We start from the raw sequence: 119,725 nt of genomic DNA, 5'->3' as shown, positions 1-119,725 counted from the left end.
CACAAGGTCAAAGGTCACAATAGATATGTGGTGTTGTCAAACAGTGCAGAATGTAAAGCCATGTGGACATGAAATGTACTTTTTTAAATCAAAATGTTTTTTGGACTGTAACTCACATAAGAGGAGGAGCACATCATGGCAGCAGCAGCATTCACCCAAAGTTCAGACAAAACATGTGACAACCAACAGAGGAGGGGAGAACAGGAACCTTTGTTACAGACAGTAGTTAGGTTTGCGTGTGCACAGGACATTACCTGGCTGCTCATCAGTTATATATATCAGCAATACAGACACACATGCACACACACACACACACACACACACACACACACAGGTGGCTGAGAGCTTTCTATGTCTGTGGTTGCAGTCCTCGTGCTGCCATCTGGCTAGAGAACCAGTGCCAGCCTCTGTGGTGTACACGCACACACACACACACACACGTACACACACACACACATACTGATGATACAATTTGTTAGGAAACATTTTTCCCCCAGTTTTACCTCTTTTTCTTCCTGAAAACATTTATACATCCATAACACACACTCAGTCTCTCTCCTGCTGTCATCAGCTTAACCTGTCAGCATGTTGTGTGTGTGTGTGTGTGTGTGTGTGTGTGTGTGTGTTTGTGTGCTAATGTGTTGCATAATACTATTGGATACAGCAGCATTAACTGTAATGTAATTGAATTGAGTGGGGTACAGTAGAAGTATGGCTCAGATGGTTGCATGCTGGGTAAAGTGTTACTGTTAGAGAAAATCAAAATCAATACTGAACAAATGAAATCATTCATTCCGCGGCCCGTGTGCGTGTGTGTGTGTCTTAGTAAAGACAGGACTTTCATAAGAGAAGATGAAAGAAGTGTAACAGCCACACACATTGCTCTTTTCTGTCTCCCATAGTGTGGGGGTGTGAGTGTGCATGCGTGTTTGTCTTCTTGTATATTTCAAGATTTAAAATTCAGTGCTTTATTGTCTTATGCCCGAGCTGCTGTTGGTCAAGTATAAAAGTCTGTCTGTCCGCCTGTCTGTCTGCCTCTCTTTCTACCCTCTAATGAATGTGTAAGTTGTATTAATCTCCCTGACAGAGTAACACACTTTCTAGGAAACATTTTCTAGATCCAAAGTCAATCAAACAAGTGTGTGTGTGATTATGCTTGTGTGTGTCTGCCTTCATGCTTTTTTTATTGTGTATCTATTTGTGTGTTTTTATCTTATTGATCCACCAGGAAAAAAATCTAATCAATATCTGTATCAATGTTTAAGAATTATATTTAGTCAACTTGTGGATCTGATTTATTTGGACTTCAAATATGGTAAATATCACATGAACACACTGAGGCCTCCAACATCATCACACATTGGGGTCATTGACTCCAGCTTTCCTCTCAGCAGCAGAAATGTTCAAACATAAAAATGTATGCTACATGCAAGAAACTGCATGTTCTTTTCCAAAGCTGCACGTGAGTAGCATAAAGTGGGCATGTCTGTAAAGGGTAGACTTGTGTACTCATAGAACTAATCTTCATTAAGATATCTTGGCCAGCTTTTACATCACCAAGATTTAACCCAACTTTGGAGTGTTATTTTCTCATGTTTCCAAACAAATTTGCATGACATGTTCGACATGGTTGATTCTTTACGTCACTCTACAACCTCTGAAAAAGCTGAACAAGCTTATTATCAGGGCCGGTCCTAGCTATGGGCAATGTGGGCGGCCGCCCAGGGCGCATTCTCCGTGGGGGGCGTGTGTGTGTTGTGTTGTGTGTGCTCACATACATGAGTATTTGTGTGTCTTTGCATGTTTGAGTTCCGGCAGTGAGCAGGGGGGACAGAACACACAAATAGAGGTCTGGAGTCAGCAGCTAGCTTAGCAGTGCGGTCAGCAGGTTTGCAGTGCGTAGTCAGACTCCAACCAGCTAAACTCCTTCACAGGCCGGGACCCACACAGTCTCAGAGTGTGCTGCAAGACAACACACTTTTCTCTGTTTGATCTGCCAGTAACATCGCCTGAGTGTACTCAGACACAAAGCAGCAAACAATGCTTTTCTGTTTTTATCTTTACTAAAGCTGAAATAAGAGCTTGGACTGTTTGGTTAATTAATAAACAATTAATTGTCTATCTGACTGATTGTTTACTCAATTGAAGCACTTGTTTCTTCTGACAGAACACAAGCTTGATTTATCAACAGGAGCTCTCTCTCTTTGATATAAGTATTTATAATAATGCAGAATTGATCTTGCAGAGTAAGCTTAATGACTTTTAGCTAATGGAGCATTGGCTGAGCAGACATAAGCTGATGAAGTGGACAAGAACCAAACCTCAGCCTGTTTTAATCAAAGTCTTTATTAGGGCCAGAGCACAGCGAGGCCCTATTGTATTTCGAACGCTGAACGACGTTTAAGAGTAAATCGCATTTTCCACAGCCCATATCCCCCCCAAAACTCACGAATTTTTGCCTACCCCCCCAATGTCAGGCGTAAAATTACGTATTTTGGAGGTCTCACACATGCACGCGCGCATACGCCTCCACAGCGCCACCTAGGTGCGCGTTTTTGCCGGTGCCCCTCGCCACGGTTTCGCCCACGTGCACGAAACTCGGTGGGAGTATGTAACTTGCCCAGACGCACAAAAAAGTCTCTTGGTGCCCCGGGCTACAGTGACGCGTACGGCGTCCAATTTTGCTCAGATTTGGCCTTTTCCCGTTTGGCCTCATTTCCAGGGGTCGCATTTGAACGAACTCCTCCTAGGGATTTCATCCGATGTGCTTGAAACTTGCCGTGTGTGTTCTCAAGGCGTCGACAATTAAAAGTTATCAAAATCACAACTTTTTATCAGAGGGCGTGGCCGTGACGGAGCGTCAAACTCCACGCTGCTGATTTTTCCACAAAAAAACAAGACTCCATTGACTTTTGGCCTGATTTGACAAGGGGTCATGTTTGAACGAACTCCTCCTAGGGATTTCATCCAATTCACTTGGTAGGTCTGTTCACATAGACTTCCTGAGTAACAGTTATCAAAATGATGAATTTTGGGGAAACGGTGTGGCCATTTCCACATGCGCACATTTCCACATGCGCACATTTCGACGTGCGCACATGTGCGAGGGCCCGACCATCGCTGCTTGCAGCTTTAATTTTCTCCTATGCTTGTTATTTTTTCCTCGTCTGTCCTCCTCCTCTCTCTTCTCTCAGATTCTTTGTTTGGAGCTGCGAATGTCAGAGAGGTACAATGTGTCTTTCTTTGACAGCATAACAGCGTAATCTCCTGTTTGTTTAGCTACTCGGGATAGAAGAGAGAGGGATGCAGAGATTTGACGTAGAAACAAATAAGCAACCATGTGTGTTTGTGTGTGAATATTGCATTGTGTAGTAACTAATTTAGGTGCTATGGCCATACATTTATATCTTGGATTTTTCTTTGGTTTTGGTCAGTACAGAGGTTCATGTAACTTTTTCTCGTGATTTCAATAAAATGCGTTTTGAATGATTTTGAAGGCTTTTTTGAGGATTTGTTACTTTGTTGGTCCACAACTTTGATGACTGAAATACTTTAACATCTCTTGGATAGATTGCCATGACAAACAGTTCATGTTTTTTAATTTGATTATTCATGATCCCCATATGGATCCTATGGACCTTAGTGATCCCCTGACATCATGAGTGCCAGTGCCACCATGAGGTTGAGTTTGATATTTGTAGTTTTGAGTGAAATGACTCAGGAATTTAGATAGATGTCCATTAAAGTTGATACAAATATTCATGGCCCCCTTTTGAGTGAATTCATTGAAATAACTTTGGGGATGATCATCAGGTCAGAAGTTTTATTTTTAATTCAATTCAATTTTATTTATAAAACTTTTCATGCAGAGCAGGTCTAGACCGTACTCTTTATAATATTATATACAGAGACCCAACAGTTCCACCAGGAGCAAGCACTTGGCGACGGTAGCGAGGAAAAACTTCCTTTTAACAGGCAGAAACTCGAGCAGACCCAAGCTCATCCACCACGACCGGTTGAGTTAAAGATGGAGGAGGATAGACAGATAAATAGAGAGAGATAGAGAGACACAGATGCACAGCAGCAGCAAAACATTAATAATAATATATGTAGTGGACGTCGTGCAGGACCACAGCAGCAGCCACGATCCATGAGAACCTGCTGGACGACAAAGCACAGAAACTCTGGGGAAGAAGTTTAGTTAGTAACATGCATTAATGAGACATGTATGTTTACAGATGGTGATGGTGATGGAGAGAGAGAGAGAAGGTTTGAGTAGAGTTTGAGTAAGTCTTAAGTCTACTCTTGTTGACCGTGTCTGCCTCCTGAACCCAGAATGGTAGTTTGTTCCACAGAAGAGGAGCCTGATAGCTGAAAGCTCTGGCTCCAAATCTACTTTTGGAAACTATAGGAACCACAAGGAACCCAGCATCCTGAGAGCGCAGTGTTCTAGAGGGGTAGTAAGGTACTATGAGCTCTTTTAGATATGATGGTGCCTGACCATGAAGAGCTTTGTAAGTAAGGAGAAGAATTTTAAATTCTATTCTAGATTTAACAGGTAGCCAATGCAAGGAAGCCAAAATGGGAGAGATGTGATCTCTGATCTTGGTTCCTGTCAGAACACGTACAGCAGCATTCTGAATTAACTGTAAAGTCCTAATAGACTTATTGGAGCAGCCTGATAACAAAGAGTTACAATAGTCCAGGCCCGGTCTTAGCTATGGGCAATGTGGGCGGCCGCCCAGGGCGCACTCTCCGTGGGGGGCGCCCGAAAAAGAAAAAAACCTCGCGAATTTTCGATACCGCTCATTAATTTAGCGGAGTGGGCGCCCCGGGAGCGGGGTGTCGAAAAGGCAGAGGGGGGCGGCGGACAGACTGATGGGGGCGCACGGCGCATCCAGGGGCGCACGGGCGGCCGTGAGGGCGCACGACAAATGTTCGCCCAGGGCGCAAATGTGGCCAGGACCGGCGCTGCAATAGTCCAGCCTTGAAGTAACAAATGCATGGACTAGTTTTTCTGCATCCGCTTGAAACACGATGCATCTGATTTTGGTGATGTTACGTAAGTGGAAGAATGCAGTCCTCGAGATTTGTTTTATGTGGATGTTAAAGGACAAATCCTGATCAAACACAACGTGATTCTTTCCATCTAAAGTAACTAAGTCTCTAGAAAGAGAGTTTCTGAGGTGTTTGGGTCCAATTACAAGAACTTCAGTTTTGTCGGAATTTAACATCAAAAAATTGTAGGTCATCCAACTTTTTATATCCTTAAGGCATGCTTGGAGTTTAGTTAACTGATTGGTTTCATCAGGCTTAATCGATAAATATAATTGGTTGTCATCGGCATAACAATGAAAATGAATGGAGTGATTCCTAATAATGTTCCCTAAAGGAAGCATATATAAACTGAATAGAAGTGGTCCTAGTACAGAACCTTGTGGGACTCCATCACAAACTTTGGTATGCATGGAGGATTCATCATTGACGTGAACAAACTGAGATCGATCTAAGAAATACGACTTAAACCAGCTTAGGGCGGTTCCTTTGATGCCAATTTGATGTTCCAGTCTCTGTAAAAGAATTTGATGGTCAATGGTGTCAAATGCGGCACTAAGATCTAACAGGACAAGTACAGAGATGAGTCCTTTGTCCGCTTTGTCCAATGCTGTTGTCTGTTAGCTGTAGTAGTGTTTGCCTACTGCTGCTACTAAACTAGCATGTTAGCATAATACTTATATAGCTAAATAGTTGCAAAACATCGCCATCATCCTTAGCTTTACTCTGTGTTTACTTCTCATTTCCAATCAATGTTACAGGAGCATGCTAACTCACTAAAGTAATGTTGTGACCACATTAAGCATCATACTTGCTATGTCATTGTTACCAGAGTGCTAATATGGCTGCAGTCTTGTTGATCAGGTATTCTGCAGACTGTTTTCATTCTGAGGATAAGCTTCACATTTAACTAAAGGCAAGGCAAGGCAAGGCAAGTTTATTTGTATAGCACAATCCGTACACAAGGCAATTCATAGTGCTTTACAGAGGCAAGGAAAAACATTTGACATTAAGACAAGCAATAGCAATAGAAATAAAAAATGAAAAAGAAGAAAATTTGATTAAAAATATCAGAATGTCATTTAAAATCATTAAAACAGCAAATTTGAAAACAATTTAAAACATTAAACGAATCACTGGATTATGATTACAAATTCTTTAAAAGTTCTTTAAAAGAGCTCAGCCATAAGCATGTGAAAATAGAAACGTTTTTAACCTGGATTTAAAAGTGCTAAGAGTTGGGGCTGATTTCAGTCCTGCTGGTAGTTTGTTCCAGTTGTGAGCAGCATAACTGCTAAATGCTGCTTTACCGTGTCTGGTTTGAACTCTGTGCTCCACTATCTGACCTGAGTCAGTAGATCTCAGAGCCCTACTGGGTCTATATTCTACTAACATTTCGTTTATGTATTGTGGGCCTAAACCATTCAGTGATTTGTAAACTAGTAGCAGAACTTTAAAATCTATTCTGTGGCTAACTGGGAGCCAGTGTAAAGACTTAAGAACTGGGGTGATGTGTTCTGATCTCTTTGTTCTGGTCAAAACTCGAGCTGCTGCGTTCTGAATGAGCTGCAGCTGTTTGATACTTTTTTGGGGGAGTCCAGTCAAAAGACCATTACAGTAGTCAAGTCTACTGGAGATGAAAGCATGGATCAGCTTCTCCTGATCTGTTTGGGACATAAAGCCCTTAACTCTGGATATGTTCTTAAGTTGGTAGAAGGCTGTTTTGGTGACTGATTTTATGTGACTGTTGAAGGTCAGATCTGAGTCTATCAACACGCCAAGGTTTCGGACTTGGTCTTTAGTTTCTAGAGACAGTAACTCAAGGTGTTTACTGACAGCAACCCTCTTCTCTTTATTGCCAAAAACAATGACCTCAGTTTTTTCTTGATTTAACTGAAGAAAATTTTGGTTCATCCAATTTTTGACTTGCTCTAGACAGTTACACAATGACTCTATAGGACTGCAGTCATCTGGGGACAGCGCAAGATATATCTGTGTGTCATCTGCATAACTATGATAGTTGACATTAGAATTCTGCAGAATTTGACCCAAAGGCAGCATATATAGGCTGAACAAAAGGGGTCCAAGAACTGACCCCTGAGGAACCCCACATGTCATAGCCACTCGATCTGATTGATTACTTCCAATGGTCACAAAATAACTCCGTTCCTCCAAGTAGGACCTGAACCATTCTAGGACTGTTCCACGGAGTCCTGCCCATGTTTCCAATCTGTTCAGCAGTATGCTGTGATCCACAGTGTCAAACGCAGCACTGAGATCCAGCAGGACCAGAACTGATACTTTGCCTGAGTCAGTGTTCAACCTTATGTCATTTAACACTCTAATAAGAGCTGTTTCTGTACTGTGGTGAGCTCGAAAACCTGATTGAAATTTGTCAAAAAGTCCACTGGAGTTCAAGTAATTACTGAGTTGATTAAAAACCACTTTCTCAACAATCTTGGCTATAAAAGGAAGATTTGAGACAGGTCTGTAGTTGGTTAACTTGAAAGTATCCAGCGTTCGCTTTTTTAAGAGTGGCTTGATGGCAGCTACTTTTAGGGGTTTAGGAAACGTGCCTGATTGAAGTGAGCAATTTATTATTTGCTGCAGATCTGTTTGGACAGATTTTACAATAGCTTTAAAAAAGTCAGATGGCATTGTGTCAAGACAGCATGTCGATGATTTAAGATGCTGAACTGTTTCTTCTATGTTTTTTTGATCAACTGTATTAAATTCTGACATCACAGTTGATTCATTCCTAGGCGGTTTTAGGGATTGCGTCACTTTATCATTTTGTAGATTTGTGTTGATATTTAACCTTAAAGATTTGATTTTTTCATCGAAAAAGTGAGCAAATTCATTGCATTTTTCTTTTGAAGAGAGTTCTGAAACTATCTCTTTTGGGGGGTTTGTAAGCTTATCAACTATAGCAAACAGAGTGCGAGTGTTGTTGATGTTTTTATTAATAATTTTAGAGAAGTGTTGCTGTCTAGCCTTGATTAACTCATGGTTGAAATTACTGAGACTTTGTTTGTAGAGGTCGTGGTGAATTTGGAGTTTAGTTTTTCTCCATTTACGCTCTGCTTTCCTGCATTCTGTTTTCAATGCCTTTACCATCATAGTGTTCCTCCATGGTGATCTCTGTCTACTCAAGGTCATCTTAGTTTTAATAGGTGCAACAGCATCCATGACATTTGAGATTTTCCAGTTGAAATTATCCAGGAGTTCATCAACTGTCTCTGCGCTCACAGTTGGTGACATTGCTATAGCCTCCATAAACTTAGCACTAGTATTCTCGTTTATGTACCTTTTCCTAACAGACACAGAGGTTATCTGAATGTTTGGAATTATCTGTAAGTCAAAGAACACACAGAAATGATCAGAAAGAGCCAAGTCCTTAACAACAACAGAAGAAATGTCAACACCTTTAGAGATAACCAGATCTAGAGTGTGTCCCCGAGTGTGTGTGGGCCCTTTGACGTGTTGGACAAGGCCAAAGGTGTCAAGTAGAGAACAGAAGTCTTTGGCATTAGTATCCATGTTGTTGTCTATGTGAATGTTAAAATCCCCAGTTACGATAAAAAAGTTGTAGTCAGTGGAGATAACTGACATCAGATCAGCAAACTCATCAATAAATTTTCCTGAGTACCTTGGTGGTCTATAAATGATTAGAAAAAGGACTTTTGGATCACCCTTCATTAAAAAACAGAGGTATTCAAAAGAACTAAAATCACCAAATGTAATGTCCTTGCACTGAAATACTGATTTGAAAATGGCAGCAACACCCCCGCCCTTCTTGCCATTTCGACTCTTACTCATAAAACTGTAATTTGTTGGCGCTGCCTCATTAAGAATGGTAGCACAACTACATTCAGTCAGCCATGTTTCACTAAGAAGTAAAAAGTCTAGATTATAGGTCATAATCATGTCATTTACTATCAGTGGTTTGTTGACTAGTGATCTGATATTGAGTAGGGCTATCCTTGTGGGGATAACAGGAGACACTGGTAAGTTTCGTGGTTGACATGCTATACTCAATAGATTGGCAGATTTAAATGAACCCTTTTTATTTCTCATCAGTTTAACCACTTTTCTGTTACCTGTCATCACAGGGATTGAGAAGGGTATCTGCACTCCACAGGGCCCTGACTTTTCCTGGTGAAGATTATTTATATCAGTATTGCAGCCTGGACCCGGCACATATCAGTCAGACTCACAGATATGATGATTCAAAGGAGGTGGGGGGGCTCGGAGACTTTTAGTCGAGGGTTATTTCCGAGGTGGAATAGGTGGGGCTGGACGGTGTGGTAGCTTAAGGGGAGAAAATAGGGGATTTTGGCGTGGTGTTAATTGGATTCCCATATTGACAAGACTCTTCATCCTGTCAGTGAAATCCAGAAGTGGGGAGTCGTCCAGACTGAATGGAGAGAGTTGGGGGCTGGGTGGGGTCTGGGGGGGTGGAGGTTGAGTGTCCCCTGTTGGGGCTGGGGGAGACTCCACTTGTTGGGGTGAGAATAATGATGTTGCCGGTTCTTTCTGGGTCTGCTGTCCTCCCTGTTCAGTCCTAATCTCAGCGCCCTCACCAGAGCGCCGCCTTATCTGTTGTTTTGGATTGTCTTGTCTTTGGTCCTTGGCAGTGGCTGCTGGTGTCTGACGCAGAAAATAAAAAATGTTGGAGCTTAGCAGCTGTACTCCTGATTTGTTAAGGCAAAATCCATCTGCCTTAGAGAGGTGCCTGCGTTCCCAAAAGATGTTGAAATTGTCAATAAAGTTTATTGATTGAGTAGCACATGTATCTTTGAGCCATCTGTTTAGCATCATCAGCCTGCTGAATCGCTCATCTCCTCGCCGAACTGTTGGTAGAGGTCCACTGAAAAACACCTCAGTATTTAGGCATTGGACTCTCTTCATCAGATCAACAAAGTCCTGTTTTAATACCTCCGATTGTTGCTTCACAACATCAAGGACTCCTGTGTGTATGATGAGTGATTTAACTGTTGGATGATCAGTAGCAATCTTCAGGATCTTCTTTGAAATATCAGACACCATATCTTTGGTAAAACAGAGTACTTTGGTGTAGAATGTTTAAAATTTCAAATGTGTAATCTTTGAGAAATACTCTTATAAAAGAAGAAAAATGCATTTCTGCAAACAATATTTTTCTGCTCTTATAAAATATGAACCATATTCATAAATTTGCCCTAATTTTAAAGCAAATGCTGATATTTTGGAATATTATCTCCATGTCGTGATGCGTATGCAAATCTGCAGTCATAACTCCTCAATCAGACAGATAAATGTTAATATATTTATAATATATATCCTATTCTCTACCAGTTCAAACCAAACCAATTTGTAGCCAAATCCATATTATGGCACTGATAGCAACCACTCCCTCAGATAGACTGTGGACTGGGTAGACGTTCCCTTCCCTCCTTTCCCTCTGTTCCCTCCTTCTCTCCTCCTCTTTGATCTGCTTGTCTGATCTGATCACACTCGTGCAAATGCAGAGGAGCTGCAGCGTGGAAATTAATCCCATGTTGATGATGAGAATAAGTGAGGCAAGACAGTGACAGGACGGCAGATGTGCGCTGGATGGACAGATCGATAGCCTCATTGATACCTCCCCTGGGTCCCCCGTCTCTTCGTCCACATCCTCATACCCTCACTTTTGCTGTCTGCTTCCCTTTCTCCTCACATATGATGCATTCTCTTTTCCTCTTCCTCTAATCTCTCCCCTGACTTCTGTCTTGCCTTTCTCCCTCTTTTCGCCATGTCTCGTCTTAGTCTTATGTCTAAAATAATCCTGTGCTCTATTTTTTTTACCAGAAAACTGAACCGTTTGCATCATCTGTGACCTTATAGCCAGTTGTGACTGGAAAAAAACAGACAAATACCTCATATACCCACACTAGATAAACTAGATTTAAGATAAAAAGCATTGTGTTCTTTACAGTATTAAAATCCCATTTTCAGTACCCTCTCCTTGGAGGTGATGTACAAGGTGCACACAGGATCTTTACCTTCTCAACACAAACAGACTCATATGTCTCTTCTTACATAGTAATGCTACCTGCAAAGCCTGACCCACTTTGGCTTGAAACAAGTTTGTGTTTCAGAAGTGATGCATGTACCTGGAGCAAGATCCAGTGCATTTTATCAGTATTAGTGTAAGCTCAGCTGTACAGACAGTCACGGATGGCCTGGCTCTTTCTTTAGAAGAGACTTCAAGGACAAACTGTGTACCGCTGTATCAGCTCAGCTGTGCAGCTTTGCTTTTGTGTGTGTCCTTCCATGAGTTTTTGCACAGTGGGTCAGTGTGCTGCTGCTTTTCGTGTATCTCTGTGCATGCTTGTATGTTTTTTTCATAGTATCTGGAAGCTAAATCAGAAAGATGAGGCAGTCATTGTGTATCGTGCCTGCAGGTGTTCTTGTTTCCTCCATCCATCTTCATTTATATCCCTTCTTTTAAAATATCTTTCTCCCTTCTTTTTCCATTCCCTCGACCCTTTCCTAGTGCCACTGGCAGTAAACAAAGAAATCATTATCATACAGAAACACACAACTGGTAGAAAGACTGTTGTCTTTCTGCCAGTTGTGTGTTTCTGTATGTGTGCGTCCAGACCTCAAGCACTTCCCTCTAATAGGCTACAAATTACCCGATTACCAATTATTAACAGATGTACAAGAAAAGTATTTAAATATTACCAGTGATTTTTAGAATCCCTCTATATTCTGCCCTTACCTTATGACACCCAAAGGTATTCTTGTATGTCCTTGTGAAACATAACAATTGCTCAAATTTCCAGGTACTGTCTATTGACAGTGAACTTGAGCAAGAAGGTCTTCATATTTTAGATTTGACTGATGTGTTTGCTTGATTGGACTTCTGAATACAGCCTTGCTGGCACCACAACACTCTTGTTTCTTTATTGTCTTTTTTTTACAGCAAACTTCAGGAGAAGAACATGTGGATGTAACAAGATCAACAATGGCTCAGTTGCAGCAATTATTGCAGTGCAAAACAGCAATTAAGAATTTTTAATGATATTTCCCTTCTAAAGCAGCTCTGCCCCCATTTCAGTAAATGCTATCCTAACATCATGTTAAATAATAAAAAAACAACAACATTATAATTGCATAGGCATCACCTTCCTGGAGCATGGTTTGGACTTGCCAAGTGATAACGAAACTGTGCTATGACAGCTCATATATGAGCAATTTTCTCTGTCTTAGTTCCTGTGGAACATCTTCTGATCATTATTCTGGTGAGAAGGACTGGTTCAGGTCTCTACACAGACTTGCCCCCAGGACTTCAGGGGTCATTGTAGACAGTAGGGCTGGGCGATATGGACCAAAAGTCATATCTCGATATTTTTTAGCTAAATGGTGATACTCGATATATATTGATATTTTTTTCCGTGGCCAGATAATTTCATACGTCTATTATTAATGGCCCGCCAGTAAATCACACTCCCACCACTCATACTACAAATCCCACAATGCACTGCAACAGCTGACACAGGTCAAGACCTGTCCACCACCCTAACCCCGCCGCTTCAGTTGTTTACATACTAATCAGTGGTCCAGTGTTGAGAACTCAGCGACTTTATCGCTATATTTAGTGACTTTTCAGACCCTCTAGCAACTTGTTTTTTCCCAAAAAGCGACCAGCGACAAATCTTTTGAGTGATATTATAACCATTTATGAGTGGATATGTAGGACTATGTTTATGTCAGGTGTCATGTAATGTGTATGTAGGTGTTATGAATGCTTATGTATATCCTCTTTAAATGAAGTGTTACTGAAAGTTGTTTTGTTGCTTTGTGGTTGTTTTCATGAGGTAGTGATTTGTTGGAAATCTGTGAAGAGGTACGTTTAGGGAAGAGTTAACTGGGGTCTCCAGTGCTGCTCAGAAGCTTATCTGAGCTGGAATTCTGGTCTCCCAAGGAGGTAAGTCCATCACCCACTCAGTAAGACCAGGATGTAGTTGCATGTCCCTGCGTATCTGCACATGTGCATATGACTGTATGGTACTCAAGGTCTGCATTTAAACCCAATAGTCTTTCTGTTTTTTCAAATCCGGTGGATATAACATTCTTAGATTCTCAAAACACAAAATGTAGAACTTTGGACTGAAAATGAACACATATATTACATTTTCCGTCAAGTATTACATAATCAGTTTTGAAAAATAAATAAATAAATAAGGTATTACATTATCGGTAAAAATGTTATTACAATATCAGTCAGGATATTTTATTACATTATTGGGTTTTATTACATTTTCGATCCAGTTAAGTGCAAATTTTATTACATCATCTCATCTCATCTCATCTTCTCCCGCTTATCCGTAGTCGGGTCGCGGGGGCAGCAGCTTCAGCAGGGAGGCCCAGACTTCCCTCTCCCCGGCCACTTCGTCCAGCTCTCCCAGGGGGACCCCAAGGCGTTCCCAGGCCAGCCGAGAGACATAGTCCCTCCAGTGTGTCCTGGGTCTTACCCGGGGCCGCCTCCCGGAGGGACGTGCCCGGAACATCTCACCAGGGAGACGTCTAGGAGGCATCCTCACAAGATGCCCGAGCCACCTTAACTGGTTCCTCTCAATGCAGAGGAGCAGCGGTTCTACTCTGAGCTCCTCGCGGATTGCCGAGCTTCTCACCCTATCTCTAAGGGAGAGCCCAGCCACCCTGCGAAGGAAGCTCATCTCGGCCGCTTGTATTCGCGATCTTATTCTTTTGGTCACTACCCAAAGCTCGTGACCATAGGTGAGGGTAGGAACGTAGATCGACTGGTAAATCGAGAGCTTCGCCTTTCGACTCAGCTCCTTCTTCGCCACGATGGACCAGTGCAGAGTCCGCATCACTGCAGAAGCTGCACTGATCCGCCGGTCGATCTTCCGTTCCATCCTTCCCTCACTTGTGAACAAGACCCCGGGATACTTGAATTCCTCCACTTGAGGCAGGATCTCATCCCCGACCCGGAGGCTGCACTCCACCCTTTTCCGGCTGAGCACCATGGTCTCGGATTTGGAGGTGCTGATTCTCATCCCAGCCGCTTCACACTCGGCTGCGAACTGCTCCAGAGAGAGCTGAAAGTCACGTTCCGATGAAGCCAACAGGACTAGATTGTCCGCAAAAAGCAGCGACCTAATCCTGAGGCCACCGAATCGCAGCCCCTCAACGCCCTGGCTGTGCCTAGAAATTCTGTCCATAAACGTTATGAACATAACCTGACAAAGGGCAGCCTTGGCGGAGTCCAACTACCACGGGAAACAGGTCCGACTTACTTCCGGCAATGTGGACCAAGCTCTGGCAACGAGAGTACAGGGACCGGATAGCCCGTATTAATGGGTCCGGAACCCCATACTCCTGGAGTACTCCCCACAGGACTCCCCGAGGGACACGGTCGAACGCCTTCTCCAGGTCCACAAAGCACATGTAGACTGGTTGGGCAAACTCCCATGCACCCTCCAGGACCGCGGTAGAAGGGTATAGAGCTGGTCCACAGTTCCACGACCAGGACGAAAACCACATTGCTCCTCCTGGATCCGAGGTTCGACAATCTTGCGGACCCTCCTCTCCAGCCTTGCCCCCCCTGGAGCCTTGCCACCGAGGAGCTTTTTGACTACCTCAGCGACCTCAGCCCCAGAGATGGGCGAGACCGCCACGGGGTCCCCAGCCTCTGCCTCCTCAAAAGAAGACGTGCTGGTGGGATTGAGGAGGTCTTCGAAGTATTCCCTCCACCGCCCCAAGACCTCCCCAGTGGAGGTCAGCAGCACCCCGTCCCCACTGAACACTGTGTTGACAGTGCACTGCTTCTTCCGCCTGAGCCGCCAGATGGTGGTCCAGAACCTCCTCGAAGCCGTTCGAAAGTCGCTCTCCATGGCCTCACCGAACTTCTCCCACGCCCGAGTTTTTGTCTCCGCAACCACCGAGGCCGCACTCCGCTTGGCACGTCGATACCCATCAGCTGCTTCAGGAGTCCCACAGGCCAAAAAGGTTCTGTAGGACTCCTTCAGCTTGACGGCATCTCTCACCGCTCTTTCACTCTATTTTATTTTGACATGCATTTTAACCCAGACACACACATGCAGTACAAGGTACAAGGCATAGACATGCAAATGTGGAGAGAGATGGTGGAGTGATGGGCAGCCCCCCTGAGAAGCGCCCAGGGAGCAGTTGTGGGGGATCAGTGCCTTGCTCAAGGGCACCTCGGCAGTGCCCAGGAGGTGAACTGGCACCTCTCCAGCTACTAGTACACCTTCCATATTTTTGGTCCATGTGGGACTTGAACTGCCACCCTCTGGTTCCCAAGCCAAGTCCCTATGGACTGAGCTTAAGAGAACATGCCCCCTAGCATGGTGTTTACTGATTGGGACAATGGTAGCATAAGTCCTGGCCCAAGATAGCAAGCACAGTCCAGTTATGCACTACATGTCATTAGAGCCAATAGTGTTCATGCTAATATTAGTATGCTAACATTAAATTTATGTTCATGCTTGTTTTATACTATTTTCTTAAGGAGTCATTATGTTTTACACCTTTCTATCATCGTACGCCTCTCTGAACAGAACCAACCAAAAAAAAAGAACTTAAAACTTAAGGAAACTTCCAATATGAAGTAAATAACTCAAATAAGTGTTAAAAATTGATAGATGACTATTCATAATCAAAAACTGATAAGCTAAATGATTAACTGATCTAGACTAAAAGGACATACATTATATAAGAAATCTTTGAATAAAAAAAATTTAGATCTTGAATAGTAATCAAACAGAACAAATGAATAAGTAAAAGAAAAAGCTTTTTTTTAATATCAAGAAATTCTTTTGTTTTAGTTTTTTTCGACATTGTTTTCTACATAAGCATCTCGGCATAAATGATCAACAACAACTGCATAAATAAATCCAAATATACCAGAGGTTCCTCCTGAAAGGCCAGGCCTCAACAGCTCCCTCCCTTTGCCATTTTCCTCTACATTTTAATAGCTTTCCATTTAGACAGTGATGAATGCGTGAATGCTACCAGCAAAATGAAAGAAGGACTGGCTATCCTCCTCAAGTGTTTGTCTCTGTATGAGTCTGGGAAACATGTATGTCGCAGCTGGCTGAAAACCACATGGCAGTGGAAAGAGAAACCTAATATACAGTATGTTGATGTGTGTACAGCACGTGTAGAGGGATACAGTAGTGTGTAAGCTGCAACTCCTCCACTGTTGACAGCTTTAGTCTGAGGCAGACTGATAAAGGTCAGGCTGACATTTTAAAGTAGTGCGACAGCAGCTTTGCTGTGACAATGCTGTGACCAGAAAATTGTCAGACCAGGGCAGGAAGGAGGACTCAGAGGATATAACGATTAAGCACACTTTATTGAAGTCGAGATCTTCTTAGAAGAGTGATGAAATGAAAAGGCTATGTAACTCTGTCTATTCTTAAGAGACCTGGCTAAAGTGACAGGGCATAAGCACTTCCCAAAAGAGGGAAAAACACAATAAGGGAGGGAACAAGATTATATACAAACAAGGAAAACAGAAGACTATTCTAGAAATGAAACTCTCACAAGGAGGAAAATAAAACACTATATAATAAAAATAAAACGCTCCCGAAGGAGGAAAACCAAATCTAAACAAATGGGATCAAAAGAAAAAGGCTCACCTAAACAGGGGCTCTACTAATATCTAACGCTCTCTAACAAAAATTCACTCCACAAGCGGGAGGACAAAAACTGTAACAGAAAACAAAAATAGAACACTACTACACTACTACTACAAACTTAGAAAAGATTAATCAACAAAAAAAAAAAAATCGCTCTTAAAAGAGGAAGAAGACAACAACTTACGTGACAAAACAATTTCTTTCTATCGGCAAAACAGACTGTGACAATGAGGGCTTCGGTGAACGGACAAGACGAAACACTTTGGCACAAGACAAAGGGAAGACGCCTACTAAATACACATGAGGGAAATGGGTAACAGGTGGAAACGATCAGGGATCAGGTGAGACAATCAGACCGGTGACACATGAGGAAGGGCAAGTGACCTGAAACGAGAGGAGAGTTAGATTTCAAAATAAAACAGGAAGTAACGAGACAAAAACCCCAGGACAGGACAAACCTCACCGCGGTGTGACAAAAATGATATTAAGAGACAAAGAGGACAGAAAAATGGAAATACAGTATAGTACGTACAGTATTTCTCATGTGTGAATGACGTTTGTTTGTTGTTTTCTTGTTTTTTTGTTTGAGAAAATAATTGAGTTAATAATGAATATGAATTATTTTAGGAAAGACATTTGTTAGAAACTAATTTCAACAGGTTTACTGTGAACAGACCTGATCTGTGTCATGCAGGTGAAAAACTGTAGTTTAAATATAGTCTAGAGTGTGTACACTGCAAAAACTGTTGCCTAGATCTAACTCAATAAAAATAAGGCAACATTTTCCAACCACTTTTTGTAAGTTTAGTCAACTAATTGGTATTTTAAGTAAAGAGAACTTAATAATATGTATTTCGATTTATGCCAAAAAATTAAGTTGCTTTTACAGAAAAAGCCAAGAAATTGAGTAAAATCAATGAAAAAAACATCAGCATGTTAAACACACAAGACTTAATTAAAATAAGTAATATTTAAATGAAAAAAATATTTTTTGTACTCTATTTTATTAATTTTGACCAATTCACCCTTTCTTTGTTTTGAAAATGGAAACTGCTTAAAATAATTAGTTAGCATAATAATAAAAAAACAAGACATATCAAATTCCAACCTTTATTAAATCATTACCATATCAATTAACAGTGGCAATGAGCTGGACAGTACAGTCAACATCCATATTTAGTGCACAGAATGCATGACCTCAACTTTTTAAAGTGCTAAACACCTTCACAGTAGTTTTCTTTTCTTTTTTTTTTACCGTATACATATTAAAACATTTTCACAAGCCATATCCAAACTGTGTCAATAAGCTGGACAGTCAAGAACATCAGTATTTAGTGCATAAATGAATGCATGACCTCAGCATCTCAAGTTTTACTTAGAACATTCACAGTACAGTGTCTTGCTAAAACAATTTAACATTAAGATTATCTGTACTTCTGTAACAATTCACAAGCAGAACATCTTGTCTTTCAGTGTGTATATTTGGAAACATTTTAACTTAAACAACTCACAGATCCCTCCTTCTGAGGAGTGTATAAAACATAAAAAAAGACCTGCAGATATATATATATTTTTTTTTTTTACTGTGTACATATTAATAAAACATTTGAACGCCTTCACAGCAGTATTTGTTGTTGTTTGTTTACCATGTACATAAAAAACAACAACTTATCCAAACAGTGGCAATGAGATGCACCATATAAACAGTCAAGAACATCTGTACTTAGTGCATACACAAATGCATGACTTCAGACTATTATGTGCTTTTTTTAGTTTTAGTGCTTTTTTTAGTTATGAGTACATTTTTTTTACTGTGTACATCACATAAACAACTCACAGATCTCACCTTTTGACCAGTTGCAGCTTCACAGTGGGGGCCATATCCAAACAGTGGTAAGGAGATGCACCATAAACAGTCAAGAACATCAGTATTTAGTGCATACGAGAATGCATGGCCTCAGATTATGTGCTGCAGAATAACATTCAGAGTTCTCTTTTTTTACTGTGTACATCACATAAACAACTCACAGATCTCACCTTTTGACCAGTTGCAGCTTCACAGTGGGGGCCATATCCAAACAGTGGTAAGGAGATGCACCATAAACAGTCAAGAACATCAGTATTTAGTGCATACGAGAATGCATGGCCTCAGATTATGTGCTGCAGAATAACATTCAGAGTTCTCTTTTTTTTACTGTGTACATCACATAAACAACTCACAGATCTCACCTTTTGACCAGTTGCAGCTTCACAGTGGGGGCCATATCCAAACAGTGGTAAGGAGATGCACCATAAACAGTCAAGAACATCAGTATTTAGTGCATACGAGAATGCATGGCCTCAGATTATGTGCTGCAGAATAACATTCAGAGTTCTCTTTTTTTACTGTGTACATCACATAAACAACTCACAGATCTCACCTTTTGACCAGTTGCAGCTTCACAGTGGTAAATTTAGTGTGTATAAAACATAGCTGTTCATAAGTGCAAGCTGACAGTCATGGCTCACTGCCTAAGCAAGAAGCTTGTTTTTCAGAGTTATGAATTTGGGGGTCGGTTTTGGGCGCAGTGTGTCGAGTCCCACAAAAAGTCTTTGAAACACCTCAAATGTTTTTGAAAGTTTGGATGGATACTCAAGATTAAGTGCATATGTCAACCCCAGGAGTAGGCAGCACGCTCTGGCCAGGTTTCCAACATGAGTAAGAACCGGTACTCCCTCGATGACGATTCCTACTGCATTTGGCTCATGACAGATGTAGATGCTCACGTTCCTCATTCTCAGGTCCTCGTGAACAATGCTCTCTGCCGTTCCCTTTGAGATACAAAAACAGGAATTAAAAAAAACAGAAAACATCTTATTTTCTATATAATATAAGTTGTGTGACTTATTCAGATAATTATTACTTTTGTGAACACCATTTTCAAAACTTTTTAATTCTAATTTGAGATCTTGTACATTAAACTTGATACAATAAAAGCATTTCCAGCCACATGTTTTTTATTGGCATTTTTACACTATCTTCAACAGTTTCTGATATTTGGCAGTTTTAAAATCATTTAGATTTTTGCTTCTTTATGCAGCTACACCTGCTCCAGTGGCTCATTGACTTCAACACAAAAGTAGGAGCTGACTTTTTAAGCTTGTACATCAGACTGATCCAAACCTGGTTTTAAACAATACTTACACTGTAGTCAGAGATTAGCTCCTCTCCACTCTCTCCCATGTACTCTATGAGGCATCTCAGGGTCACATCTCTCTTCATCAATGCAGAGGCACTTGGTTCCTAGAGTTAATAGAATAATAATAAATAAATGAATTTCTTTTGGCAATTTTACTCCAAATCAGTGCTACCATTATTCCTTTAGAGCAATGGTTCTCAAACTGTTTTACATCAAGGACCCCAAAACAAAACAACACATAAATTAGACCATGGACCCCCACTGGACAAAATTTTGAAGCAAACACCAGAAATAGACCCCACATTGAGAAACACTGCTTTAGAGCATGAGTCAGTTTGAAACTTTTAAACCACTTTTAACTCACCTGTATCAGTTGCATCAGCAGGTTCTTGATGCGCTGGCCAATCACTCCTCCTTTTGCACTGAAGACCTCCAGGAGCTTTGGAGTGTACTTGTCCAGCTGGGACATAAATGTGGATTCCAGTGGAACGGCAGTGCACCTTCTGAACTCTTCATTAATCTGTAAGACAGCAAATGTTGACTGTTACTGATATTAAAGGCTTTAGTATACATTTTCAGGCAAAAAGTCACAATGGAAACTTGGTCAGGAAAAATAGTATAATAATAAATAATTTACCTGGAAAGGGTCGAAGAGGGCAGGCCATCTTTCCTTAAATTCTGCCACCCCAGGAGACTTGGAAACCACTTCCTGTCTTCTCCAACTGTATGTTCTGGCCATCATATCATTGATCGTCCTGGCACAGTCCTTTCTCTGACAGGCTGCAATTAGGTCAAGTCTCAGATTCTCAAGCGTGTCATCTGTTTCACCATGTGGGTGTGAGGGCAGGTAATTCACCTCTGCCCTCTTTGGTTTCTTGACATTTTTAGCAGCTTTTCGCTCATCCTCTGACTTGTGACTCAGTGAGTTTACTAGGAGTTCAGGGCTTCCCAGTGCTTTCCGTTTTGTCCGATAGTTTCCACATTTGTACTTCAGGCTTTGCTGCCACGCATAAGTTCCATTAAAAGATCCGGGCTCCTTCAAGCAGGGATGCTTCTCTACTAGTGCCTGTGCCACCGCAGATCTCTGGGCATCATTTGGGTAAGCTGTGTAGGTAAACATAGCCTCAGCCAGGCGCTCTAGGATGTCTGATTTGACACATGGTGAGGTCATTGGGGTGCCATCTCTTAAATAAATCTCATTTCCTTGTCTCAACGCAAGTTCAGTGTTGTGTGAGAAAGTTGGAATGGGAAACACAGCAGGCCATGGGCTCTGCCTTTCAGAGGGGGAGGGACTCAGAATCACAGTATCTGCTGAGTCCCCAGAGACACTCACAGATTCACATAAAGAGCTGACATCAGAAGCATCAGGGGTGCTTTCCTGGGGAACAAGTGTCAGCGTTAAGTATAGGGGTACATACACAACTTTAAGTGTGTCTTTATCTTTCAGTTCATTTGTAGAGTTTAGGGTGAAGAAGTCATCAAATTCTTCATCTTTGTATTGAAGACTTGTATCTGTGGGGATGGAAAAACTTTCTTTGACAGCTGTTACCAACTCGTCCACAGTTGAAGGTATTCCAGTGCTGAGAGTTAGTTTCTTGACCTCATGATCAACGAGGACCCGGAATCTCACAGTTTGCTCCATTTCTAGGAGGAAAGAAGATAGAGAGGTATTACTCAACACTGGAGAGAGATGTGACGCTTTAATGTCACCATTTGCTTTCCTGCAACAATATAGGCTGACAGAGGACAAACATCACTTAAGCTTTGTTGCTCAACAAGAGTTATCTGGTTCGTCTTCTCCAGATAATATCCACGATAGTGTTCATCATACCAGGCGTTCTGTGTTCTCACAATAAAATGCACTCCTTCCCCAATAAGTGCAATCTGCACAATCTCTGCAAAATCAGGAAGACCTGCAGTAGAACCATAGGCCACAATCATGCCTTTTGAGTACCTCGTTCCCTGATAGGTGACTGTGTCAGCCAGCTGAACTTGAGACTGAGGAGATAGATGCCTAATTGACTCCTGAATATCTACATGCAATACATCCACTGGAACTGCTGTTACTCTTACAACACTGAGAGCAGGCAAAACTGTTGTGGAATGCAGGTGGTGGCTTATCATAAGCTGGTGCTTTGTAGCCAGGGACATGAGTATATTCTTGAAGTTGCCAGTATGCCTTACAATCCTTTTGAACTGACTATGTTTAGCTTCAAACCTCATCGTCCAAAAAGCTATCACAGGTCCAAATGCCTTTATCAATTCAGGATAATGTTCCAAGAAATGATGTTTGGGGATCAACTCTTCATTAGGGAACACTTCCTGGAATCTGTGTCGGTGTTCAGAAATCTTTGAGTCAAGATATGCAATGCTTTCCTCATTATGGACTGGAGCAACAACGAGCTCAATGATGTCTTTTAAAGACATGAGCAGAAGCCAGGATGGATCATTCAAAGGTATTCTGTGTCCAATAATGAATGGCAACAGCCGTATCAGGGCCCAATTTTCATGGGCGTTGCCTCCGATCCGTTTTCGTGAGGAGAAGGTTGCAGGCACTGGCTGAGGACAGTTAGTCTTGTCAGCCCACTTATATGGAAACTGTGAGATAGCAGTGTTAAGTTCACTATATGTGAAATATTTCTTAGAAATGAAAACACTGAAGCACAGACCAAGTTCCAAGGGAACAATCCCTTCAAAAATGTCATGTAATATGTCTGGTGGGTAGCCAGTGACGCAGTTGAAGTAGCTCAGATTCTCAGTCAATGGACAAGCCTTTTTTACACCAAAACAGTGCGTCAAAGCAGGGTTTTCTTTGACAGTCAATACATGAGCGGCATGTGCTTCTTGGGTGCGAGCAGGAAATTCACCAGACCTCACCTCCTTTATTCGAAATTCTGATCGTTGTCCAAGGCAAAATCTGCAAACAAATGGTCCAGAGAAATTTTCCACCAGTCCACAAATTGAGTGTGCCCCTAAATTGTCGGCAGCTACAGAAAACACACTTCCTTTGACATTTTTTCCAACAGAGGAAATGTAGATGCCATCAAGCTCCAAGACAGCAATTTCTTTTAACAGAGGGGCAAGTACTTCATCATAGCCAAATCTTTTGATGTCAACTGCTTTACATAAAAGAGCCAAGTATACAGAGCTGAGAGTGGATCGAGACGAATGTGGAAGGTTGCCAAACACCCAGTAGACTGCTGTAATCTTGTGCTTCTTTCTGGATGTTCCAAGTGGATTGCAAATTTCGAAATCATCAACGTACAGTACAAGCGTAATTCTTAGTTCTTCAGAATAAAAAGAATTTTCTTTGCAGATTGTACCATCTCGATATGATTCATATTTAGTAGATGACTTGTTCTGTTCCTCACTTAGAACTTTTTCTCTAAGATTTTCTTTACCCAAAATCTGAATCAAGGATTGAAGAATTGGGATATATTGGAAGCTTCTCTTCTCATTTGGTTCAAGGATGTATTCAACAGGCTCAACAACTTCAAATTTTTCTTTATAATACTGTCGCCTCTTGTACGATGAGGACAGAGGACCGACACTACTGAGTGCTGCGCTCAGTGGATTGGAGTTACACAATTCTTCCACCAAAGATGTAACTACACTGTCATCAATGGCTTGGTTGTTTTTCTCCAAATGTGACACAATAACACTTTTCACTGAAGAAATGGGGGCAGAACTTGCTATAAAGTGAAGATCATCAACCAATTCATCAATGCACCGAACTGAAACATTATGAACACTCTCTAATTTCAACAGAAGGGACGCTACACACTCTACAACGACATTGCTTCCATCTTCCTCTTCGTAGTGTGTATTAATGCTACCATCATAATTAGCACAACTGGGGTCATCACCCTCTTCAGAGGTTCCAAAATCAAGTACTTCCTCTGGTAACTCAGAGATAACCTCTGGTTTAAAATCTTGTGACGTATATGGAGTATGCTTCCTGTATTTGTGCGTTGCAAAAGTCCCATACACATTAGTTTGGTGATCGCAACCTTCAAAGACACATTTCACAGTCTCATTATTCTTGAGATGATGACCTATATGTTCAAAAAAGTCCTTTTCATTAGGAAATCCAGGCTTTTACACAGGGGGCAGGTGAATGAAGGACTTACTTGAGGTGTGTTGAGGAGTTTTACTCAGGGTGGTATCTAGAGAGATGACAGCGAAGGGAACTCCAGGATTTAAAGGAGCATGGGCATCTATATGGACGCAAGGCAAGGCATGGCTGTGCCCAAACGTCCCATGGTGCAGTCTGTAGTGCTTTAAAAGTCACTCTTTGTTGGTGTACTGCACAGTGGCTCACAATTTACAGGGCCATCCCCTGTCATTAGAAGCGAGAGAGGAGAGAGAGGAGAGAGGAGAGAGAAGAGATAAAACCAGTTATGGTTCATCTCTAACCACTTATAAGCTTGATAGAGCCCTTAATAGGCTATCTGTTTTTTACCCTTAATATGCTCATTTGTTAAGATTATCCTGCTGACAAGACATAAAAGAATTTTTTTTGACAGAGCGCTTAAAATATATGATGATTATGTACTTATGTACTTCTGTGTTAGCCTACTAAAATACCATACAGCAACCTCAGTGTTTACCATTAGACCAGCCACAGTCTCTTACAGAAAGAAAAAAGAAAAATAAACAAATAAACTCTGTCAGTCAGCGCCTCCACCTGCACCGCATATACACCACACTGCACACAGGTGTACACACGCGCATGGACGGGTAGTGGACAGTAAATGCGCTGATATCGCGCTAATTGTACAGTAGTGTTCTATTTTTAACGGAGCCGTGCTAAATCGTGTGAGCTCAACATAGCGGATCAAACCAGACAGGAAACCCGACACAGAATCAACGATAACACACTTCAGTATCATTTCGAAATAAAACACCAATACGGAGTTCCAGATAATCACAACTTAACATCAACATTACGCCAGGTCTCGTGTGTGGTGTGTGTGTGTGTTGTGTGTGTGGGTGTGTGTGTGTGTGTTGTGTGTGGCTGTGTACGTTTTTTGTACAAGTCACTTTATCTTTAAATGTTAAACTACCACGAAATAAAACGCTAATTATAAACTGCACAGGTATAAACGTGTTGTTTTAAGTTAATGAGCTGTTGGAGGTAACAGCACATGTGAAACTGCGGTCAGCGACGGGAAAAGTAACAAATAAATATGTTGGCCATGCTTTTGCAAATTGCAAATGTATACATTTCAATTCTGGCAAAATCTGACTTTTAAAAATAAATTGTTACTTACATGAGTTCCGTAAAGTGTTTTCTTCCGTGAAGAAAGAGGTCTTCAGGTCAGGAACATCCACAGTGAGGCCTTCCGTACTTAGCTGCGTGCAGGTGGCGGGTCGTGAAGTTTTACGTCTGATATAAACGTTTAAACTGTGTTTAGTCAAATCAATTATGTTTAAGTCCAATAAAATTAATTTTATCACTTAAAGTAAGTAAGTTACGAAATATTCACACTTTTTACTATAGATAACTCAAAAAACTAAAAAAGAAAAATAAATTGATTTATTGGGATAAATATATTTAAAAAATGAAGTAAAATGGACAATACCACTGAAAGACTTCTTACAGTGTAGGAGGTCCATCCTGCGTGTGTATTTCTTGAGTAATTCAGCAAAAACAGAGAAAAAGAAAGAAAAGGAGAAGGACACTAGACTGATTTCATGATCAGGTATCACCTTAAAACAACACTGTGTCCAAGTTAGTTTTTTTTTTGTGATTTAGCGCCCTCAGTTTCAGAGTGTAATCCCACTGTGGTAAATATGCTCAGCTGTACTCGAGTATTTGTTCTGATTACATTACTTATGATCAAAAACTAGCGAGTCAACAACTTTACTAACAGCCAATCATCAACCAGGTCACCAACAGCAGACCCAGCAGCAGCTAATATTACTGACTAGTCCAACAGCAGTCAGCCCAGCTCGGCGTCTGTCTTTCAGCCTTTTATTTCACCAAGCTCTCACCAACCACTAAAAGTCAGTCCCACATTTACTCTTATCCAGTGGCTTCTTGCTCGCTCACTCGCTCTTTTTCTTTTCTTTATTAGCTTCCTCCATCAACGTTCCCTTCCGTCCATTCTCCTCTGTCATTATGTCCATAGAGGCTGCTGAGCCCTGTTACATTGTCCACTTACCCAGCTCGGGTTCTAGCACGACACAGCTCTGCTCCCTGTCACCAGTCCCTCCGGCCTGAAAACCTTTTCCAGGTGGTCGAAAATGCCTGTGATACAGGGTGGTGCTCTGAGCTCACAGTCCACGCAGTCTGACTAACAAACTGAGCTAACATTAGCTAACAGCAGCTACAGCTGTCAGCAGTTTACTTCACTGTCCATTATAAACTCTGTAAATCACAGAGAGTTGAGGTGGAGCAGCCGGAGGACATCAGAGGGAAAACCAGAAAACATTTCCTCCATAAAATATGATCCAGTTTCACCAAAATCAGTGAAACAGTTGGTGCTGTGTGACTTAGTGACGTAAAGCGTTACATACTTCTCATGAGTGATCTTACACATGGTGACCAGTTAGAGGATATAATCCTATAGCAGACATTCTGGTGATAAAACATACAGTGGACAAAAATACCATGGTATTATCTACACAATATTACAAGATAATCCCTTTAAAGGTAATAGAAAGTGACCATGACATGATTCCATGGTCTCTGGACTTAATGAAAGACGTTCACAGCCTTTCTCTGTAGATGAAAATTCATTCATCATGTGTTTAGCTTCTGGCTTATATCAAGTAAATAAAGGGAAAAAAATACAGTTCAGTTAAATGTTGCTTTTATGCTTTATATGTCTTCAGCTTGGACAGCTATACACACACCTGTGTGTGTCTCTATGTGTGTATGTGTCTGGGCCACTTAACACATTAGCTTGGATCAGATCTGATCCATTCACCTCACTGGGTTTAGAGCCATTAGCTTAATTAGAGAGCAGACATTCAATTCACTGTCAGATATCTTGATCCGTTGGCTGCATTTCAGATGTCTAACTTACAGTACATCAGCAAGTTGCATCATCACACTGCAGTTCATATCTCCACTGGCTGGACCTGCACACTCCAGGTTATATCACAGTGGCTGATAATCTGATGACTTGTGTACAGCTGAATGGATAAAGCATGGCACTAACACTGACAGCTTCAGTGGTGACACTATAAGAGGATATGGCTTGGTTGTGGCCCCTGAATGGCACATCCTGTTTTAAAGTGTGTAGTCTGATGGGAAGTCAGCTCCCCATCTTCCTTGATAACTGGAGCAAATCATCGTTCAGCTCCTTTTTAAAGTGTCAAACCAACCAGCTCAGCAGAAGCCTCCTCACCCTCAGCACAGCTGGACCATAAGCAATCATTTGGCTGAAGGATTTTACATTTGTTAAATAAAAACCATACATCATGCTGTCAATATACAGTACAGCATATAGTGTGTGTGCATGCGTGCGTGTGTGTGTGTGCGTGTGTGTGTGTGTGTGTGTGTGTGTGTGTGTGTGTGTGTGTGTGTGTGTGTGTGTGTGTTTCTTTACCTGGATATTTATTTATCACACAACCCCTCCCTCTCAAATACATATAAAAGTTTATATTGTGTGTAAACTTGGTCACACAGGCTGTAATCTGTAATAATCTGTAACAACCATAGCATGCTGTCAAGATAACAGATTAGATGGTTTCTGATCTAATTGGAGTGATTAGAATAGATTAGTGTATTAACCTTTTAGAGGTCAGAAGAAACAGAGTGTAGTCTCAACAACCCCCACCTCCTAAAGCAGCACACGCACACACACACACACACACACACACACACACACACAAGCATGCACAGTCAGTGTGTTATTTTTGATAGTACTGTATATGTACTATACTCTATATTTGTAATGCTAATGTTTGTGTCAAAGCAGACTGACAACTAAAGTCTTAGCTGCAGCAGCAGTTTGTGAAATGTGATAGTGTGATAATATGTATTTATTTATATTTAAGTTACATGCATTAAATATTCATAAATAATAATATTCTATCAGTTTTTAATGCAAACTCACAAAGTGACTTCATACAGCAAAGTTGCATTTCATTGCTGATTTTCATGCTCTGTCTGTGCAGTGTGTGGCTGTAATCTGGTGCACTCTGGCTTTTTCCACCACTCTGGTGAGTACATCTGTACAGAGGACTACCAGCAACTCTACGGGACCCAGTGTGACAGCTGTGACCAGTACATCACTGGAGAGGTGGTATCTGCTCTGGGGAGGACATACCACCCACACTGCTTCGTCTGCAGCATCTGCAGGTAAGGGGAAGTGTTTGTGTGAACTCATACTGACACAGTGGTTCTTATGTCCATGTGAAGATACAGATAATATATTCAAAGATATGTAGTAAAAGTCTTAGAATACAATGTATTTTTAAAACTGTATGGGTGGTAGTAATTGTAGGAGTAGTACGATTAAAACATTTCAGATTTTTAGCACCATATTTTACAGCTCTGTGTTGTATCCTTGGGAATCCGCCTGGCACTGCTACATTTGTAACTTGTAACTACAAAAACAACAGCATCAAATTAGTTTCTCAGAGAGCACCACAGACTGTGGTTTAATGACTTTACAGTTATTGTTCACAACTTATTGCACACCACATGTGACCCTTAACAATTAAAATGCACTGATGTCTGAGTCCAGCGGGACGTTCAATTCCTCTGCCTGTGTTTTGTTCCTCTGACCAGTTCTTACCAAAACTACTGCAACTGATGCTTTCATTGATGTGTGAATCAAACTTAGCCATCAAACTTAACATAGCTGATTAAAAGTAGTAAATCAAGTGTGTCTTTTCCACTTTATGACTCAAAATAAAAAATAAACACACACACATACTATGATCACCCAGTTTTTAAACGCTAAGGGTGAATGAGTATCACATTTTGGATATGAAATTAAAAATCAATTGGTTTTGCTATTGTACTTGTTATAGAAATTCTGAGTTTTGGTGCCTATATGGGTCACAACCAAGTACCAACCTCTGTGTCCACTTAAGGCTGGTTACAGAATATTTCAAGCCTCCATGTTAGAATGCCCAATTAAACAGCAGAAATAAACATGTTTACAGCCTGGTACAAAAAACAGTTTTGGTCTCTGTAGCTAATTTCCCCGTTCATGACAACTGTACTGAGGGTGAATTTATATACAACTCACCTGTTCACATTATATTAATGCTTAAAGTTATGCAGAATTAACAGATGGGTGCTCTTAGAGATGGCTTGTTTGAACACCCAGACGTCATTCAGCCTGCCTCAGGTCCACTGATAATCCATGTCCTTGCAGATATTTAGGTTAGCTGGGAGGTGGCAGCACCACATATTTTGAGCTTCAAAACAACACTCCAGCATTAACCCTACCTGACGTCACACTTTCCATTCCATCTTCATACTGTCAGTGGTCACAACTGAAAAAAAACCTGGATTCTACAGTTCCCATCATGCAACTTGATAGTGTTTTGCATTAGGACACAGTCTCAACATACCTGTCTGATAAGGCCTCTGCAGGCTTTTTGTTAATTGACCTTGATTACATCACTTTATCTTATTTTTCAGGCCTGTATTAGTATTAGTCAGTGTGATAGATGGGTCATTAGGTTGGTTTGCTTATTGTGAGAGTTTCTGGACAGTTCCTCCATTTGTGTGTGTGTATGTACCCACTCCTGTGGATAAGAATACACTATACTGAAATTGCGAATGAAGCTAATTCATTTTGAAAATGGCTGTGTCAGGCAATAAAAATTTTTGGACTGACCAAACAACAACAACAACACAACCACCTCTGTGTGTGTGAAGAGTGTAGAACTCTAACCACAAGAAAGACATATTGTTAAGATGAATGTTTAGCAGACCAGTCTCAGAACATCCATCCATTTTCCATAACCACTTATCCATATCAGGGTCACGGGAGGCTGGAGCCAGTCCTAGCTGGCATTGGGTGAAAGGCGGGGTACACCCTGGACAAGTAAGTCTCAGACCAATGGAATTCAAACACTTCATTTGAAAACAGAAGTGGAATGCGTAAGAACAAGATCCAGGTGAGAGTCCAGAACAGAAATGAAGACAAGATGGAGCTGAGCATGGAAGACAGGATGATATCCTGGAGTAGAGGAAGATCAAAATTTAATTCAGAAAAGTTCAGAAAAATCTCTGAGTTGGCCAAAGCTGGGAGCTAGAGTCAGCCTTTAGTACTGCAGAGGCTGAATGGATGATGAGGAACACGTGGTGAGGTGATCAGGCAGGTTAGAGGATGACAGGAGGCCACGCCCAATGACATAACACCACAGAGAGAGACGGACAAAACCTAGATACAGAAGGAAAACTCTGGGAACAAGGAGGCAGACAGCCTCGTCACACATAGAGCTAGGCAGTATATTGATAATATTGTTTTATCATTGTAATTACACAGATTAAGTCTGTTTCAGGATATTTTCTGAAATAGTTATGTATGAGAATGTATAATAACATGGATAAACAGGATATTCACTGGAAATGTTGAATCCTTTTTGGACTAAAGGCTGAGCGTTGTGTTATTAGCCAATGTGTTACAGTTTTCTTTTTTTCTACCAGAGGAGTTTCTGTGATCAGGATACAAATTTTGTAAACAATGATAAGAATTTGAGTCAGCCACATTATCACTGATGCTCACCTCTGCCCTCAGTGTGAAGCTACAGCTGAAGCTTCAGGCCAAAAAGCATATACTGAACTGCATGTCTTCATTTGTACTTGCCATTTTGCATCAATATTTTAAATCAAATCAAATCAAATCAATTTTATTTGTATAGCCCAAAGTCACAAAGTACATTTGCCTCAGAGGGCTTTACAATCTGTACAGGGAGTGACACCCTCTGTCCTTAGACCCTCGGTTCCAGTGAGGAAAAACTTGCCCACAAAAACCTTTAACAGGGAAAAAAGGTGGAAGAAACCTCAGGAAGAGCCACAGAGGAGGGATCCCTCTCCCAGGACAGACAGACGTGCAATGGATGTCACGTGTACAGTCCTGTTTGCTAAAACATCTTCTTGGAAAATGAATGTGAATATGTAGGTGAACCCAAAAACTACTAGCAGTCCTGAAACATAATCCCATATGTTTTTGAATACTGGATCTGCATTGATTTACTGTGGGGAATTTTCAGTGTTGTGGGAGTAAGACTCTCTGCTTATTAACTTTGAAAGGAAACAAAATAAAATCTCCAACTGGTGTCAGACTACAGATATACACTTCAGACCAATGACCATTACTCTTTTTTATTAAATCGAAATAAATGCAGTTGAGTTGACATTTGTCAAAACAAATGTCAAACTGTCAAATAAAACATCTGTCACATCTATCTGCATGTATAGATACTGTAAAGGTAACACTAACACTATTTTTTTGATTTGGGTGAACTGAACTGAGCTCCTGTAATGCTATATCTGCATAGCTTTACTGAAAATTTCCCTGTGTGTGTTCTCAGAAGTCCGTTCCCAATTGGAGACAGGGTGACCTTCTGTGGGAAGAAATGTGTGTGTCAGCAGTGTTCACACACACTGAGCAGCGACAAGCCCGTCAAGGTCCACGGACCAAGCTGTAAGAAACGAACACACACACACACACACGCGCACACACACACACACACACACACACACACACACACACACACACACACACACACACACACACACACACACACACAAGCAACATACTTACTGCAAACTGTAATGCATGACAAGCTGTGCAGTTATCACAAAATAATGGATGAAGTGAGTGTGTTATTTTTGATAGCTTCTGTGGTGCTATGGCAACCAGCCAGCAATCAAAATGTAATTATAGCTTTTTCACAGGCAGTGCAGTATTCTCTTAAATGGAAGTGATTTGTTGTCAGCCTCGGAAAAAGCCTTTTAGCAGAGCACGGAAATTCATTGTTGACCTTGGGAACAATATGTATGACAAAATAAACTTTATCGACTCACTACATTCAGAGTCTTCATCAGCAAATTGAATTGTGATTTTCCTTTTCCAACAAACAGGAGGAGCAGCTGAAAAAAGCAGCTTTTCATAGTTCGGCCTGGTGTTATTGTATATTAAGTCCCATGACAACACCTTAACCAACCATGTCCTCTGAATACTTTCTGACTCCCTTACTCTTGTTGTGTCTCTTGGTGCTGACCCCATTAGTTTCTACTGAACTCATACATCTTAACAAACTAGTCACAATCTTCACACATCAGCTGGGCACTGCAGTTTTAGCAAGGATTACTCAAACACAAGAAACACACACACACACACAAAAAAAAAAAAAAAAAAAAAAAAAGAATTAAGCTGCTATACGAGAGCTGTACATTTACCTATAAATACTGCATCCTGCCCATTTGGGAAGAAGGATCATCTGTGACCATGATTTTAAGTAGCATACTGATAGTTAATATACTCACATTTCTGTGATTCACCCAGCAGTGGACTTCCACTTCCACTGTCCACCTGCTGAACACTGCATAACATAGCCTAATTCCCTGCAGCTACACACCGACACACACTATCTACTATCTACAGAGGGTGGCCTGCTGCTCCAGGTAGTCTTGTAGCCTGGTTCTGGCAGCTCCATCTGGCAAAAACAGTGTGACTGTCACAACAGAAAACAGGACGAGGAAGAGAGAAAAAGAGGGTAGAGAAGAAAAGTGATGAGAGGCTGGAAGAACATAGGGGCAAGGGCAGAGAGGAGGGATGATGAATGCTCTAAATGTTGGATCTGCTCTTATCTTCCTTGTGTGTTTTCTCACTTCTAGACTGTGCAGGCTGTGGCGAGGAGATCAAACAGGGTCAGTCTCTGCTGGCTCTGGAGAGACAGTGGCACGTCAGTTGTTTTAAATGCCGAACGTGTGGCCGTGCGCTCACTGGAGAGTACATCAGCAAGTAGGTGGCCTGATCCCCCCTTTTGTACAGTATCAAATTTTCTCTAGAGATCCAAATCTTCTGATGCTTGTGTGTAGGCTTTCATAACGCTGTGACCAATTTGCTTAAAATGGGTGTTAAAGTTTGAGAGAACACTTATTCTGGCAAGTCACAGAAAAGTAGGATTTTCTTACCAGTACCTCTGTTCAATTTTATTCAGTCAGTCCACATGACACCCCCTGTATTTGACACCATCAGTCACAATGAAAAATCTTTTGTCAGGTGTTAAAAAACAATGTGTTACAGGATAAATAATGGTGGAATGGTTGCTCAATGCCAAAGGGTAAATGCAAAGTGAGCTTGTTGTTAATGTGCTTTGCAGGGATGGGATACCTTACTGTGAGAGTGACTACCACACTCAGTTTGGGATCAGGTGTGACAGTTGTAACAGGTACATCAGCGGCAGAGTACTTGAGGTGAGTTCCTTTTTTTTCCATGTGGGAATATGTTGGCATGTCTAAGATAGATTTGAACACGACGGAGGATGTATGGAAGTGTGTGTGTGTTGGTCTGACAGTTGTCCCCCTCTAAATGACTGAAGTGAACCAACAAAACAACTCTCTGCCATCTCCCCTACCTTCTTTATTTTGTTTTTCTCAATTTCTTTTCATCACTCTGTTCTCATTTGTGTCATCTGCTTTTGCTTCTCTCTGCCTTGTTTATTTCCTCCTCCTGTCCTTTCCTTTCCTTTCCTTTCCTTTCCTTTCCTTTCCTTTCCTTTCCTTTCCTATCCTTTTCTTTTTTTCCTTTCCTTTCCTTTTTTTCCCTTTCCTTTACTTTCCTTTCCTTTCCTTTCCTTTTTTTCCCTTTCCTTTACTTTCCTTTCCTTTCCTTTCCTTTCCTTACTGTGTCTCCTCCAGGCTGGAGGGAAGCGCTACCACCCGAGCTGTGCCAAGTGTGCCCGCTGCCACATGATGTTCCTGGAAGGAGAGGAAATGTACCTTACAGGTGAAGGGATGGAGGAGAAAAATTGTACAATATATGTAGAAACTATAGAATTGATTGTGGCCATGCAAACATGTATACAGCTAACAGGCATAAAAATAGACTTGTAGTGTCTATTGAATTAGCTGAACCCTGCAAATATCCAGATGGCCCAAGTGTTTCTGCATCTGTGCAAGTGTGTGTGTGGCTCTGTGTGTGACAAAGATAGAGTTAAGTTAGAGAGCAGTAGGATATGATTATAAATGACTGCTTTTTCACAAAGCGCTGTTATATAGGTTATTGATCTCACATATGGGACACACAGTGGTAAAGACACACAAACACACATGCACACACCTTCCCCCAGCTAATGTTTCTTGATACACACACCACTCAACCTCTCAACCTGCTGTGTCCATTACTCTGTTCTGTCTCTGACAGTATTAATCTAAATGAAAGCAACTTCACCGGAGGTTCAAATCGAATCATCCAGTAAATTCTCTTTACAGATTAAATTACTGCAATTAGACCTAATGAGCTCAATCATGGATTCACTGACAAAGCTTCCTGATCATGTGAACAAACATATTTATACATTTTGAGTTTTAATTTACCAACCAAATGTCCTAAAAATGACTCTCATAAACAACTGTTTTGCTTTAGGAGTGATGTTCAGGTTGAAACTGTAATGCTGGCCATAATGTCTACATGGAACTACATGTAGAGGTATGACTAATGACGGCAACATTGAATGCTAGTGCAATAAAGTAGTGTGAAGGTCTCATGGTGTGTAGACTTGTATCTCCAACCCTGGAGTCGGGGACCATGAGCTTTACCTAACCTTTTATTAACCTTACCTCCACGACAGTGAAGTTTAAATGTGTTCTTCATATTGTAGGATTAGCATGTGGTCATTTTCCAGTTAAGTACATCAATATGTTATAGTATGCTGGTTAAAAATGAGCAGCATTTCTTTTTAAACATTCTGTTAATGCAAATGAGCTGCATATGAATGTTTCTTTAGGTACAATATGTATATTTACTATATTCAATCATAAATGAATATGCTGTCATATTTTTTTGGTTTTGTTTTGGGAACTCATATTTCATTTTCACCAAAATATTCCATTCAGCTGCTTTGATATCCATGTCAATATATACCTACAAATAAAATGATAAATAAATAAGTAAAAAACATGAAAAAAATAAACAAATTAAATAAAAAGTAATAATAAATAAGACAAAAGTACACCTTTCTTATTGCATTAACAGACTCATTACAGGGCTCCATCTCTTTATAAATGTGGGTCTTTGTAGCCTTATTGCATATGTAATTTGTTCCATCTCATACAGTTCCCATACTTTTTTAAGCCATATGTTGGTGGTTTATACTAAACGGGGAAATTCTTTTTTCACTAATTTTTTTAATTTACATGCATTTTTAACCCCAAACAAACATACAGTACAAGTACAAGGCTAGACATGCATGGGCTCATAGACATGCAAATGTGGGGAGAAAGATGGTGGCGTGATGGACAGCCAGCCAGACCGGCGCCCTGCGAGCAGTTGTGTGTTTTGATCTGGTCTAATATCGACACTGCCCATGCCGAAGCTCCGGGTTGCCAGGTATGATACATACTCCAGCCATGAAAGAAAACAAAGTGAATGAACAGAGTGAATGTTAGATTCTGCCCCATGAGCAGACACATGGTAAAACAAATATTGGAGATGATTTGAAAGATGAATGAGTACTTCCCTCTCTCACACAGGGATGTGGGGGGAGACGACTCTCCAGTGTTTCGAATTTGAGCTGGGATGTCCATTTTTAACTGCTAGATATCAGCATTTGGCCCAATCTTACATGTTGTACCTTTAAGATGAAGCTGAAACAGAACTGTACACTTTGGTTGCAGACAGTTTGTGTAACACAGATGATTGAGCCTGACTGAGTTGAATCCAGATTAAATGTAGAGCTACTGTACCGTAATGTAACTGTTTCACCTCCTTGACATTCTGCTGCTCACCTGCTCACAGTCACCAGTAAAACTAAGCATTTGCATATTGTACCTGGACTGTGTGTGTTTTTAATCTATGTCTACAAAGGCATGCAAGCAGCATTTTCAGTGTATTCCAGTACATTTATTTGAGTGCAGAGAGTGAAATTGATTGTAAGGATGTGTGTGTGTGTGTGTGTGTGTGTGTGTGTGTGTGTGTGTGTGTGTGTGTGTGTGTGTGTGTTGAGCTCCAAAGAGCTGCCCCAAGGTTACATTCACTCCTTTTGATGACTTCAGACATGTAGGAGGGCTGAGCAATCACCCTTGTGAGACATACATGCACAACCACACACACACACACCCACACACACACATCCTTACAATCAATCTCATGATGCATGTCTGGAATAAAAAGTGGTTGTGTGTGTGTGTGTGTGTGTGTGTGTGTGTGTGTGTGTGATGTTCAAGTAATGTAACACCTGCAGTGTGTTCTAAACAACTGTGCTCTATCTTTAGCAGCAGGTTGTAATAGGTTCACATGCTCAAGCAGTTAAATATCCTCCAGGTTGAGGACTTCACCTAAAACTTAAATGTTATCATTGATGAATGTCTTGATTAGTTTGATTCTAAAATGTGGGGGAAAAAACAACAACTTAGAATTGCAATTTTTTGATTGTGAAGAAATAGAAAAGGAGCTAATTTGAACAGCGTGCTCATGTGGGAGATTGTACCTGTACTTGCTCCTGTTTGTGTCTTTATATAGCGGATTATTCTGTGTGGAGTTTGCATGTTCTTCCCGTGTCTGCATGGGTTCATGCAGGTTAATTGGTGACTCCCAGCCTTGATAAGAATAAGCGGTTACAGAAAATGGATGGATGGATGGATGAATATCTGATTATGTGGCTAGTAGCTGGAAACCTCAGTGTTAACAGTGAAAGGTGATAACCAGCTTCATCATGGGGACACTGATGTTAGTTTTAGTGAAGCAAGTAACCCAGAGAGAGACCTTAGGACATCGTCTAAGGATGTGGAGGTTGGCCTCTAGCCAACTGCCCTGGACAAACTCTGAAATAACAGCATGTGATATGCTGCCAACAATATTGTTATGCGAGTGCTGTTTGAGTAATACTATGTCTTGGTGCTCACCCTGAACCTGCATCTCATAACTCTGTCTGTTGTCTGTGTTTAATGTCCTCCTGTTTCCTGTGTTCCCAACAAAGTTATTTTTACTTCCAACATAATTCATTGTTCAAATTTTCTTTTGATCAACACAACACATTCATCAGCTAATGGTTTCAGCTTTGTATCTATGAACAGTCAGAAAAAAACTATACCCTCAAATTCCACCGGGCACAGATGCGCCATATTCCGTGTGCTGCGGCTGCTGGAACTATATGCAGCCATTTAATCAAACCACACCAGGCCGCCACAGTACGGTACAGAAGCATTCCAGAAGCAGGCCACCGCCCGACTCTGCAGGGCGGCTGTTTTATTTTTGATTCAAGCTGGCCAAAAGCTAGACACAGAAATGGTATTGAGAATCTGGTTGATTTTCAAAATAAAACGCCCTGTGCAACTGACGGTTGTAAAAACAGACAAAAGACAAACAAATGAACTAAGTAGCATATTTACATGTTTAGAAGCATATTTAGAAGCACATAAACAAAGACTAAATGCTCTGCTTCTGAAACACTCCTGGTGGAGCGGCCACAGTGTGACAGAGTCATGTCCAGTGGGTTTTCAGGGTTAGGCTAATTTATTGCATTCAAAATAAATATTATCACCTCCAAGTAAAAACTGCTTGTACCTTCAGTGCATTCATTCATACAATGATTTACTCAACCTCATGTGTATGCTGTTCCTCATGGCAACATGATTTAGCAAAAAGCTAAATGCCCAAGGACATTTAAATATCTGCTACTTTATAGCTATGAAATTTCAAATAAGCATCAAATGTCAATGATATGTCAATAATATTTCACTGACTGCCTTCATACCTTCTTTTGAATATTAATGGTCAAGATAAGCAGGCCAATTTCATCCACTCATCCACTCATTTTTCATAAAGTTAGTAATAAAAGAGGAAAAATAAAAGTCTGTCCAAACATGGCTGAGGCTTCATTTCCAAACAAAAAGACAGAGAATTACTCTGCAGTTACGTTTAACTAATTATTTTGCAACAGATTTCAGGCAGCTAATTTCCTCTGAACTGATGTGCAGCTCGGTGTTTTTGATTGCATTCCTTTTCTCCTAACCATTTAGATTCTCCTCATCCAGGAGATAAAGGATCTCAAGTCCAAGGCCATACATCTGTTCAGCAGCAGAGTTGAGGAGTGTGGGTGGGATGGGGGTGCACTGAATCACCACGCATGGTTTCTGTCTGCAGTATTGATTTTGTGTGCGGGTGTGTGTGCGTGTGTGGGTAGTCTACTTCCCTGTGCCTCAGTGTGTCTGTACTTGTTTGTGTATGTGTGTGTGCAGGTCAGATTTATGTTGCTGATAGTGGTTGTATATTAGAGTCATGATCAACTATCTGAGTCTATTCGGTTGGCCTGCTTTGCCCTGAGACAAAATGATAAAGTCAGTGTTTGTGTGAGTGTATGTGTGTATATTACTGTCATTATCGGATCCACATACGTATCGTATCCTGACATTAGTCATTTATAGTCATGATTATTATTATTATCTAATTGTCTAATAGCAAAGTTTATTTGTTAGAAACAGAAAAATGGGCTCAAGTAAAGATTTGTTTTGCAAAGGGCCAAATGGGGTCAGAACATTTTGTGTTCCTGTGGGGTGTCTTCCGGTCTGCACTGGTCAGTACTTATCAATAGTTGTCCAAGGAAGGAAAAGAGGTAAATCGATGACACTGTTATGGGTTGCCAAGGCTCATTGATGTACACGAGGAGCAAAGGCTGGCCGGTGAAGTCTGATCCAACAGACGAGCTACTGTAGCTCAAACGCTGAAAAAGTTCATGCTGGTTCTGATAGAAAGGTGTCAGAACACACAGTCCAACAGAGTTTGTTGTGTATGGGGCTGTGTAGATACAGACCCATCACGGTGCCCATGCTGACCCCTGTCTTCAACAATGGGCATGTGACTATCAGGACTGGACCATGGAGCAGGTCTAGACTGTACTTTTCATAATATTATTTACAGAGACCAACAGTTCCACTATGATAAAGCACAGTGACGATGGCGAGGAAAAACTTTTGTCTTATGCCTTTTAACAGGCCGAAACCTCGAGCAGACCCATCCACCACAACCGGATGAGTTAAAGATAGTGAGCAGAGGAGAGAAACAGTATTCCCTGATGGCAGTGGCCTCTTTCAGCAGGTTAATAAAATGGTTCAGAAATGGTTTGAGGAAAACAACAACAGAGTTGTTGACTTGGCCTCTAAACTCCTCAGATCTCATTCCAATTGATCATCTGTGGGATGTGCTGGACAAACAAGTCTGATCCATGGAGGCCCCACCTCACCTCTTACAGGACTTATACATGTCAGATTAACACAGCACACCTTCACAGGTCTAGTGGAGTCCGTGCTTCAACAGGTCAGGGCTGTTTTGGTGCAAGATAGATAGATAGACAGATAGATAGATAGATAGATAGATAGATAGATAGATAGATAGATAGATAGATAGATAGATAGATAGATAGATAGATATACTTTATCCCAAGCTGGGAAATTATAGTGCAGCAGCAGCAGCATTACACAAAGTGACAAGTGACAACAAAGAATAAAAATATACTATAAAGCAAACTATACATAATAAAATATCAAAAAGCAATAGTAAATACGATAAAATAAAATAAATTGTACAGAGGTATATACAGCAAGTTGGCAGTGTTGATATGTACAAAGTAGGGAGAAATGTGAGGTGACTGTAGATTGTAGATTATGACCTAGCTGTTGTTATACAGTGTAATAGCGTGTGGCAGGAAAGATTTCCTGTATCTGTCCCTTCGACAGCGGAGCTGTAGCAGCCTGTGGGAGAAGCTGCTCCGCTGTCTGTCCACTGTGTGGTGGAGAGGATGCTGCTCATTGTCCATGATGGATAACAGTTTATTCAGCGTCCTCCTCTCCACCACAGTCTCGAGAGACTCCAGTCTCAGTCCAAGAACAGAGCCAGCCTTCTTGATGATCTTTTCAAGTCTGTTGGTGTCGCTGGCTCTGATGCTGCTGCCCCAACAAACAGCAGCAAAGAAGATTGCACTGGCAACAACAGACTGGTAGAAGATCTCCAACATCTTGCTGCCCACGTTGAAGGATCTCAGCTTCCTCAGGAAGTAGAGTCCGCTCATCCCCTTCTTGTACACAGCCTCGGTGTTAGATTTCCAGTCCAGTCTGTTGTCGATCACCACTCCGAGGTATTTGTAGTCCTCCACCTCCTCCACCACCTCCCCTCTGATCCTTAGTGGCTGTGAAGGCGTCTTCTTCCTCCTGAAGTCGAAAGTCTAAAGAGGGTCACACAATATTATACAGGTGGTCATAATGTTATGGCTATCGGGATACATTTTTTAATTTATATGTGCATATATATTATATATATATTATATATATATATATATATAGATATATATTTATATATATATTATATAATATATTTGTGCAACTTTTTATTGTCATCACCATCTGTTTATACAGAGGACAAATTATAGGGCTGTCAATCGATTAAAAAAAATTAACTAATTAATCGCAAAAATTTCTGTAATTAATCGCGATTTAATTAATTCAATAAATTAAATGCATTTTTCTGAGACTGAAGCTTATAATGAATATTTATTTATGTAAAATGATCAAATTAATGTAGAATAAACTCAGATAAAGTTTATGAAATTCATTCATGTTATTGGCTTAAGGTGCACATATGCACAGTGCAAACAGAAAAAGAATGAGGAAATATACTGAGGAGTGCCACACTCCTGTAGTGTAGACTGGGTGTTTTGCTTTGAGGTGATATGTTAAAGTCGTGTTACTTCTGTGGAATTTAAATTCGGCTTTGCAAACTGTGCAAATTGCCTTGTTTTTGTCCACACGAGGCAACTTTTTAAAATAAAATGTTCCCCCTAAAAGTCCGTCCCTTATCCATCTTTACACAACAGACTCTCCTTTAGTTAGGATAGATCATAGACATATATGCACAGACTCTCCTTTAGTTAGGATAGATCATAGACATATTACACTAGACTCTCCTTTGTTAGGATAGATCATAGACATATACACAGACTCTCCTTTAGTTAGGATAGATCATAGACATATATACATAGACTCTCCTTTAGTTAGGATAGATCATAGACATATATACATAGACTCTCCTTTAGTTATGATAGATCATAGACATATGCACAGACTCTCCTTTAGTTAGGATAGATCATAGACATATATGCACAGACTCTCCTTTAGTTAGGATAGATCATAGAAATACACATAAACGCTGCACTGAGCAGATTGGTCCGTTGCTGCGATACGTTACGTGTCCGCCATATTGGATGTGGCAGATCTGCCCGTAAACTAAAACAAGCAGGGCCGGTTTTAGCTATGGGCAATGTGGGCGACCGCCCAGGGCGCAGTCTCCGTGAGGGCTTTAAGTTAATGCCTCTTATACACCCATTCACACACACACTAATATATCTGGGAAACAAAGCTCTACTTTGCCACATCCAAAATGGCGGCCGCCACCGGAAGTAAACAAAACCGCGTTAATTGCGTTAATTTTTTTTTACGCGTTAATTCTTTAAAATTAATCGACAAAATTAACGCGTTAATTTTGACAGCACTACAAATTTAACATTTAACAATTAACACTTATATCTGTTAAGCTTATCGTGTGCTATACTATTTATTAAAGTCCATGTAAACGTAATTCTGAGATTTCTTTCAAAATACATTAAATTAATTAAAATTACTGAAATGTGGTTAGAGGTTCAAAAGTTTTTCACCAGTTTTCAGTCCAGGATTTTGTGGGCGGTCCATAAAGGGTGGCCCGATGACACACTGAGGCCGCTGAGAGATCGAGATGAATTCATCTGGATCAGTGTTTCAAAGTTACTCATGTCATTTTCTGAACTCATCTGACACGTTTCAATTGCTTCACGAGGGGGCGGGACATCAGCACATTCAGCGGACACGCCCCCACAGTCCCGGAGCTGAAAATTAATTTTTACCTGATCTTAACACCTGATTTCATAAACTTGTTGATATTTTTAATAATTCATATTTGGCTGGGTCGCTAATAACACTTTCTTCTTTGGTCTGACAAACTCAGAACAACCCCCCCCCCCCCCCCCCCCCCCCTCTCTCTCTGTCTGTCCCTCTCTCTCTGTCTTCTTCTTTGTTTATATGTGCAGTGAGACAAGAAGACTTACACCCTCTGTCTTAAGACCAATCAAACTGCCTCCACCGCCTTGTGTGTCTGTTTGTGTATTGTTGATTGATGTTGATGCACTGGAGAGAGGCTGATCTACTCTTCATAGGATGCGATAAAGCACACACACATAGGAAACAAAGCAAACTGAGCTAAATTGTGTGTGTTTGTGTACAGATTCAGAGGTTTGGCACCCCATGTGTAAAGAAGCAGCTCGGCTGGAGAGAAAGCTGAGGGTGAGCAATTCTCAAAATACTCACAACCCCCTACCCACTCCTCTATTTCTGTCCTCTCTTTGTCTCTCTGTGCCTGAAATTTCTCATTCGTGGTTTACAAGCCACATTGTTCAGAAATAAAGTATCCCTATTATTATAAGATCAAATTCTGTCTAATACTTTTGAATCTTTGAACACCTGTTTTGATCTATTTTACAGTACTACATGTAATTTATGGCAGGTAGTGGAAATCATTTTGAACAAAACTTGGAACTATCCAAAGAATTAGAGTAATGTAATGTAAATAACACAGGACATATTCTAGTTTAGTTTGTTGATTGTTTCTATTGTCCTCCTCATCTTCATCCAATCAGTTCTGACTGACTGGTGAGGAAACCAATGACAGTATAAATAATGGACAGAGTATGACTGACACCACTCACAGGTTTTAGAAGTGCTGTATGTGAAGCTGGCCACCGCCATGTTGGCATGTCATCAGAAGACCTGAGGCGGGCTGAATGATGCCTGGTCACTCAAACAGGCCATCTGTAACAGCAGCCACCTGTCAATCAAAGCATCCACACTGTTAATTATACATAACTTTAAGCCTTAATATAATTTGAACAGGGGAGTTCTATAAACATTTACCGTCATTACAGTTGTCATAAACAGGGAGAAGTTTCTGGAGGGACCCCAGGAATTTATTCATGGTAGGATTGATAGCAAGGCTGTTATGTCCACTCTGGTTTGGTAATGTTTGTTGGTATGATGACTCGAAGGGCTTTACAATCTGTACAGTAAGTGACACCCTCTGTCCTTAGACCCTCGGTTCGAGTGAGGAAAAACTTGCCCACAAAAACCTTTAACAGGGAAAAAAGGTGGAAGAAACCTCAGGAAGAGCCACAGAGGAGGGATCCCTCTCCCAGGACGGACAGACGTACAATAGATGTCACGTGTACAGGACAAATCAACACAAACATATTGTACAATTACAATGACTGACAAAATGACAATGAATTACAATGAATGATAAAATGACAATGAATTGCAATGAATGATAAAATGACAATGAATTACAATGACTGATAAAATGATTACAGTAGCAGTGGAACCTGTGATAGAGATAGAGAGACACAGATACACAGCAGCAGCAAATCATTAACTAACTATAAACTGTAATGGAGATATGGTAACAATAATGACAGTAGTAATATATGTAGTGGACGTCATGCAGGACCACAGCAGCAGCCACGATCCATAAGAACCTGCTGGACGACAGAGCACAGAAACTCTGGGGAAGAAGTTTAGTTAGTAACATGCATTAATGAGACATGTATGTTTACAGATGGTGGTGGTGATGGTGATGGAGGGAGAGAGAGAGAGAGAGAGAGAGAGAGAGAGAGAGAGAGAGAGAGAGAGAGAGTGGAGTTGGCAATTCGATCCCTGCTCTCACTGCTCAAGTAGTGGAAGGTGAACTGACAGCTGGTGGCCATGGCCGAGGTGCCCTTGAGCAAGGCACTGTACCCCCCAACATCTGCTCCCTGGGCGCTGCGAATCGCTGCCCACCACTCTAGTATATGGCATCTGTCACTGTGTGTGTGATCCTGTGCATGTGCATGTGTGTTCTGACAGGTGCCAGGTGGATGGGTTAATGGCGGAGGAATTATTGTGTTTTTCATAATTGTGTTTCACTTAACTTAACAACTTAACGTATGGAGTTATTTTTGTCTCAAAAATAACCGTAAACGCACAGAGAGTGATCGACAAATGTTCCTTGATTTGCACACGTGTTTTGCTATCCACAAATACAAATTTCTAATTCGTAACTTGAATTTTGGTTTTTACAAATATACGTGTATTTGTAAAATAATTTCACATTTGTAAAAACAAAAAAGCCATTTGTAAAACTAAAAATTCTGTTTGTGAAGCGTGATTCTGCATTTGTGGATCACCATTCACACACACACATCTCTTTCCTCAGTTACGTATTTCTGAGACATTCCTGCCGAGATCCGCACAGATCCACAAACAAATATTCGGGATTCACAAATGGCTGCCCTCCTCACCACTATGTGGCAGTGTTGTTCTATGTGTACACTGATCGTTATATTTATTCAGCTTTCTGGATGTAAAAACAACATTTCAAGATATATCTGGCATTGTTTGAGGAAATTTCTAGCGATAAATGTGCGTTTTACTTTCTAAATCTATGTTGAATGAAAGCAAATTGTGTTTTATTAGTCCTGTAGCGATAATTTATCGTCATGGTTACCATAACAACGGCGGCAGACTCCGTCCATGTTTAGACTCAGAACATGGATGTAATAGATCCATGCTCCGGAAAGCATTTAACTGCTACACTGTGGTAACCATGAAGATAAAGTATTGCTAGAGGACTAATAAAACACAATTTGCTTTCATTCAACATAGATTTAGAAAATAAAACGAACATTTCTCGCTAGAAATGTCCTCAAATAATGCCAGATATATCTTGAAATGTTGTTTTTACATCCAGGAAGCTGAATACATATAACGTTCAGTGTACACACAGAACAACACTGCCACCTAGTGGTGAGGAGGGCGGTCATTCGTGAATCCCGAATATTTGTTTGTAGATCTGTGCGGATCTCGGCAAGAACTGAGGAAAGAGATGTGTGTGTGTGAATGGTGATCCACAAATGCAGAATCACGCTTCACAAACAGAATTTTCAGTTTTACAAATGGCTTTTTTGTTTTTACAAATGGGAAATATATTTACAAATACACGTATATTTGTAAAAACCAAAATACAAGTTACAAATTAGAAATTTGTATTTGTGGATAGCAAAACACGTGTGCAAATCAAGGAACATTTGTAGATCACTCTCTGTGCGTTTACGGTTATTTTTGAGACAAAAATAACTCCATATTAACGTAACTTAACTTAACAATCTAACAAATGCACAGCTCAACACAAGAGGGCCAACTCAGCAGTTTTTCTGCACCTTAAAGACAATGAACATTCTTTTAGTGACACTGATGTTTGCATTTTTGACAGAGGAGTGAAAGAGGCTACCTATGTAAAAGCAGAGAAGCCATCCTTCAACAGAAGAGGCCTCAGACACCAATTATCCCTGACATACAATGCTCATGCCCTGACTCAGGTCCATGGATGATCCACATCTTTGCCAATATTTAGATTAGCCAGGAGGTGGAAGAGGCAGTACAAGCAACATGGTGCAGCCAGAGCCACATATGTTGAGCTTGATGGCGCTTCAGAAACCTAGAGGTGTGACAGTCAACAGAAACACCAAGAAAACAAGTGGAAGCAATGGCCTGGTTAACGATCCTACCAAGGCTAAATACCTGTGTTTTCCCACCAGTTAGTCAGAATTGAAGGAGCCTCTTGGATGAGAGTTAAAGTGTCTTCATTAGATCTACATCTAAGCCCAGTTACCCTAGATTGAACTTTTCCCAAAGAGAGATGACCTGGATGACTGTGAACCTTCACAGATTTTGCACAGATTTTGCACCTGTAACATTGTCTACAACATCTTTACTATTGTTCTTATTTATTTAAATGACATGTAGTGTAGATGGCTGTTGTAACTTTAGTTTGACTTCAGGCTCTTTGTCCTAACAGCTGAGACGCACCTCTGAGACAGCGTCCATTTCCTCTCCAGGCTCCTCTCCTCTCCTCGGTTCCCCTCACAGGCTCATCTGTGTGAGTACCGCCGTGCCAGACATTAAGCCAACAATGCTATGGCTACGCCCATAGCTGTCACTGTCACAGCTTTCAATCACAATATAACCGACAGTGACAGAAGCACAAAGACTTCTGTCTCTGAGCAGATGTTATTATCTATATGCCTGTCTGTCTTTGTGTGTAGCCTTAGTTGTGGGTGCACGGTCAGTTTCAAGGAATTTTCATTTTCTTATGGGAGTGGTCTTAAATGGTATTTAAATTCATTTTACTAACAAATCTTCAGATATTTTATTTTAATTTACTCAGATGTCACCTGTCTGCTTTTCTTATTTTTCTGTTTGTGTCCATTTCAAAAAAAGTTGGACAGTGTCAAGTAAAGTCTGTAAAAGTTGTGAAATACTGAAAGAAAGCAGCTGCTGGAACATCTCACAATGAATGAAGTTAAACTATCAACAGGTTAGTAACATGACTGGGTCTAAGAAAAACATGTTAAAATAAAGAATCTGTGGATTTCATCATCTACAGTTCATAATATCATAAAAAGATTCAGAGAATCAGAAGAAACCTCTGCACACAAGGGACAAGGCTGAAAGCCAATATTGGATGTCTGAGATCTTCAGGCCTTCAGACGGCACTGCGGCATAAACAGACATGATTCTGTCGTGGACGTAGATCACTGCATGGACTGGAAAACCATCATCTGTGAACACAGTTCATCTCTGCAGCTGAAATGCCACCATGCAAACAGGAAACCAAATAAAAAACAGATCCAGAAATGCTGCCGCTATCTGTAGGCAGAGCTCATTTAAGAGCCTCATACACGCATTCATGCATGGCTCTGTAGTAAAATTAATAAAATGCTCATATAATTTTCCAAAAACAATTAAATTTCAAGTTTCAACATTTGATAAGTTGTTTTTGTGTTATTTTCAATGAAATTTGAAAAAGTTTGAATGTTTTGACATCATTACATTTTGTTTCTATTTATATTTTACACAGCGTGCCAACTTCTTTAGAAATGGCAGTCTGTTTATGTTTATCATCAAGCCTGTGTATTTATATGCACGTGTCTTTCTTTCTAAATTCCTATTTATTTTCAGTGTCCTACTTATGACTTAGTTTCTTTTCTCTCTGTCTCTCTATCTACCCATCTCTCTCTCTCTTTGTCTGCTTGTCTCTCTTTTTCCATCTACCTGTCTCCCACAGTCTAAAGCTGATGGTGATCTTTTGGACTATAAGCAGCTGGTGGCTCTGCCCAGGGTCAAAGCCATATATGGCATCCAACAGCCCGACATCATCCCTTATGAGGCCAACCATGCACACACACACCTCGCAGATGACACTCTGGAGCGATACAGCTGTCAGGTACACACACACACATACATACAATCAATAATGAAAGTAAGATTAGGTGAGTTCATTTTGTCTTTTGTTTGTTAAAAAGTCAGATAACAGGAAATGATCAAACGTCTCATGTTAACCTTCTATGACAAAACATTCTCTGACATTCTTTTCTCATCTCATCCAGTCACTGGGCTCCTTATCGCCATATACTCATGTAAGTACTTCACCCAACATTTTTACTCAGGTATGTTTACTCTAAAGTAGCTGTACTCCACATGTCATGTGTTACCGTTTGTAAGAAGCAGGGACTTTAGAGTGGGAAACACTTCATGAAGGACTAGGGATTAATAACATTTGCCTCTATATAGAATCAATCAATCAACAGCACTGATACTGAGCTGAGTGGACTGGTTTGAGTAGGCAGGACAGATCCACATTAGATCCAGGTTCTGCATCACTGTCATTTTAATTTTCAGTCTTTCATGAGTTCAGTCACCAACTCTCCTTTTAGCAGCACAGCAGCCCATGGCCTGATGTTGCACAGTGCAGTGTACAAATTTAAAATGTTGAACAGAAAAAACTGGTGCTACATTGGTACTTGGTACCTGCAGATAAGAAAGATAAGAAATAAGACAACGGATTTGGTATCAAGCAACACAAAGTTGTATCGATGCATCACTGATCTCTGCAGGAAATGGAATAAGAAATGAATTGCTAATATAATCTAAAGGTAAGAACAAATCTAAAAACTGATGGTCCCTTAAAGAAATAAACTTCCCGTGAAAACCACAACATGTTATTTTTACACATTTACATTTTGTGCTGATACAGATTTGATATGGAATCAATATGTTTTTATGCTAAGCTAAACTAGCCAGGGTTCGTATCTAACATACAGACATGAGAGGTTTATCAATCTTCACTCTAACTCAGACAATAACAGACAATAAGCATGCAAGCTGTGCAGCCCATGTGTTGTATAGAATATTAAACTGCTCTGGATGTGATTAAAATTGTGCTTTTGAAGGAGCCTTGTGTGTCAGCCTCTCCCTCTCTCTCCAGGATCTGTTGGACGGTGTTGAGTTGAGAACGAGGCGTTACTCCAGCTCTGTTTTCACCGACTCTCCTGCACACAGTCGCCACGGAGGCTCCCCACTGCACTGTTATCTCCCCGGTAATGTGCCCACCAGCAGACACTTTTACCACATTCTCACACACATACTGTACACACTGTGAAATATGTGCTCTGTACCAGCTCTTTGACTGCGTGCACCATGATGTCATGTCTGGCTTGGAGCTCACTGTTGAGACAAACACTGAGATACATGCAATTGTTCAGGTCATCAGTCTGTGTGTCTCTCATTTTGGGGACATGAGCCTCATGCTTTGGTTTCTCTCACTGTGATTGGCTGCACTGACTGCAGGCAGTGAGAGTGGCAGGAGTTCACCCTATTACAATCAGCCAGAACCCAGGTGTGCCACACCCACCATCACCACCACCACCTTGCAAGCCCCCAGGCATTTCCATGTGCCAGGTAGGACGTCATCCTTAACGCTGACCCTAACCTGTTTACTAACCTGAATTTTAGTATGTCGATTAACCCACCCTCCAAATATCTCTGATACTTTACCTTGTAGGTTCTCATTTTAGAGTCTGGACTCTGTCTAACCAGTAATCATCAAATGATTTAGAGACCCTCACCCCAGATCCACACTAGCTGCTCTCCTAACAGACACACAACCACGTTCCCAGTGGATCAACAGAAAGTAAATCATTTTGATAATTAATTCATCACATTTGAGGAGCTGGAATAATTATAATATGAGACTGAAGCTGAGGCAACATATTTTGCTGTCCTTCATTGATTAATGTCATCCCTCATCATTTTCGTCTTTAAAACTATTCTAACATCCCAGAGGGGAGTCTGTCTAATTTATCTCACCTATCTAGAGCTCTTGTATAACATATGAGCACTTTAATCTAACAACTAATACCAGTTCATTTTACTGAAACATTCAATCAACCCTCTCTTTTGTCAAGCTAATGCCTCTCTCCTCCCTGAACGTCTCACTCTGCCTTTGTCCCCTTCCCTGTTAGAAAGCCTTTACTTTTCACTGCAAGCTGTGCATTTGGTTTCCCTCCATCATCCCCTCCTTCGGTCCATTTCTTACTGCTTGTTCCCTCTCTCCGTGGTTTTCTGACGCTGATAGTCCTTGCCAGCCCTGCAACAGCACTCCCTTCATGCTTTTCAATGCTGAGAAAATTGTATTTGGTGGATGCTTTTATCCAGAGTGCCTCACAGTATCACAAGTGCATACAAATTTAGCATGGATGTCCCACTGGGTGTCAAACCTCTAACTTTGGCAGGGTTAGTTGCATGCTCCGTGCAGTATTTGGAAGTTTTTTATTTATTATTTAACTATTTTTAAATTACTGTAATATGTTGCTGTGGTGCTTTTCTGGCACTCAGCACTAAATGATTGCATAGAAGCCTTCACGAAATGAAAACTACAAGGTGCCACAAGCTCCTGTCATTTCTAAGTTTCTCCCTCTTTGCTATCATCTCTTTCCTCTGCTTCTCCATCCAGCTCACTCCACTCTTCAACTGCTCTCCTCCCTTTTCTTTATTCCTGAGCCATCTGCTGCTCTTTCCCATAATAATCCTTTGGATCTGTATTAATCAGCCTCCGCACATCCGTCTGGATGCGCGGCAATGTCTCCGCCATAGCAGTTTATTACCCGCGCTGTCAGCTTTGCGATTAAGGAGACTGTAAATTCATACAACTCATTTGATGGGACTGGATGAGAAAATCCAGATTGGCCTTATCTCCACTCCTGTTCTCTTCTCCTCCGCCCCTATTCCCTTTGCTTTCTGCACTTATTCTTTTTGTTTCTGTTCTCAGCTACTGAGGAAACAAACATCTACAAGAAAGCTCCCATCTATAAGAGACAAGGTTGGTCAATTCTCACAGCATTGTGTCTTTGTTGCTGTCTACCTGTCAGTGCATTCCTTGTGTGAAACAACATTTATCTGTCTTAATGAATCAGGCAAATAAAATCTAAATTATAGTTCCAGTCTGTCTGACATCTAGTTCTTCTGATGATGTTCAATCCTCCTCTTCAACTTCTCAGTATTCAGGGGAAGTGCTTTTACTTCCTCTGAATATTTTCCTTGATGCAGCAGCAGTTTATCACTGATTGGTTGCAGAGTTTAGATAGATACACGTGAGAGCCAGGTATACTTTTTTGTCCTTACATGGAAATTTGATGCCACAGTCTGTACAAAACCTCACATGAATACATATATGTTAACCAAGAAAAAAAATAGTAAAACCAAACAGCACATCTTTCCACCCTTATAGCTCTCGTCTGTGTATGTTCTGGTTGTTGGATTTTCTGTTCAGAAAAGGATATTAAAAAACAAAAAATGAGTGGTTATTTGATTTTCTTTTTAAAATTCAAAAAACAAAACTTTAAAAAACAGTTGATTATCATTTCCTGTTTCTAAAAACAAAAGATAAAATCATTAGAAGACAGAAACAAAAAAGTGCCCGTTTTTTCATATTGTGCGACTGGAAGTGGCTGTTTTCAAAGTAAGAGCGCATATGAGGACAGTGTATGTAAAAATTTCGGCTCTGCTGTGAAAGTTGATGGACATGGATCAGTACATTGTTTTTCGAAACACTAAAAGAGTGTGTCTCAGGGAAGAGGACATGACTGCAGAAAAACTAAGCTGTATATTTCAGGTAAAAACTAAAAATAGCTACATATAATCAGGAATTTTACCTAAAATATGCGGCTTAGTTTTTTTTTTTTTTTTACTCTTTTGTTTTGAAAAACAATGTACTGATCCATGCCCATCAACTATCACAGCAGCACAGCCATTCTTATCTCATACACAGCACTGTCCTCATGACTAAAACATACATAGAAAGCTCAGTTTATTGTCCAGGCTCAGTTTGAGGTATTTGAGTTGAGAATTTCCTGCTTTTCTGTTTTATACCACTGGAAATGAAATATCTTAACATAAACTGTTTGTTGACCCTTCCACTGACTGTTGTGATGTTATGATGTTATGACCAATCCACATTAGTTTCTTTGTTAAAGTCATCAAGTCCTGACATTCATTCAGTCACAGTAGGCTGGCTGCTCAGTAATTATGGTGCTAAATATGATAATAAAGAATACAGTGCTAAATAAACTAAACTAAAAAGGATAAGGGCTACAGCTGTGATGTTTGATAGTTGTAGCCACATCAGAGGAAAGATTACAGATTATATTCATGAAGTAAAGCTGGGAACAGAAGTACCAAATATTCTGAGTATGTAGGTGATTCATCAGTGCTCAGCTGTCCGGTCCAACAGAGTTACAGTTCTTCAGAAACACCCCTGGATGATTTACGCTGAGCCACAAAGTGCTGACAAACCTCTTCCTCTTCAGTCTGAGCTGGCAATCTATGATCTGGGCTCTGTGGACCAATTTGAATTTACATCATGAATCATTTATAGAGCAGTTTTCATATTAAGGAAAAGCACCATAATCACTATATATACTGTATATTTAGTGTGTGTAGTCAAACCTCAAAAATAAACTCAAGGAGGTGTTTGTTTCTATTAGCAGAAGAAGACAACTGAGAAATATAGTGAGGGTTTGACAATAGCAGATATAGTACACATAAATGATAACGTTATGAATGTTTTTTTCAATATTTGAAGTTGAACAACCACAGACCAACAAACAAACAAATCAAGATAATTTTTTTCCCCTTCACATCCCCTATTTGTTATTCCAAGCATGTAGATGTGTCTAAAAATGTCTTGAAAAGGTTGTCATGATTTATGTTGATACCATTCCTCTCTGATCCTCTTTCCCGCAGACATATCTGCATCTCCAACAGCCAGTAAGATTAAGACCAATGAGAACCTTGTCAATTCCAGCTGCCTTTCCACCTCCAATTGTAACAGCCTTTATCACCCAGAGTCGAATTACTACCCATATACTGGCTCTCCAAAAGGTACCCCTTCCTCTCTCTCTGAAACAAACACCTCTGCACACACAAGTATTTAGAAACCTGTATTTACACCAAAGACAAGATACTCTCACATCTAGGCTCTCTTTTATCTCCATCTCTGTCTGTAGTCTCCCGGGTAAGGAGGTTTTCGTCTGGTGGAGAGGAGGATGCATGGAATCACAATCTAAATAGGGTAAGAAAGGAAGATGTTCTCCTGCTCTCCTTTTATATTTTAAGAGTGTGTGTTAATATTTAATGATCCACTTAATTAACCTTTTATTTCCAACCTCACCCACTGGACATAATACAGAGTGATGCTCCTATGTTCCCTTAACCTTCTTTCACTTCATTTTCATCTCTCTCTCTGTCCAAACAACAACCATTGCCTTTTCCTGCCTTTTGTTCCATCACCATCTATCAACCCATGCATCCATCCCACTCCCACCTTCACTTCTTGTCTCCTTCCTACTATTCCTCCCCCCTGCTCTTCCCACTCCCCCCTACCCTTCCTTCTCTTTCCTTCCCTACCCACAGGGAATTGGAAGGTTGATCCTGAAGGAGGAGATGAAGGCACGGTCTGGTTGTCACGACAATGACCAGTGGGGAAGCAGACGCAGTTCCCGCTGTAGCAGCAAGGAGGGGCTGAACAATCTGGGATTCAGCTCCCTCAGTGGCTGTAAGTGTGTGGTTGGTCATTTACTTCATGTTGCATACAGTTCACACAAAACCTCATGGTGGAGCTAAAAGAAGAGTCAGAGGATGACCAAAGCCAGAAGACTTCATCGATGATTCATCCAGTAGTTGTTGAGACATTTCAGTTTGCATCAACATGCTGCTAGCATGACGAAAACAGATTTCAGCCTCAACACATGAAAGTAGTCCATTGCGCTGAAAACTGCCAAACAAGTTAACGATGCAGCTCCATCCTGATTAAACCTGTCACTGCCAGGTAAATCTCTATATTTTGCAGTTTTCAGAGTTTTTAATCTCTGTGGCGACTGGAGCACCAGTATTGATGAGTTTTACATCAACTAGCTCAATGCCAGCTTTTTACACCGTACAGACTGTATCTGTCCTGTCCTGAGAGAGAAGGTCAATCTCTTGCCAGCTCCTTTGCAACAAAACAAAAGTCAGTTTTTTATGGTTTGTCCATTGTACAAAATTGGATTATTGTCCAGCTCCATTTTCTGATAACTCTGTGGAACCTCCAACAATCCAGTCAGGTTTGCCATTTCCTGGAGCTGACAGCAGCACCAATTCTTGGGTTTATTTGTGTTGTATTGAATCTCAAAATAGTATTTTAGCAGTATTTAATAGTATTTTTGTTTGCTTCCTTGGATATCTTGTTGGTGGTCTACCTATGCATTTAACTATGGGGAGTAAGGCTGGTCTGTTGTGCTGGCTCTCTGCATATACATTTATCTTGTGCGCGCAAATCGAGAAAAATGTGGGAAAGATTTTTGTCTTGTGGCCATGCAATACCATATGAGCACTCAATGTAGTAAAATGTTTTCTCAGTACAGTATATATTTTTTCTTTCTGTGGCAACCATCGGGCTCTGTACAAAGAGGTTGGGTTTCGTGTTGAGCACTGACTCTGTTAGACTGTGTTTGTGTAAATACTCTTATTTCCAGGTGGGGAGACAAAGATTCCACACTGCAGGTTTAAGTCTACACTTTAAGCTTCAGACAAGGGTTGTTACAGTGATGGCTGTATTGGGGTTGAGGATGTGGTTAAGGTTCAAGGCTGCATTAGCATCAGATTTCATTTAAGGTAATGGTGATGTTAGGGCCGTGGTGGTGAAGGTTAGAGTTTAAGAAATGAATATACTCCTCCTTATAGGACGAATTTGTGTGTGTCTCGTTGTGATGCCGAGCAAGTTGTGGTGGGGGGAGTTTCCCACTTCTATATTAACTCTCCCATTGATCCCATTCCTCATTGCATTCAGCACGTGTACCAGTGAGACAAAGATAGAGAGAGTGGGAAAGAGAAAGAGAGAGTGTTTAGGTGTAGGTAAAATGGGAATAAAAAAGAGGAGAGACAGAGAGAGAGCGAATGAGACTGAGAGTGAATTAAATCTAAAAGAGAATGAAAGAGAGGGAGTTAGAAGCTAAAGCAATTTGAAGCTGTTCAGAGAAGATGTATGACACAAGGCCAAGAGGTAAATCAGGGTCAGAGAGTGGTGGAGAGGGAGAGGGAAGTGAGGTCAAACACAGAGGGGTGTGGATAATATGGGTGTTGAGTGCTGCACAGTAATCACTGTGGGTTTAGTGTCTGCTGTTATTATACAGATTAGAAAATACTCAGAGGTGAGTGTTCATCTAGTCCAGGGGTGGCCAACTAGTCAGAGACTAAGAGCCACTTTTTTTTCTGTGTTACTGCAAAGAGCCACATTATACACATGGGCACACATGAACTTCATCCCATTCCTTAATCATGTATGCACACACACGCACGCACACACAGACCTCTGCTCAGCCAGATTTATTGAAAATAACCATACCAACATGATAATATCAGTTATTTTCAACAGTTAACATTGTGTGCACTGTCTCACACACACAAACTCTCAGTTCAAGCAAGTCCACAAACAAAAATAGAATAATTTTCAATAACATTTTTCTCTTACTATGCTGCTTAGTGAGACTTCTGGCATTCCTTATCTTGAACAATCCTCTTCAAATCTGGCTTGTATTCTGTTGTTGCCACTCGAAGCAATTCTTTCAAATGAGTGTCAGTCAGAGCAGATCGATGCTTTGATTTCACATGTTTCAGGGTAGAAAACACAGACTCGCAGACGTACGTTGACCCAAACATTGACAGGTATGGGCAGATTTGCTTTTGCAAATGCAGCCATCATTGTTTCTTTCACATCTATGCCACGGGTTCTGTCTTTTAATGGCACAATATCAAGGAGTTCTTCTTTGATCATACATTCATTTGACACAGACCGTGCAAATATTGCCAACTGAGGCTTGTCTTGTATGTCACAACTCTCATCCAATGCCACACTAAAATACTCACATGCTTGAAGGTCAGAGTGCAACTGTGATTCAACAGCCGTATTAATATCCGATATTCTGCGTTCAACACTGTGGCGGGACAGTTGTCCGTTTTAGTTTGTCGTCTTCAGGAGACAAGATTTCAACGGTGTCAATGAGGCATTTTTTAATGAAGTCCCCTTCGTTGTATGGCTTTTTAGCCCATGCTATGTTACAAGCCAGTTGATATGATGCAAGTGTTACGGTCTGCGAGTGTTTCGTAAATTTTTGGAAAAACTGCATCTGCTTTTCTGCGTGACTTTTCAAAGCGACCAACTTGTGAAATTTGGAAATTCCTGTTCGATGTTAGGATGGAGTGAGCTAAAGTGACGCTGAAGATTTGAAATGCGCTAATGCTGCGTGACATATAAGGCAGATCGGCTTGCCATTACGTTCAACAAAAAAATATAAACTCTCCCACTCTGTCAAAAACGTCCTGTGTTCATATTTTCGTTTGGCTGTGCTTTTTCCCCTGCCATTTTGAGAGCTAACATGACGGAAATTGTTTACAACACAAATGATGTCACGCCAAAGATTCTCTTGTCGCATGTTTGATGTCACTCAAACAGGCTTACCTGGTCAGCGTGCCATCTAGCCGTAGGGGGAATGAATGGCAACGCCAGCCAAGCATATTTGACGCATGTCATGTGAAAGCTCCTAAAGAGCCGCATGAGGCTCGGGAGCTGCGGGTTGGCCAGGCCAGATCTAGTCTTCAGAAGAGGCTGGGCTGTCCACCATTTAACATGAACTCTCACTCAATAATTTACTTCATTTACCTTTACTATTGTAGGTCAGTCAGTCCACCATTTTTGTTTAGACTAAAATAGCTCAACACCCATCGGCTTGATTGAATGGTGCACACATTTATGTGCCCCTCTGGATAAATTGTAACATATTTGCTGATCATATCAAAATTTCAATTTGTCCAATACTTGGATTCCAGACCAAATGCTTGCAGAACGAATGACTCCCTCAACCTTGGTTGTACTGTGTATTTGTGATCATTAGTAAATGTTGGTAAAAAGATTGTCAACATGGTATTATACCTGATAGACATGTTACTATTGCCAATAATGATGGAGTAATTTGATAAAAATGATAGGACTCACTTCGTCGATAAGTGGGGTCAGGTCAGAACACAAAGACTGGAGTTGGATCTATAAAATGTTACTGAAAACAAACTCTCAGCAGTTAGTGGTGAGGTAACACGAGCTCCATAAATCTCTCAATAAACATAGTGTACAACATGAAACCAACATGTAGTTTAATTACTGTGGTAAAGTGTATTTGTACTGATTACTGTTGTATATCAGAAGTCTGGATCTTGAGCCAAAGACAAAGTATCAACAATCTTTTCTTTAAAAAAGACACCTGAGTGCTTCAAAGTTGAATACAGTAGAGCAGGGGTTGGCAATTAGCGGCCCGCGGGCCAATTTTAAAATATATATATATTTTTAAATATATCTTTTAGACCTCATGTTTCCTGTCAAAATACAACAATTCCACAGATTTCACAACATTTATTGAAAAGTAGCTGATAAGTAACGTGACAGCAGCCAGAACATCCTTGCAGCCTCTTTACTTGACGCACAGGTCGGAACACTAATTGGCACGTGCGTGCGCTGTAACCTGTGGAAAATAAGTGTCCTGTGTCCCTCTTGTAACGGACAACGTGCACAAATATTTTTCATTAAATGAAAAAAACAAAACCAAACAAGGTCGGCTCAAATATCAAATATGAATGTGAATGCACATCAGCGGCAGATCTGCAATAAAGTTTATTAAAGAGTTTCAGTCATTACAAGTCTGCACACTTGTTGATTCACACTTGTTAAGGCTCATCTACTACAAAAAGGATGTTGATCACAGACTAAAATGTGACTAAAACAAACGCATGCAAATTTATACTTTATATTCTGAACAGTATACCACAACAAAAACAAATGTAATACTACATTACATTACTTATGATCAAAAACTAGTGAGTCAGCTAATATTACTGAGTAGTCCAACAGCAGTCAGCCCAGCTCGGCGTCTGTCTTTCAGCCTTTTATTTCACCAAGCTCTCACCAACCACTAAAAGTCAGTCCCACATTTACTCTTGTCCGGCGGCTTCTTGCTCGCTCACTCTCTCCTTTTCTCTTCTTACCTTCCCCCATCAATGTCCTCATCATTCTCCTCTCTGTCATTATGTCCATAGAGGTTGCTGAGCCCGGGTACATTGCCTGTTTAAACAGCTCCGGTTCTGGCACAACACTGGCTTTGCTCCACATTAGCATTCCCTCACACTCCAGGCCTGAAAACCTTCCAGGTGGTCCAAAAAGACTGTGATACAGGCTGGTGCTCTGAGCTCACAGTCCAGGCAGTCTGACTAACAAACAAACTGAGCTAACAGCAGCTACAGTTGTCACCAGTTTACTTCACTGTCCATCAAGAAACTCTGTAAATCAGAGTGTTGAGGCTGGACAGCCGGAGGACATCAGGGAAAGAACCAGAAAGCATGACTAAGTCAGATTTAACGTTGCTCTAAAATCAAATCAAATCAATTTTATTTGTATAGCCCAAAGTCACAAAGTACATTTGCCTCAGAGGGCTTTACAATCTGTACAGGGAGTGACACCCTCTGTCCTTAGACCCTCGGTTCGAGAGAGGAAAAACTTGCCCACAAAAACCCTTTTAACAGGGAAAAATGTGGAAGAAACCTCAGGAAGAGCCACAGAGGAGGGATCCCTCTCCCAGGACGGACAGACGTGCAATGGATGTCACGTGTACAGGACAAATCAACACAAACATAATGTACAATGACTGATAAAATGACAATGAATTATAATGAATGATAAAAATGATTACAGTAACAGATATGGTAGTAATAATGACAGTAATATATATGTAGTGGGCGTCATGCAGGATCACAGCAGCAGCCACGATCCACGAGAACCTGCTGGACGACAGAGCACAGAAACTCCGGGGAAGTTTGGTTAGTAACATGCATTAATGAGACATGTCCACAGATGGAGAGATATGGAGAGATATGGAGAGATATAGAGATATAGATATATATATAGAGAGAGAGTGAGATATAGAGAAATATAGAGAGAGATATATAGAGCGGCTGGATATATATATAGTATATATATATATCTAGAAGAGAGAGAGAGAGAGAGAGAGAGAGAGAGAGAGAGAGAGAGAGAGAGGAGAGAGAGAGAAGAGAGAGCTAGAGAGAGGAGAGAGAGAGAGAGTTTTCGGTAATAAGGAGATGTGTGCTCTTCAACCATACCGCGCCTGGCTAGGCATAACCTCGGTGGGGTCCCCCGGCAGTGTAATCCTATGGCAGCATACTAAGGTGACCTGAGGCCAGCCCTAACTATAAGCTTTATCAAAAAGGAAAGTCTTAAGTCTATTCTTAAAGGTGTTGACCGTGTCTGCCTCCCGAACCCAGAAAGGTAGTTTGTTCCACAGAAGAGGAGCCTGATAGCTGAAAGCTCTGGCTCCCAATCTACTTTTGGAAACTATGGAACCACAGGAACCCAGCGTCCTGAGAGCGCAGTGTTCTAGAGGGTAATAAGGTATTATGAGCTCTTTTAGATAAGATGGTGCCTGACCATGAAGAGCTTTGTAGTAAGGAGAAGAATTTTAAATTCTATTCTAGATTTAATAGGTAGCCAATGCAAGGAAGCCAAATGGGAGAGATGTGATCTCTGATCTTGGTTCCTGTCAGAACACGTGCAGCAGCATTCTGATTAACTGCAAAGTTCTAAGAGACTTATTGGAGCAGCCTGATAACAAAGAGTTACAATAGTCCAGCCTTGAAGTACAAATGCGTGGACTGTTTTTCTGCATCCGCCTGAGAGACAATGCGTCTGATTTTAGCGATGTTACGTAAGTGGAAGAATGCAGTCCTCGAAATTTGTTTATGTGGACGTTAAAGGACAAATCCTGATCAAAAACAACTCCAAGATTCTTTACAGTGGAGCGAGGCCAGGTGATCCCATCTAAAGTAACTAGTCTCTAGAAAGAGGTTTCTGAGGTGTTTGGGTCCAATTACAAGAACTTCAGTTTTGTCTGAATTTAACATAAAAAAATTGTAGGTCATCCAACTTTTTATATCCTTAAGGCATGTTTGGAGTTTAGTAACTGATTGGTTGCATCAGGCTTGATCGATAAATATAATTGGGTGTCGTCAGCATAACAATGAAAATTGATAGATGATTCCTAATGATGTTCCCTAAAGGAAGCATATATAAAACTGAATAGAAGTGGTCCAAGTACAGAACCTTGTGGGACTCCATGACAAACTTTGGTCTGCATGGAGGATTCATCATTGACGTGAACAAACTGAGATCGATCTAAAAAGTACGATTTAAACCAGCTTAGGGCGGTTCCTTTGATGCCAATTCGATGTTCCAGTCTCTGTAAAAGAATTTGATGGTCAATGGTGTCAAATGCAGCACTAAGATCCAACAGGACAAGTACAGAGATGAGTCCTTTGTCTGATGCCAGTAGGAGGTCATTTGTAACTTTGACTAATGCGGTCTCTGTGCTATGATGCACTCTAAATCCTGACTGAAAATCCTCAAATAGACTATTGTTATGGCGAAAGTCACACAGCTGATTAGCTACAGCTTTCTCAAGTATCTTAGACAGAAAGGGAAGGTTTGATATCGGTCTGTAGTTGGCTAAGACCTCTGGGTCTAGAGTGGGCTTTTTAAGAAGAGGTTTAATTACAGCTACCTTAAAGGACTGTGGTACATATCCCGATAGTAAAGACAGATTAATCATATCCAATAACGAATTATTAACTACAGGTAAAACTTCCTTGAGCAACCTGGTTGGGATGGAGTCTAAGAGACAGGATGACGGCTTAGCTGCAGAAATGATTAAAGTTAACAAGACTCTTTAGCCATAGATGACGTTACTATAAGTAACCACCACGTAAGGCAATACGGGACTAAAGGGAACAAACTATCTCTTTAACATCAACATAACTCTAAGTTAGCTCATCGTCTACACATACAGCAGATGAGGTTTACTTGAAATCCTTTAACCGTCAGGGATTTCTGGAGTCTGTCTGGGCTAGTGTTGCTACGGTGATTAATTGGCTTATTAAGGATCTGCCAGGATCTTTTCTAGAAAAAAAAATTAGATACAAAAATAAAACATTAAAAAAGTAAAGATCTGTTCTGTCTTATGTATTATAACACAATTTCAAGCTACAGCACAGTCCATTAAAATTACAAAATGCAGCAGGCGGATGTCATAAACGTATACATTGTTAACATGAGTGTGCCCATGCTGCGTCATATTTTATATGATGTGATTTGTCTGCATGTTGACACTGTCAGGGGTGTTACGTCCGGCCTAGGGGAACCAAACATAAGAAAAGGACGCTCCCCTCTTTCCCCACTCCCAAGAATGACCAAGGCCACAGAGCTGCAGTCCAACCAAAGATCATTTATTCAATTATTATTGTTATTATTTTCAAAGTGGTAGTTTAAAGTTTCAGGGTGAGCATGGCCCAAAACAACAATCAAAACAATCTGACCCAAAACTAACTTACCTAACCAAAACAAGAAAACAAAATACAGGGTTCTAACCTGCCTCCCTATAAAATAAACAGGAGAAAAGGAGACAAACCAAAAGAGCTACTCACCCCTACTACTACCTGGACTGCTAAACTAAAGTCTGCTAAGGCAGACCAGTAGAACACAACACAACACAACACAACACAACACAACACAACACAACACAACACAACACAACACAACACAACACAACACAACACAACACAACACGGCCTGGTGCAGTTGGGAGTGAGGTCAAGACAAGAGAGACCGAATGAATCCAGCGGCGGCCATTTATAGCTGATCCACCAGTCCATTAACCAATTGGCAGGCAGCACCTGGAGAGAGGGAGAGAACCTAAGGTGGTAGCACCACCCCTAGGCAGGGAGGAACAATAACAAAAATAACACATAACACTAAATAATGACCCTGGGTCATAACAGGGGCATATCTTCACACAGCTCATGTGTTATGATGTCCCACAACAGCTGGCCTTTTTTATTTCCCTTCCACTGAAAATCACTCAGTTTGATGTTTATTCTCAAACTTTTACTACATGACATATGAATAACTCAATTTAACACAGTCTCAAATGCTGTGCATGTTTACAGAATCACATAGACACTAATATGCGTGTATTGATTTGCACACACAAAAAATGTCTTGTGACCATGTCAAGTTCTTGAATTGTAATTCATTAGGACTGCAGAGTCTTTGGGCTTTTGTGTTTTCAAGGTGTAAAGCTGGTTAAATTAACATCTTGTGTGTTTTTCCTTCTCCCTGTCTCCCTCCATCTCTCCCCTCCTCTCCCCTTGCAGCTCCCAGGTCCATCTACAGTGCAGACAGCAGTAAGTGGTTATCAGTGTGTTTTCATCTCTGAGGTCATCTTAAGGGGACAGCAGGACAGCGGTCCGTCCTCCCTCTGATCCTCTTCATCCTGTGCATTCTGCTGTGACAGCGACACAGCTTTAACTGGGAGATTGTTATCAACTTGCACACACACACACACACACACACACACACACACACACACACCCCTCCGTTCTTTTGAGATACAGGTGAGAAGTTGAAAGGCACTGAAGCTTAGGTCTGTATTTATCAGCTTTTCTTTAGCAGTAGCACTGATCCAGGATCACTGACCTGAACCCCTCAGCCATCTGTTTCACACACTACTTTTAGACTTGGATTGTAAAGATAGGTGTGTTTTATGAGATCACATTGGCCTCAGAATGCCTGCCATGGAGCTGTATTTGTAAAATATATCCACTGTGTTTTCTTCTCATGTTCTCACCATCTCTTTTATTGCTCTTGCATGGCTTTAATCCCAATAATATCCCAACTTGGCATCGAAATAGAGTTGAGAGTTGTAGATGACAAACTCATTATAGTTCAGCGTCTCACACATTGTACAGTCGCTCTGCTTTACACTGGCTTGTATTCTACTGCGTCATGGTGTTTTGTCCTGGCTCTTTGACACGGCTGAGTAATTTAATTCCCTTTACAACCTGAGTAAACAAGAGAAAGACTGAAAGAGGAGAGAGAGACAGGGACAGGGAGAGAAGGAAGGATGAATGCAACCGTCCAAGAAACAGGAAACAAAGATGAAGTAAACAGGAAAATGAAAACAGAAGTAGGAAAGACAGAAGAGGATCAGTGTGACTCTGCTGGCCTCTGCTGTTTCAGCTGTAGCAGTGCAGACCACAAATGAAGATGGCTGCAGGTGCTGGTGGTTCACTTTGGTTCAAGGAATAACCAGTATCGGAAATATATTTGTGTTATTGTGTGTTGGTATGGAGAAGCAACAACAATATCACATCCCTCCATGTGAATGTGTACACTTTGTTTTGCATTCTGTTTGTATTTAGGGTGTATATGTGCTAACTACATGTTGAAATTGCACATCTCACCTACTAAAAAAGAAATCGGTTAAAAGTCAGGCTAGGCTTAAGGTGATAAGAGACAGAGGGAGAGACAGATGCACAGCAGCAGCAAAACATTAACTGTTTTGCTGTTGCTGAATTTTCATAAGACCCTTCAATAAGGAAGACTGGATTCGAAGTAACAAAGTTAAGTTGAATTTATTCTTGTACAAGAAGGAGCGTTTAACAGTGCAACACACAAAAGGGGTTACAGAGAAAAAGGCTCCCTGTGGAGCTCTAACAGTTGGTTCTTATACACTCTCTAATGGGCTGTCTCGGACACCTCCCCATAGATACAGATGGCATCATAAGTCTTCTTAATTTCCTCTAATAGTTAGCATTTCCCCAATTTAAATGTAGCCTCTTTGACCTGTCCCTGACCCTCGTTCTGTTCTGGACTTCTTCTATTTATAAATTAACCTGAACTTTACCTTACCCTGCCAGCTTTAGCAACAAAATCATATTTAGACAAGTGAAAACAGAACTTGTGAGAAGTAGGAACTCGCGTACACATCATATAATTTGAAACACAGTATAAAACTAATTTTTATAACATTAACTACCTATAAACTGTAATGGAGAGAGAGCACAGAAACTCCAGGGAAGAAGTTTAAATTAAATTAAATCAAATCAAATCAAATTTTATTTGTATAGCCCAAATTCACAAAACAAATTTTGCCTCAGAGGGCTTTACAATCTGTACAGGGAGTGACACCCTCTGTCCTTAGACCCTCGGTTCGAGTGAGGAAAAACTTGCCCACAAAAAACCTTTAACAGGGAAAAAATGTGGAAGAAACCTCAGGAAGAGCCACAGAGGAGGGATCCCTCTCCCAGGACGGACAGACGTGCAATGGATGTCACGTGTACAGGACAAATCAACACAAACATATTGTACAATTACAATGACTGATAAAATGACAATCAATTACAATGAATGATAAAATGACAATGAATTACAATGACTGATAAAATGACAAAGAATGACAATGAATGTCTAGTCCTATAGCAGCATAACTAAGGGATGACCTGAGCCAGGCCTAACTATAAGCTCTATCAAAAAGGAAAGTCTTAGGTCTATTCTTAAAAGTGTTGACCGTGTCTGCCTCCTGAACCCAGAATGGTAGTTTGTTCCACAGAAGAGGAGCCTGATAGCTGAAAGCTCTGGCTCCCAATCTACTTTTGGAGACTATAGGAACCACAAGAAACCCAGCATCCTGAGAGTGCAGTGTTCTAGAGGGGTAGTAAGGTATTATGAGCTCTTTTAGATATGATGGTGCCTGACCATGAAGAGCTTTGTAAGTAAGGAGAAGAATTTTAAATTCTATTCTAGATTTAATAGGCAGCCAATGCAAGGAAGCCAGAATGGGAGAGATGTGATCTCTGATCTTGGTTCCTGTCAGAACACGTGCAGCAGCATTCTGAATTAACTGCAAAGTCCTAAGAGACTTATTGGAGCAGCCTGATAACAAAGAGTTACAATAGTCCAGCCTTGAAGTAACAAATGCATGGACTAAAATGTGTCTCAGCATAGTCTTTCTCTGATCATTCAGCTTAGGTGATGTGAAAAAATGTCTTATAATATTAGGGGAAACCCTGTTTTTTATTGTAGCATTGTGTAAAATATTGATGACATTCTTATGGAAAAGACAATATGGATGTCAGCAGAAAGTTGATAATGTAATCATTGTAACAGACCTGAATTTAGTACATTTTGATCATAATACCACTGTGATTTTACTGAAGTAGTATTTTTTAATGGTATTTGTATTGGTTGTACTGGTACTTTTACTTGAGTAATAGATGTGTGTACTTCCTCCACCACTGCTGCTCCTATTCACAGACACAGCCATAGTAGTGTGTTTATATTGCTAAATTAGTTAGCATAATCTATGTGTTTGCTTATGATTATGTGTTTATATTTGTTCTTCCAGACTCATTCATTGCCAAATCGGCCTCGTTGCCAGGCTACGGCAGAAATGGACTAAACAGGGTAAGCAATCATAATTTGAGACAGAAAATAAGACAGGCATGATCATTCACTAAGTAAGCTACGGCAAAGTCCTTAATTTGCCACTGAACCACTGAAACTCATTTGTATCTGTTTACTTCCTGAGTTGAGAGTAACTAATAGATATTGTTATACTAGTCAATGTGATAAATTATTAAACAGACGCTGATCAGACAGTATTTTAAGATATCTACCTACTAATGATGAAATACATCTTCTCAGTCCATGCTTGTTGTGTGCTGTTGTTCTGCAGCCTGGGTGTGCAGATCAGTTCCATTATGACAGCAGTAATGCCGTTAATTGGCAGATCAGAGGTAAGCCGATTGTACGGCCAGTTCTTCCCCAGTTCTTCTTCATTTTCTCCTGATTTACCTCACCTCCTGATGCCTGTTCTCCAGTGTTATTCAGTGGATATAATGATAGAATAGAGGTGGTAGCCGATGTGGCAATTAACTTAACTTATGCTGTATATCCCTTCTCCTTTTCTTTCAGAATACAAGGTAAGACTCTCTTGCCAACGTGAGTGAACTGAGCCTAGAGTGAAAGGTCTGGATGAATGGATTATAAATAAAGATGATGTGTCTGTTTAAAGTTCACATTGAACACTGAATCCATCTCATTCAGTAACACAGACTTGGCTCAGTGAAATTTTGTGAAGCTGATTTTATTGAAAGCGGAGTAAAACACACACAGAAAACAAAGGTGTGTCTAACAGATGAGAAGCAGCAGCCTGTCTGTGAAAATGTGACTATATTTACAGGACATTCACCTGCTTTTATGGGAAACTAATTGAGTGATGAATTGTTACACATAGAGACAAAATCCATCACCTCTTGCCCTCAACAGGCATTGATCTGCATTGTGATACAGCAAGTTTGGAAACAGCTGTAAAACCTGATATATTTTTAGACTGCTTTTCTCCCATCGACCTTCATCACATAACTTTAATCATTTCTGCAGCTAAGCCGTCAACCTGTCTCTTAGACCCCATCCCAACCAGGCTGCTCAATGATGTTTTACCTCTAGTTAGTTAATTTTTTATTGGATACGATTGATCTGTCTTTATTATCGGGATATGTACCACAGTCCTTTAAGGTAGCTATAATTAAACCTCTTCTTAAAAAGCCCACTCTAGACCCAGAGGTCTTAGCCAACTACAGACCGATATCAAACCTTCCCTTTCTGTCTAAGATACTTGAGAAAGCTGTAGCTAATCAGCTGTGTGACTTTCTCCATAACAATAGTCTATTTGAGGATTTCCAGTCAGGATTTAGAGTGCATCATAGCACAGAGACCGCATTAGTCAAAGTTACAAATGACCTCCTAATGGCATCAGACAAAGGTCTCATCTCTGTACTTGTCCTGTTAGATCTTAGTGCTGCATTTGACACCATTGACCATCAAATTCTTTTACAGAGACTGGAACATCAAATTGGCATCAAAGGAACCGCCCTAAGCTGGTTTAAGTCGTATTTCTTAGATCGATCTCAGTTTGTTCACGTCAATGATGAATCCTCCATGCATACCAAAGTTGTGTCATGGAGTCCCACAAGGTTCTGTACTAGGACCACTTCTATTTAGTTTATATATGCTTCCTTTAGGGAACATTATTAGGAATCACTCTATCAACACCCAATTATATTTATCGATCAAGCCTGATGAAACCAATCAGTTAACTAAACTCCAAGCATGCCTTAAGGATATAAAAAGTTGGATGACCTACAATTTTCTGATGTTAAATTCAGACAAAACTGAAGTTCTTGTAATTGGACCAAACACTCAGAACATCTTTCTAGAGACTTATTTACTTAGATGGATCACCCTGGCCTCCAGCTCCACTGTAAAGAATCTTGGAGTTGTTTTTGATCAGGATTTGTCCTTTAACGTCCACATAACAAATTTCGAGGACTGCATTCTTCCACTTACGAACATCGCTAAAATCAGACGCATTGTCTTCCAAGCGGATCAGAAAAACTAGTCCACGCATTTGTTACTTCAAGGCTGGACTATTGTAACTCTTTGTTATCAGGCTGCTCTAATAAGTCCTCTAGGACTTTGCAGTTAATTCAGAATGCTGCTGCACGTGTTCTGACAGGAACCAAGATCAGAGATCACATCTCTCCAATTTTGGCTTCCTGTCATTGGCTACCTATTAAATCTAGAATAGAATTTAAAATTCTTCTCCTTACTTACAAAGCTCTTCATGGTCAGGCACCATCATATCTAAAAGAGCTCATAGTACCTTACACCCCTCTAGAACACTGCACTCTCAGGACGCCGGTTTCCTTGTGGTTCCTATAGTCTCCAAAAGTAGATTGGGAGTCAGAGCTTTCAGCTATCAGGCTCCTCTTCTGTGGAACAAACTACCATTCTGGGTTCAGGAGGCAGACACGGTCAACACTTTTAAGAATAGACTTAAGACTTTCCTTTTTGATAAAGCCTATAGTTAGGGCTGGCTCAGGTCATCCCTTAGTTATGCTGCCATAGGATTAGACTGCCGGGGGACTCCCCCACCCCCCCAGGGTTATGCCTAGCCAGGCACGGTATTGGTTGAAGATGCAGTCACATCTCCCTTACCAAAAACCCTCTCTTTCACTTTTACTCTCTCCTTCTTTCTTTCTTTCTTTCTTTCTTTCTTTCTTTCTTTCTTTCTTTCTTTCTCTCTCTCTCTCTCTCTCTCTCTCTCCCTCTCTCTCTCTCTCTCCATCTGTGGACATACATGTCTCATTAATGCATGTTACTAACCAAACTTCCCCAGAGTTTCTGTGCTCTGTCGTCCAGCAGGTTCTCGTGGATCGTGGCTGCTGCTGTGATCCTGCATGACGTCCACTACATATATTATTACTGTCATTACTACTACCATATCTGTTACTGTAATCATTTTTATCATTCATTGTGATTCATTGTCATTTTGTCAGTCATTGTAATTGTACAATATGTTTGTGTTGATTTGTTCTGTACACGTGACATCCATTGCACGTCTGTCCGTCCTGGGAGAGGGATCCCTCCTCTGTGGCTCTTCCTGAGGTTTCTTCCACCTTTTTTCCCTGTTAAAGGTTTTTGTGGGCAAGTTTTTCCTCACTCAAACCGAGGGTCTAAGGACAGAGGGTGTCACTCCCTGTACAGATTGTAAAGCCCTCTGAGGCAAATGTATTTTGAGACTTTGGGCTATACAAATAAAATTGATTTGATTTGATTTGATTTACATATACAGTATATCTCTCAGATGTTTCATTACTCTTATTTCTCCTACATGGTTTATTTCAACAACTGAACAGAGAGACTGAATCAGTATTCTGCTTTATTTTACCCTCTGTCATTGTTTTTGACCAATAGAGGGTGACAGATAAAAATAAAATAAATTACAGTGCTTCAAAATTCAAATCCAATCAATTTCTCCCATTTTTTTGAAAGGTGCATTTAAGTCATGTATTAAACAAAATAAAGCAAATGTATTTCCTTAGTGAATCATGACATAACCATGACAAAGGATCTTCTGAATGCAGTTACATGTCCAGCTTCTGTGTTTAAGGAACTGTGCTTAGTCTTTCCCATTCCAATTCAGCTCCTTGCATTTTAGACTTAGACTTAGACTTAGACTTAGACTTAGACTACACTTCATTGATCCCTTTGGGGTAAACTGAATTTCCAGCAGCATACAGACACTTGTATACAAAATAAGGAAAAGGAGGTATGAAAAAAATACAATAATATAAGATAAATAATAGACTCTTAGCTAAATATATAAAGTAAACAGTAAACAATAAACTCTTAACAGTAAGCAGTAAACTCTAACTAAATATATATAGTAAAATTCAAGTAAAATAGGATCAGATAAAATAAATGTAGAGAACTGAATGGAGGATGAATATAGATAAATATAGAGGACTGTGTGTGGCATGTGTCATTGTACAGTGAATAGATTAACAGTTATGTAGTAAGACTGGCTTAAATTAGCCGTTAATTAAAATATTGCACTTAAACGATTGATGAGGTTATTGCACAAAGAAAGTGTGTCCAGATTATTATTGCACAGTGAGTAACTACCACTCCTTCCCTTCTGTCCTCTTTACTCTATTTCCCTCTCCTCCCAAGTGAGGAGTTGTAGAGCCTGAGGGACAAAGGGGTTCTTGAGTCTGTTTGTCCTACACTTGGGAAGGAGCAGCCTTCCCCTAAACAGGCTTCTCTGGTTGCTGGTGACGGTGTGCAGGGGGTGGCTGGCATTGTCAATAATGTCCAGCAGTTTGTTTAGTGTCCTCCTTTCTGCCACCGTCACCAGTGAGTCCAGCGTCACGCCGACAACAGAGCCAGCCCGCCTGATCAGTTTATCCAGTCTGGAAGCGTCCTTCTTAGATGTGCTGCCCCCCCAGCACAACACAGTGTAAAAGAGGACGCTGGCAACCACAGACTGGTAACACATCCACAGCAGTTTGCTGCAGATATTGAAAGACAGCAGTCTCCTTAGGAAGTACAACCTACTTTGTGTCTTCACATTCAGGTGGCTGGTGTGTGTTGTCCAGTCCAGTTTATTATCCAGCCACAGCCCGAGGTATTTGTGGTAGTAAACGGCCTCCACCTCAGCTTGTCCTGGAGCATAGGAGCTGGATGGTATTAAAGGCACTGGAGAAGTCCAAGAGAGAATCCTAACAGTGCCGCTTCCCTTATCCAGATGGAAGTGGACTCTGTGTAGCATGTAGAGGATGGCATCCTCCACACCCACATCTGGCTGCCTTCATGGCCTCCCCGCCCCTGCTCCTGAAGGCAGCCTTCTTCTTGTTGAGGACAGCCTTGACTTCCCGCGTTACCCATGGCTTGTTATTAGTGTAACAGCGAACAGTCTTGGCAGGGGAGACCATGCCTGCACAGAAGTTCGGGTATTCCGTCAGACAGTGTATCATCCCGTTAATGATTGATCAGCACATACCAGGCTGTGGTGTTGTAACAGTCTCTGAGGGCACTTTCCATTTCAGGGGACCACTTTCTGATGGTGCGAGTTGTAACTGTCTGTTTTTGGACCAGTGGGGGTGTACAGTGGCTGTAGGTGAACCAGGTTGTAATCAGACTTCCCAAGTGAGAGAAGGGGAGTCACTCTGTATGCATCCCTCGCATTAGCATACAGGAGATCAAATCAAATCAAATCAAATCAAATCAATTTTATTTGTATAGCCCAAAGTCACAAAGTACATTTGCCTCTGAGGGCTTTACAATCTGTACAGGGAGTGACACCCTCTGTCCTTAGACCCTCGGTTCAAGTGAGGAAAAACTTGCCCACAAAAACCCTTTAACAGGGAAAAAAGGTGGAAGAAACCTCAGGAAGAGCCACAGAGGAGGAATCCCTCTCCCAGGACGGACAGACGTGCAATGGATGTCACGTGTACAGGACAAATCAACACAAACATATTGTACAATTACAATGACTGACAAAATGACAATGAATCACAATGAATGATAAAATAACCACAGTAGCAGATATGGTAGTAATAATGACAGTAATAATATATGTAGTGGACATCGTGCTGGATCACAGCAGCAGCCACGATCCACGAGAACCTGCTGGACGACAGAGCACAGAAACTCCGGGGAAGTTTGGTTAGTAACATGCATTGATGAGACATGTATGTTTACAGATGGTAAGCGAGAGAGAGAGGGAGAGAGGGTTTTCGGTAAGGGAGATGTGAATGCATCTTCAACCAATACCGTGCCTGGCTAGGAATAAGTCCCCCGGCAGTCTAATCCTATGGCAGCATAACTAAGGGATGACCTGAGCCAGGCCTAACTATAAGCTCTATCAAAAAGGAAAGTTTTAAGTCTACTCCTAAAAGTGTTGTCTGCCTCCTGAACCCAGAAAGGTAGTTTGTTCCACAGAAGAGGAGCCTGATAGCTGAAAGCTCTGGCTCCCAATCTACTTTTGGAGACTATAGGAACCACAAGGAACCCAGCGTTCTGAGAGCGCAGTGTTCTAGAGGGGTAGTAAGGTACTATGAGCTCTTTTAGATATGATGGTGCCTGACCATGAAGAGCTTTGTAAGTAAGGAGAAGAATTTTAAATTCTATTCTAGATTTAATAGGTAGCCAATGCAAGGAAGCCAGAATGGGAGAGATGTGATCTCTGATCTTGGTTCCTGTCAGAACACGTGCAGCAGCATTCTGAATTAACTGCAAAGTCCTAAGAGACTTATTGGAGCAGCCTGATAACAAAGAGTTACAATAGTCCAGCCTTGAAGTAACAAATGCGTGGACTAGTTTTTCTGAATCCGCTTGAAAGACAATGCGTCTGATTTTAGCGATGTTACGTAAGTGGAAGAATGCAGTCCTCGAAATTTGTTTTATGTGGACGTTAAAGGAAAAATCCTGATCAAAAACAACTCCAAGATTCTTTACAGTGGAGCTGGAGGCCAGGGTGATCCCATCTAAAGTAACTAAGTCTCTAGAAAGAGAGTTTCTGAGGTGTTTGGGTCCAATTACAAGAACTTCAGTTTTGTCTGAATTTAACATCAAAAAATTGTAGGTCATCCAACTTTTTATATCTTTAAGGCATGCTTGGAGTTTAGTTAACTGATTGGTTTCATCAGGCTTGATCGATAAATATAATTGGGTGTCGTCAGCATAACAATGAAAATTGATAGAGTGATTCCTAATAATGTTCCTTAGAGGAAGCATATATAAACTAAATAGAAGTGGTCCAAGTACAGAACCTTGTGGGACTCCGTGACAAACTTTGGTATGCATGGAGGATTCATCATTGACGTGAACAAACTGAGATCGATCTAAGAAATGTGACTTAAACCAACTTAGGGCGGTTCCTTTGATGCCAATTTGATGTTCCAGTCTCTGTAATCTGAGATCAATTGCCCTGTTGTTTCTGGTAGGACAGTCTACAACCTGGTGAAAAACAGCCAAAGAAGAGTCCAAAGTTACATGATTAAAGTCCCCAGAGATGATCATAAATGCCTCAGGGTGCTGTGTCTGCAGCCTTTGGTGCTTATGGGAATGCCAGTAAATGTAATATTGAAACAACACCTTTGTGCTTTTGTGTGTGTGTGTGTGTGTGTGTGTGTGTGTGTGTGTGTGTGTGTGTGTGTGTGTGTGTGTGTGTGTGTGTGTGTGTTAGATCTACCCATATGAAGCCCTAATTGTGTCAGTCAGAGGTCAGCAGTGTCTCCCAAGTGATGTGGACCGAGCCAGACTGGAGGTAAGCTGCAACAGGACTCCTTTACAAATGACAAACAGTCCAGAGTGAAATGACAGTCCAGACAGAAAAGAACAAAACTACAGCCTAATGTCGCACTTTGTGTTCTACAGAGGTTGTGGTGGTTACGATGTTCATTGCATTTCACAATACAGAAGTAATGGTCCCAGTGAAACACATACTGGTGTTGTAACCATTCAAAGACAAGCCAGTAGTGAAGAGAATTAAACATGACAGTCTGGCCAGTATACCATACAAGATATTTTGCTCTGGATTACCAGAGTTTGACAGAATGATGGACCCAATGCTAGGGGAAAAACATATAAGGGGCATCTGTCCATTGGTGGGCCGTGGTTCAAACAGTCTGCCCTATCGATGCATCCAAACATAGAACAAACAAAACTTATGTACTCATGTGAACACACTCACGGTGACAACTCTAACATGCTGTCTACATGCATGTTTACAATGTTTCATTTAAAAAAAAATTTTTTAGCATGCTAAAAACCTCAAGCATGCTAATTAGCACTAAACACAAAATTCAGTGAGGCTGATGGGAATGTCATCAGTTTGTGCATGTATTTGCTTCTAAAAAGTATTGGACAAACTGAAATTATGACCTGATAATGGTAAAATAACAAGTTAAGAGATCAGCAAAGTTAATGTAATTCATCCTGATGGGATGAGTAATAATTGTGTATGCACAGAGCCATGCAGTTATTTATTTGTTACATTTCTGAGACAGATTCTTGAGATTCTTACATAAAACAGTTTGGAGCAAGCGTCCAGACAAGTAATTAACCTTGACGGTAAATCTAAATTGCTGTGTCTCCTTCCAGCGTCACCTCTCACCAGAAGAGTTCTTCAGAGTCTTTGGCATGTCCATGTCTGCCTTTGATCATCTTGCTCAGTGGAAGAAGAACGAAATGAAGAAACATGTCCGACTCTTCTGAGATAATGAAATCGCCAGAAGTGTGTAACCACCACAAACCATGTGCTCTGAAGTGTAGCCTCCAAGAAGAACTCAGCTTGGACCCTAGGTTGATTCTGTGTCACGGTGGAAGAAGTGGCCAAATGAGAGTCTCTCCTCCTTCCAGTTGGCAAGAAAAGATGTGTTGACCTCCAGCTTTGTGTGCTTTAACTGGACTTCCTCAGCAATATATGTGGAGCAATATGTACTGGCCAATAGAGAGAACTAGAAAATTTCGAAAGAATTTTTGAGTGTGCCTGACTGTGGCCCTGTCGTGCCCATACATTATTATTGACACTGCAGTAGCACAGAGACTTCAATAAAGTTAGTTAAAGGCAGGCTTGAGGTTTCCAAGCAACCAGGGCCAGGCCAGAGCAATTAGGCGCAGGTGCGCACGCACACTCTCTCTCCTGCTGACCCCTGAGAGAGACAGAACATCTCAAAATGAACCCCCTTGAACTAGTGGCCACAAATGCCAAACTGTAGATCGTATCAAAAGGCCAAAATGACCATGAGCATCCCCATCTTGTCGACCATTTCCGTGCCAAGTTTCAGTTGTGAATGTTCAAAACTGGGACCTAGATCCTGGGGTTTAGAGTAGAGTACATGGGGCTGTGAGGGACACATGTTTTGATACCTTTTTTTGTGTATGGGTGACCAAAACTGCGGGAGGAGTAGCATGCCGAAATTCCTCAGATACGTAAAAATAATAAATATCGGGAACAGTAAATAGTGTGCCTGCAAAAACTGGAATGAGAACTGGAAAGAGATTCAGAGAGGCAATTGGCTGTCTCTCCCTCTCCTACCAGCAGATGGCAGTGTGTTAACAGGAGCGCCATGGTGGTAGGCTGACATTAGACCTGACAGACTGTAGGCTGAAGCACTGGGTACCAAACTGAGGGTCTGCCAGCCAGACTGACATTTATACCTAAATTGGGGGAGACTGTTCGAGAAGCAAATGGGCTGCCTGGGAGACAGACAGGTTTCCTCAGTGACTCACAAGGTGACAACAAGGACAGACCACAACAACAGGATTCTCAACATTGGGATTATTGAACGTGACATTGAACAAGGTTTTCTTCTTTTTTTGAATGTGCTTGATTTTGATGTCAGTTTCTCTAAAGCCATATCAGTTTTTCTTGAGCAGACCGTGCATTTCACTGAAGTCGTTTTTGAAATATGATGTGGTTGTAAGTTTTAATGTGAATGAAATGTGTTATAACTCTGAGCCCCGAGAAGAGTACAGTTTAGAGGTCAGATTTTAGTACTACACACACACTTAAAATGAATACATTGGTGTGTGTGTGTGTGTGTGTGTGTGTGTGTGTGTGTGCGTGCGTGCGTGCGTGTGTGTGTGTGTGTGTGTGTGTGTGTGTGTGTGTGTGTCAGAATAGGATGATTATTCAGAGGCTCTCTTATTAAAGAGTAAAATATTTCTGAACGTATGGAAGGAAATAGGAAGAGGTAAAGCAAAGAAGTGGAGGAAGTAACAAGGGAATGAATGTGTGAGAAACAAAAAAGATGCAAAAAAAAGAAGTACACAAAGAAGGTTTGATGAAAAGTTGATGGGTGTACAAACTGAAAGTGTTGATGTATTCCAGGTGATAGAAACTGAAATGGGTTTAATGGAGCAGAAAGTGTTGAATGCAATTATGTCTGCTGCAGGAACTGAAACTGAGCGTGTTTACAGTTTTTAATTAATTTGCAAGAGTCTGTCCCTACAACTTCTAAATAAATGACTGGAGCATCACTCTTTTATCATTTATTGTCCTAATTACTATTTATAAACTCTGATATGATGATGGTTGGGATGGTGAGCGCACTGGATCTAGGGGCTTTAAACACGTTTAAGGGTCAGTGGATTCTTAAATTCAAGTGCTTCCTACAGGGATGTCCAGAAATGTTGGGCTTCATAGTGTAATCTGCAGTAATTCAGTATGAATAAATGAATGAGGAATCCCTCTATCCCACCGAGTCTGTTATAATCTGGAGGAAAAAAACAATATTGAGAAATGTATGAGAAAGTTGAGGAATACAGTCGTCCCTCACTATATCGCAGTTCACCTCTCGCGGACTCGCTGTTTCGCGGATTTTTTTTGTGTGTAATTTTGCATGCTTTTTTTTACAGCGTACTGTAACAGTATGAACGCGCATTGTGTTCTGCGCCCTGATTGGCTAAGGGACTGTACAAAATGCGTTCGGCTAGCCAGATTTACATAAATGTTCAATCGCTAGCAGTGTTACTCTGAAGTGCTGCATGTTTGCAGTCAGAGGAACTGTGAAATACGTGTGAGTTACTGGTGACAATTTCTTATGTGTCAAACCTCGTAGACTGATCATTCAAATTTAATTTGTTAAAAATGTTTGGCCTTGAAAACAGGTTTTGATCTTTGGTTTCATTTACTAATACAGTATTGTACTTATTTTTGTTAAATCTGCGAAAGTTTGAACTTTGATTGTTTAAATAAGAGAGAAATGTGAGAAGTTGTTAATGCCTGTCTGAGAAAAGTGTATAAAAGTGTGTGGTTAGGGGTTTTACAGCCTTAAAACATGTATAATAATTGTAAAAAATAAAGCTGATTACTTCGCGGATTTCGTTTATTGTATTCCTAAAATATAACAAGAATAAGAATAAACACCTGTCAGTGGTTCTCTTTTTTGGCCTAGAGTCCTACTAAGCAAAACAACATCTGACCTCTCATCACTGTTTATGATTAGTTTGACCAAAAAGACAGAGGCTAAAGTCACTAATTAGCTAGAAATGAGCTTTTAATTGTAGAAAGGTCTGAACAAAGAGACAACATTTAGCATAAAAATTTTGATTTTTCTGATTCCTCTCCTGTTAATCATGACTTGGTCCTAACCCTTAGATGAAAACCATCATTGTCATTTACAGTATCAGTACCCGGTGATATCATTTACTCAGATCATTTACTTTAAATGAAATAAAGATACTTGTAATGTAATGTTTGTATACGTTGCATAAAAGATATCTAGAGTATCAAAAGTTTGAAAAAATAATAAAGTGTCACTGTGTGTCACTGTGTGGAAACCCTCTGGACTAGCTCTGGACTAGCACTAGGACCCGGTGGAGCCCCCCGGATGATGAACCAGCGGCAGCCGAGTCAGTGTGAAGTGTGAACTGGAGCGGCTGACAGAGCTCCGCTGTGTCTTTGGAGAACACGTCTCACATGTTACCAACCGCCGCTTTTCAATGAAACAACTATTTTTAGTGGATATACAAAATATCAAACGACATGGAGACCAAACGACAAAGTGGTGAGTAACAGCCTCTCTTTTACTATTTACTTTTACTATCAAGTCTTTATATAAAGAAGTAGAGTGACTTTAAAGAGAGTTTGGACAGAAGTCTCCACTCATATGACGACTTGAATGTACATATAATGTGTGAGGAGAAAAATCATAATCACATAAATACTCAATGAAACATCCTTAATTCAAATACTTGTCGCTTAAAAGTGCTCATAAAAACGGGGTACAACAGCAGATAAGCTCCAGAATCCTTCATTGGAACTAACGTGAAGGAAACACCGTCCGTTTATTTAAACCGAGCCTTGCGCGCTGCTCCCGGTTGACTGCTGGAGTAAAGGTGTCAGCGTGACGGCATACACCTACACGCCGATTGGTGCGCTGAGTGAACGTGTGTGTGGATGGAGGAATTCTCTCTAAGGTACAGTGATGCAATCTGATACCAACAGAGAAGTGCCTCGTTGGAAGCAGCGCCGCTGGAGGTGAAGCTGCTGGAGCCCGGCGCAGCTCAATGGCTGCTCTGCTTTCACAGCTGGCAGGCCACGGGGCTGCAAACACTGAGCTGCGTTATGACACAGCAGCTGATGAAGCTGTGGAAAACTGTGAAATCAGTCAGAGAAGATCAAAGCATTCATTCACCTCATCATGTTGCCTTCAGGTAACTGGTCTAATAGGCCCATTGTTTAGGCACGCGGTAATTAAGAAGTAGTAGTCAGTTCCCTTAAGTAGAAGAAGAAATAGCTCATCCCAATCCTTATCATGATGACAATATTTAATATGAATAAAATTATTTTTAAAGTGCTGCGTACTAAATCACTGTCACGTTCATAGAAGGCCTTTTTCATATAAAAAGCACATTAATTAAGCACATTGCACGCATTGCATGCACAATACAAGGACCCTACAATAAGAATACAATAGAATAATATACTGAGGAAAAAAATAAAAACACAGAAAGGGACAAGGACACTTAAAAAAACACAAGATAAATAGTTAGATAAGGTGCAGTGGCAAGATGTTGGTAACAGCACTAATATGTATTACAGTATATAATAATAATAATAATAATAATAATAATAATAATATTTACACCTATGCTTTTCCAACATGTCAGTATGTGTTCCATGAATCCGTTGGACAAGCAGCTTATACAGAATAACCAAAATGTGTTTTGTCATCAGACACTCTTGCAGCTGAGCAGAAAATATTCTCGCTGTGGATAAAACAGGAGTTCTGGTCCATTAGTGTAGTGGCAGTGACAAACAGGAGATATTTGTAGAAGCTGAAGTTGTGAAATAGAGAGCTTTTAAAAAGTGGGAGTTAGAAGTGCAGGGGCAGTAGTCACACTGTCTTCAGTGGCATTTTGAATAATACATTTATTCTCTCTCACATTATACTTACATACACGCAAAGGAGAGTAACAATATGCTTCATTACATTTGCACACTCACATGCTGGCACACCACTCCTCTGTTTAACTGTCCCTGACCTCAACTGTGGTTCTCTTACATTTCCTTTTCCCATTTCCTCCTTATCTCCTGCTGATCGTCAGCCCAGCCCTCTCTTCCCAGAGTCTGACAGAATAGAAGTCTTCATTGATAATTGAAGTGATGTTTAAGGAGATAAACCCTTTGGAAACTAAACTGATGATAACACTCACTATTCTACCAAACAGGAAAAACAGTGGATGATGTTTAGTCCAGCTGATGCTTTTATTATTATTATTATTATAATTATCATCATAATAATAGTGTTTGAGTGGGTCATTTCAAAGAGTCCAATACACAATTACCCAATCAAAAGAAAACAGACTAATTACAGCTTGTATAAAGAATCATTTCAACTATTATGATTATATTTATAAAGAAGTGAGGAACAACAGGTTGTTTGTACAGTTCCCCCCCCCCCCCAGATATTTAATTTAAGGTGCTGGAAGGCTGATCTGTTCTCCCTTGTTTTAGCTCTTAACGCTAAGCTAAGCTAACTTGTTTCTCTTCAACTAGCTTTTGGCAAGAAAAAGCTTTTCCAGCCCGGTGCTAGGCTACAATAGCTGGCTCCTGGCTAACTTCATATTTAGCGTACAAACATGGAAGTAATATCGATCTTCCCAAAATGTCTGCAATTTTTCCTTCAACTGGAAGAAACCAGCATGCATCCAAAGGTTCTTTTCCAAGCTGATTAAAAAAGGATCCTTACCTGGAGAAACCACATTACAACAGTAACAACAGGGTTTTAAATGAAACTCATGCTGTGTCAGTGTCTGTGCCAGTGTCATGCTCCTCTGTTCCCTGTGTTTCCTCACCATGCACTATTTGAGGAAAGTGATAAGATACTGAAAGAATGTGAAAAAGGACAGTTTTCCCCCAGATGTTTCTTTTTAAAGATCTTTGCCAGTTTGGTTCTAGAGGGGACTTTTTCAAGCATCTGACTAAATGCTAACGCCGGGCAAGCAGAGAAACCATCTACTGTTGTCATGAAAATATGAATTACAGGATGCTGAATCTCTGAAGTAGACTTTTGTTTTGAAGCGGACTGCCAAGACTTGAACTCTGACCTCTGTCTGAAGAAGATGGGTGTCTGGAGAAGGGACAGAGGGAGGCAGAGAGGGAAAGAAGTTTAAAGAGAAGAATCACAGAGGGAGGAGGTAGAGAAAGAAAGGAGTGGAAGGGAGAATGTGGGATCAGGAGGGACCTCAGCCTCTGGGAGTGTGGGGGAGGCAGGAAGAGGATGCCTGCTATAGTGCAGCTTCATGCACTTGAAGGCTTGAAATTCTCTGAAACTGAAAAATGTATGTTTAGTAGATCTTGAATGTTCCTATTACAGATAATCACATGCTCCTGGAAACATATTTCATGGAAACAACAGTCACTGGGCTCATCAATTCAATGCACTCATCTATTTCTTGTTCCCAGTGTGGATAGAAAAAATAAAAAAGGAAGGATAGTTAAGAGGGGCGAGGCAAGTCAGGGAGGAGGTTAGCCTTGCATTGTTGTGACTGATGGGTTGGATGTGTAATGGATGGGAGTGAAAGCCTCATGTTAAGAGGAGAAAAGTGTCTTTTCTTTGTCACCCTGCCGCCCATGAGCCTGTAGTGAGATAAACAGCAGCAGCAGAAAGTAGTAGTTGTTTTGTTCAGAGCTGCAACCAAACACGCCAAATCATTTCAAATGAGAGTCGCATGGCTCAGGTCTCATGACTGACCTCCTTCAGGAAGTCTGTCTGCGGAAACACACAAACACACATGTATGTAAAAGCACACACACAAACACATTTTCACAGTACTCTGCAGAGTGATTGTATGTTTGCTCTGTATATGTTTTAAACGTGTGTGTGTGTGTGTGTGTGTGTGTGTGTGTGTGTGTGTGTGCACTCCCTGTTAAGTGAATGTCTGTGTCCATCGACAAAAACATTCAAAGAGGAAATCTGTGCCATGTATGTGCGTGTGTGTGTGGAATGGGGGTTACAAAGATCCCTCTGTGGGTGAGTCTGACCACAAGCCTCCAGAACAGCTGATTCTCAGCCTCTGAACCCTCCAGTCCCCCCAGAGAGAATGAGAGAGAGAATGAGACAGAGAGAGAGAGATACAGTAAATGAATAGATGTCCTTGCCTGTGTAAAGTTAGACTTTAAGAAACAGAAAATAGACCAAAGGCTCAGTCTGAACCTCCATCAGCCCACTATTGGCTTTGTTTACACTGAGATTGATTGCATTGACTCTTGTGTTTTTTCCCCTTGAGAGGTGAAGTCTGAATATTTTTTAATACCATTCAGCTGAGAAAGTTCTTCAATTCTTCTTCAGTTGATGGTGAGGGGAAAAAAAGAAAATTGGAAGCATACGTGTGAACGGAGATGGAAGGAGAGTTTGGGATGTTGGGACAGAATGAGAAACAGCAGGATGGAGAGAAATGGAAAAAGAGAGAGAGGGGGGGGGAGTGGGAGGAAGAGGGACAGCAAGAGGAGGTGAGGATCACAGTAGGATGGAAGAGAGAGTCAAGATCACGAAGGAGTGGAGAGAAGCTTCTGTCGACAGCTAAGACAGGAAACCACAGCTGCAGGCTGAGAAATACTGTGCATGCGCACACACACATACACACACACACACACACACACACACACACACATACACACACACACATACACAAACACACACACACATACACACACACACACACAGCTGCTGGAGATATATCCTTTAACCCTGAATGGCCATGGATCGAGACGATGCAGCTGCGGTGCACCACGCCCCTCTCACACTGTTTGTGTGTGTGAGTTCCTGTTGTTTTTTGTTGGAGTTTCTGACATTGTGTTGTTTGCTCTGGTCTTTTGCGGGGGATTATAGTCGTCTAATTTTGGCCCTCATGGAGACAATAGAGTATTGTCAGATTGTGTGTGTGTGGGGGGGGGGCTTTTCTTTCACTCGCTCTCTGTCCTCACTGTGTGAGAGAAAGACTTTGTTTGATCTTATTTTAACTTAACCCTTGTACCAATTTGTGCATATTTTGCAGTGTGTTCATCCTGGAAGCGTGTTTTTCTTTTTTTTTTGCTTTCGTTTTAACATCTGACTAGTCACCACAGTGGTCAGTTTTTTATGGCACATTAGAATAATTATTCATATGAAATGAAAAATGAAATGAAACAAGATCAAGATGGAGTGTAGTGCTTTTAGAGTTTATTGAGATGTGGTGTCACATTTCAAATGATTCCAAGATGAGGTTTATTACTTTTTCAGCACAGTGCATTTTTTGTATTTTGGGTGAAATGACATTGTTAATCTGTCAAAACAGTTTTGATGACAAAAGGTAAAAGCGTTTTTTTCTTGGTAGCGTGGAAAAAAGAAAACTTGAAACGTGGAACATTATGGGGCAATAAAACTTTCTACTGAAGCCCAAACTGAAACGAAATGATTTGAAGAGTTAGTAGCTTAAATTCAGAATGATCCACTCCACCTGTTTAATGGCAGGAATCATATTTCATCATTTTAATTGTGGCTAATATCCAATATTTAATTAAAGGTCAGCCGATTACAGCAAATTACTAATGTCCTTAATGTCTCAGACATCTCTTATGAATGAATGATGAATTGAATGAACTCCACAGGCAGTGTGGTTACCATATACTATCCCACCTCTGGTGTAACTACAGATTTTCTTCTTTACTTTACCGCTTCCTTTACGGAAGGTAGCTTCCTGCTCCCTCCTCCTCCCCTTCTTTTCTCTCTGACTCTCTTCCCCCTCCTCCTCCTCCTTCTCTTTGTGTCGGCAGGATGTGTGAGAGTGTGGCAGAGCTTTTGGAACAATTTCAAGGTCGACAAAGCACACACATAGACACATAGGATGTCAGGGTTGAACATAAAAACTATTTTTCAAAGAAGGCTTGAAAGTCGGACTTGATGTGTGCTGCTGCTGGGACACAAAACCACAATCACAGTCCATAAAAAGGTGGACAAAATAAACAGGACGATATGTCAGATGGATGATACATATCTCATCTCTGTCAGCTGTTGCAACAGGCGGTAAGCTGAGTTGCAGCTTTGCATGTGTGTTAAATTGACATTTGATGCTCAAGCATTTTAGCGATGATTAAAGTCTGCAGCATGTGCTTTCCCATAACGACGTGGTGGTGCCAAAAAGTATTTTACTGTCATCCTGCAAACCCAAATCATAGGTTCTTCTTTTCAGTGGTGATGGAGCGACTTGTGAGCGAGCTCGGCTCTCTGCTGAAGATGTTGGACCACGAGACGGTCAGTCCTGCCACTGCTGACAAGATGGCCTCCATACAAAACATTCTGGACTCCATGTCAGGTACCGAATCAAGTCTAAGATACAGGGAAGTGTACATAACACCTCTCTGCTCTACAGTTCTTATTTATTACTATTAGATGCAGTGACAAACCTCTTTAAACTTTATGAATTCCACAACACTATTTGTTTTTGATATATTGTACTGATATGTTTGTACTTGTGCAACACAGCAAATGTACAATGAATGAGATTGGTGACTTTTACTGATCTAAACGAATTTGACTCAGCACAATTGCAGTTTTCCAGCTGCATCCGGTTGCACATTAATTCAGTTTGACACTTGCAGCAGTTCTGAAACTGAAACATTGCAGAGTTGAGCAATTTGTTCAAGGACACTACAACAGTGTTTATTTAGACAGGGATTTAATGCAATGGGGCAGCCTTCCTGTCATGAGCCGGCCACACTAAGGCTGAGCAATTTTATTGACCTGTGATATATATTGATATTTTGTTTCCCCAGAAAGTATCGATTTTTTAGCCGTGAGTATCGATACATTAAGTCACATTCAAATCCCGTGTTACGCCTGGCGCTCTGCTCGCTGCCCAGGAAGAGCTTGTTGCAGGAAGAGCGATTAGGTCAGTCAGCTGCTAGTCTCGCTTTAGAGCATTTCTAGCAAGTTACCCGTCTAGATACTCTCTTTACACAGACGCTGAGGTCTTCCTCTTCCTGTTTACGCAGTCAGAGTGAGGAGATTCAAGAGAAATTATCTTGACATAGTTAACCATCGCATCCTTCTCTCTATTCTCTCAAACATGGGCATCTCTGGCTTGGCTCTTTCTTGGTTTGACTCTTACCTGACAGGGCGCTCATTCAGTGTATCCTGGCTTGGACAGTTGTCCACTTCGCATCACCTCACCACAGGGCTACCCCAGGGCTGGGGCCCCTTCTATTTGCTATCTACACCACCTTCTTGGGTCCAACTAGCTTTTCCTATCACTGCTAGGCAGATGACACTTGCAGCTGTATCTATCATTTCCGGATTGGGCGGATCTGCCCAAAAAGTCTAAAGTTTTACATATCTGTGAATATCGTTTTCCTGAGATTCCACTGAAGACGGAGATGTGCGGTTTGTGTCTTTCCGACACTTCCTTGTTGTTCTGAAAGCACAGTCAATTAATGGACAAAAGTTACTAGGCAGACTAGTTTCTTTTTCAACCAACAGAGTGCAGGGGTCAGGGAGCACATGGAGCAAAGTGACAGAGGGCCCAAAGTGACTGCAGAGTGACTTCATAAATACTATTTCTATTGAATGACAGGTTCCCCTCAACTTTCTGGAGGGTCTTTGCTTTGCTAAGTGGCATGCCTGAGGAAAATGAGGCAAAAACAGATGGGACCTTTTTTTATTGAAAGGGCATTTTTTTATTGTTCTTCACATATTTGGTTGAAAAACTGCATATGTATGTCAGGCAAAGGGATTGAAAAATAATATTTTCATTCAAAAACTCCTCACTAGTACTGTTTGAGGTGTGATATGACAAGATTCATTTTGTCCAGCATTTGTAAATTAATAACAATTAGAAACATGTAGATCTTACTGAGGTCTTTACAGTAGATACTGTACTTGTTTATCTGGGAGAATACAGGATGAAAGGATTAACTTAAGAGGATAATGAACTGTAAAGTTTAAAGAGGATGATGGGAAAAGGTCAAAGAAAGGAGAAAAGTAAAACATCCTGATAGTAACATGTCCTCAGAATTGTTTGAATGGAGCCAGTGTGCCTCGCCTCACTCTTCATGGTTTTACACAGCACATTAGCATTTTCCACATCAGTTCAGCTTTTTAGAGCCAAACTCAGATTTATTTCTCACACTGTTTCTAAAACACTTCCAGAAAGTCTGGGAGCTTTGGCAAACTTTCACACACTTTTTACTTTGGTTATCTTTTTTCTTCTCATACAATAATTTATAAGCTCCAATCTGCACTCCCTCATGGTCTGACTTATGTCGCTATCAAATGCATTTGACTAAACATGCAGATTTTGCAGTATTGGTACTTACTGAGCTGCAGTACACTCTCCTGACCTTAGCATAGACCACAGCCCTAACCCTGACTTTGATCCGGTTTTTAACCCCTAATTTATTTTTTTCACAGTCAATGGATCAGACGTCTACATGAACAGCTGTCTCTATGGCAACGGCACCAGTTTTGTAGAGTCTCTGTTTGAGGATTTTGGTGAGCAGACCTTCAAAGCAGCTCATAAAATCTTATGATCATTATTGATGATTGTAAATCATCATACCCCAACATCTATAAGCGTTATTGTACTTCTATATTATATTTGTGATAACATTATTCCTCTCTCTTTCCACCAGACTGTGATTTGCACATGCTCAGTGTATCTCCAGTGGAGCAGAAAGAGCACAAAGAAGAAGAGGAGAAGACTCATCCTAATAAATCTGTAAGTCATCTATAATATCTGCCCGTCCATCCATCGTCTTTCTCGTCCTAAAACTTTTAACTTTCACCTCAGACACCGACTGACACACCCCCTCCTCTGCCAACCACCCCACTTCCTGATGACTACTATGAAGAGGCAGTTCCTCTCGATCCTGGATCCGCCCCACAGTACTTCACTACCAATATAAACAGTTCTGTACACACACTCATAGTTGTTACCAATTACTAGAAGTTTCTTTGTTTCATGTATCTTATCTTTTATCTCATCTTTACTCTCCATCTCCTCTCCTGTAGCTTCCAGGAACTCTGTGGAAGATGCCTACTATGAAGATGCAGACAATAACTACCCCACCACCAGGATTAATGGACCGCCCAAAAACTCATGTGAGTTACCCTCTTTTACTAGTCTCTCAAATACAGACAAAGGCATGTTTTCATGGTGGAGTTTGTGGAACAGATCAAATTGGCACAACCGCAGAGCAAGGGACGTTCCTGAGAACAAATACCCACAATCTATCTGGTCTACCGCACCTGTTGAAAATAATCAATTGTTACAATAGTAGAAATATTTTGGAACATACAGTATACATTTCATTTCATGCCCTTCATATAAAAAACATTACACATGTTCTGTATATACAGTAAATCTATCAGGGGTAGATTTATCCATGAAGGGCTCAAGCTTATACAGTATATACGGGGTGGTGTTTAGCTTAGTTGGTAGAGCAGCCTCCCCATGTACAAAGGCTCAGTCCTTGCTGCAGAAGCCCAGGGTTCAAATCCAACCTGTGGCTCTTTCCCGCATGTCATTCCTCATCTCTCTCTCTCCCCACATTCCTGTCACTCTTCAGCTGTCTCTGTCAAATAAAAGCTTGTATGGTAAATGGACTGTACTTATATAACACCTTTCTAGTCTTCCAACCACTCAAAGCGCTTTACAGTACATATCTCATTCACCCATCCACACACTGATGGCATTGGCTGCCATGCAAGGTACCAACTGCTCATCAGTTTGAGGAGCTAACCATTCACTAACACACATTGATGGCACAGCCTTCAGGAGCAACTTGGGGTTTGAACCGCCGATCTTCTGATTGGTGGACGGCCCGCTCTTCACTCAGGGCTCTAGAGGCCAAAATTTCCAGTGTGTCTATCAAAAAACATTTCAGCAGTAAAGAGATAATGTCTCCCACCCTGTGTGGATGTTCTTTCACTTTTTTTCACACATATCTTTTTTTGGAAACGTGTACCGCCACAGGGCCAGATGTTTCAAGTATGTGGAATGCATACATGAACAGAACCAGAAAATGTTTTGTAAATTAATTAGTTCTGTTATTTTTGGTGCTCAGACAATGACTCTGATGCTCTGAGCAGCTCCTATGAGTCTTATGAAGAAGAAGAAGAAGAGGCCAAAGGGCGGGAACAGCCTCAGAGATGGACGGCTGAGGAGAACCCAGATGGACCAATTAGAGACTGCCGCATCTGTGCCTTCCTGCTACGGAAGAAACGCTTTGGCCAGTGGGCTAAGCAGCTAGTTGTTGTCCGAGACAATAAACTGCAGGTAATTATAGCTGTTGATGAATGTTTGTATAAACTTTAAAATCAAAGGATATAATGTGTATCAGCTGTTATATAGGGCTTAATGTTGAGATTTAACATGAATGAAATGAGAAGTCAAACTTTGTCCCTTTATACATCTTTTTTATAGTGCTTTAAGAGCATCAAGGAGAGCACTCCTCACACAGAGCTCCCACTGAATCTGTGCAACGTCATCTATGTCCCAAAGGAAGGCCGAAAAAAGAGACATGAGTTACGCTTCTCGTTACCTGGAGGTGAAGCACTAGTCCTGGCTGTTCAGAGTAAAGAGCAGGCCCAGCGATGGCTCAAGGTAACTTTATTGACCACATTATATCAGGGGGATGTTGTTGAGACAGACAAGAGTGGGGAAGACATGATATGGATGAGGGGAGAACACAAGGCAGTTTGAAAGTGAACGTTTTCTTTATCTCCAACCAGGTAGTGCAAGATGTCGGCAGCCAATGTAGCAACACTGAAGGACTGGATGGATCCACATCTCCCATTATACAAAGGAAGATGGAGCTGGACAAGGTGTGTGTGTGTGTCACAAATGTCTTGAATTTTCTGTCTAAATGAAGGTTCTCTCTGCCAGTTTCACAGCTCAATGTGTCTGAGTTATATTCAATGGTAATATCTCTTTCTCCATTTACTGAAATGTATTTCACTCTGAATCTACACTCTGCTAGTTTTTACATTTCACTGTCTGTCAGTGACATCACCTCTTTACGCCCATGCATGACACAACTGTTCCTTTGGCTTCTGGGGAGTGAGTGAAGTGACATTATTGTGGTTGCTGAGCTGGCCAGTTTTCAAGGAGCTTCAGACCCACAACAAAGTTTTGGCACACAGCTGCAAAGCCAGCAAGCTGAATGCATGGTGACATGGCAGTTACACCCCACGTTGGCATAATAGTTTTAAAAATACAAGTACATAAATAAACTAAATTTCAAGAGACTTTTGTGTCATGTTTGTTGACATGATTTTGCTCAGTTAAAAGACAGAAAGATTCTCTAAAACAGGATAGATATATGTGTTAATACTTCCCTCTCATCTCCACTAACAGGGAAATAAAGGTGTTCAAGGTTTCTTCTTTTCTCTTTTAGGTACTGCTGTGTGACCGGCCGGCATCAGACTCAGACAGCGGGCCAACAGCAGACAATCAGTCCACTACTCAGGGACCAGGACGGGACACCACTGACTCACTGAGTAAGTTTACCTTACCTTACCTACCAGCAGTTATTGATGAACTTGTGAAAAATACACTGTTTTTAACAAGCTGATGGATACTGTAGACACTTACACACAGTAACAGTGATCATAGCATACAACATATAACATTGTATATGTGGGGCAGCAGTGCAGTCGCATCAGTAAGAAGGTTCCTGGTTCGAACCTCAGCTGGGGCCTTTCTGTGTGGGTTCTCTCTGGGTACTCCAGCTTCCTCACACAGTCCAAAGACATGAACCTGAACAGGTTAATTGTTGACTCTAAATTGTCTGTAGGTGTGAATGTGAGTGTGAATGGTTGTTTGTCTCTTTGTGTCCTGTGATAAACTGGTGACTTGTCCAGGGTGTCCCACGCGTTTTACCCAAAGTCCACTGGGATAGACTCCAGCTCCACTGAGGATAAGAGGTTATAGATAATGGTGTTCTTTTGATCATTTATTTGTGCCTGTGTGCTATTATTTGTGATAGTAATAATAATAATAATTCCTTTAATTATGATACATAATTGTCCATGATGTCTCAATAGTTTCACGGAGACTTTGAGGCAGTGTTTTAGGTCTACTGTCTACACCATCTACACTTACACCACCCTCATCAATGTTGTGAGATTAGAAGGGTAAAATTATTAAATTAGATCTCAGCCACTTTGGAAATGTCAACCTGAACACACACCTCCTACTATGATAGTGCTCTGCTAGCTAACCATGAGCTAACAGTCAAGTCCAGTAAATAATGGGAGTTAGCCAGTACTCCAAGTCACATTTGATTGGATAGATTTATGTAATCTCACGATATTCAGTATTTTACAGTATTTCTAATGTCCAGCCTTTGCTGAAACAGTCTTAGTTTTTGTGACCCCTGAGTAACCCTGACCTTACACCACACACAACCTACACTAAAACTCAAGTCTTAACTCTCAAATTGTCCTTCAACGACATGAAGACTAAAATGTCCTCATTTTCCAAAAATGTCCTCACTCTCTCTCTTGAGCCCAGTTCTCACAAGTACACGCACACACGCACGCACACACACACACACACACACACACACTGATCAAAAGCATGTACACTATTTTTGTGTTTGTCTATCTACAATATCAGGAAGGATAAATCAGAGGATCCACAATGTGGGTCAGAATATAGGTTATACATGGTCATGCTGTTACAAACTGATCACTGACTGAGCAGCTCTGGACATAAAGAGACATGAGAGAGTGGGAGAGACAGGAAGTGGGGTGCGAACAGATATGACATCCTTCCTGTCCTCTTCCTGCAATTGTCTCACTCTGACATCATAGGAAGTACAACAGAGTGCTGCAGCACCTGGTACATGCAGTATGAGCATGTGAACACACTCTAGGGTTAGGCTGAATAAATAATAAGACTTCTATAAACTCAAATGTAATATATTATGATTGAATTCTAAAAGTACCGTGAGAATGACAGTCCTGACTTGTTTTTATTAATTTCCAGTTTTTTTACAAACACAACAAGACACTGAATTTATGAGGAATTTATGAGGCAACGTTATCTCTGACCAGGGTATGCTTGATATTAGACAGGGGGAAGCGCGGCGCGTTTTCAGAGCTGACGGGGTCGATGAGCCGAGCAGCAGGGAAGAAAATCAATCGGATCATCACTTTCTCCAAGCGGAAACCTCCTTTACCTGGAGAGCTTCCCTCATCTTCAGGTCACCATGACAACCCCCGCTGTGGTGAGGATGCAAATTGATCAAGAAGCTATTGATTGACTGGCTGGTTGGTTAGCTTGTGGGTGGCTTATTGAAGAATCTGCTGAAGTACAAACTGACTCTGTAATACACTAAACATCACTCTCACATCCCTTGTCGCTCTCTTCACAGGCTACCTCAGTGTGTGTCTGAGTGGCTCTTGGAAGGAGCGTTGGTGTGTGGTGCGGGGTGGGAGCTTGTACCTGCAGAAGGACCCCGGGGACCAGCGGCCTCCAGTCATTGTGGTGCCACTCAAAGGTGCAGAGGTTGTGACAGGAGGCCTCGGCCCTAAACATCCCTTCTCCTTCTGTATCCTGCAGGCTGGCAGCGAGCTAGCATCTTTAGAGGTACTTTACTGTGGTATTTAAATATATTAAACAATTTTAACTGGGAACCAGTTTGTGGCATGTCCTTTAAGTATCCTTGTAGACGCAGATGAGACCGACATGTACACAGGCCTAAAACACCTACATTGTTTTCAAGTCACTTTGTTTGTGTGTGTGTCCATCAGGCCAGCTGCTCAGAGGATCTGGGCCGCTGGCTGGGTGTGTTGTTTGCAGAGACCGGTAGCGCCACTCTCCCTGAAGAGCTGCACTACGATTACATTGACGTGGATACGCTCACTGACATACGGCACGCTGCCAGACACTCCTTCCTGTGAGTCACTTCTGCCAGTATATGTTTGTGTGTTCCTGCATGCGATCCTCCAGATTTTCTGTCTCTGTTTTTATCCTGAAAAGCATCTGTCTCTGCTTTTGTTCTTTTATCTTAGATGGGCCACAACCACTGCTACTTCCTCCAGCAGTACCTCAACAGACTCCAGAACATATGACGAGGTCTATGAGAGTGTCGCGGTAAGGAAACATCATGTGAACCAGTGATGACTTACAATATCATTATACCTAGAGACAATTTAAGCCCACAGATATTTTCTTCTTACCTTCATGTTCAGTTGCTGATTTTTTAAAATGACTTAAATTATTCTGACTTCTGTTTCTATTATTCTGCTTCTGCGTGTGTTTGAATTTGTGGATGTTCAGTATTAAACTTTAGCTAAATGACAAGCTTAGGTTTCAGTCTGACATATTGGTTGGATATGGAGTTGCTTCACACACCCTGCGTACTGATGTATGGCATTTTATGACTTAAAATAGGCCATGGAAATGTTTTAAATGTGTGTTGTATGTGTTATTTATATGATTAAAAATATATTTGTTTCTCTAATAGGATGAAGATGCAGAGAGCAGAGCTGGGCGGGTGAGACGTCATGCCTCCTTCTCCAGTAGGGACTCTGAGAAAACAGAACAACAGGCCACCATCAAGAGACACGCTTCCAGTGAGTCTCTTTACCACATCACATAAAAATGATATGATAGAAAATGTGGCTGTAACTCTCTTCCTAACCTGAAAATTGCTAGATATGGCCTCCTGGTTATGATTGTGGTGAAACGTAAATTCAGCTCTCTGTATTTATATTCTGCTGTTCTCTTAGACGTAAATCAGTATGGTCGGTATGGGAAGACGCGTGCAGAGGAGGACGCCAAGCGCTACCTGACACAGAAAGAGGAGCTGGAAAAGCAAAAGGAAGAGCTCCGAAATAAACTCATTTCCTTGCGCAGGGAGAAGAGGGAGATGAAGGAGGAGATGAAGAGTGTTACAGGTCAGAGTGAAATCACACATACAGCACTGTTTAGACTTCAGCTTCGTAGCAGTGCTAACTATCCATGTGTGTGTGTGTGTGTGTGTGTGTGTGTGTGTGTGTGTGTGTGTGTGTGTGTGTGTGCAGGTCATGGTGTGGAACAGCGGTTAGCCAAGCTGGAGACGCTGTGTAAACAGAAAGAGGAGGAAAGGGTGGAATTGGAGCTCAGACTGACAGAGGTCAAAGAAAACCTGAAGAAGTCATTGGCTAGAGGAGCACTGGGTCCGCCCTCTGACACCAAGATCAGCATCAAGGTAGGCAGCAGAGCTCATCTTCTGCATGAATCTTATATATATAATCTGAAAATTATAAAGTCAAGCACTGAGAGAAATCCAAGAGTTGTAAAAATCTGTCATTTGTTCAGCATTCGTCACTTAACTTGATGAATTGACCTTAATACTGTATGTTTGCTCTGTTCTTTGGTAGATTCTGAAAATCACTGGATTTGATTACCAAATCTCAGCAAAGTGTATCACTTCAGATTAGACCTCTCCTCTGGTTACCTAGCAGCAACCTACTTGAAGACCCTGCTAAGAAAGAGTCCAAAAGCACTTTTGCAATTAATTCCTATGTGTTTGTGTGTGTGTGTGTGTGTGTGTGTGTGTGTGTGTGTGTGTGTGTGTGTGTGTGTGTGTGTGTGTGTGTACAGGCACAGGGCAGTAAGGTTGAAAAGGTCTACAATGAGACAGTACCAGTCAACTCAGCATCTGAGCTTCGTAAACGCCCTCCATCTCTTTACGCCTCCTCAAAGGGGAACGTCATGCAGAAGGCAAAGGTAGTGTGGGTGCATGCGTGTTTGTGAGTCTTAATGATATAGGTCTACATTTAAGATCGTACAACTGCTGTACTTTGTGTATGTCCTCACTTTGTACTCTCTCATGGTTTTCAGGAGTGGGAGTCAAAGAAGGCAACCTAGACGGAACAGAAACGGATCAACAGATAGATTCATGGAAAGAGCTGTGACGAGAGGATGTGTAAGAGAAGAAACAGATGAAGAGCAAGATAATTGGCACTGAGAAGAAGAAGAAGAAGAAGAAGAAGAAAAGGAGAGGAGGAGAAAGGGTGAAGATGACAGACTCTGACCAAATCTTCCCTCCTCTTACCTGTTAATAAAAAGAGGAATGTTTGAAAGTGCAGCAGTGTGATGCTGTGTCAGCCACTGTAAATATGTCAGACTTTACTGATGTACCAGAACAGTATTGATGTGGATCACTATGAACATGAAATATATATGTTTGTGTGGGTTTGCATGTATGTTTACATTTGCACAGGGCTGCGGAAAATGAAAATGTGATTATTTCATAGAAATGCAAAGTAAAGGGAGAGTGTGGTTCATCAGCACTGCAAGTTCAGAGTTACAGGCCAGACTTCCTACATCCACTGACTTTATTCTGTTCTTACAGGATACTAATGTCAAATGAAAAAGCAATTAATATTACCTTAAGTTATCTTTATTAGTGAGCTGTTTTGAAACCATTAGGAAAGCATATGAGTTTGACACTGTTCCTGAATACAACCAGAAAATGTTTATTATTGCAATGTGAAAGTATTGGTTTTAACCATTATGTGTATTTTTCATATTTGCCTTCTGCACTTTATCTTGATGTTTGTGATTACTTCAAATTATCTTACACTCCCCTCTGAGCAGAAATGCCTGTGTCTGAGAGAAATGGACAAACACACACACACAAAGTAAAAGATGACTTTATCAAGAAAAACTCTTTGTTTTTCTTTCTTTAAATGTTTGCTACATTTCCAAAACACTGCTGTTATATGGTATTGTCTCCCAGGATGAGTTGACTTTAAGAGAGCAGCAGAACACAACTCTGAGCTACAAGTGCCACCTAGTGGTTATAGAACTGGTTTGATTGGCTTGTCTAAATTCAAAATTTTTTGCATGTAGAATACAGAAATCAGCATACTGCTATGGTTTATCCTAACAGACAGGGATGCAAAACTGATGTGATGTTTTTATTTTTCAGGTGTAAGCAGCTCCTTAATTTAGAGGTGTTTCTTTAGTATAGAAAGTTTTGAGTTTTTTTTGTCACTTTGAGTGTGAGCATCTTACATACACAAAACCTGCTTAGAAATAACACAAGGGAAGAAAGTTCTGCTGCATTGCTCTGTGTAGATTGGAACAGAACAACTGAATCATGTTTTAAAGAGTCAGTTCACCCAAATTTCAAACAAACAAACAAAAATGAGTCACTCAGTTTAATTTTGGAGGAATGAAATCTCATTTATGGTGGACAGCAAAAGAAGTCAACATCTATGTTTAATCAATGTCTCTGTTACTATGGAACCCATTCACCTCCATTGTAGTGAGGTGGTGGCACTTTAAACCTGAGTAGTACAGCAACATGTATACTGCTGATTTAATCTCTGATATTGTGATTATTGTAAATTCGACTCAAAGCACGTCAACACGAGTGAAAAACATAAAAAAAAAATAAGACAAGACACTCATTTAACTTCTTTAGAAAGAGTTTATTTAGTGCATTTCTAGTTTGTCCACAGCAGGAACCAAAATATTAAGTTAATCTGTGCTCCCATTAGTTAAACTGGTTCTGGTCCTACACCATTGGTCCACTCATGTTCTGGTGCAATACTATTGGTCCAGTAGTGTTCTGACACCCTCACATTGGTTCACTAGTGTTCTGGTATGACACTATTGGCTCACTAGTGTTCTCTTTTGGTCAGGAACACGTAAGACCAGAAAAAAAGGACCTTCAGCATGCTGCTACTGAGCAGAGGTCCACAAGCTTCCATGCAACAACAAACAAACAAACAGCAAGAGACGACAACAACGAACAGAAATAGAAAGAACAGCATCGCTTGTAAGAAGTGAGCATGGAAGCATTTACAGTAAACCTTATTTTAACCTGCTAAAGCCCTCAGGAGGTTGGTCTGATATACAACAGATCTTAAAAAGGTAAAATCCCCCCCCCAGACACATGCGTGCGCACACACTCACTCTTGCTTGCCCACACACACACAACACTCCTGCTGTAAGCACAGTGTGTACTCGACCACTCACACGCGCATACACACACAGGCGTACCTGCATGCAAACAAATGATCGGTCCTCATAAGTGTACAAGGAATACGTTCGTCATTTTTAAAAATATGACTTGACCCCATGAGCTCTGTGTAAACATAGCGTACGGTAGAATAGATAAAGACTTCCTTCCTTCCTTCTTTCCTTCCTTCCTTCCTTCTTTCCTTCTTTCCTTCCTGTCACTCTCTTGCCCCCTGCCTTTTCTGCAATAACTTTGTTAGTTAATACTTGGACTCTTTGGTTCTCTGTAACAGTCTGTTTGTCTATGTGACTGACTGACTGACTCTTTCCATCCCTTATTTCTTTTTCTCCTTCCCTCCTTTGTTCTCTCTAGGTATGATACAGTGACAATGAAGAGTAGTCAAAGGAAGAGATTCACAGGTCCTGTCCCTCTGCAGACCAGAGCAGTGGAGCCAGACGGGTTGATTGTCCTTGATTTATTTACATCACAGTCAGTCACAGTGGGCTCCGTTAAGTGGAAGAACACTTTCCTGTCCTCCTTCATTTTCAACTCCCCTCTCCTACCCCTCACCAGCTTGATGTGTGGGCATGTCGGCCTGAGATCCGTGTGTGTGTGTGTGTGTGTGTGTGTGTGTGTGTGTGTGTTTGTGTATCTGTGTGCATGCGCAAGTGTGCATGTGTGTGTGATGTGTGTGGGGTGGGGGGCTAGGATAAGTCATTGTTGCTGGGCGACTTTCCTCCACCGTTAAGTAGGGCTGAGGCGCTGCGACTCTTGGTCGGCGTGCCGCTGCCTGACCGTGAGAGTTCTGTCAGGTCATGGAGGGATGGCTCCCTATACATGGCCACTGCACGCACACACACACACACACACACACACACACACACACACACAAATTCAAACAAGACAAGAATTATTAATTCAACTATTAATTCAGCTGCTAGTCTAAACACAGGTTTGGTATGTACTGATTTAGCACTTAAGCTAAATAACATCAAAAGTCTGATAACAGTGGTGAACTGTTTGCTGATTCTGCCAGGGAGATGAACTGTCAATCAAAGTGATCAGAGCACACCCACAGAGTCCTGATGAAGCAGAATATTTAAAAACAATAATTAAGCATGTGTTTTCTAACATTAACATTGATTGTTGCCCATTTAATCATGAACATGCATCCACAAACATTCACAGATCAGGTTTTTATTTGCTCAATAAGCCTCCTGCTGGGAAAGATGGGATCCACAGCAACACACAACTTTGTTTTGTTGTTATCAACATATTTTTGTATTCTGTTCTGTAGTCCTTTTATCACTATTATGAAGTTGACTTTTACTGGACTGTTGGTCTGGATTGCAAGGCTACTGGTTGGTTCTGTACAAGTACTTTCAGTGGCCGGGTCCTACATGAACACACCAAGTTAGCTTCTTTCACATAAAGCAGACAGAGCAGTGTTTGTCTGCCTGCTCTGTCTGATGACAGAGGTGGTCTGTTTGCTAATGTTGCCAGGGAGAGCAAATGTGATCAAGGGTCTCTATTTACATAATATAATATGCATAACTATGTTTTCATTAGTGTATAATCACCCAAACATAAGAACATATGTTTTTGTCACCTTAGAGCCTTTTATATAAACATACACTGCATGTCCTCTTCCACGGTGTCCACCATGCTTCTACTAAACACTGGCTCCATAATCTCTCCTACACACTTGGAACAGGAGGGTGGAGAAAGGCAGCTGCAACTACACTGCTAGATGCTAGTCCTACACACTGTTTTTTTAATAGGGTACATCAAATTCTGTTTATGGGTCTGCTGAGTGTTACCACTATGCTATGTAAAAAAGCATAATGCCATTTGTATCTCCAGAGGGAGATGCATGAAGTCAAGTAATGAGTCAGGTTGGGGCTGGAGTAACCAGATCTCTGTAGTCCACTCTTCAGCTCTGCTTGAGGCTAAAGACTCAAGGCTAAGCTGCTATTAGCATAACACATCCGAATCTCTAACCAAGCTGTTCATCAACTTTCATTGTGGGTAATGTAGGCACCACATTTTGACAAGATAAAATATATAGAAATATATCTAAAAATAATGCCAGGAATGACACCTCTCTCTGCTGCCTTGATTTTGGTACTTGTTATCCATTACAAGCCCAACTATGTCACAGGAGGAGTCAGTGGAGTAACCTTTTCAACTCTCAGGAAATAATACCTGCTGTAAGCTGTTTTTGGCTCAGTTTGATACGAGATGTCACCTTCTGCACCAAACAGTCCATTCTCTGTACGTGTCCTGGAAGTTTACAAGTTTCATTCACACACCTGGTTGCATTCTGGATCACACTGGATGTGCTGTTATAAACTTGTATTTAAAGTGAGCACACAGTTTCCCTCTTCACCAGATTAATGTAAAAACAGCCTAAACATGTGGACATGCTGTACTATTAAGTGGTTTAGTGCAGTTCACTCCCCTACTAGTCTTACCTTTGAGTGGTTTCGGTATGAAGTGTGCAGCGGCCTTGTTCTTCTTGACGTGGTTCCCCTTCATGATTCCACCCTCCTTGTTAAGTCCCAGGTACCAGGCCCGACCTGAGGCCTGCTGCCGGTACAACATGGAGGAGTAGGTGACGTAGTAGTTCTCAAACACTGACTCTTTGAACTTACACTCCGGGGTAAAATGCTCCTGAGGGAAAAGTGCGACAGATGTTAGAACAAATCATAAAAGAAAGAGATGAAGGTGATTAAGTAGATGTGGAGAGTTGGGGGTGTTCACCGCTGAGACGGAGCTGAGTCACAGAAAGTATGAGAGTGGAAACTCCAAACTCCAACTTCAATCATTCCTCCATATTGTCATCAGTGTATTCATCCATCAATTGGTCTGCTCTTTGAGTCATTATCTCAGCCAGGCTATAGTCTCAGAGAATGAACTGCACCAACTTAGGGCAGCTGACATTTGCATTTCCTTATTCCTGCATCTCCATAGCAACTGGCTACTCCCTTGAATACCAACCAGCCCACTGAGAGAAAGATGATGCCCAGGTTGCCGGGGGAAACAGAAAGAACGTTATTTCTCTCTGTCATCCATTAATCTCATACAAATTTTGATTAAGTTTTGAGTATGTTCGATTCAGTGCAAACGGATGGACACTTGATTTGTGAGTCTGTATCTCTAAATATTTTGTGTGTTTGTATTGTGCATCGGGTGAGAAGATGAAACAAGTGATATCAGTGTTATAACTGAAGCAGAGACAACCTAGAGAAAACAGGACTGGACATGATGGAGCAGATATTGCAGTGGCATGCACAGGCGTAGCAGAAGGCTATTACTTTGAGGTGTTAGTTTCACAGCTTTGTTTAGACTGCAGGTGTTATTTTTGTTGATTTTTTTTCTTTTTTATTGCATTTACACCACCCACCATCAAAACTCAAAAGCTAAATTGAGATACTAAATGCAATGTACTGCAATCATGTGAGAAAGTGTATGCATAGTTTGTGTAAATCTGTCTGGAAAATAAAACACATTTCTGAATCAAATGTCAGGAGCCGTGTGTAGATGGACACAAAGTAATCCTTCTATCAAAGGATGGCTAAAGGGAGATAAACAAGAGGAGACTGGAGGGGGAACTGAAATCAATCCAGAGAAGCCACAATATCAGTAGATAGATAAGAGAGGCTCAGACACTAGATTATAGCACCCAGTGGCAGCTGACTCACAGGCAGCACTGTAGTTAAAGTATTGATGTGATGATAAGATGATAATGAGACTGGTCAGACTGAAAGCTGCTGTTTCATTACTCAACCTGACCCAAAGAAGATATTTTAGTCTCTAATGGTCTGATAATGATGATGGTGGTTGTGTGTGTGTCTGTGAGTGTGAGGTGACCCACAGAGGTGTAGAGAAAGCCTTCGTTGTTCATTGCCAGATAGAGTTTGGTCTGGACACCCTGGATGGCCACCACACGAAGCCCCACTGGGATCAGGTTAAACACAGCTACATATGCGCACACACACACACACACACACACACACACACACACACACACACACACACACACACACAGATACATACACACAATAAACACATGACCAAATACAGCAAACAAACGGACACTCATACAGTAAACACAGAGAAAAAAACCAGTATCAGTGTAGCATGTGGTAAAATGACACCTCCATTTTGTCACAGAGAAGCTATTTTACAAGATCACTCCAGCACTAAGGCTACGGAATTACACTAATGATGTCGCACCTGATATTATGCATGGAATGATAAGGGTGAAGACAAGGCTTGGTATACATTTGGCAGAGTCAAGAGTTATTTCTACTATCATGAATCATACTAGGGATACAGCTAAAGCGTTCAACTAATCTGTCAACATTTTCTGTGTAGTGAAGTGTAGTATTTAGTCTATAAAATGTTAGATGGTAGAAAAAAACACCCATCACAATGTCCCACAGGTGACACATTCAAATAGATTGGTCTGTCTGAACAACTGTCCAAACCAAAGACAATGAAGTCAATCATCTAACAGACAGTCTGACATTCTTCTCAAAGATGAACTCTGTAAAGAGGACATCCTCAGGCTTAGTGACACATATACATAAAGAACTTAAAGGTACAATCTGTTAGATTTACACAATATGGCAGAAATTAAATATAATACTTATAACTATGTTTTCATCACTGAAATAAGAATTTGAATGTTTTTGTTGAACCTTTTATATCTACACATGCCATGGGTCCTTCTGCATTTTCCACCAGTTTTGCAGCCACCATAGTTTTTCCTACCTGCCCAGAATGTAAAGGTGAGGCAAGGTGGTTGCAATAACCCCCACTACACTGCTAGATGCCATAAAATCCTACACACAGCTCCTTTAAACAATGACAGTGAATGCGGCATTAATGCAGTAGACTGCCTCATCTCATTTCAAAGTATTTCCAGGTCTGTTGTAGATAAATAAAGATAGATGATCTACAGGAGATTCAAAGCTAGATCATATACACATATTCAAGAATAAGAAGAAACAAGAAGAAACACTATTTATTATATTTCTTATTGTTGCTGTGGTTTGCATTCACTGAGCACAGCTAAAAAGTTATTTATATGTTTCTACAGTAAAAGCTTATAGCAGAGACATAATTATTCTGGACAGTTTGATGAGTTAGGCCCTTGTTTAATTATACTCATTTAGCCAACCATGTTCTTTATAATGACTGCGGTTATATTGAGACATGGATTACATGGATTATCCGTTCAAATCCAGTCACGGTCGACTGTTTTTCGTGTGGGTAGGCGTTTACATGATGTATGCACCATATAATCATCTAATTAAAGAGCACGCTTCCTTTGTAGCCACGTCTCTTTCTTTGTACACAACAGTTGGTGGCCTGAGGAATGACAGAGATTAATACATCGGGGATCATGCACGAGGAGGAGAGTGATTGCCGTCTGAACTACAACAACAGAATTGAATTAGCCATATCAATCACACGTTGCAGCCCGTGTGTGTGCATGTGCGAGAAGGAGAATGAGATAGAGCCAGCTGGTCCAGTTCAATTTTTCATTGTCATTCATTTGAACACTGTACTGTGTATCCTGCTAAAATGTTTAACGCAGGTGCCATGTTGCCATCTGACCTCTAGAAGAAAAGCATATGCCGGTTTCATAATTAAATGAACACTTGACATGTTGTTGAGTCACTTTCTGAGTTAAATCTCCCACATCAGGGTGACATTTGTCACAGGGTTTGATTTAGAGTGCTTCTGGATGATAACTCCATAGTGGGTATATGGGAATTCAACTAAATCAGACTTTGGTCGATAATAAACCTTTAATAGAAAATATGTCCTAATGTCCTCTTGAACCTTGAAGTAATATAAAATGAAAAGAAAGCTTAGTTTCAGCCTCTGCTGTGCAGGAATATCTGTTCTTCTTTCATCTTACTTCACTTCACAAGCTCTAAAAATAATTGTTAATTGATGTATCAAGACCATATGATTCAACCTGTGCTGCTACTTAAATGTTGTCCTTCCAACATTTGTAAATCAATCATGTTTATTTATTTTTTTTTTTTTGGACCTGAACAAAAAATATTATTATGAATTTTTGTCTAATTGTTTTCAGTGTTTTAGTAAAACGCTTTTGTCTTTTTATTCATGGAAACTTCAGTTCTCTTAGACTGAAACGATTCGTTGACTAAGCGATTAGTTGATTGACAGAAAATGAATCTGCAAAATGATAATAACGATCCATAATGATTGTTTTAGTCATTTAGGCAGAGGCAAAGGCAGTAATGATGATCAATAATTACTTTGTCATACAGTAAACTGAATCACTTTGGGGTTTTGGACAGTTGGTCAGATTAAAGATCAACATTGACCTATGAGAAATTATGATGGATGTTTTAACACCAACACAATGAATCAATTCAGAATCAGTCAAAGTCAGATTAGTCAAGAAAAGTTTTAAGTTTAAGTGTTAATTAGAAGGTAAATGAAGAAACTCAGTTAATATGAGTGCCTGCTGGATGGGCAGTATTCTTTTCTCTATGTCCAAAGGTCAGAGTTAGACTCACCATAGGTGCTGTCTTCTTCCTTGGTTCCATCGATGGTGCCATCAGGCTGCATCTGAAGCTGGAAGCCCTGGCGACTGGAAAGCCTGGTCACAATGCCCTTTAACTGGGGCTCTGAGAAGAGGAGAGGAGACATATTAACTGCATTCATTCCTGATTACTGTCATGTGATCAAATCCGGCAGTCTCCAAGACGCCAGAAGTGTCAGAGGAGGAGAAGCTGTTTTCTTTCCAATCACAGGGCCTGGAGGGCCCAGAATCCATCCCTGATCCGTGTGTATTATTCAAGAAGTCCTTCATTAAGTATTCTGGTTTTCTAACCTATCATCTGTCATACAGACACGGTGCTATGACACTTTGCTGCAGGACAATACAAAGTTATTCACATGTGAATTAATTTCTGGGCCAAGCCAGCAGGAGACTACCCAGAGGGTGACAAATGATGAAGTAATGAAGGACCAGCCTTAGTGATGAAAGAAAATGGTGTTGGTTGGTGGTGATGATGGTAATGATGCTGGTGGAGGTGATGGTGAGGATGGTTGAGGTGGTGCTGCAGCCCGTGGACTTTTCTCTTTTCCACTTTCAGACCTGGTGGTCGCCTTCTCTTCCGTTTCTTCCTCGATCCAAACAATTTGACACGCGAGAACACGTTCAGCTTGCTTGGCTTCTCGTTTGTGCCTTTGCTGTTGCTCGGGCTGCCGCTGCCGCGGCAAGCGTTCGCCTTCTCCCGCTCCCTCGCCTGCCGCTTCTGGCGGATCAGGGAGCTGGCGATAGCCGCTGCCCGGGACATGTTCCCCCGGTGGAGTGAAACCAAGCTGTGCGTCCCGGATGGAGGGAGGGATGGCGGGTTCGCTGATAAGGCGGTAGGGGTGTGTGGGGTGCGGCGAGGGGGTCTACACCACCCACGGCTCAGTTCGCATCACACACCGACCGCTGCAGTCTCGCAGATATCCGTGATTCTAAAAAGCGGCCAGAATCCTCCATCGGTGCGTCCGGGCGCCTCATGGAAGTCGTTAAACAAATCCAGAAATCTTCCAGTGAGTGAGCGTTAATGACGCCGCCTCACACACATACCCCCCACCCCCACCCCCCCCACCCAACCCCCCAAAGGGATCTGAGTGGCAAAAGCTGTCTGCTCTCCCCTCTGGTGAATCTAGTGGCCCGAGAGAGCGTGGAGGAGGAAGAGAGGGGCGTGCGCGAGGATCAAGTCCGGGTCCGAGTGTCGAATCAACAGCTTAGGAGCTGGTGCGAACGACACTGGGGGTTATTGTTGATGATGACTGCAGCAGCTGCTGCTGCTCTGCACCGCCGCTCCCCCGGTGATGCTCCGCTCCTCGACGCTGTCCGTGACAGTGGGAAAGGGATCATGATGCAGCCGTGCCGTTCATAAAACTGCTGCAGCCCTGCCCGCCCCGAGGAAAAAGAACGACGAGGTGGAGAAGGGTGGTGGTGGTGCTGTTGATGTGGGGGGGCACCTGTAACCCCCGAACCCCACGTGGCCTGATATTTACATATTACACGGAATACTGATGTGTGATAGGCAGGGACACTGGGGGGAGGTGAGTAGTTGGAGAAGGGAGTAAGAGGGAGTAAGGAGACAGGTAATGAATGAATGTGAGGAGGAATAATGGAAAAATAGGTTGGGGGGGGGGGGGGGGGGGGGGCTGTGTGTGTGTGTGTTTGAAAGAGAGAGAGAGAGAGAGGAAGCTTGTCGGAAACACAACCTTAAAATGGGTTACAACATGAATGAGTGTGTAAGAGCGGGAGAAGGAAAGAGAAATACATGCATGAGGAATAATGATGGAGAGAGGTAAATGAAGTGAAGGGAGGGAGATACCTGGTGGGGTTGTGTGTGAAAGAGAGAGAGAAAGTGGAGAAAGAGTGGGAGGAAGAAAGGAGGGGCTCTCATCTTCTTTTGGTGCAGAGGTTCACCACTGCTGAAAGGCTGCAGCCTGCAAGAAGGAGGTGAATAACGGAGGCAGCACTTCAGTCTGGATGAGCTGTGTCGTTTTCTTACATCTTTCCCTTTTTTGCATCACCAGGGCCGAGGCAACACATTCAGCAGCAATCAGCCAATTCATGCATGTCGGCTGGCCACAGACGGCACCCACAGGGAGACAGATGCAGCAGTCAGCGCCAGATACAGCTGCAATGGCGCATGGCAACTGCAACTCCAAAGGGGCTTGAGGAAGATGAGGCAGTGGACAAAGAGCCCGACTGACTCACAAATGGAGGTGGACCTGTGGCACCTGGCACCGAGCGGCAGGCAGAGCCAATGCATGCTGTTTACAAGTGGAAAAGGTGAAAATCAATGGCTGGAGAGTGAGGGGATGTAGTGAGCAGTAAATTACATGACTGGAGAAGAGGCAATCTCAGTAAGCTTCCTGTGTGAATGAGCCAATGGGTTGAGGACAAAGTGATGGACTGTGGACACAAACTGAGGTTTGGAACTGGTCACTGATGTGGAGCCTTTAGACTTAACTTTGACTGAAGGAGTTCCATCTATGGCCTTCTGGTTAGGTAAGAGCATTGTAAATGTACAGATAAATATAGTTTCAGTGTTACTGCACAGCTCAGCCCACATGCTGTGCATTCCCTGCAGAAAGCGACACATTTCAGAGCCAAACATCCAAATATGAGAGCAAATTGTGCAACCACAGTAATGAAAAGACTGAAAGCTAGGTCTAGTCCTTCATCTTTTATTGATGATCCTTGCCTTTAAACCCACACCACGTGCCCCTAAAAGCAAAAGCCACACAAACAAAATGTGATGTAGCAATTCAAGCTGCATGTAAACCAATCAGGCAATGTTCAGCCTTTAAATCAGCAACTATAACAAAATAAAATGTTCAAAGAGCATTAAAGATAAGCTCAGAGGGACATTTATATGATTGATAGATTAATTACTGAATAAATCAATTAAACGGACACAAAGAAGCCTCAGTGGAATAGATGAATATATCACCAAATGAAAATAAGACATCTACACTTCATGGTTAGATGCTTTGGTCGGAGCTCTACAGCCCCCCCTAAAGGCAGTGAAAAATTAGACAACATAGAATGCAGAAGAGAAAAACTACAGTAGGTTACGTTTACAACAAATATCCAGAGAGAGCCCGTCTGTGTTGTGATTCACAGTCTAACCATGAATGCCAGTTAGACTATAATCAGCCTCACTATAGACACCCAGCAGCAGGCTGCGGCATGATTCATACCAGGGTTAAAGACACTGAACCAAACCACGGAGGCCTTCACAAAGTAGACCATCAAAACAGCAGAGAACAGTGTGATACCACTGCTAAAAAGGCCGTGACACTGAAGTACTTTCTGGGGACGTTCTGATTCAAGGTAAAACGTGTTTTTTGGTTCATCCTGTTTTGGTTGTTAGAAACCACCCTGCAGGCCGACATGGACATTTCACAGTAAAGGGATTAAACCAAAGCAAAGAGACGTTTGATTCAGGGTCTCTGAGGGCGTTGGTGTTCAATCACGTTAAACCAATTAAACAATTTAATCAGCGCGTCCAAAAAGTTCTGTTCTTTTAAAAAGTTTGGGGTTATGGAATCTTCAGTGTGTTCCTGAAAGATGAGTTTATTCGCAGAACTGATATGCAGAGCCGTTTATTCGTCCTGAGTGGGTGGATAGAGGTCCTGGTTCCTGCAGAAGGGCGCGGCGCAGTTTTCAGCACCTCGGATAGCGGATCACTTTGACTTGACTTCAAGCCAGCTTTAATCAGTTTACTGACAAATGTTCCAAATATATCAACACAACGTTCGTTTTATGTTTTATAAACGTTCCCAACAAAAACAACAAGAAAGTGTAAAAGTCTGTTCAAAGAGCTTATTAACTTTCTTTCACAGTCAATTCACACAACATATCAGACACACGCTGTTGCCTACATCCATTCAGACGTTTCTAAGGATTACTATTCCGGCTTGTTATTTCAGACCGTTCCCCCCGGTCCTACCTGAGGTCGATCGGCGGAGAGGGAAACTCATGCTGCGCCCGTGGAGCTCCGGAGCCTTGTGCTCATGGCTTTTCGCACTTCCTGTTGTGAGCTGCTCGACGAAAAGAGGAGGAATTACCGAAGTTCAAACCAGAGAATTCTCCACGGCATTGGATCCATTAAGGCCGCGCACATGGCGATGACGGGAGATCATTACAGAACATTAGAGGCCATTAAGCCGTTGGAACCGGTCATTAATGATTCATCTCAAGGCCCCGCTGATCTGGCACAATAAGAGAGGGAAGCAGCCAGAAGGCCGTTCCCAAATCCAAGGATCTATCAAGCTGTGGGCGGGCGTGTGCGTGTGTGTGTGTTAGTATTTGTGAGTTAGTCAGATCAAAGTAAAACAGAAGTGTCTCCAAAAGCGGACAGTATTGGAGAACACACACTTAAATTGATGCTGTAGAGTCCCTTGCTCTCCCACTAACCTCTGACCCTGGCCAGGTACTTCCATAAACTTTAAATTAAATATCTGGACCTAAATATCTAAATATCATCACCAGTGTGTCTATAAATTGCCTTATTCATCATCAATTATTCTGCAGATTATGAATTTTAGTAAAGCAACTGGCAGGGTGGAATATGAAAATATTTGGCATTTTTGCTTGAAATATAATTCAAAAGATTCATTTTCATCCAGTAGTCAGATGTTCAGGTCTGCGTGTTTACTGTGTCAGACACTGAATAAACTTAGAGGAAACACATCTTCACCAACACTGAAAGATCTTAGTGTACTGCCTCATAACATGACAAAATGACATTTAAATATGATCTGAATAGCTCAGCTGTTTCCATTTGATGGAATGGATCAGTGATTCATCACGGTAGATCATGATGGTCAGATAAAATACAATGCTTTCTTGCTAAACACAAACAAATACAAGTTATGATCTCTAACACCTTTGAAGGATTTAAGAATGAGTGGTTTTTAACAGAGAGAGAAACTTACACAGCATGCACACTCATGTACACAAACACACACACACACACACCTAATGGCTTCGCAGCACATCTGTGGGCTATCCTCAATACACACCATCACAGCACATTATATAGAACCCACACTGACAGTCCAGAATTACACATAGGCTCTATATGCACACACACAGCTCTACATTATCAGCCCATTACAGTGCTGTGCTGTTACAGAGCTTCCTGTGAAGCTTAAAAAACACCAGCACCCATATCACTGAGATGATATAGAAATTATTACAGATTGCAGAGTGTTTCTATACTGCAGGGCGCAGGCCTGTAAAAGCCTTGGAAAGCAGTGAAGCAGGAAGCTGCTGGAGATCATACAAACTCAGCATCTTGAAAAGTAAAGCTAAAAGAAATATCAAAGTTATCTTGGAAATAAACATGCTTCTCATTTCCCATTTTCTAATTCACTGTGAGGCTGCACAAGATAATATTTTCTTCTTAAAAAGCCCACTCTAGACCCAGAGGTCTTAGCCAACTACAGACCGATATCAAACCTTCCCTTTCTGTCTAAGATACTTGAGAAAGCTGTAGCTAATCAGCTGTGTGACTTTCTCCATAACAATAGTCTATTTGAGGATTTCCAGTCAGGATTTAGAGTGCATCATAGCACAGAGACCGCATTAGTCAAAGTTACAAATGACCTCCTAATGGCATCAGACAAAGGACTCATCTCTGTACTTGTCCTGTTAGATCTTAGTGCTGCATTTGACACCATTGACCATCAAATTCTTTTACAGAGACTGGAACATCAAATTGGCATCAAAGGAACCGCCCTAAGCTGGTTTAAATCGTATTTCTTAGATCAATCTCAGTTTGTTCACGTCAATGATGAATCCTCCATGCAGACCAAAGTTTGTCATGGAGTCCCACAAGGTTCTGTACTTGGACCACTTCTTTTTAGTTTATATATGCTTCCTTTAGGGAACATTATTAGGAATCACTCTATCAATTTTCATTGTTATGCTGACGACACCCAGTTATATTTATCGATCAAGCCTGATGAAACCAATCAGTTAACTAAACTCCAAGCATGCCTTAAGGATATAAAAAGTTGGATGACCTACAATTTTCTGATGTTAAATTCAGACAAAACTGAAGTTCTTGTAATTGGACCCAAACACCTCAGAAACTCTCTTTCTAGAGACTTAGTTACTTTAGATGGGATCACCCTGGCCTCCAGCTCCACTGTAAAGAATCTTGGAGTTGTTTTTGATCAGGATTTGTTCTTTAACGTCCACATAAAACAAATTTCGAGGACTGCATTCTTCCACTTACGTAACATCGCTAAAATCAGACGCATCGTGTCTTAAGCGGATGCAGAAAAACTAGTCCACGCATTTGTTACTTCTAGGCTGGACTATTGTAACTCTTTGTTATCAGGCTGCTCTAATAAGTCTCTTAGGACTTTGCAGTTAATTCAGAATGCTGCTGCACGTGTTCTGACAGGAGCCAAGATCAGAGATCACATCTCTCCCATTTTGGCTTTTTTAAAATTCTTCTCCTTACTTACAAAGCTCTTCATGGTCAGGCACCATCATATCTAAAAGAGCTCATAGTACCTTACTACCCCTCTAGAACACTGCGCTCTCAGGACGCTGGGTTCCTTGTGGTTCCTATAGTCTCCAAAAGTAGATTGTCTTAGAAGAAGTACTTTGTCATTGTTGTGTTTGCTTCCATAATTGTATCATTATAACTTCCTGTGATCAGGGAATAACTCTATTAAACTGACGGATTGACTGAGTCACTGTCTTTTACTGCCTGTGTCTTTCTTTCTTTCTTTGCTCTGTTTGTTCCAGCTGATCTAAAATAACACATTACACCTCCTAAAATAGCCTTGTAGCCTTGGCTTGAAATAGCAAACCACAAAGGTGCCAGCAAGTACATTTTGGCCAACCTTCTCAGGCCAACAGCCCAGGCAGGTAGCCAGCATCCAATCACGGTCATCTATTGAAAAACTCACTTGAGTATACCCTGCAGATATTTGGAGAGAAGCAGCTGATATTCACAATCAGTGATTTACATGATCAGCCACTAGATGGTGCCATATTATCAGATGACATTGAAAAGGAGACCTTGTGTTTGTGCATTAAAGGATGAATGGGTAATGTAGTGCATCAGACGCCTCTTGTTATATATATATTCATATATCTTGTATATTAATATATGTTCATATATCTTAACTCTCGTGTTCACTGCAGCTCTTGATATCTGAATATCTTATTAAGGGTCCAATCTCTGTCTACAGTTCTTCCTCATTCTATCACACTACTACTGTGACAAAATAATAACAATGCGAATCCTCATATTGTATAAAAATAATCATTGTAAGGGCAAGGATGTAAGTAGAAAACAAATATAAAAAATTTGATCAGACCTCATGACAGAGAAAAAGTTTTGAGAATTCCATCACATCCCTGACACGTTTTTATTTTTGTCTCAGTTTATGACCTCATCTACTGTAGCATATGGCAGGACAAAAGGTGGACACGGCTGTCACCATGGTGAAACACATTTAACATGAAGTGTTTCACATCACACAGTCACTACCAGATTATACATCCAGAGCATAATTAAGATGTTTTGCTCTCCTAGTGATTGTTAAGGACCAACAAATGAAACTTATTGAACGTAATAATGTTGGACAGAAAGTCATATGAATCTGCTGGTGCAAATATTTATAAAAAGCTTTCCCTGTCTGTCCTGTACACGTGGTCATCTATTGCACGTCTGTCCGTCCTGGGAGAGGGATCCCTCCTCTGTGGCTCTTCCTGAGGTTTCTTCCACCTTTTTTCCCTGTTAAAGGTTTTTTGTGGGCAAGTTTTTCCTCACTCGAACCGAGGGTCTAAGGACAGAGGGTGTCACTCCCTGTGCAGATTGTAAAGCCCTCAGAGGCAAATGTACTTTGTGACTTTGGGCTATACAAATAAAATTGATTTGATTTGATTTGATCTGTCAGTAATATAAAATATAGGATATAATAGAAAATACCATTTTGTCCCATCAGGATCTAAATAGAATTTGTAAACTTTTTCCTAATAATTTTATCTTATAACTATTTGACACAAATTTTTGACAGTTAATCATTATTATGAGGGACAAATTATGTAATGATGAAAAACAAACTAAATGTTAAGATTTAATGGCATTCCATTCCAATATTTCAGTCTGACTCTGGTGGAGTGACATTGCTTCATCTTAGACTGCTGGCTCTGCTAAAAAAGACATGATTGGGTTGGAGATAGGGTTTGAGGTTCCATAGGTGTTGAATAAATGTAAAAATATTAATGAAATCAGATCTGTAAGTGTTGTGCTCATTAGTGCTTGTAGAGTGCTATGCTGACATCACAACATAAGTTAAGTTCAGTCATATATAATGAACGGGCCTTAATTACTGTGAGATGTTTACCTCTGGACCAATGCTGCTGTGTCACAATCAGGGTTGATTAACAATAGTGTCTCTATGGTGAATCCTCTCCTATTTGTGTTGGTTTAAGTTATTTTAAGTTAATCTATTCAACAAAATTACTGTAGCCTCAGTAACTGCCCAGCTTTGTTTCAGGCTTGACACTGTCTGTGCCTGAGCCCCAAGCCTGAAAACCTGGTGGTCTAAAATCTGTAGCACAAACACTAACACCCCAGTGCCCAGCAGCAGTTTACTTCACTGTCCATCATCATTAACTTTGTAAATCACAGAGAGTTGAGGCGGCGCACCCGGAGGACATCAGAGGGAAAACCAGAAAACATTTTCTCCATAAAATATGATCCAGTTTCACCAAAATCAGTGAAACAGTTGGTGCTGTGTGACTTAGTGCCGTAAAGCAGGTAATCGTACCTGGAACACAAAGTTACATAGTGCAAGAACATATGAATACCATTCACCCGATTACAGGTCAGTGTAGCATCAAAATGATTTAAATCTGTAAGCAATCTGTATTTGCTGATTTGTATTTTATTAAGTACATTTTTTTTGTACTACTAATACTATAAGTAATATCTTTTGTAAAACTAAAAAACACTTGAGAAAAAAACATAAATGTCACCTAAAGAGCTCATTATGATATATGGAACTTAAAATGAGGCAAAGAAGACATCGCCCCAGAAAACAACAGAAAACACCCTGACAAGTGACAGAAAAGGTGACATTTGTGCTTTGCCTAAAGTTGTTTCAACACATTTTTTTTTCGGTTTTACGAGACAAAGATCTTTTATGATGAAGACTCACAGGTTGGTTGTAAATGTACGTGGTTAACAGTCCCACTTCTGTTAAAGAACAGTGCACAGCCCATTCTCTGAGCTTTTCTATGGAATTCAGCCTATAGCATTATACTAGTCTAATTTACTTTACTACATTATTTTTATAACGTTGTTCTATGGGGACTTTGTTTCCACCTGGCAACTAATCTCTACCTTTGTGAATCCAGCTGCTTGCTTCATAGATCATTTCTGACTCTTGCTTATAGAATCTCTGTTTTCTTTCTTTTTATCACTGTCATTGAATCTGTTTTCACAGTAACTTTTGGCAAAAGGCTGTGTGACTGTGTGACACAGTGAAGGCAGCACATTTAATGCTCCTATAGTAATAAATGATTTAACCTCCACTTGAACTCACTGGACAGCCAACCAACGGATGAAAGATAAATTCCAATTAGATTTTTATGGAAAAACTTAAATCTGGCCTCGCTGCACTTTCTTTTTGTGAATGAGCACTTCTTATGCATGCATTATGTGTGATCGCGCTCAACTTGCAGGCAACGCCCTTTTTTTTGTCTCCATGGCAATGATAGTTTCCCAGTTTCCATTGCGGTTTGTCGCGTGTCAATTTTATTGCTGTCTAGAGGGAACAAAATGAATGTGTGTGTCCTCTGAAATGAGATCTGAGAGCCACTCTGTGGGGGAAGTTTAGCCCATGCTAGTGATTTTACAAAATCGACACACAGTATATTCAATTTTTGATCTTGAGCACAATGTAACAAGCATCATGTAAGGCTGATGGCTGTCCTTCTGTAATAACCGCACAATTAAAACAGTTCAAATGTGTTTGCATAAACATCATGTATGAATTCATGGAGTTATTTTCTTGTTCTTCTCTTCCTTGTTACAGCCTACATTTGGAAACATACATACAAGATGTTGTAAAGTAGTCCAGTGTGTGTGCTCTTCTCTGGACTGAGGGGACAAAGAGAAACGGTGCTGATCTCAGCAAAGCTTTAGCGCAGATGCTCTTCTATCGTTGGTGCAAACAACACAGAAATGTAAGAAAAAAGGGGAAAGATCCTTTACTGTCTGACCCGGGTTCATCATCACTCACCTTTGGCGGCATGGTCCTCTTTGCCTTTCGTTTTTCCGCTCATGGAGCTCTTTGACTGCTGCTATATATTTGTTGAATCAAAGTTCAGGTTAGAGATGCGGAGTCCAGGTTTTCATTACGTTTCCATCATCTTCACGTTTGTCCCTCTTCACATTAGTCTAGCTCTCACACTCTTTCCCTCCTTCTGCTCCTCTCTCTATCCCTCTCTCATCCACACACAGCCCTCGTTGTGTTTCCGTCTCCACAAACCAGCAGGTGCGCACAAACGGCACTCGCACGCGCGCATAGACAGACAAAGAAAGATGACACAAATGTGTGCGCACGCGATGCACTAAACTCTTCATTATCTGAAGAATTCAAGGAGGCTGCTTATAAACAGTCACTACCCCTCTTCAGTTCACCTGTTTTGTCCCTTTACAACTGCAGACTTATGGATTGTCTTTACATTAACATCTCTGATGACTTATTAGAAAGTGTGAAACGGAGGACCACTGTTATTTGTTATTATTACCACTGTTTTTATTTATTTAGATTTAATACATACAACATTTAATCAACTCAAATCAACACGATCATCATCAGAATTAGTCAGACTGTCATACAAGACAAATACTCATACAATACCCCCCAAAAATATCCTAACAAATTTACAAACAGATACATATATATTATATACTACAAATAACCTAACACGTATATATATACACAATTCTTACACCCACCCATGTACCTCCATAGACTCACTCATGCTTACATGTAAGCACACACACCATTGCATTATGTAAGAAGTGTTAAAACCATAAATAATTAAAAACATACATAATTATAATGGCTGTAATATAATAAATCATATAATTGCTCACTGTGCAGATTGTAAAGCCCTCCGAGGCAAATGGACTTTGTGACTTTGGGCTATACAAATAAAATCTGATTTGATTTGATAATTGGGCAAATAGGTTGTCATCAGTATGGGGTCGCAACTGGTCCACGGGACACAGAACCAGCACCAGGGGCTGTGGGGAGATACACCATGAACCCATCTGCATACCAATCACCACAGCAAGGTGTGACCACTGTCTATTAAAAACTTTGTGTGCATTGGAAAGTGAGACACTAATGAAGCTAATGAAGTCCATAATAGTCATCTGCAATCAGATGTTACTTAATGAAGTTATTGAGTCAATAAAAGACGTTTAGGGTTATTAGAAAGTAAAAAGCTCACAACCCTTTAATTACTGAGGTGAAATCCAACTGATTTCCTTGTCAGGTACTGTACAATGGTAGGAAGCACAGTTTAGCTCTTACTGACTTAAAGAAGGTCGCCATATTCACAAGGTTGCCTTCAGTCAGATAAACGTCGATCTTCCCGCAAACTCAGCAGACGCTATGCAAATGTATTGATCATTTAATCAATTTATGCTGTAAAATGGCCTATTCTTAACAGAGGCAGGATAGGATACACTTACATTTTATCCTTGTCAGTGAGTTTCAGATTATCAGAAGTCTTCAATATTTATATAAGACAGTTTCATGATTATTCATAACTGTGATTATTAACTTTGAATTCACACTGATAACTTAAATTTTCACTGGGACTGTGAGGGTTGTGCCAAACAAAATAACCAAAGTACAAAAAAAATAGCTCTTCTGGAGCCCACAGGTGGCAACCAATCCACCCCTTCTCACCTGAAGGACAAAGGGATGAAGGAGAGAGAGAAACACAAACCTATACACGTAACATACTGTAAATCACCCAACTGATATTGTTATGATATGTTTCTGTTGCAAAAAAGATCTTGACCTTAATTAACTTCCTTCATATTTAAGGTGAGGTAGCCTATGTGAGATCGTTAGGCATTTTACATATTCATTGTATGTTTTTTTTAAAGATATCTTCTTGGCCTTTATTTTGACAGAGACAGCTGAAGAGTGACAGGAATGTGGGGAGAGAGAGACAGGGAATGGCATGTGGGAAAGAGCCACAGGTCAGATTTCAACCCTGGGCTTCTGCAGCAAGGACTGAGCTGCTCTACCAACTGAGCTAAACGACACCCCTGTTCATTATACAGGGTTTCCGTGGAGTCATAAAAAGTCATAAAAAGTCATAAATTTCATAACGAGAATTTTAGGCCATAAAAGGTCATAAAAACATTCAGATTTTTCATTCAAGGTCATAAATTACACGTCTTAAATTTATCTGCTTTGGTAGACTACTAAAACTACGAAGAAAATACGCTGCGAAGCATTTCAGCCAATCAAAAACATTTTCGTATGCAGATCACTTATCCTGACAATTTCGCCTGTAGTTCTATCTGAGGAAATCTGGCTGGTAACATACTATTCCAGAACTACAAGGTCCATTAATGCGGCAGTGCATCGTAACAGACGTCAGTCGTCGTAAGGACTTTCGCATAACTCGCGCGCGAGAAGAGCCCTACTTCATGTTCTCTGGTGGCAAACGGTTATCGGTCTCCCTACCTCATCGCATTTATGTAGGTCGTGGGTCTGATTAATTGACTTTGAACAATGGGAAAGTGTACGTTTAACTTGGCATGGCTCGACGATGATAAGATGAAGAGATGGCTAAAGCCCGTCGCGAACAACAAATACCAAGCATTTTGCACCCTCTGTAAGAAGACGTTGGAGCTCGCCAGTTTAGGCTTAAAAGCCTTGCATTCACACGTGAAATCGGAGCGGCATCAGTTATCGGTAAAAGGTCTGCAGCGGTTGCAGGCAATCACTCAGTTTTGTTCTCCATCACTGCCTGGTTCAAGCTCAATATATAATTTGATATACAATTTGTTGATGTACAATTTGAAAAATATACAATTTGTTGCTGTCAATAAAAAACTTGTTGCTGTAAATAAAAAAAAAACTAGAAAGGAATTTTAATGACTAATATGTTTTTTTTAATAGTTCGTGTAGGTCATAAATTTAAATCAAAATGGTCATAAAAAGGTCTTAAAAAGTCATAAATTTGACTGACTAAACCCTGTAGACACCCTGATTATATGTTTTAATCAGTTTTTATTGCTAATGCATGAACATTGTAACGTATCTTTTAAAAAAAAGAGCCCTTCCACAACTTTCTTGGTCGCTTCTAACTGCCTGTGGACTGATTTCTATGGACTGAGTTCTGTCTCTAAGGATGCAACGTTTATGTCCCTTCTCTGCCTGCAGTGTGCAACACATGCTAACGTTAGCTTAGAAATGGAGTCTGCTTACATCAAAAATGACTGGTACCCACTACGTTAGCACTAGCAAAACACTGTCCTCTGGTGCATCAGGGGACATGGTGGTGGAATTTAGGGAGTACAGTCTTCAGGCTGGTGTGGTTGAAATCACCAGAAACAATCAAAGCTGCCTCAGGATGTGCAGTTTGTTGTTTGCTAATGGCAGCATGCAGTTCTTTCATGGCATATTTAGCATTAGCATCTGGGGGATATGTAAACTCTCTGAGCAGATAGAAAGGTCTACACTTAACCATGGGAAACTTAGCAGAGCAGTGACCGTGCACCGAGCTTCTTGTTGGAATCCTCACCTGTTCTGTTTGCCTGGAGGAAGCAGTGCCTTGTTAACTCAATTGTGCTATTGGGAATGTCATGTTTCAGTGAAGATCATGACGTTGATCCAGTTGTGGGAGATGGTCTGCAGCTGCAGCTCATCCATTTTGTTCGCCAGAGAGACCGAACATTGATGAGGAAAATGCTGGGTAGAGATAGCCCGTGAGGAGTGTAGCTTCCACATTACTTCTTTCCAAATTATCATCTAACAGGACCCACCATACCTACGTATTAAGACAAACAGGGTTGAATTTAGCCAAAAATAAATATTATACAAAGTACATGAAAGTACTTGAGATTGGTCTTGGTCTTGAGATTAGACTCACACTATTTTTTGAAGGTCTCGACTGGATTTATTATTCAGTCTTGTCTTGGTTTAAAGGGGACTGAGGATTCTGATTTTTAAAACCACAAACGCAGTAATATCAGTAAACTGTGCATTGCCTGATTTAACTATAATTACTGTGTCTGGATGCAAAACTCCCTACTTTAAATGTAACCAATAACTTCATTCAGTCTTGGAAGATTTCAGCCAAATAATTTGGCTACCCAAAATACAAAGAGTTCATCTGCAAATCAGCGTCCAAAAGAAAACACACAGCAGTGTGTAAATTCTGCTGCGCTCACTCTGATGGCTGGGGCCACTCCTTTAGAACTTAGAAAGGAAGCATAAAAGAAGAAAGCGTACACCTGCAGGGCTAGACCGCTAATGTAAGCAATGGGCATGTGGACTAAACCTCTTCACCCCTCACCCAAAAAGATTTTGAAAATATAAGCTATGCATATTAGCTATAGTCTGGCCTTGGTAACCGAACTATAACCGAAGCTAGTCTGACAGTTGGCTATAGGTTAGTGGTGTGGTGTGGGTCTGACATTAGTTACTTCATGGTGTTAGTGTCATGGAGCCAACATAAGAATGTTAGACATAGTAACATTTTTCTAAAAATTCAGCATTCAGTCTCATTTATGTCACTTTCGCTCGATGCCCAGATTGATGATTGCTTTCTAGCGTCTATGGTAAGTACGAGCAACAGACTGCTAAATGCAGTTCACTGCATTTTCCCAAAGTGGCATTATTAACAAGGGTTTTTATGAACGTGACATATAAAACATTCAAAACTTAACCAGCTTCATTCCATACTGTCACTTTGAAATTCATATTTTGCAAATGAAGTCATTTTGATGTACAAGGTAAACTTGTTGGCTGGTGCCTTTGTTACTGTGCATGCTCAGTGATCTTCACAGTTCAGCCTCAGCTTTATCATAGAAATGCAATGCAGTGGGGCGGTTCGTAGCGTAGTGGGTTAAGCGGCCCCTGCAGCTGGCCCCGGTTCGAATCCTGCATCGGAGAGCCATTTACTGCGTGTTACCCCCCCTCTCTCTGCTTCCTGTCTATCTTCAGCTGTACTATCATTAAAGGCATAAAAGGCCAAAAAAAATAATCTTAAAAAAAAAAAAAGAAATGCAATGCAGCGCTAATTACAAGGGAACATAGAATTGGTAATTAAATATTTTTTTTAAAAGCAACTAATAGTTAAAACCCCCTAAAATAAAATAGAACAATAAAATAAGTATAATTTAAAAAATAAAAAATCTAGACATAATATTGCAAAAGTGATAAAGTACAGGTGTTCAGGCTATTTGTAAATCTTCTTCATGCAATCGTTTACATTATGTCACATGACAACTTTGTCTGACTCTTGTATAACAGCTGTGTGACATTCAGCTACCAAATGAGCCAACAGACCAAAGCACAGCTAGCTCTCGGCCTCTCAGCCTCCCCTGGAGGATTACTGTTCTGGGACCAGCTGCTCCATTAGAACAAAAAGTGCAACATATGACTGCTCCGGTTCCCATCAGCTGAACCCGCTCTGATGAAATGCTCCCAGGAAAGCAGAATTCATGCAAACTTCCTTGTAAAATGAATATATTTACCATACAGTATATGTTTTTCCTCTGTTATAGTTTTTTAATCCTACATGAACTGACCACTTCCTCCCACAGTCAAAGACATGCAGGTTAATTGGTGACTTTAAATTGTCCTTAGGTGTAAATGTGAATCATTGTTTGTCTCTATGTGTCCTGGGCTCCAGCCCTCTACAACTCTGATAAGAATAAACTGTTACAGATGGATGGATGGATGGATGGATGGATGGATGGATAATCCTCCTTGGTGTAACAGGTGCATAGGGTTAATTAAATTACACCAAGATAGATGAAGTGTCAGAGCACAGGAGGGGTGTTTCATTAAATTGCCTCTGAAACATGTTGTTGTCATCCCTCATCAATATCCCTCATTATGTTTTCTTATGTGACACACAGGTTATTACTTCTCAACACAGTCAAAACTGTTTACCTGGAGTTCAGTTTGAAAACCCTCCACTTGAGGCTGGCTCCAGAAGTGAGTCAGTCTCCATAAGTCCCCATGTTCAAATGTCCAACATTCACAGCAGAAATAAACATGTTTACAGCCTGGTACAAAAAACAGTTTTGGTCTCTATAGATAATTTTATTGTTCATGACAACTGTACTGAGGGTGAATTTATATACAACTCACCTGTTCACAATATATTAAGGCTTAAAGTTATGCAGGATTACAAGCGTGGCCGCTTTGATTGACAGGGTGCCATCACAGATGGTTTGTTTGAGCAACCAGGCTTCATTCAGACCACATTAGGCCCATCAATAATCTACATCTTTGCCCATTCTTTGGTCCAGAGCCACCACACTAAGCTTCAGAAACCTGTTGTCCCTGTTCCTTGTTGTTCCCTGCTCTGGATTCTGTTCATTAGACTTTTGTTTTGTTTTTTTGTTTGACTTTTTATTTATTCTTGGACTCAGCATGTATTTGCCTGCAATCACCGTCTGCTTTTGTTTCTGTAACTAAGTCATTAAAGTTACTTCTGTTGACCACCTCTGTTTCAGCATTTGGTTCCAGTTTCTGAACTGAAACATGTGAACTGGTCTCAGATGAGGCATTGACCTCATGAGTCAAGCAATAGCAGTGAAACAGCTGTGTGATTATACTGGGAAGGAGAGGGGACATTTCTGTATTGACTGATGACAGGGTGACATGAAAAAAGAGGTTATTGACTTGATCCCAGGCCTGCGTCCAGAGTCTTCATCACTTCCCCTTCTGAAAATCTGTCCAATGCACACCCAAAGTTCCTAGATGATACACGTCAACAGCCACAATACATTCTCTATACTTAATAAACTGATCATGTGTGTGTTTTTAAGCCTGTCTCTGCTTCAAATTCTTTTTTCCACACAGTTTGTTCACAATCACATTATATAAATGCTGAAGTAATCAACTTGCAGATTGCAGAAATACAAGATTTACTTAAATTTGATAAGCGGCCATGCAACAATATGGATGGGATTCTATACACTGGGGACAAGCTTTCCCAGCATGCTTTTACTGGTTTAAACCCACTTTGCTATGCCTTTCTGTGTGCCTTCTACTCCAGTTAACCATAATTGTTACTTAAGGGATGGTCAGTGTGCTATTGTTATATTCCCTTGCGTTTTTTTTCCTGCTGTAGAATCCGTAGTTTGAGAGGGGGTGAATTTAATGGCTTGCATAAGTTGCACTAAAACGAGATATGCAACCTTCCTTCACCACATCTAAATCATCCTCAGCCAATAAGTCACCACAAGGCTGACATTACCAGGAGGCTGCTGGCTCAAGGCCAGACGACCTAGCTGTCAGTCACTGTGATTTGTCCACAGCCCCACCCTGTGTAACCCACAGTCTAATCAAACTGCCTTCAATGCTCAAGATCCAGCTTCCAGTTTGGGATTCCTTACTTCAGTGTGTAAATTACAACACCTGCTAAGCAGTTTTAACTTATATTTTCAGTCTCTTCTGCTCTGTATGAATGGCTTTGAGCTTATTTTACTGACTGGATTTACAGTAACATCTGTCTATGCCTTCTTCTGTTGTTTGTCCACCAACACAATGTCTGGTTGGTTAGCCATCACCAGCTTGTCAGTCTGGATCTGGAAGTCCCACAGGATCTTGGCTCGGTCATTCTCAACCACCTTGGCAAGTGTCTTCCATTTTGACCTTGGGATTTACAGCCCATACTCAGATGTGTTTCTGCAGCCTTAGGTATTCACTTAGCAGCTTGCCATTGGGGGCCATCTTCCTGATGTACTCCTGGATCTTATTTTGATTCATCTTGGATGGTGGTTCTGACACTCACCAGTTCTTGGCCTCCCTCACTTAACTTAGTGTACAGCCTCAGGGTATACTATATATGTGTATAGTATATGTCACAACATTTATTTCTGTCCAGCGTTGCATTAATTTTCCAGCAAGATCTTGTATTGATGATGAAGAATCTTCTCCAGTACATTCCAAAGATTCTCAATGGGGCTGAGGTCTGGACCCCGATGAATCCTGGCATTGTCATATTGGAATATGCTCGTGCCATCAGAGAAGAAAAACTCCAGTGATGGAAAGACCTGGTCATTCAGTATATTCAGATAGTCAGCTGACCTCATTCTTTGGGGACATAATGTTGCTGAACCTAGACCTGACCAACTGCAGGAACTCCAGATCACACTGCACTCACACTGGATTCATCAGACCACATGACCTTCTTCCATTGCTCCAGAGTCCAGTCTTTATGCTCCCTGCAAATTAAGCTTTTTTTTGACTAGCCTCACTGATCAGTGGTTTTCTTATGGCTACACAGCTGTGTAGTCCCAATCCCTTGGGTTCATTGTGCGTGAAGTGAATGCTTGGACTTTCACTATTTTTTCTTTTTTATTTAGATAATAATTAGATCATTTTTTTGGCCTTTTCAAGCTTTATTTGATATAGACAGCTGAAGAGTGACAGGAATGTGGGGAGAGAGAGAGATGAGGAATGACATGCGGGAAAGAGCCACAGGTTGGATTTGAACCCTGGGCTTCTGCAGCAAGGACTGGGCCTTTGTACATGGGGCGGCTGCTCTACCAACTGAGCTAAACACCACCGCCACAACTTTCACTATTAAACATAGCTGTGAGTTGATTTCACCAAATATTTAAGTGATCTCCGATCACAATCATTCAAGAGTTTTTTCCAACCACATTTCACCCTCATGATGGTCAACCACTATCAGTCCAGGATTTAATAATGCGTTGGACAGTTCTTAACACGATTTAATAGTTTCAGCAATCTTTTTCTTTCTTCTTCTTTTTGTTTTCTTTGCTTGACGGAGACCAATAATTTGACCCTTCTTGAAACTGTTTAACATCCTTTCTACAACTACAAGATATGTCTTCTGACATGGTTGTTTAAGAAATGAGAAGCTACTCACAGCATCAGCTAAGGGTAAATAACTTCTTGCTAGCTGGAACATATTAATCACTGCAGATTTGCTTAGTTATCCACGTCCAATCCAGCCTCTCTTTTTTTTGGACGGGATATATACTGTATATACATATCCTAACAATCATAACATTACTCTTCTTTGCATTGAGCAAA

The 119,725-nt window shown here is 41.0% G+C and overlaps 4 protein-coding genes across 8 annotated transcripts; 2 read left to right on the top strand and 2 right to left on the bottom strand.

Moving 5' to 3' along the window:
* Positions 1-18,307: 18,307 nt before the first annotated feature.
* Positions 18,308-24,114, bottom strand: LOC113744316 (uncharacterized). Its single transcript, XM_027273322.1, has 5 exons — positions 24,019-24,114; positions 20,526-21,532; positions 20,253-20,408; positions 19,894-19,992; positions 18,308-19,520 (listed from the first exon to the last, which is right to left on the bottom strand). The coding sequence occupies exons 2-5, from the start codon at positions 21,528-21,530 to the stop codon at positions 19,221-19,223; spliced, it is 1,560 nt and encodes a 519-aa protein (XP_027129123.1). The 5' UTR covers positions 21,531-21,532; positions 24,019-24,114; the 3' UTR covers positions 18,308-19,220.
* Positions 24,115-26,431: 2,317 nt separating this feature from the next.
* Positions 26,432-75,189, top strand: LOC104933052 (actin-binding LIM protein 3). The gene is made up of 22 exons (XM_027273756.1): positions 26,432-26,441; positions 28,019-28,202; positions 31,400-31,512; positions 32,709-32,835; positions 33,197-33,290; positions 33,735-33,822; positions 42,340-42,398; positions 46,000-46,080; positions 47,269-47,427; positions 47,591-47,620; positions 48,469-48,580; positions 48,831-48,941; positions 50,311-50,361; positions 52,284-52,421; positions 52,547-52,611; positions 52,953-53,094; positions 61,839-61,868; positions 64,871-64,929; positions 65,201-65,261; positions 65,440-65,447; positions 72,059-72,139; positions 72,976-75,189. The coding sequence occupies exons 1-22, from the start codon at positions 26,432-26,434 to the stop codon at positions 73,087-73,089; spliced, it is 1,917 nt and encodes a 638-aa protein (XP_027129557.1). The 3' UTR covers positions 73,090-75,189.
* Positions 75,190-76,249: 1,060 nt separating this feature from the next.
* On the top strand, positions 76,250-92,524 carry afap1l1b (actin filament associated protein 1-like 1b). Of its 3 annotated transcripts, none has more exons than XM_010748406.3 (19): positions 76,250-76,385; positions 82,054-82,176; positions 84,270-84,350; positions 84,491-84,576; positions 84,649-84,766; positions 84,870-84,959; positions 85,925-86,136; positions 86,284-86,463; positions 86,592-86,684; positions 87,257-87,359; positions 88,937-89,092; positions 89,240-89,454; positions 89,619-89,764; positions 89,880-89,961; positions 90,335-90,443; positions 90,600-90,767; positions 90,894-91,060; positions 91,456-91,581; positions 91,696-92,524. In XM_010748406.3, exons 1-19 carry the CDS (start codon positions 76,364-76,366, stop codon positions 91,720-91,722), a joined length of 2,304 nt encoding a protein of 767 aa, XP_010746708.1. In that variant the 5' UTR covers positions 76,250-76,363; the 3' UTR covers positions 91,723-92,524. The 3 variants fall into 3 exon arrangements, with proteins under 3 accessions (XP_010746708.1, XP_027129431.1, XP_027129430.1); XM_027273629.1 differs by lacking the exon at positions 76,250-76,385 and adding an exon at positions 81,779-81,887; XM_027273630.1 differs by lacking the exon at positions 82,054-82,176 and having other exon boundaries at positions 76,254-76,385.
* Positions 92,525-94,163: 1,639 nt separating this feature from the next.
* On the bottom strand, positions 94,164-110,965 carry fgf13b (fibroblast growth factor 13b). 3 transcript variants are annotated; one of them, XM_019267671.2, is made up of 5 exons: positions 110,684-110,965; positions 100,393-100,503; positions 97,704-97,807; positions 96,301-96,499; positions 94,164-94,670 (listed from the first exon to the last, which is right to left on the bottom strand). In XM_019267671.2, exons 1-5 carry the CDS (start codon positions 110,724-110,726, stop codon positions 94,531-94,533), a joined length of 597 nt encoding a protein of 198 aa, XP_019123216.1. In that variant the 5' UTR covers positions 110,727-110,965; the 3' UTR covers positions 94,164-94,530. The 3 variants fall into 3 exon arrangements, with proteins under 3 accessions (XP_019123216.1, XP_027129432.1, XP_019123215.1); XM_027273631.1 differs by lacking the exon at positions 110,684-110,965 and adding an exon at positions 104,356-104,475; XM_019267670.2 differs by lacking the exon at positions 110,684-110,965 and adding an exon at positions 100,977-101,459.
* Between the last annotated feature and the right edge of the window lie 8,760 nt (positions 110,966-119,725).

This window comes from Larimichthys crocea, chromosome XXII (genome assembly GCF_000972845.2).
Source record: "Larimichthys crocea isolate SSNF chromosome XXII, L_crocea_2.0, whole genome shotgun sequence".
Classification (NCBI taxonomy): Eukaryota; Metazoa; Chordata; class Actinopteri; family Sciaenidae; genus Larimichthys; species Larimichthys crocea.
The sequence above is the reverse complement of the archived record's forward strand: the minus strand, read 5'-3'. Positions and strand labels throughout refer to the sequence as shown.

What these genes read in the sequence shown, in the direction of transcription:
- LOC113744316 (XM_027273322.1), bottom strand. Translation starts at nt 21,530, where the DNA reads ATGGAGCAAACTGTGAGATTCCGGGTCCTCGTTGATCATGAGGTCAAG. An exon ending in TGCTGATGCAACTGATACAG is followed by an intron (nt 19,993 to 20,252) that starts GTGAGTTAAAAG and finishes TATTAACTCTAG; the next exon opens with GAACCAAGTGCCTCTGCATT. An exon ending in AGCTAATCTCTGACTACAGT is followed by an intron (nt 19,521 to 19,893) that starts GTAAGTATTGTT and finishes TGTATCTCAAAG; the next exon opens with GGAACGGCAGAGAGCATTGT.
- LOC104933052 (XM_027273756.1), top strand. An exon ending in ATATACTGGCTCTCCAAAAG is followed by an intron (nt 52,422 to 52,546) that starts GTACCCCTTCCT and finishes CTCTGTCTGTAG; the next exon opens with TCTCCCGGGTAAGGAGGTTT. An exon ending in GCAGAAATGGACTAAACAGG is followed by an intron (nt 64,930 to 65,200) that starts GTAAGCAATCAT and finishes GTTGTTCTGCAG; the next exon opens with CCTGGGTGTGCAGATCAGTT.
- afap1l1b (XM_027273629.1), top strand. Translation starts at nt 81,848, where the DNA reads ATGATACATATCTCATCTCTGTCAGCTGTTGCAACAGGCG. An exon ending in GGACACCACTGACTCACTGA is followed by an intron (nt 87,360 to 88,936) that starts GTAAGTTTACCT and finishes GCTTGATATTAG; the next exon opens with ACAGGGGGAAGCGCGGCGCG. An exon ending in GGAGATGAAGAGTGTTACAG is followed by an intron (nt 90,768 to 90,893) that starts GTCAGAGTGAAA and finishes GTGTGTGTGCAG; the next exon opens with GTCATGGTGTGGAACAGCGG.
- fgf13b (XM_019267670.2), bottom strand. Translation starts at nt 101,178, where the DNA reads ATGTCCCGGGCAGCGGCTATCGCCAGCTCCCTGATCCGCCAGAAGCGG. An exon ending in GAAGAGAAGGCGACCACCAG is followed by an intron (nt 100,504 to 100,976) that starts GTCTGAAAGTGG and finishes TCCTCTTCTCAG; the next exon opens with AGCCCCAGTTAAAGGGCATT. An exon ending in GGAAGAAGACAGCACCTATG is followed by an intron (nt 97,808 to 100,392) that starts GTGAGTCTAACT and finishes GCGCATATGTAG; the next exon opens with CTGTGTTTAACCTGATCCCA.